A 144,179-nucleotide genomic window follows, 5' to 3' on the forward strand; every position below is an offset into this window, starting at 1 on the left:
ACACTGCGGTGTAGTGGTTTTCTCACTGCGCGATTAACTCGGCGACCTGAGTTTGATTCCCAGCTGCAATAAACAGGAGTGGTCATATCTGAGCCGGATCTGGGGCCGCTCCCAACCAACCTGCTGCACTGACCAGCATGGTGAAGTATGGCCAAACAACGCCTGTGGCCAACATGGCATGGGGAGTCATTCAGTTCACTTATCCATTGACAGAGGGTAATTTTGGTATGATTATGAAAAAATAAACTACATTCATTGCAAGTGTAATCATGATTATGAAAAAATAAACTACATTCATTGCAAGTGTAATCAGTGGCACCTTCATTTTGCTAAAGAAACAAGGAATATCTGATTAGACTCCGCATACAAATGATTTTAACTGAATATTTCCAAGGCTGGCCTTTCGGTTGATGCGTTGACTTTACAGATATATCCATGGCGTGCACAATAAATATAGAATTGTATATCAAGAACATGGGATTATTCTTTTTTTCATGGAGAATAACGTACGATTATTTGAAGAAGAATCATGGTAAAGATGCAGACCGGCAGATGCTCGCCCGACCCACCGCTGAAGAATCACCTCTGATTCTAGATTTGAAGCTTTCGTGACTGCAATGATTCATATTCTTGGGTTTTTTCGGTAAAGTCACATAGGTAATTTTTTTTATTAAAATGAATAAAAGTAAAATAAAATAAAAATAAAATAAAAATCACGACGTTTCGGAGGCAATGGAAGCTTGTGTTGCCTCCGAAACGTCGTGATTTTTATTTTATTTTTTTATTTAATTTTACTTTTATTAATTTTAAATTTTTTACCTACGTGACTTTACCGAAAAAACCCAAGAATATGAATCACCTCCGCTCAAGCGAGCTCTCGAGAGCCCCTCTCGAGGGTAATTGGCCTTCTCTTCAACACTGGCTGGACGTCAGGGAAGACGGTGGGTGTAGCCTCACTTGACCCCCCACCACACGCGCGACCCACTGATCGACTAACTCTGGTGTGCACATTGACACTGCTGGCTCTACCAGTCCAGTCAGATCGAAGGAGTGACGACTGGATTGCAAGTCCCATGCAGCGTGCTAACCATAGACACCACAGCAGTATACCTCGTGTGTGTGTGTGATTGTATTATTCATAGCCAGCATTTCCTGAAGATGACAATTCTCATTTTCTGCCATTTGCAACTGCTTGGAGATTTACTTTACATCTGGTAAAATAAAATAGCTGACAATTATTAGGAAAATTCTCATCTGCAATGCAATGCCATGCAACTGGGATTTTCTGTGAATAATATAAAAATATTATATGTTACTTTAGCCTGCTGAAACACACCCGTCTTACTCACAGACATTGTCAATGCACACTACGAGTATAAACCATAATACAATGGTGGTTAAAAATAAAAACGGCATGGCCGTAACAAATCAGATTTGTAAATAGCAACTTCATGACAGGAGGCAGCCCACACTGGGGCTGTCCACAGCTCTGCGTGCGAGGCACAGATTTAGCAGATGGCTGTCCCCGTGTGTCAACGCTGTTAAGCACTCGTGTTGAAGCAAAGAGCCCACGAGACTGAAACAAAAGCCTCCTGCTACAGAGCTGCACACTGAAAGGCGAGACACTAAAAGCTCACCCCTGCTAGGATGCGCACATCGATTTCCACCCCCTCCCCCGCAGCCCCCACCCCCCATAATTTTTTTTGGTCCAACAGATTTAGTGCACCGGGAAGATCAACCGCAGCACTTCCTTTGCTCGGCTCCCTTCGTCCCATTTCCTCCCTTCTCGCCGCGTCTACGATCCCCATACCCTGCCGGGCTTACACCATCCCCCCCCCTCCGCCGCCCAATCCACCTCCCCTACCTCTGCGCCCCGGCTCGGCTGTGACATGTTGTTGTGCTAATGCAGGTAAAGAGACATGTTGTACATACCCACGGTATTTGATTTGGGGCGAGCCTATATTGATTGGAAGGTTTCACGTAACAACAAGAGTTACATTTATAAAATGCCGCGGGTTCTTTTTTTCATTTACCGAGCGCTGAGCTTGTATTAATCCGGGCCGAAAATAACTGTTATGGAGCAAAATGTTTAATGCTTCCTCACGGTGCTATAAAGCTGAACTTTGCAGTTTGCACAAAGTATTACAAACAAAGCGCTGTGTAGATATTAAAACCCTCTGATTAGCACGGTTGGCTACGTACGGTGCGGAGGAAGTCCAACATTCAATCATCCAAAACCAGATTTAGTATTTTCTGGTGAAGGGCCACTTAAAATGAGCAGATGTCAGGAATCCCAGGCAAACGTTGTTTCACCACTGTGACTCACTTGCTTCGAGTGCCTTTCTAATTATTTCACCGCACAACCCAGGCAATAAAGCCCATTAAAATTTGCTCCGCGAGAGCCTCTTTGGAGCCGTACGTTACATGATGCTGCACAGTCTGCTCAACGTGAATATTACGACTGACGCTGCATGCCCTGTGTGTTGGACTGGCGCCTGCACCCAGTTCTCTACCGCAGCTGCGGCGATGGCTCGGTGCTTGCTACGCCACAAACCACCACGTGTAAAGCAATCCCCCCCCCTTCCCTCCCTAGCTCGCTAGCAAGACCAAGCAGCCCGCACCCGCGGCGCGCGCGTGCTCGCGAGACGCGGACAACAGCCAGACTCTCTGCGGGGTAATTAGATGGAGGGACATATGGCCGAGAGCACGTGTGTTCCCCCCGCTATATCCCGACGGGCAGTGGGATTGTGGAGAAGCATTTACAGCGCGCCCGATTGGTTACAGCATCATCGTCGTCGGTGACAGATGGCTGCAATCGCTCAATAACCCCCGACACAGCAGCACGACAGCTTGTAATTATGTTTGCCAAGTGACATTGCGAGTCTTAAAACTGATCTAAATGATATCAACTCTACGGGAAAAAAAAAACACATTTAACGTTTTTATTTTGCGCGTAGTTGTTTCAAACATTTTTAATTGACAATTTGGTGTGTGCATGCGCGTGTGAAAGTTAAAGGTCAGCAGCTCTCTCTGCACAGAGTGCTCGTCACACGATAGAAGAACAGGCGCTCTTTGCTTCGAGGCAGTCTGGCCTAATCATTTTCTATTCTGGCCAGATAGGTTGGCAGAGGTGAAGATACCGATATATTACTGGTAGGAACCTCCTGGTTACACCAGCCCACAGGGGATTATTGTGTCCATCCGTCGTGCATCCAAAAATGGGAGGGGTGGGGCTGGGTGGATAGGGGAGGGGCTGGGTGGGGAGGGTGGGGAGGGGCTGGGTGTGGAGGGTGGGGCTGGGTGGGGCTGGGTGGGGAGGGGCTAGTCACCCCGTGGTGCCATTATAAAACTCAACGTTTAACCTACTCACGCCGGCTTGTGCCCGCCCTCACAGTCGGTCATATTTGCGGAATACACCACGCCGCCGTTGACCCTGGCCATTGACCGAGCAACCCAACATTCCTACCAGCTCCCTCCGCAGGAATGTGTTTACCCCCACCCGAAGTTGATCAGACAAAGTTATTCACAGCAACACGAAGACATTTTTTCTTCCGACAGTGATCTATCGATTGCCTCCTTGATGCGCGTCCAATCGTTACGGATGGACATTGTCTGAAACAATCAGGCGCCTAAGGTTTCATCAGCCTTAATCAGGTATCAAACCTATTTCACCTGGGTTACAAGCCCGGAGTATGCTAGTTGACGTATGCAGCGCTTGCTCCACACATTGCGTGCGCATTTCACATAATAATGGAAATAAATGAGATGGAGTTTATTTTTAATCACCGTGCTGTTATGATCATTTTAGCTGCAAGCATGCACGATATATTACAACTTAAAAAAAATATTGTGTGATATAAAGCACATTTAGTTACGAGCACCCGTACAGCATATGGCGTAGTTTTATGATTAACTATCTGTTTGTGCCGCAATTCCCCTAACCCCATCCGTCAAGAGATGGAAAATCTGGAACTTTTCACAAGCGTAATAACTAACAACTTCCCGGGGGACACGCTTCTTACAATGAGAAGGAAGCGTTCGGTATCTCGACGGAACAACAACGCACACGGAAAGGGCTCTGTGTGGGATCGGGTCGTTTCAAAAGAGCAACAGCACCACCTACAGATCCATCGTTGTCCTCCCGATTGAAGTGAGGTCATTCAACAGCCCGTACCTGCTGGCCACCAACGTAACACGATTTAACGAATCACCTCTCTATGCAAACACGTCGTGGCGTGATTCGAGAGGGAGTGTTGCACGCGGTGTTTAAAATAAATTAGCAGGAGGCTGGCATGAAGCGAAGTGAAATACTGTATTTCAGCACGATAAACGTATTTAGTTGTTGACTATACACACGTATGCGTGTATTGACATGTGATGATCACGATTATTATTAATAATTTGTGCATATGCATATATCAGGAATAGATTTCAAAATTGTATATTTTCATTCCTATTTATTGTTTTTTCACATAACGCCCTGGATTTGCAATCCAGAGGCGGCCAGATCAATTCGATCTCCCAGGGGAGGCAGCTGAAACAATGGACACGTGTATTGAATTCTCCCGACTCTGTCCGCCTAACAGTGTGAAAGTGGACAGCACAGTCGATCAGCGGGTTCGCGTATGGTTGAGGCAAAATGTAGGTACTCTTGCCTCGTCCAAGACGACTGGCCAGCATGAAAGGGGAGGCCAGCTACCCTCTAGGGAGGCTCTCTAGAGCTCCCTCTGGTGAAAGACATTCTGCCAGCAATGGCGTGAGCAAGAAATTGCTGGGCTGCACCTCTGACATTGTTTTGTATCATCCAAGAAACGGAAATAGTATTTTATATTACCAGCACATCATGCTGATATTCAGCTCTTTAAAAAAGCACTTGAGCAGTAATGTGATTTGTGGTCCTAGTTGCTTCACATACTTCAGTGCCATACAAAAAAACGAGGCACGATCCTTGAGACAGTGTGTTGCTATTGGCACATCTTAGTCATTTTAAACTCACCATGGTTCCTCTCCAACCTCACAAGCCTCTCCTGTCTGAAGAATTTCATTAGCGAGAGAGTGTGAAATGCACTTTCCACGAAGGTCACCTTTGGCAATCCACTGGCTCTCCACAAAAAAATATATCTGCATAGGTTAAACGCTCTTGGCACGATTTTAAAAGCCTTGCTCTCATGTAACCATTTTTTTTTCCGAATTTCATTACTGCTGACTTGAGGAAGAAACAGTAGGGCTTTATCAGCATCAGATTCTTGTCTCATTGCCCTTGCATCTCGCTCCAGCACCAATGAAAGCCAATGCCACTGACTGTGGACATGTTTTTTTGCCAGCCATGATGAATAGGAAAGTTCTCCCGTGTCACTGCAAAAGCAATGCCTGTCAGCAGAGCAGGGGGACCCAACCGTCACTGACTGTTCTACCGTTTCCAGCCATGCCCCAGCACCGCATAGCCCGAGTTGGCACAAGCCCCCGGTTTCCCCCCCTTCACCCTCCATCCCGACGCTCGCCCTCTCCTGCGCCTCCCCGCAAAGTCTGGCATCTGCCGCGCTCCTGGGCATGCTCCACTTCGCGCTAGCCCGCCATGTGAACTTGCAGTCAACTGTGAAGGGCTTTTTTCTTCCCTGGCAGTGTGGCAGTGCGGATGGGGCAACCTTCACGGTGCTTATTCCCTTCTAGACACCGCCACCTCCCACGAGAAATGGATCATTGGCTTCATTGTTGTGGACTTTTATAGCTGTCCATTTTCTCTCTTTCACCGGGGGTAGAAAAAAAATTGGTGATGAATAAATAACAAAATAAATACGAGACCCATGGCGAATTACCAGGGCGTCTCATCAGGGGTACGTTTGTGCGAACATAAAGGAATAATATTCAACCGCTCGGCAAAATATATGTCATCATGCCAAAATATCTGAGGATGCAATTCAACACTGACAGTGTAATGGACAGGCGATATTAAAGCAGAAGTAAAGTTTTGGCTGCATTCAACCCTTCCAGGGGGGGAAGGGGGACGAGAGATTGTACTTCGCAGATAAAACAAAAAAAGAAAATTAATTTACGTCTCCTCTGCAATCTTTCAATATCCTATTGCCGAAGCCATGATATAAACCAATCAGTTGACAGGAGGTCATCTTAGCTGAGGCATACAAAGTGGAACTAATCTTTCCACTAAGAGTGGGATGTTTTGTTAGGCCTCGGCTCTAATGGCAAGCAGTCGCTCGGCCAATCAAGACAAGAGGGAGCCTCGGAGGGGCAGGGTGGGGGCCAAGGAAGGATTCCTATCACCTGTCGTGGCTTGTCTTCTTGTGACAGTTCTATTTTTTTCCTTTCCTCGGCCATCAAAACAGGTCAGACTCGGGCCCACTGAATGCAGCTGTATATCGGTGGAGGGGGGGGGGTGCAGAGAAGGGGTTCGTGTTGGAAGGAGGCGGCTGCTGCTACCGCTGGTGCAGTGCAAGGAGGGTGAGGGCTCACTGTCAACGCCGCAGCCCGAGTTTTGGCCGGCCGCTGATGGACGTCCAAAGCCGTTCCGCTCCGCAAGGCACCGCCGCTTTCTCAGAAATGCAAACTCGGCGCAGAAAGTCAGCTGATTGGCAGACCCGAGGAAGGAAGCCGTCTCGGGTTTTCCAGGGTGGTTTCGGATCCCCCGCCTGCCTACAAGCATGTAAAATGAATGTTGTTGATTTATTTACGTCCCTTAAGTTGTGGTCCCAAAACGATGAGCATGAAATAATTACACAAAGAGCAGGCCTCCTAAGCGGTCTCGCGGGCTAAAGAGGCACACGGTGTCAAGCACACAAATTAAACTTGCAATTAAAGTTTTCTTAGTGGAAAGGCTCAATTTTTTTAAACAAATACATTTTATATATATGTAAATTCTATGTTCTTTGGTTCACTATAAATTGACAATTTATTACCGCCGTATCCTCACCACCACGAGTAAACCAGTCACGTTCCACTTCGCCACTGGTAGCCAAGGGAAGAAATCAACAGGGTGGTGAGATGTGGAAAAGAGTGAGGTTCATAAGCAAAACCTGCTTTGGACTGGTGTGGGTTTAATTCACCTACATCTGTCAGTTCAGTGGTCACAGTTAAAAGAGGAAATGTGCAAGCAGATGACCAGAAAACAGGCGGATCGAAATCACGGCCCACGAGCAACGAAGACAAATTGCAGCCGTTGGGAGCTAGGAGCAGTGAATCGGCATTGGTGACTTCATTAATATCAGGCTGACAATCGACGATGACGATAATGATGATGGCGCAAAACAATTAAATGATTTGTACATTTCATGGCATGGAAACTACTGAAAAGTACTCAGCAGAAATGAAGAGTAAAACCCCTTAATAAATGAAAAAAAAAATTAAAACGTTCTCTTTAAAAATAAATAAATCTGAATAATGCATTTGTTTACCCATGAAAATCTGTCTGAATGTTAATAACCTTTTCAGGAGGTTTCTATTTTTGAGACTTTTGGCCAAATCTGTTTTGTTTGTAATTTATGTGTGCCTGTGGAAGTCAAACGGGGTGCCTGGATAAACCCGTGCACGCAAATGATAAACACTCAAGCGCCGCACGGATGGAAGCGTACCATGCTTGCTGTACTGCAGTACTGATGACCATTCCTGGAGGTAAGCGAGATTGTCAGAAAATAACGTTCACTTCTATAAGAATCTCATTGCGAACATATTGCAGTGATATTTGTTTCTCACAATCATGGTCCCGATTGTGTCATTGACGTCATGTCGACATGACAGGAATTACATTTCCAGTGGGGATTCTGCAGCTTGCAGGGCATCGCCCCGTGTCAGAGGATGTCGTGGGAATATGATGTCACAGGAAGACTTCTAAAGTCGCTTCAACGTACCCTTGATGTCCATTTGTTTTATCATGCCTCGCAAGGATCGTCGTATGTTAATCAAACTGAACCGTTTAATTCCCATCGTTCAAATGCATTAAATCGAATTAAAAAGCCCATTTTTATGTTCCGTGTAGCAATCGGCGACTGCTGAGACCATTGAGAGCCTCGTTCAAACACCGTGGGGGGCGAGTGAAACCCGGATTCGAACTCATGCGGTGCCAGCTCGGTGTTGCTGACCCGTGAGCCACCCCGGACACCTCCATATACGCAGCGCTCTTAGAAAGTCAACACGACCTCATCGTGAGATTTTCTCAGTGAAATGCACCGCGCACTCGACGAGGCTATTACTCCGCGACAGCTTGTCGCACAGCATGCCAAGTGCAGCAAGCCTACAGGCTGACAAGGTCACCAACCTCCTCAGTGCAGGAAGCAAATGTAGCACTTTTTTCTCCTCTCACGCTGCTAAATGAAGGCCATCTGAACTACCCCCACCATTTTTTTTGTTCAACGTCTCTTTTGTGCGCGCGGTAATACAATGCCTTTGTGACACAAACGGTATCATTAAATACAAAAAAAAATGTGCACGTTGACTTTTCACGCTTTAATCATGGGGCCATTGGTGGCTTTCCAAGGAGAAATACACGGTGCAGTTTCATTTGCTGAATGGTGGCGGCGGGGGATGGTGGCGGGGTGGGGGTATCTTTATATTTGCACTTGCAATACCTTTCATTGTACCTCTGAAAGGTGAGCCTTGGCCGCAGTTGTCTACACTTTCTCATTTTAAACAAGCCCAATTAATCCAAATGCCACTGGCTCTGCCGAATTTGCCGGGGTACGTTGAACCGCAAGGCATCAGTGGCCCATTGTCCCAACAAGGCCCCTCCATTACTGTTTTGACAGCTGAAAGTTCATCGCGCCTGCAAGCAGGCTTACCGTTTCAAAGCAAGCATTCGCAACAGATCCGGACAAGTCACTTCTGACATATCTGCTTTCCCAACCATAGCGCGCGGTGGGGGGGGGTTCCTTACTCATCGCTTTGAGAAGAGACAAAGGATGCACAAATGTAAAAAGAGAAGTTTTTCATTCGACTCGAGGCAGCGAGTTTTTTTTGTTAGTCTGAAATCGAATCTCCTGGCAAAACAATATGAAACACAACACTACGTACACGTACACCTGATAAGCAAAGTTAAAAGGTCCTGTCAGTGTAATATGATGAACTCTTTATTGATGGGCTTAGGTGCTCCATGGCACCATAACAACAGCCGTGTCTGTCACAGTAAACACGACACCGGCAGAATTCTAATCAAGCCAACATTGTAGGCCTCAACAGTATCGCGTAAATATTACTTTGTTGTCTCTACGTATACAATGAACTGTTTATGCTGCCGCTTAAGTGGATTATGCTATAGCCGTATATATATTTATACATACGAGAAAATATGAGACAGCTTTCTGGAATGTCTGCAAGTTTTAGGATTATCCAAACACCATTCGCATGCACCATCATCATCATCATCAGCCATGACCAATCCACTGCTGCATGCTACTGCTCTCCTTCACGATCGTGCGATGCCGCGATCCACCTGGCGCCCGCACGATTCACGAGAATGGGCCATCACTCAATCGAGCGATGTGTCTTGCCCAAGCCCACTTTACATTTGCTAACAGAATCGAGTCTTTAACGTGCATACCTTCCACGCATCAATGCGTTCCACCTTCTGTCCCTACAATGTGATTCCGAGCGCGCATCTCCGCGCCGTACTGTGTGATATTTGCACCAAAATTATTCTTGGAATTGTAACGCGAGAAACACAACAAATGAAATGATGATGATTTAATAGCAATGTGGGCGAAATTCTATATTTATTTCAAAAAAAGAAATTGATCGTCATAGATTGAACGTCCTCAAGGTATCACTGTTTAAAATGCTGGCAATTTCCAGTTGCCTTCGGTCAACATCAGAGTCATGGGTGGCTTCGGCCTCTATTTGTTCGTGTTTGGTTAAACTCGGGGGAGGAGGGGGTGGGTACAAAGCCAGTGGCCACGAGTCAACAGCCTGCTGAGACTGACCGTTCTCTTATCAAACGTTTCACAAATAGTCCGATGGGCCGCATGTGGGACAGAATGTGACCCGGCGACACGGGGCCTTGGCTGCGTTCTGGCACTCGAGCCAAGGTCGCATATCGAGCTCTTGAAGCGCTGGGTCAGAAGGACCCAGTAATCTCAACACATGCGGCCGAGCCGCAATGATTCGTCAATGGCTGGTGGATGTGTGGGTTTTTTTCACTTCTTCTACCCCCCCTCCTCCTCCTCCTACTCTGTTCTGTGTGACCACAATGATAATTCACTGTGTAACACGATTTTTGTCCCTGGGTAGTAAGTGTTATTTTATAATTGCTTATGCCTCAAAATGATAGAAAATGGCGATTATTCCCCACGAACTTTGCTTTTGTGACCAGGACTTTATGTGAAGGAATGACGCAAATGCACACCGCGTTTTCTCATTGAAAATAGGTACATTTCTAAATATCACTGTCCTGGTCACAAAAGCAAAGTTTGTGGGGAATAATAGCCATTTTCTGTACTTTTGAGGCATAAGCAATTAGGCAATAACACTTACTACCCAGGAACAAAAAATTAATAAATTTGTTACACCGTGTTATTAATGGAATGGATTATTAACTTTGCTTTTGTGTCCTGGTCACAAAAACAAAGTTTGTGGGGAATAATCGCTATTTTTTTACTTTTGAGGCATAAGCAATAAAAAGATAACACTTACTACCTAGGAACAATTTTTTTTGTTACACAGTGTAATAAATTCCTTCTATAGTAACGTCACCTCAGCATCATCATCATCAATCGTTAGCCATGTTCAATCCACTGCTGTATGATCGCCTACTCCAAGCCGTCGCCACCTCCTCTCATGATCCTGCGATGTACTAATCCACCAAACGGCCGCACGCGGACGGATTTCATCGCTCCGTCTCCTCGGTGCACAGACTAATCAGGTCGCTGCCTTGCCATGGGCTAAACGGTAAAATTATTAACAATCCAAAAGCCTCCAGTATTCAAAAGCAGGATGTATTTAAATAACCACAAGTACGACAACTATTTTAAAAAAAAACTATAATTATCCACAACCCTTTGTCAATCCACTGCTGCATGAAGGCTTCCAAGTGCTTTGTCAGTTGTGGAGGTTGTTTGGTGAGGATGGGCGACATTAAATTATAAATTCAGATATCACTCGCCACTGATGTTAACCAAGGTTGAGGATCAAACTCAGGTGACCAGTTACATAGCACAATGCACACCCCCCCCCCCCACAACGCCACCACTCAACCACAATTATAATAATATGTTTACGTTTCATCATTTCTGAGGACAGTCACTTTAAAAGGGTGCTACTATAGCCGAATGTGGTTTGTTCAATTAATCCTTTGAAATCGTCAGCTGTTTGCCCAGATTGTCCACTGCGTCGTTGTTTTTTTGATTGCACTGCATGTCAACAAATGATCCCCTTGCAGAGCAAACAGACTGATTGCCGTGTGCCTAACCAGCATTTGCCTAGTACACAGGCAACTGTATTTGCCATTAGTAGAAAGCAAACATGATACGAAAAATTGGTTATATATTAATAAAAAAAAGCTTTCACAAACAAAACCGAAATGTGCATTTCATGTGCATACACGCAATAACATTCACCGGTGTTAAGTACAATCCTGAGTGAGTGGGTGTCTTCACCAACCTTCCCTAACCAGTATGGTGAAGTATGGTCACATCTTCTCACACTGGTGTCAATAATATTTTTTTCAGAATCAGATTTTTTTTTTCGAGACTGGAGAAATCCGATGACCTATGAAGCTATTTTTCACAGGTGTCCAGGACGGGCGGGTCAGCAAGTTCCAACGGCAAACAATACACAAAGAACGATAGGAGTGCAAAAAGGAGATAATTGTAAGCAAGTTTACTGGGACTTTCATGGCGAATTGTGTCACAGCTATTTCCTCAACTGAATCAAATTTGACAATAATCGTCTGAGGTGTGTGCGAGTTTCCCCGCTTGTTACTCGGCACGGCGTTTGACAGTTCGAATCACGTGCCTCTACAAATGCTTGAACAATCGCGTGGAGAAAAATGTACAACAACAACAACACGTGGCACAACACAAAAACACATGGGAGAACTATGCAGCGCAACCGTGACAACCTGCGTAGTTTGAGTAATAATTGTTTAAAACACACACAAAAATACGTCCTGGATGTTCTAAGAGGCTCAGCGGTAGAGGTATCCATCCACACGACTTCGGTGCCGCCGCCGCCGCCGCAATCCAAACAGTGCTGCGAAAACAGAGCCACGGCTCAAGTCAACAAACAGGCTGCTTCACAAACACCGAGGGCCAATATTGATCTTACAGCAGAGTAAAGTTCATTGGGAGGGTCCTGGGTTGAGAGGCGGAGGGGGGGATGTGCTGGAGGACCTGGGACGAAAGGGCACGAGGGAGGGGGGGGACTGTAGAAGTCTTTGCTGGCTTGTCTTGTAGGGCGCTGTGAGCAGACTGCGTGCCAACAAGCGTGAATAAAACATTCCACACGGGGCACAAAATTCGCTCGCCCACGTTTATGTTGAAGTGGCGGCATTCGGCTTGGTGCATTTGTTTGTAACGGCAAAAAAAAAGTATAATCGTCGCAAAAAATATGTTTCGAACTGAAACAAGGCAAAGGTAAAGCTCCCCGTATAGCGTTAACATACTTTTTTGGTCAAGTGCTGTTAGCGAGCACTTATGAAGGCCGGTCACGGAAGACGAGGGGGTGGGTGACCAGCACCACGCCGACCGCCTTTGTCTTCCTAGTGACGATATTTACACAACACACACACACAAAGCAGCATTAACCATTACAGTGGTAGTAGTGATGTTGCCAGGGCATCTGAGCCAGGCCATTTGCAATCTACGCACAATTATAATATTCATTACAACTGCTATCATTAAACTGCTAAATGATGGTGACATAACTATAGTGCTGGTGCCAGACTTGGTTCATAGTAGTAGCACTTGAACCCACACTTGAACAAGGGAACACACATTTGTGCACTGCAAACATTGCAGTGCCTTTGTGCGTGCTCTTGTCCCGTACACTTTCGTCTCTGGGTGGTCATTCGGCACTCACTGGTTGGTGGTCAATCGCATCCTTATCACTCTTCTGTTGCTCCTACTAAGGTTCCTGTTCGCATGAACCTCACTCCTGAATTCCTCCTCGTATGTTGAGGACTCGGTCTACTAAACTGTTCGTCCATCACGCTGCAGGTTCAAATACTTCGCCCTCTCTGCGTATTTCCTCGCACTGCTCGACTTTGGAATTTCCTGCCATCGTCTGATTTCCCCAAATCGTATAACCTTGCTCATAAAAAAAATCATGGAAGCATCTATAACACTTTCAATAGTGCTGCTTGGGTGATGTTCCGGATCTGCTAATTACTTTAAAGGTAAAACGAAAGCGATAACCCATTCGTGTATTCTGAAGGAGGATCTGAGGCCATGCTTCCCATATTGAACTGTAAATAATGAAATTCATTATGCATGAGAAATTAAGCCCTGACAGCTGGTCGTGAGATCAGATTGTATGGCCTTAAACCAGATGGGGAGAGTAAACTTACACAGCACCATAATGCATACTTGTATAAATCCTGCTTGCAAGCTGAAAAGGTTCAAAGAATCTTAAGTGGCGTGATAGTCTCGCGGTTAACGCGCTTACCGCCGAGCGAGTTTGCGAGGGGTTTGGTCGGCGATTCGCACCGCTGCCCAATAACGGTGCCGCACGTGTGGTTATTTAAGCGTGGCCTGGTAGCTAACAACGTTCACTTGAGACGTCGTTCACACGGGAGATCCATGGCGTGTGAGAGAAGCCACAGGTCACATCTTGAAGTTTGAAGATTATCCAACGAAATTATGTATATCTTTGCAAACTTAATACGTTTCCATTCTACACGTGAAGTGATGTTGCCACCGTTGTGATGGTTAGCGTCACTCGAAGTTTAGAATTTGAGAGGTCGCCGGTTCGAATCCATAAACTAAAACGATAAACTATACTATGGGAACCTCATTTGCCAGTAAAAATATGATAATTGGTTCTTTACCCTTCTATCTGGCAACAAAACTGACACCTTTTTACAAGGAGTCATGTTTGCATAGACCGCAATACCTGCAGTCATAATACAAACAAAAGAACATAACTCTGATAATGTGCACTGTCCTTAAAGTTGATTGATCCACACCCGAGACAGCTTTCCTTAGAGCCTAGTCTCACATGGGTTGGACCAGATGACGCCAAAAGGCGCACAACTCAAAGACAATGCACCATCAGAGTATGAGAGCTCGGGGCAAGCATCTACACTATGGGAACCTCATTTGCCAGTAAAAATATGATAATTGGTTCTTTACCCTTCTATCTGGCAACAAAACTGACACCTTTTTACAAGGAGTCATGTTTGCATAGACCGCAATACCTGCAGTCATAATACAAACAAAAGAACATAACTCTGATAATGTGCACTGTCCTTAAAGTTGATTGATCCACACCCGAGACAGCTTTCCTTAGAGCCTAGTCTCACATGGGTTGGACCAGATGACGCCAAAAGGCGCACAACTCAAAGACAATGCACCATCAGAGTATGAGAGCTCGGGGCAAGCATCTACACTATGGGAACCTCATTTGCCAGTAAAAATATGATAATTGGTTCTTTACCCTTCTATCTGGCAACAAAACTGACACCTTTTTACAAGGAGTCATGTTTGCATAGACCGCAATACCTGCAGTCATAATACAAACAAAAGAACATAACTCTGATAATGTGCACTGTCCTTAAAGTTGATTGATCCACACCCGAGACAGCTTTCCTTAGAGCCTAGTCTCACATGGGTTGGACCAGATGACGCCAAAAGGCGCACAACTCAAAGACAATGCACCATCAGAGTATGAGAGCTCGGGGCAAGCATCTACACTATGGGAACCTCATTTGCCAGTAAAAATATGATAATTGGTTCTTTACCCTTCTATCTGGCAACAAAACTGACACCTTTTTACAAGGAGTCATGTTTGCATAGACCGCAATACCTGCAGTCATAATACAAACAAAAGAACATAACTCTGATAATGTGCACTGTCCTTAAAGTTGATTGATCCACACCCGAGACAGCTTTCCTTAGAGCCTAGTCTCACATGGGTTGGACCAGATGACGCCAAAAGGCGCACAACTCAAAGACAATGCACCATCAGAGTATGAGAGCTCGGGGCAAGCATCTACACTATGGGAACCTCATTTGCCAGTAAAAATATGATAATTGGTTCTTTACCCTTCTATCTGGCAACAAAACTGACACCTTTTTACAAGGAGTCATGTTTGCATAGACCGCAATACCTGCAGTCATAATACAAACAAAAGAACATAACTCTGATAATGTGCACTGTCCTTAAAGTTGATTGATCCACACCCGAGACAGCTTTCCTTAGAGCCTAGTCTCACATGGGTTGGACCAGATGACGCCAAAAGGCGCACAACTCAAAGACAATGCACCATCAGAGTATGAGAGCTCGGGGCAAGCATCTACACTATGGGAACCTCATTTGCCAGTAAAAGAACCAATTATCATATTTTTACTGGCAAATGAGGTTCCCATAGTGTAGATGCTTGCCCCGAGCTCTCATACTCTGATGGTGCATTGTCTTTGAGTTGTGCGCCTTTTGGCGTCATCTGGTCCAACCCATGTGAGACTAGGCTCTAAGGAAAGCTGTCTCGGGTGTGGATCAATCAACTTTAAGGACAGTGCACATTATCAGAGTTATGTTCTTTTGTTTGTATTATGACTGCAGGTATTGCGGTCTATGCAAACATGACTCCTTGTAAAAAGGTGTCAGTTTTGTTGCCAGATAGAAGGGTAAAGAACCAATTATCATATTTTTACTGGCAAATGAGGTTCCCATAGTGTAGATGCTTGCCCCGAGCTCTCATACTCTGATGGTGCATTGTCTTTGAGTTGTGCGCCTTTTGGCGTCATCTGGTCCAACCCATGTGAGACTAGGCTCTAAGGAAAGCTGTCTCGGGTGTGGATCAATCAACTTTAAGGACAGTGCACATTATCAGAGTTATGTTCTTTTGTTTGTATTATGACTGCAGGTATTGCGGTCTATGCAAACATGACTCCTTGTAAAAAGGTGTCAGTTTTGTTGCCAGATAGAAGGGTAAAGAACCAATTATCACGATAAACTATGTTTATTTTACCAGGTAAAGCTCACTGAGCTATGTAGCTCTTTTTCAGATGCGAATGGGCTACAAATGATAGCTCAAGGAAGTGGCTTATAATGTGGAAATGTTTCACAGCCAAATGCTTACAACGCATGTTTTCTAAATTTGGAGGGAAAAACTGGAGGACCCAGTTAAAAATCCACGCGACCACGGGGAGAGAGAGACATGCAAACTGCAAATATACAGCAGGCGTCAGGGTCGGGATCGAAACCCACGACTTCCTGCATACAAGGCGAGGTAGTTAACATCTCGTCACCGTGACGCCCCGACAGCAGCAGTTGAAACAATAGGAAGGTCTCTTTGTGTACCGCAGTTAGTCCATCGGCAGGGAGCGTGCGGTTGGGTACGGTGTGAGTACGCTCACATCTTCCAAGACGTCTGGCCAGCATGGAAGAGTAGGCCAAAAATAGCCTCTCTAGAGGGTCCCTAGAGCTCCCTCTAGTGGAGGCCCCTCTGTCAGCAGTGGCGTGAGTAGGCAATTGCAGGGCTGCACCTTCACCGTTTTGCGTGCAAAGTGCTTTTTAAGGTTTAAGGGAAATGAGAATGTGCAAAAAAGAATAATGGTGATGATGTGATGGACAATTGTTATTTTTATCTCGATAACATTTTCTTTTTTACAATATGACGTTGATAATGATGCCTTGTATATCGAGAGCTTCCTAGCCAACTAACGACTGTATTGCGTGTCGAGAATTACTAAACTGGTTACAAATCGCGGAATTGATCGACGGATTTAAACCCGAGCTTTTTAAAAATCGAAGAGATGCCTCGGCTGTCTTCCAGATGATCAAGCTTAAGAAAAAAGGGATGCATGAGTGATGAAAGTGTTCATCTTTCAGAATAATATATTTGATTCAATTACAGTTAACATTGTGCTCATACACAGTAATATCGTCTCTTCAGCTCCTACATACGTAATACTTGACTAAATATTGGAAAAATAATTAAAAGTATGCATTGCAATAGTATGTGAGTTTAATCCACCGATCATTATCCATTATGTACAATACTAACATTTTAATAAAACAATTAAGTAAATGTTCAGCCCTTTGTCAATCCACTGCTGGATGAAGGCTGCCTCAGGCCGTGCCAGTCCTGGAGGGAGTTTGACCATACTTCACCATGCTTGCCAGTGGTTGTAGGTTAATTGGGGTACAGGTGTTCAAATGCCACTAGGAAGACAAAAGCGGTCAGCGCGGTGCTGGTCACCCACCCCCTCGTCTGCCGTGACCGGCCTTCATAGGTGCTCACTAACAGCAATTGTCCAAAAAAGTATGTTAACGCTATACGGGGGAGCTTTACCTTTGCCTTGTTTCAGTTCGAAACATTTTTTTGCGAAGATTATACTTTTTTTGCCGTTACAAACAAATGCACCAAGCCGAATGCCACTTCAATTACGTTAGCCATGGCAGGGTATCGAACTCTGGTGATTGAGTTCATAGCGAAGTGGTGTTAACCACTGTGCCACTAGCCTGTCCCATAATTATACAACAATTTAATGAAATACTTAATTTTGATATTCTCTATTCTATCATTCAATTCACCTATAAAGAAGCATTGCTTATGTTTATAATGTATGGGTTTTATACATACAGTTTTTTTGTAACTATTAGATTTGTATTTTATTTTACCAGGTATGGCCCACTGAGATAAATACATCTTTTTCAGAAGCGATCTGCCCACAAATAATAGCTTAACGAAGTGGCTTATCACGTGGAAATGTATAACAGCCAAATACTCTAAACGCATATTGATTCTAAAAACCCGGAGGACCCGGAGAAAAATCCACGCGACCACGGGGAGAGAGACACGCAAACACCAAATATACAGCAGGCGTCACGTTCGGGATTGAACCACCCACGACATCCTGCGTACCAGGCGAGGTAGAAAACATCTCAACAACGTGGCGTCATAGTATCGTCACTTTTGCAAATAGAATCCCACAATCACTGAGGAACCACAGACGAAGCTGGAAGGCAGTTTGCAGTCGGTGGTGAGTCAGTGCTACCAACAATTTCCCGAGCTCTGCAGTCCTCTAGGAATTACCATGTTATCGTTTACTTGAAAGTTTTGACAACATTTTCTGAAGCTTGCCATAATTGTTCAATTATACAATATAATAACTTACCATCGTTCGTATAAAAAATACAATCAAAACGTAAGGTTAAAACTTGCCGAATGCGTTTTTTTTTGTTTAGAGTTTATAAGAATGCTGCATTTCAAAACACGGATGTCGGATGCTTTAAGGTAATTGTGTTGGTTGTCATAAATTGCTTCCTCACCTAATCCTAATGTCCTGTTTATAATTCCCTCCTGAAATTGCCCCCCCCCCCCATTCCTAGGCTGCCCCCCGGCAGAAGAGTTAATCGGCTTTCCTCTTTTCAGCTAAGGCTCTGTAAAGCTCACACCAAGCTTCTTATGGTCTCACGTCTGGAGAAGATGATGAAAATGAGGTTAACCCGTCCGCCCACGAAGTTTTTTAAAATATATTTTACCGAGTGACACCCCGTGTGTGCGTGCGTGCCTTCGAGAGCACCTGGTGACACAGTTGGCTGGGCCAGTGGTGGCGCAACGAAACCTGTCCCCGGGCGAACGTGTTGGGGGGTAGGGGGGGGTGTTTGGGTGGCGGTGTAGCTGAACGGGAGGAACCTGACACTGTCTCGCACCCGTCTCGCCGCGTAATGTGCCATCGACGAACGACGCGGAGGCGCGTGGAAAGAAATGGCGACGCTCGTGTCGTTCGCCCACAGCGTCTGGGAGAGGAGTCCTCGTGAACAGAGGTGAACAGAGTTGGTCCGCGTGCTGTGTTCTTGGGGGGCGTCCATAAATGACGTCACGCGATTTTGGACGATTTTTGACCCCCCCCCCCCCTTCGTCACACGGCGTCACAAAATGTCAGACCCCCCCTCAAACCCTCAAATATGACGTCACAAAGCTCTGCCCCCCCCCCAAAAAAAAATAAAACATGCTTTAAATCGCTTTAAACTATTGTCATTGCAGTGCGTATATAATGTGGCGCTGCACTCTGATGTTGTAGGAGAAAACATTTATTAAAAAGTCGATTTAATGAAGTAGAACGTGTTGTCTATATTTATTTAAAGTTGCGCATTTTGATGTGACGTCACATTTCTCACCCCCCACCTCGTCACACATCGTCACAAATGTCTGACCCCCCCCCCCAGGTGCGTGACGTCATTTATGGACGGCCCCTTGGGCCACGAGGATTTCCATGTCCAGCTCGATAGTGATCTGCCCTCATTCCCTTTGCCATTCGCCAATGGGCAACGATGCATCGGCTCGTTTCATTCAGATAACACAAATGACGTCACGCACCTAGTGGATTCATAAGGTCCCATGTATAACAATATCAGTCCATTCACACGAATCTTAATGTTTCATCAACGCAACATGAGCACAGTATACTTGTTAAAAGCTGTTTTGCTGGGCTATAGTGCCATCTGTGGTACAGAGAAGGTCTAAGCAAAGTAGACATTTTTACGTGAGAATACGGCCGTTTAAAGTAATTGCGATATTACTCTATAACCAAATGTTACTTGGAAACTGGTCGAATAATTATTTGTTACAATATCCATCCCAGCAAGCTATTATGGAAACTGGTTTGCAAAAGCTACGAATCATAAAACCAACTATAAACAGCACTTCATGATATAAACTAAACTTTTTTTTATTTGACCAGGTAAGGCCCACAGGGATATGTAGCTATTTTTCAGACTCGACCTGGCCACAAATTATAGCACAATGAAGTGGCTTATCACGTGGGAATTTCTAGCAGCCAAATACTCCTAATGCACGTTTATAAATGTGAAGGAACGTACTTGCAATGGGGTGGTGGGGCACGCCTCAAATGCACCAATGTCGAGGCGAAGGTTGATGGATCATACAAAATGTTGTCATGCTCTCTTCCCATTGGAGTCGAGGTGCCAATACCCTGGCTTGCAGGAGAAGGCGGTGCAGCATATGCAAACTCCCACCCGTTCCATCTGTACAGGATAGAGAGTTGCCCCCTCACATGCACGAGTTTTCGGATGCTCCGGTTTCCTCACACGTGTACATCGTCATTATTTGGCCGATAACAGCTTAACACATAGAGAACCACAGAGCTTGGGGGGGGGGGGGGGGGATTTGGGCACCCGCTCGCCACCTGGCGGCCTTTCCTGCTTGTCTGTGCTTCCTTGTGCCTCCGAGTCATTTTATTTTCTCTCTTTGAGAGCCAACAAATACTGTGCAAATTACAAGTTGACATTATTATTGTTGTCTTGTCACAAATCGAATAACCATCTTAGCAGTAATTTTCCAGAATGCAGCTCATTTGCAATTGACAATTAAGCTGTACTTATATGTTGCAGTGACCGTTCACGTTTTACTGGAGAAACTCATAATCTGACAGAGGGATCTCTGCCAATACAGTTTCCAAGAGAAGATCCAAAACAAAGAAGAAAACTTCCCAAAGAACATTTTGTGAGCAATAGTTGGATTACACTCCCCAGTGATTCAGCCGTTAAAACCTTCACAATAGGTGTGGGGACAGTATTCTGATCCACCTACATATTCATGTTTGCCTCTGGCAGATTGGGTGACGTATGCACTACATTGCATCAGCCATGTGTCTACTGCTGGATGAATGCCTCCCCACACCATCACAATTCTTTATGGTTCTGCTATGGCACAGTCCATCTCTCACTCTTGCATACGAACTGATCCCATTGACTCGACTAAATATTTATTTTAATGTCGCTAAATAATAAAGCATTGGTTGTATACCGTTGGTGCAACTTAAATCGCAAAACAATGGTGCAAGTTTCATTGCACAGGATGCTATAGTTTATTTCAACTGTGACACGTGTAGATAATTTGCTCACAACGCTCTACTCTCATCTGTCTCTCCGCTCTGCAAGACGGAGATTCATAATTCTACGGCTGACGTCCACGGTGTTTCGAAAGGCATGTCAAAATAGAAAATGGGGGTTTGCGCCGCCAATGATCTTTTACACGAGGCAATACAATAGAAAATAGAATTCATTCTCATTTCCTTTTGATCTCTTTGGGCGCACCTGTCGAGGGGAAGTTAAAAGAGCCGTGGTGAATTACAGCATTTCATCTCTTGGCTTGAGGCTTTCATACAATCTGTTCCTACTCCAACCAAATTAGAATAACAAGACACACAAATGCATTTGAATTGTTCCACTTCTGTGCTACGCATACTTTAGTAGGTCAAGCCATATGGCATGTGCACAAAACGGAGCTCCATTCTCTGAACTCATTTCTATACTGCTGCTGAATTGGGATGCATATTCTTTATGTTAGCAGTAACAGTCCGTAGAGTACATACAACCTTCGGTGTACATCCATCACATTTTCAGCCACTGCTAACACTCCGCAGTTTCAGCTTTCAGGTGTGCTGTCAAGAGTTCTAATGCAGCTCAAATGTCAGGGCATCTGAGCCAAACTGGCATCACAAGTCGGCGTTCATCAACATTGAACAACAACACACTGTGTGTGCTTTATATAATAGTTATACCTATCCCGCATGAAAGCCTTAATCCATTATTAATTTGGCTAGGGAAATGGAAGAGCAATGTAATGTTTTCAATACATTGTCCGTGTTCTGTTGTGCAATGCACAAATATTTGGCATTGTAGGGTAAATGCGAATTCATCACGACTGCTACACACTTTGATCTTTGCACAACCCAACACTGTGGAAGGGTTTTCTATGTACGATGCGAAAGAAGTGCAATGTATACACAATAAGAACAATCGCCTATCTGCCAATATAATTCTCATAAACAGCTTTTTCTACAATTAAACATTGTGAATATTGCGTTGAAATAATGACTCATTACGGCAGCGAACGATGAGAGCGTGGTATCAAGAGCGCAGAAAACGAACAAATGGAAATCTAATTCAGCATTTACCTGGGAACGCCTTGGTCTGAATACAATTTGCAGACGTCCGCTTTAAGTCTTTGTTGAAAGGCAGCTGCCTGCAGTGCGCTGGCACACACACGTGACCGTTTCATAATACAAATCCTTCGCATCTGCCACCCGGGATTTGATCGGCTTAAGGCACCCTAAGCTTCTTGTGTGTTGATTTCAGGCATTACACCGATCAAGTGTCAGCTGCTGAACGTGCAATCAGATGTGCAGAGTTTGTGTGTAATACTAGTTTTGACAAAGCTCTGTTCATTATTTATGCAGATGAAAGTAATTATGAGAATTCAGTAAATATATTATTGTGTAGATCCAATCAGTGAAGTCCTGCGCTCAGACCACTATGGATAATTTCCAAGAGTGAAATTTATAAAGCTTTAAAAAGTGTGCTTATAAAATAAATGTAAGATGTACAAGAAATACTATATTAAAACGTCGCGTTATACATCTGATTTACAATAGGCTTTTTTAAAATACATGTAAAGCAACGTTTGGATATTAGTTTGGCTTGCGTGGACAAAAATATCAAGACGTTGGCTACGGGCTCAGAGCCACAGGGCTTTTTAATTTATAAGAGGAATGCCTCGTCAGTTTTTTTATGGTTTACCTGCAATCAACTTGTGGCACGGTCTGCTTATTTGTCGTGGACGTATTTTCTGAAGAAGCTCTCCCCCTCCCTAATACGAAACCAGATTTTCCCACGTGCTATGCCCAAAGTAATTTTGAATGTCACTACTCGGTAATAGGCGTAATGAAAAACACATCACACGTTATTACTCACTGCATGCTTCAGTATTCGAGTAATAACTTATTTTCTTAATGCTTCCCCGAATACTTGCGAAGTAATTCGTTTTGTCCGTTAAAATCCTTATAAATATGGCGCACCAAAAGAAAGCAATATATTTTTTTAACACAAGAAGTTTGGCGTATTTAGGCAGTTTTTTCTGGATTGGAATAAAATGTTTAAAGGCCACCCACAGTGTTTAGAACAGCAAACAGCCTCATTATGTGCGGCTGCTTTCAACGTACATTTCCTTGATACTCAAAACCACTGCTATAGGTCTCCACTCTGGAACATTCTGCTGCCAATGATGTTAACTTTAATGAGTGGCACTTCTCAAAATTGTTTTTATTGTGAAATATTGCCCATGTGGGCCGACACCGCTCGCACTCATTTTGTATGCTTCTTGGAACTGTGCCAGCAATGTATAGCATTTCAGCAAGGCGAGCTTACTTGTCTGGTTCCTGGTGTGTCAAGCGCACTGCTTGTTTTGAAAGGATTAAAGGGTCCCTCGGGGCTTGTCGGCTGAGAAAATAATGTGACGGGCCTGGGTTTAATACGCAGCACTCTGCAACCACAGCCAATGACAATAGTGCAGGGGACGTGATTGAGCCATTGGCAAGCAGATTGAGGGTTTAAGGCACAAGAAAAAGGCCTAAACCTCAGCCAAGCAGATTTTTTTTCTTATATAAATAAATAAGTGACTGTCGTAATAACAATCATGATCATAGAGCAACCAGGTTGCATTATACATGAAGGGAAATAAATTACCGTGTTTTTCTTTTTGAGCTCTGAAAGAACATTTTGTCATTCTTTCTTATCTGGCAATAAATACGCTCTTTCTCATGTCGTGTTTACACCAATGTCATATGTTTGTGTTGGAATGATTCCGAAAGCTAAAAAGCAAAATGCAATTTAAAAAAATGTTAAGACATACAAATTTGGTATTTTTCTGTAAAATTGCAATGTATTTAAATATATTTGCAGTATAACCATAAAGCAACTTCAAACAGGAAATGTGAACAATAGGAACAACATTATTATATTTCTACATTTTCTTTTCATCTTATAACAGTCAGCACTAAGTGTGGGATGCTTTTTGCAGAATAATTTTTTTATTGAAATTTTTTGTTAGAGACGAACAAATAATCTGAGATCTACCCTGCATACTGCACTTAGGCAGCTGCACAAACATACCAAATATATTATTTCTGTTCTCCAGCCAGCCCTGAAAAAAACCTAAACCTTAACGTGAAGAGGCAACTTAACATTTCATGCCAATATCGTTTTATAAAATAAATGCAACTGTAGTTTATGACAGGTATAAATTGGAACCAGATTCCATTATAGGAAGTACTAAGTTTAAAAAAAATGAAATTCAGTGGTATTTTTTGCCTTTTAATACTCTATTCAATTATTGTATGCATATAAAACCTCCTTAAAAAAAAAACTATGTGTTTTTCAGTTTCGATTTAAAGCTTTCGTGACTGCAGGGATTAATCTTCTTGGTTCTTTTGGTAAAGTCACGTAGAAGGGAAATAATAAAATAATAAAAATAAAACATAATAAAATACAATTCTCACGACGTTTCGGCCACAACGCAAGCAGCCGTCCTCAGGTGAAGAACAGGGCTGTCGGAAAGACAGCGTCTTCACCTGAGGGCTGCTTGCGTTGTGACCGAAATGTCATGAGAATTATATTTAATGTTTTATTTTTATTATTTTATTATTTCCCTTCTATGTGACTTTACCGAAAGAACCAAGAAGATGTTTTTCAGTTGTTAAAGCAGCTTAGCCTCCTTGAAGGTAAAGTATAAAATAGGAAGGCTGATGAGTTCTATTTTCAAAAAGGTAGCAGCGTCCTTTTGGGATGCCGTTATGTGGGGCTCACGCCCAAGGCAAGGGACGGTAATCCGTCCTCCTCCCCATGTTTCCTGCTGGCTAATCCCACCAAATCAAGCCCAAAATGCTGTGGCACTCTGCCTCAACCGCAGAAGATTATGCAGTTTGGGAATTGCTCTTATTATTTGGTCAAAATAAACTCCCACTCAATTAGTTCTGAACAGCTGAAATAGTGGAAAATCTGTGGCGTATAAATTGTATTAGAGGGTCGACTTTGAAAACAACAAAAGTGTTTTAATACCTTCAAATAAACTTATATATTTTATTCTTATTTATCAACCTTCTAAAAGTTCTGCCCCAACCACACCCCGCCCACAATGCAAAATTATGCATTACAATATTTACTGGTATAATGTAGTACATTCAAAAGGAAATAGTGGCACTTAAAATATGAAGCCTGAATTGTGTGCTGCTTTGACAGTATGCGGTTGAGTAGATAGGGCAAAGGGCATTCATCCTGGTACTGCAATACAAGGAAGACAATGCCCTCTGCTGGTGAGCTATGGCATAAAAAACATTTTAATGCTTACCAAAGAATAAGATTTCCAAATAACATTTTCCAATTACCATTTTTGGCTGTCACGCTGCATGCTAATTTAAAAGTAAATTATTTGCTCATGTATTTTGAAGTATTACATTTTTTATTTTATTTTGTGCCACATAAAACGGTCCCTGTGAAAATCCTTCGGGAATTCAGAACATGTCCAAATACAAATGTTTCATAATAATTTAGTAATTGCAATTAACTTTTCCACAACAAATACCTTGTCTGCTTTTTAGTATCGCGGTCATCTCTGTGAGCCACGGTGGTGAGATGTTAACTACCTCGCCTGGTATAAAGGTAGTGGAGTTCGATTCCGGCCCCAATGCCTGTACAGTATATTTGGAGTTTCCCGTGGTCGTGTTTAGTGTATATAAGCTACTTTGTTGAGCTATCATTCGTGGTCAAGTCACTTCTGAAAAAGAGCTATATAGCTCAGTGGGCCTTACCTGGCCAAATAGATATTTAATTATTGCAATTTAACCTGCATTTTTCTTTCTATAGAAAACTTGAAATTACAATCGAGCAATCATGAAAATGAGCATTGTGGTCATAATTATACATTTTCTGAATCATCTGCTCAATGAATCATCATCACCATCATCCTTATGGTATTTCCTTTTGTTGTTACCACAATCCTTCCTATACCATATGCTGTGTTGTCATCACTTCATCTTATTTTTGGGTCATTCTCTCATTTGTGATCCTTCTGTTGGCTAGCAGTCGATCACTGCTGTTGTCAACTATCATCACTTACAGAGACAGGTCATGACCTAGCTTTTTTTTGTCTTGTAGAGATTCATAGTGGGCAGGAAATGATAGCCTTCACGCATCCCACCTGTTAAGTGTCTCATTGCATGCCTAATATCATCACTTTTGCCTTTTTAGATATCGTTTATATATTCGATTTCAAGATATCCATTATTCCGTCAGAAAAAAACGGTCCTTTCATGGCAGCAAACCAACTGCTGGTTCTGTGACATTAAACCAGACCTCCTGGAACACCAAGGCCAGCTGCTTCACCCTTCACAAACTATTCTGAGATCCCAGAAACCAATCTGGGATCGCCGCGCGAGACAATTGGATGAAGCAGGGGTCCAACTGATGACCGCTGGCAAAGACCGGGGAGCGTTCCACCACTGCTCCGCGTGGCTTTGTTCTGCTGAGAAACTTGTAGTGGTTCTATCAACCGCTTAAAAACAGCAACCGGTCGTTGTGCACGCCTCTTCCTCAAGTGGGACATTAAGAGATGATGACCCACAATTCAGTGACCACAGCCAGCCGAAGCAAACAATGAACTGATCGGCATCGTGAACAACTTCGTTCTAAGTCTGCTCTCTGGTGGACTGGAAAGTATCATATTCTTAGGTTTTTTCGGTAAAGTCACGTAGGTAAAAAATTAAAATTAATATTTTACTTTTATTAATTGAATTTGTTTACCTACGTGACTTTACCGAAAAAACCTAAGAATATGAATCCTTGCAGTCACGAAAGCTTCAAATCTGGAAAGTATCAGTCTACTCCCGAAGCTATCACATGGCTCACAAACTTAAATATGGAAATGTGTAATTTGAACCGACTTGCCATATGCTGGGAGATGGCATGTAATCCCTTAAAAGACAAAGCAAATAGAAATGTATTCTGATTGTTACAAAATACGTAATTGGATGCACTGCGTTATTTAATACAGCGCTGTGAGTCTTTGTTGCCATGCTATTGTTGATACTCGAGACAATAAAAATGCAAGAATAACAGGCAATAACAGGTGATAATTTGTATTGAAAAATGCTGCTAGTAGTGTAAATGAATTATGGTATAATCATGTTGCATGTAGCTATATGAATGTGCATTTTATAATGGTCAACACATCACAATAACATTACAAGCTGAACGTAATAATTTTAGTATGGCTTCTAACAGCAGATGACATTTGTATTTTAAAGGCCAAGCATTTCATATATATAAAAAAACCTTTATATAAAATAAATTCAAGCAATTCAATATCTAAAATAAGCCACAACTGTTGTTTTTTTTATACAAAATATTTGGTAGAAATGTATTTAGTAGACGACTTCAATATCTGCTGTAAGCCGACACTTGTACTGCGTTGCTATGCAATGGTTGCTAATCACGAGGAGTCAGACTTGTGGATTCGGTGCATCTTGAGAATCTGCCGTAGTGCCTCTTGTACCTCCACATCCATCTGTCCCTGACAGATGGGAAGAGTAATTTAATGCACGTTAGGGATACAGTATGTGAAACACAAGATGTAAAAATTTAGATTGAAAACTAATTTCTTTAGAACTGCTTTTTGTGTTTAGTTTGTTGTGCGATTAGTACAGTTGGCTACATACGGTGCAAAAGAAGTTCAACATACAGACATTGTCCACTGTATAGTCATTATTATTACGCTTACGGCAAGTCCTCGCTTAACACGTATTAACGCAACACGTTTTCACTATAACGTGTTTCTTCTAACAGAGAACACGTGGAATACACACCGTTATGATATGGCTTTTATAGTGCTTGGCGATGAATGACTTTCTTGAGCTGCACAGCGCACCGGTATAATACGGTACGCCATGGGATGACTTCAGGGTGATTTTATAGTGCAAATGTGATTCAGTAACAGTGATACCTCACTTGATGCGGTTTTCACTTTTCAGGAATGCATCTACCACTTTAAATGTGGGATTACTGTATTTACCCAAGAAAACCTCACCGAATCTCAACTCTTTTTCAGGAGGGTCCTGCCAAGTCTTGCTAATGCCAATTGATTAATTTGCTGTTAAATTTACAGCATTGGGTTATTTGGCCAATACTAGTAATATTTTGTTCTTTTAGCAACGAGAGTAACCAGGAGAACCTGGAGGAAGCCCATGCAGAATGGTAGAACATACAAACTCAATACAGAATGATGACCGAATTGGGAATCAAAACCAGGCCCTTCTTGCTGTGATGTCTGAGTGTAACCAATGCACCGCCCTGCCACCAAAATAATTTCACTGGTATATATATATATATTTTAATATGATATAATTTTACTGCATGTCTGTATTTCTTGTACATTAAAATGCTCACCTGCACAGCGCTGAGTAAGTGCATCCGGTAGACAGACACGACATCCTTGTGGTGCCTCTCTACCGTCTGACAACAAAAATACATTCATGCAAAACTTGAATGATAAAAATACCAGCAAATTATTTCGTATCATCATCTACAGAAAAGGTACACTCTAAAAATGCACAAATATACACGTTACTCATTTAAGTTTCGTCAACAAAAAAACCCCACCAATGCATTCGAATAACGTGCCAATTTAACGTGGGTTTTCTGCTAAGTACCCAACATTGCTGAACAAAAATTACAAATGATCACATTGGCCTTGCTTACAGGTGTCAAGGTAATTGAGGTGGCCAACCTTAGCGTCTATTGTGTCATACAGAACCTCGGAGCAGAGGGAGCTGGGTGATTGAAGAATAAAGTCAGAGGATGCAACAATAGCCGTTTGGTATAGTCAAATTGATTGACCTTTTACTTCATCACTTGTGCCAGACATAATTTGGCCGAGCTCCAAAGCAACAAAGAGCAAAGACTTTACCAATTTCATGACAAATTATATTAGCACTGTAGGTGGCCAGCTAATAGTAATGAGTACAAAGTGGATTAATTCTAGATTTGAAGCTTTCGTGACTGCAAGGAATCATATTCTTAGGTTTTTTCGGTAAAGTCACGTAGGTAAAACATCAAAATTAATGAAGATAAAATAAAATAAAAACAAAAATCACGACGTTTCGGAGGCAACACAAGTCTCCGTCATCAGGTGGGACCGTCACAGCCAGATTAGCTGCATCAAGTGAGGCAATGATTCAAGATGTAATCCCTTAAAAGCGAGTTGAGGGGGGAGGAGAGGGAGGGGGGAGCTCATCAGAATATGGTAGCCAATGAATGGAACGTATCGGGAGGGAGGGGGGGCGGGGCCAAAAGGGTGGGCGACGGCGTGGAAGCGATTGTGCGCAAGCGACAAACTACTGCACACGCCAACACAATGGACAGAGAGGGGGAGGGGAGGTCTGATACACATGATAGACAAAAGAACGAAAATGCCCATGTTTATACCAATGCTGGCTGAACAATGAAGAGAGTACTGTTAAAAATAACTGGGGATGTTAACACTCGGTAAAGTAAAGGCACTATTTTACTTTACTTTACCGAGTGTTAACATCCCCAGTTATTTTTAACAGTACTCTCTTCATTGTTCAGCCAGCATTGGTATAAACATGGGCATTTTCGTTCTTTTGTCTATCATGTGTATCAGACCTCCCCTCCCCCTCTCTGTCCATTGTGTTGGCGTGTGCAGTAGTTTGTCGCTTGCGCACAATCGCTTCCACGCCGTCGCCCACCCTTTTGGCCCCGCCCCCCCTCCCGATACGTTCCATTCATTGGCTACCATATTCTGATGAGCTCCCCCCTCCCTCTCCTCCCCCCTCAACTCGTTTTTAAGGGATTACATCTTGAATCATTGCCTCACTTGATGCAGCTAATCTGGCTGTGACGGTCCCACCTGATGACGGAGACTTGTGTTGCCTCCGAAACGTCGTGATTTTTGTTTTTATTTTATTTTCATTAATTTTGATGTTTTACCTACGTGACTTTACCGGAAAAAACCTAAGAATATGAGTACAAAGTGACTAATGGCTGGGCATAAATTACTCTTAAAGCCCTTGAGATCAATGCAAGCATAACACCAATGTACTGTAACCACAAAGGCACACACAAATGGTAAAAATTACGCATTTTTTCCAAAAACATGTATTCTTACGTTGCTGTAAATTATAGTCCTTGTTTTATCCTTTAAATAAAGTATATTTTACATTTTGCCCAGATTTATTTCAACAGTGATATTGGCATCATGTCATGAGAGATATAGCACTTCTTCTGAATCTCTCCAAGTGAAATGTTTATCCAGATATTAGGGCCACAATTTATTTACCTTTCTTGTACTTTTTCCCACTCTCGTGTTTTTTTTATTGTTTGCTGTTGTAACGTTCTTACCCGCCCCTACTGCACATGTTAAAATAGCTTCGTAGCTCATCGGATTACTCCAATATAAATATATATTCTCATCATTACACTTGAGAACTGGCTTTAATCATCGCTGGCTGGATCCCGGATGTGCACCCAGGAACCTGAGATCTCAACGGTGTTGGCACAGTAAACTCACCCCTAAATCACCCAGGCCACCTCTAGTATTTATTTGATTAAGCTATTATGCCAAAAGCTCTCACCGCCAGCTGCTGTTGGGTCAGCTTGAGCTGCTGTTGTAGGCTCTCTGCCTGCTGGCTTGCTCGCTTGCTCCCACTTGATGTGTATGCCAGCTTGGAGAGACTGTTGAGAGCCAGCCTCAGTTTACCAACCTCTTTCTGAAGGTCTTCAATCTGCAAGGTCATAGAATTATGCGTGAAATGTAAATCGCAGGTCTACCGGATATATAAAGAACAAACATGCTCGACATGTACCCTGATAAATAATCTACAGCTCAAGGTAATTTATATATATATACATTTTTGTTTAAGTAGCACAATGTGATTTTGAAAAAAAACATCTCTTCATCATGACAAGCCATGATAAATCCAAAGCTATATGAAGGCATCCCCAAGTTCCATGCCCTCCCTCACAGTTCCATGATGTAAAAGTACACCCAGCACCTGCACCACAGCCAATCTCATCAGTGCATTTTCGAAGCACGCAATAACTTTGGAGCAGTTGTAGTAATTGCACAGATTTAAAATCCAACACCACTTTCGAGACATGGGTTGGTGGATAATGTACATTTGTGAGAATCTGAAACCTTCTGGGATAGGATGCGGCCAGGAGCAAGTGAATTCCTGAATCAATCTGTGCAAAGTTACATCATACCACCTCATATGTATGGTGGGTTTTCTTTGGCTACTCAGGTTTCACCCATTGATAGAATTGGCCAAGCATCCCAACGCAGCACCCTAAATAAGAAGAGCCTTGAGACTCAGCAAGGCTATCTTGGTTAAATAAAATGCATGCTCATCATTATTATTGACTTTTTATGGACGATCAATCCTCTGTGATCCCAATTTGTGTTGACCATGCTGCAAAGATATTATAGTTCTGGCTTGGTTCAGTAGATGGCAGCATTTCATCTCAAAATGTTAACGTTGCAGTGTATGATGAAAAAGAGTTGCACATGTAATAACGCATGAAGAAAATTTCGATTTAAAGCTTTCGTGACTGCAGGGATTCATCTTCTTGGTTCTTTCGGTAAAGTCACGTAGAAGGGAAAAAATAAAATAATAAAACATAATAAAATACAATTCTCACGTTTCGGCCACAACGCAAGCAGCCGTCCTTAGGTGAAGAACAGGTGAAGAACAGGCTGTCTTTCCGATAGACCTGTTCTTCACCTGAGGACGGCTGCTTGCGTTGTGGCCGAAACGTCGTGAGAATTGTATTTTATAATGTTATTTTTATTATTTTATTATTTCCCTTTTACGTGACTTTACCGAAAGAACCAAGAAAATGCATGAAGTTACATCATCCACACAGTTAAGTAAATGACCTTGGGCAAGACGCACCTCACGATATGGGCTGGTGGTGAAGAATAATGACAGAGAGGCAGGCAAGGTAAGGGGCATATCAAAGAATAGGGCCAGAGGGAAGATGGAATGGTGGAATCACAGTTTGTGTGTGGGTGCTAATTGGATTATGTCACAGGACCATGAGAGTGGTGGCGGTAGTTTGGGAAGTCCTTTATTCAGCAGTGGACTGACCATGGCTGATGATGGTGATGTCTTGGTTCAGTAGATGGCAGTATTTATTTAAAAATGCTAATGTTGTAGGAGATAAAATGGCAGATGAAAAAGCTACACATGTAGTACGTGCAATATCAGAAAAATACTTGTTCACATGTCACTGCTTCATCAGTAAATATTAATAATAGGGATAACAATGACCTCATTAGAATGCAACCCAGGTTCAGCTCTTTGAATGGGCTTCAACGATAAGAGTGGATGATGACCAACATATACACACACTGCCACCTTACACTGCACTTTGTAGTGTGCCAATTTCAGAATAAAACTTACACTAGAAATAACCTTTAAAAATACATGCATATCGAATAATATAACATTTGCACAGACCATTCAAGCATTTGACGCAACACAGATTAAAACCAATCAATTGTGTGACAAGTAAAGAATTAGCTGAAGTGCAAACATGTGATTTAAACTAACCATTGTCTCTTTACTTTGCAACACGCGCTGATGTTCATGTTTGGTTTTATTGAGCTCCTGAGTAGTCTTCTGCGCCTCGCTGTGGTGCTGCAGAAGCCTTGTTTTTTCCTTCTCAAGGGAAAGGACTTGTGCCTGCAGGCCTTTCTTTTCCTGCTGTGCCTTTAGATGGGATAACTTTATCTGGCTCAGCTCAATATTCACTTTGCTGTGTTCATCAGCAAGAATTGTCAGTTTCTTAGTCAGGGTCTTCAACTCCACATCAAAAGAAGCCTTCATATTACAATATTCCACGGAAGAGACCATTTCAATTTCATTCCTACCCTTGGTCATGCAATGAACATCTCCAACCTCAGAGGAATAGGACGATAGTTTATCTGTCTTTGTGCCTGGAACACACATTTCATTTGTTTCAATTGCTACATCCGTGCTGTGGCAATCAACTCCCTTGGCTATGTCCTCACTTTGCAAATCACCACCTTTGTGCCCTTTTGTTCCTCCATTAAACTTCCTGTTAGGTGATTTTTCTTCTGGACATAATTGAAGCTGTGATGCCCTTGAATCTTGTCTTTTCACAGTATGAATGTCAGAGATGTGTTCTGTGTTTACTTTAGCTACTGCCTCTGCAAATTTTGTTTCATGTGACAACAAGTTTATGTTTTTATCAACTGGTGCATCCTCTTTCGGAACCAAACTTTCTGCACGATTTAGAATTCCTGGAAAGTTTGTTAATGAGTTATCTTCTTTGTTTTGCTCTCCAGTTTCAAAGAGACATTCTTGATTTGTACTATCGGCCACATGGCCAGGGTTACTCAAGCCCGACCCATTTGTTGTTTGTCCTTTGATGCTGTTTCCAAATGTAATGTTTTCTGAAGTTTCATCGACAGATTGGCAGGCAATTCCATGCACATTACATGGGTAAGGCAATTGGCAAGTAGAAAAAGAACTCTGAATATTGGCCTCTGAAATGTCAAATGTGTCAGGGGACTCTTGATCCATATCAGATCTGTTTTTTTGAACTCCAACAGTCATAATCTATGACGGAGAAAAGGGAAAATATGCATTAGGGTACATGTAGATATATACATATATTGGTAGCAGCACTCAGATAAAATACTAAAGTCTCTTTCATTTACACAATAAACAAGACCACTGTTTACACCATTGGAACCTCCTTTGCCAGTAGCAAAATATGATAATTGTTTTTTTACCCTTTTATCTGGCAAAAAACAGACACCTTTTTTAAAAAAGAGTCATGTTTGCATTGACCACAATACCTGCAGTCGGAATGCAAACAAAAAACATAACTCTGATAATGTATGCACTGTCCTCAGGGAAAGCTGTCTCGGGTGTGGACCAATCAATTTCAAGGACAGTGCATACATTATCAGAATTATGTTTTTTGTTTGCATTCCGACTGCAGGTATTGTGGTCAATGCAAACATGACTCCTTGTTAAAAAAGGTGTCAGTTTTGTTGCCAGATAAAAGCGAAAAAAACAATTATCAAGACCACTGTTTTCAGTAGCGAACACTGATTTTTTTTACCTTGCCTTCTTCTGTTTCGATATTGTGCTGAGTTTTTAAATCACTTTCCTGAACTACTTTGTAGTTGGAATCACAAGTCATAGTTTCTTGTTCCATTTCGTGCCCTGAGGAGATCACAAAATGTAAATTTTGTTACAAAATGTACAATTTTGCCAAGCACAGGGAGAGTTGTTGTACATCCTTTTTTTCAAATAAAAAAACACCAACGGTAAATCTTCCAGAAAAAAAGTTAGCTTTCACTTGATCACACCCCATTGGGCTGAGTTGAATGATTGTCTCACACAAGGTGCGGTTGAAAAAATACAGCTGGACATGCAATGATACAGCATGACTCACAGGGTTGAACGAAAGAAAAGAGACAAATCACCTGTCAAGCCGTGTTCTCCCCACTCAGTTGACTCAACAGGTGACCCATGTGGAGTCCGTTTAGCCTGAAACAGAGACCCATCAATATGCATGCTGCACCATGAATCAAATTAACGTCGAGTATTAACACAGATATAGTGTCTTTAATATGCTCCTGAAAGAATCTCGGGTCACCGCATTACGAAGGGAAATGTGCCACTTAATGAGTTCGTCTTACTCCAATACAATTGTAATGCGGGCGTAAACGACCTCCCGGAAGTGACGTCATGGGGGGAGGAGTTACGTCACGTGGGGGAGAGGGTAAGGGTCTATAAGGGGGGTAACCGGAAGCAGTCGGGAGTGATCGGGGACTGGGAAAAGTGAGAGGCCACGCAGGGCGAAGGGTGAGAGAGAGTGGCGAGGTCGCCACACACCCGAGCCACGAGGATCGGCACCGTCGGCCAACGGTGACCGACCCCGGGGCAGGAGGAGCAGCGAGGAGGCTGCAGAGAGCAGCGGGTCTGCAAGGGAGGAGTCGGCGGCAGGGGTCTGCACGACGTGACAGCGGCGGGGCTGCTAGGAGGGAGTTTGGGCTACGTGAGCGACAGCAGCCTGGGGCTGCAGAGTGAGTTGGGCTACGTGAGCGACAGCAGCCTGGGGCTGCAGAGTGGAGAGTATATAGGGGAGTACCGTGAGGGAAAAGAGATCGAACCCAAATAAAGGACACAGGACAGAGAGAAGCGTCCGAGTCTTTTATTACACAATCATTAAATCTCAGTCAAAGTATATTCAAGTACTACGGATAGGACAGTCTATTTAATGAACAAAAATGCATTTTAAAAAATAAAAGAAAATTAATTCAGCTGTAAAAAAAAATCATCAATTACGTTCACCCAAATTGCATGAATCGTCAGCAAAGCTTACGTGATTCATTGTGTATAAACTAGAAGGATATTACCACAAACAATGTATGCGGGTGTGCAATTTATATCATGCTAGGTAATTGCATTTATTAAAAAAATATATCGAGAATATCTCAGAAGCAAGGAAAATGCATGTGTAGTAACGCTTATGACTCGTTCACACCGGAGTTGGAGGCACACTTGTTTATTTAACACCACACGTTGTGACATACACACTGAGGGGGTATCGGCCCCCTCACCCGTCTATCTGAGGACACACCTCTAGGCTAACCCTAGCCTGCCTCTGAGTCCTCCTCTAATGGGCTAGGGGAGGCTATCTTGGCCCGACACTGGTCAGTCGGGCCCGGTACCCAGAGTCCAGACCAGCACGGGCTCTGGCTCTGGTACCACGCCACTGGCTCGAGCCTGCGCGGTCCTGATAAGGACGGCGTGCCAGGGGGAGACCAGGGCTCTATCTAGGACGTCTTCCGTCTTCTCTTCTTAGCTAACACAACACTCCCGAGCCCTTCGATACATTCCCCTTTTATACCCAACCCCTCCCTGAGGGGTGGGGCCCCGGGGGATCATAATGACCGAATCGACCCCCCAGGGTGTCTGGCACGGACGTCGCAGAGGGCACCTGCTCGTGCACACATGTAGCCCCGCCTACTGTGTTTGTTTACCATAGGCTGCCATGCATAACGGGCTCTCTCTCTAACACCCCTACATCACTCCCCCCCGCATAGCATGCAGCCGTCCCGGCTGCCAACATACAAAAATTTGACAATAAAGGTGCCTTCACCCCCTGACCGCGCGTGTGCCTCACTATTTTTGAACAATAACAGGAACCAGAACAAGAACGCAACAGCAAGATGAGAAAACAACCCGTCGCACCCCCCCCGAATAAATACGAATTCCGTAAAAAAAACAGCCTATATACAATCAGCAGGGAACCCACCACGCACACACAACACACGGTGAAGCCAACATATGTACATCCGAGGAGTGGGAAACACACCACCCACACAACATCCAATGAACACAACAGCTATGTACACATTTTCCGGCCTCACAACAGTTTGCGCATTTTAGCGCGCGTCCTTGCAGCGGGCCCCTCACACGGGGTAACCGCGCGTGGCGGACCATCAGGTGGCAATTGTCCGTCTTGGGGTGAGCATTCATCCGACTCCGCGTGACCCTCGGTATCCGCAGGAGGGGTGATTGGGCGTGAGCCCGTCACTCCTGATGCACCTGAAGGTGGCACAGCCGGCAAGGCATTAGGTGAGAGCGACGGAGACGGACCCAGCGAGTCGGCCGACCCCCCACATGCTTGGCCACGCGCGTGTGAAGTGTGATTGTGTACCGCAGAGAAGGGTTTTAACCTAGAGGGGTGCACGAACCATCGCCGCTTCCCCCACTTGATGCGCACGCACTGCGGTCGTAACACCTCCACCACTTCCACAGGGCCCCGCCATGGCCGCACCAGTTTAGAGGAGGTTGCCAGTGGCACCTGGGGGCAGTGCAGCCATGCCTTGTCCCCCGGCTTCCACTGCAGCATGTGCGCTCGACTCAATCTGAGGCGCTCATTCGCCTTCTGACGGAGGTCAGAGTTTTGCATTGCAGCATCCCGTGCCTCGGTCAATTTGTCCAGATTAAATTTAACGTGGTCAGCCAGATTAGTTTTTCCCTGCGGCACGGGGATCTGCAACTGGGCACGAACAGGCGGGTCTGGTTCTCGGCCGTACATGAGGTAAAAGGGAGAAAACCCCGTAGCTGCATGGGGTGCCATCCGGTACGCCGCCAAGACCCCCTGAATTTGTAGGTCCCAATCCGTTTGCGAGTCCGAAACTTGTTGTGATAACATGGACGTGATGGTGCGATGCAACCGTTCGACCATCCCGTCAGTTTGTGGGTGATATGGGGAGGTCCGAATTTTCTTTGTGCCCAGGAGATCACAGACTTGTCTGAGTAGTTTACCGGAAAAATTTCTGCCCTGGTCGGTCAGCAGCCTCTCCGGAGCACCTTTGTCCAGGACATAACCCTGAACAAAGGCCTCCACGATGGCTGCTGCCGACTGGTTGGCCAGAGGCCAGGCCATAGGCCAGCGTGTAAAATACTCGACACCAGTCAACAAATATCTATTCCCCCTGGGGGTGGCGGGGAATGGTCCCAAAATGTCCAGAGCGACCAGCTCGTTTATCCTGGACACTTTGATCGATTGCAAGGGCGGGTTAGACTCCCGTGCCGGCGGTTTGCGTTGTGCACATCGAGGGCATGATCCCAACAAATCCCCAACATCCCTCGTCATGCCAGGCCAATAAAAATCAAGTTGCAGCAAGGCGAGAGTCTTTTGGGTCCCCAGGTGTAGGAGGCGCTCATGAGCGGCCCATACCACCCTGCCCCGCAACCCAGTAGGGACCACCAGCCGATGTCGACGCGACTTCCCGTCCCAATGCATCAGCAGGCCTTGGCACATTTCCCATGCGTCGGAACCACCTCTTTTTCCCCCCGCCGCACCGCCAACGCGACGTCGCCACCCGAGGAGGGACACATCCTCCATCTGGAGGCGCCCCCAGTCAATGACGGGCAACCCCAACAGGGAATCTTTGCCCTGTTGTTCGATCGAATTAGTAACTACTGTATCGTCGTCGTTGGCGGCCGCCAAGACAGGAACCGATGTGTCCCCTGGAGGTCTGCAACGTCCAGACCCCAGGAGGCATGCACACTCGGAGGTGGTTGGCAAGCGCGACAGAGCGTCCGCGTTGGTGTGGCGAACGCCCTTACGGTATGTGGTTTGGAAATCGTAATCCTGGAGGACCTCCAACCATCGGGACAATTGTCCCGATGGCTGTTGAACCCTCAGGGCGTACTGCAGTGCCGCATGATCTGTGCGGACGGTGAAATGCCGACCGTACAGATATGGGCGATACTGTTGGATGAAATGGACAATTGCCAACAGTTCCCTACGGGTGACACAATATCGTTGCTCCGCTGGAGACAACACCCGACTGCCGTACGCAACCACACGTTCCACGCCGTCAACCACCTGGGAGAGCACGCCCCCAATACCCGTGTTGCTCGCATCGGTGTCGAGCAAGAATGGTTTTGAAAAATCAGGGTAAATCAGGGGAGGAGCGTTTACCAAAGCGTCCCGAAGAGAGCAAAAAGCAGCTTCCTCCTCCTGACCCCAGCAGAACCGAACCCCTTTTGATGTTAAAGCGTGTAGGGGTTTTGCTATAGTCGCAAAATTAGCGACGAAGCGTCTATAATACGACGCAAACCCAATAAAACTCCTAACCTCTCCCACTGAGGTGGGAGTCGGCCAGGAGCTTACACACTGCGTTTTGGCGGGATCGGTAGAAATACCTGAGCGTCCCACGATGTGCCCCAAATAACGCACTGACTCGCGTAACAAATGGCATTTTTGGGGCTTAAATTTCAAATTAGCAGCCCGCATCTTTAGGAAAACCGCCCGCAACCTCTGGAGATGTTCATCAAAAGTTTTGCCAAAGACAATAACGTCATCCAAATAAATCAGGCACGACTCCCATTGCAATCCAGCCAAAACCAATTCCATCAACCGCTGGAAAGTTGCCGGCGCTGAGTGTAAGCCCATCGGCAACCGGTTGAATTGAAACAGGCCGTGCGGAGTACGGAAAGCAGTTTTAGGCTTTGAATCATCGTCCAGAGGAAGCTGCCAGAATCCCGAAAGTAAGTCCAATGTGGAGAAGAATCGCGCTCCCGCCAAGGCGTCAAGCGATTCATCCATCCGTGGGAGCGGGTATGCGTCGGCAACCGTAATTTTATTAAGGCGCCGAAAGTCAACGCAAAACCGCAACGAACCGTCCTGCTTCTTAACCAGGACGATCGGCGCTCCCCAAGGGCTGTTGGAGGGAGAAATGATGTCGGCGGCTAGCATGTCATCAACAGCCGATTTGACATGGTCCTTTTCGGCGGGACTCAACCGAAAAGGATTCTGGCGTATTGGCGCGCTGTCACCCGTATCAATATGGTGACGCAGCAGATTAGTGCAGCCCAAATCGTATTTATCCCGACTGAAAACGTCGGAAAATTCCCTTAGTAGTGTCTTAAGACGTTGACGCTCTAAATTTGACAGGTCCGTCGATCCCGCACAAAGCGCCTCGAGCCACCCTTCATCGCTGTCCGAATGTGGTCGCGGTGCAGGGACAGCGCCGACATGACTCGCGACGGGTTCCTCACAGGGCACCGGCGTTGCGTGAGCAAGCACGGTCCCCTGTGGGACCACCACCGTCTGCGAGCCCACATTGAGGACCGCGATGAAGGGTTCTCCTTCCCCTCTCACTATGGTCTGGGCCGGGAGTAAATCAGGTCCACTGACCCCGGCCCTAGACGGTCCCAACAGAACCCCTTGAGCCCCAATGCCCTTAGCGAAGGGCCGCCGAAGTTTCAAAGGAATCAACATTTGCGCCCCCGGAGGAACGCGCACCGTTCTATCTACGAACGCCGGCACCGTCGCGAACGCCGTCCGGCTCGTAGCGGGGGATGGCAGAAACGCCATGCGTCGGCCCGATGGGAGCTCAATGCATCCCTGGTCGATTAATATCCTAATCGGCATTTTGGCCAGGAAGTCCGTCCCCAGCAGGCACGGAACCGCCAGCGAGGAGGAAACAAAAATCGGCCCAGACAATTTAATATCCCCGACACAAATTTGGGCACGAATTTGTCCGATGATGCCAAGTGAACCCCCGTTAGCAGCAAAGAATGGTACGTTAACAGGCATCAAAGGACGGCTTTGGGCAGGGAGAATGTTATAAATCAACTCCGAAATAATGGTCGCCGATGCTCCTGTATCGACCAGGATGCGCACCTCAACCCCATCGATGTGGCCCACAACGGCCGACGACCCTGACGACGCGGCTACAACCCGATGGGCCAACACGGACCACTGGCTGGGTTCAATCTGAGTACCCAGAGCGGTGCGTGTTGGTGCCATGGTACGCGATATTGGCCCCCCCTTCGCTGCGGTGTTTGAGTGTGTGACGGGCGTGTGCGTGGGCCAAGCATGAGGGGTGCCGCGACTCGCCGGATTATGATGGTGGAGCTTGTGACGAGGGCCGGCGTCCCGTTGAGGTGTCGTCCTGCGCTGCCCAGGAGAGCGGCACCCCGAGGCGACGTGGCCCCGGATGCCGCAGTTGTAACAGCGTGGAAGCGCTGGTGACGACGATGGATGTTGTAGACGGCTTGAACCGGCCCGGTCCTCCCGTACTCCCGCTCCATGCTGCCGTTGATGGTCGATGGCGCAAACCTCTTCCGCCGGGAGGGTGGCTGCAGCGACGGCACGCCCGCTCGCCGCCTTGCTGGCCTTCCGTCGTTGAGAGGACAGGTTTGCGTGGAGAAGACGGGCCGCTTGGAGGGAGCACATCTCTGCATCGTCCTGTGCGACAATGACGATGTCTAAGTCGTCCGCCAGCAAAAGTATCTTCTCTGTCACCATGGCGTCGACACCCTCGTCATCCATTCGTGGAAAGGCCTCCTTCGCCAGTGCCAGGAGGCTTGTGCGGTACGCCAGGGGCGACTCCTTCGTCCCCCGCTGGCGATCGTAAAAGAGTTGGCGACAGTCCGATGGTGGACCATATACCGCCGACAGCACCTGCATCGCCTTCCGCAGCGTGGAGCGCCTCTCCTTCGAAGCCGATGTTAGAGTGGCGAGGGCGTCGCTGTCGAGAAGTGCTGGCAGCGCGCGGAGAGCCTCGGCGTCTGTCCACTGTGCCATCTCCTGGTGAGCGAGGAAGCGCCGCTGGAAGCCGCCCCAGTCGCCATCCTCGCCCACAAATTCCTTGAGTGGAGGTAGCCGCTGATGTAAGGCAGCGGCTGCAGAGGAAGAACGCACTCCCTCGTCCGCCTCACTCAAGTCAGCGTCGGCACGAACCAGCGATGGCATCGCCGGTCGCACCCGTGGTGACGTTCCGCCCGTTGGTGGTGACGCGGCAGGTACTGTACTCCCGCCGTTGGACGCGATGCTTAGAGCGGCCACGCCCTCAACAGCAGCTGCGGCGATGGCGGGAGTTTCAAAATGTTGCTCCGTGGAAATGGCGGGAAGGCGCTGTGATCGTCGGCTGCCGTTGCCCCGTGGCGGTCCCGCAGCCCCCAGCTGCGTGATGGTGTCGAGCATGGCGGCTGCGGCGTACAGCAGCTCGGTCAGCTTCGCGTGCGCCTCCCTCAGCCCCTCCATCGACGGCTCCCCTTCCTCCAGCTGCTGTGGCGTGGATGCGCCCAGCCCCGGCTGGTCGATGGCATCTTCAGCCGTCTCGGGCCCTCCGACTGCAGTGGTGTCTTCTGCCTCTGGTACCCCGACTCGAGTCGTCCGGCGTGTATCCATGTTCGTACTTTGTTTCACTTCTGACGCCAGATGTAGTAACGCTTATGACTCGTTCACACCGGAGTTGGAGGCACACTTGTTTATTTAACACCACACGTTGTGACATACACACTGAGGGGGTATCGGCCCCCTCACCCGTCTATCTGAGGACACACCTCTAGGCTAACCCTAGCCTGCCTCTGAGTCCTCCTCTAATGGGCTAGGGGAGGCTATCTTGGCCCGACACTGGTCAGTCGGGCCCGGTACCCAGAGTCCAGACCAGCACGGGCTCTGGCTCTGGTACCACGCCACTGGCTCGAGCCTGCGCGGTCCTGATAAGGACGGCGTGCCAGGGGGAGACCAGGGCTCTATCTAGGACGTCTTCCGTCTTCTCTTCTTAGCTAACACAACACTCCCGAGCCCTTCGATACATTCCCCTTTTATACCCAACCCCTCCCTGAGGGGTGGGGCCCCGGGGGATCATAATGACCGAATCGACCCCCCAGGGTGTCTGGCACGGACGTCGCAGAGGGCACCTGCTCGTGCACACATGTAGCCCCGCCTACTGTGTTTGTTTACCATAGGCTGCCATGCATAACGGGCTCTCTCTCTAACACCCCTACACATGCATAATTAACTTAATAGGAAAGTGAAGATAAAAACATTCATATGTCCAATTAATGGCACACTGCACACATTTATTGAAATAAATACAATACCAATCACTGCACTATCAGTGAAGAGACCTCAATAAGTTGCCACACCACGACTAATTGGAATTATTTTATACTTTGTGTCTTACCCTTTAATGACTTTACTAGGTGGGAGATGGTAGCCTTCTCATGGCCCACCTGTTACGTGTTTTCACGTGACCTTAAACACAACTAATGCCGCCATCTAGGCCGAATGAACTTAATTCATTCAAACACAAATAGGATCAGTAGAGATCAATGCCAAAAAGGCCGCTCTAAAGGCCAGAGACTAATCGGACGAGGTCTGTGAGTGTCCCAACTTACCCAGCTATAATCAATGACTCTCAACACCTAAATGTGACCTGCTGGCAATAAACCTAATGGAGAACAACAATGACGTTGTCGCCTTACAGGGGACGCATGTTGACGACAGCACGTGGATGGTGAGTGATAAAAAATAATGGGTACATCCTTATTGCTGCAACCTACCACGTCGCCTCAATACCTTCATGAGGCAAGGCCTAAATAACTATGTTCTCAAGTCTACGATCACAAGTGACAACACATCAACAATAACCATCGCAGTTGGTCACGTGATTGTCATCAATGTATATAAGCCCCCAAACAAAGAATTTCCATCGCCACCGCAGCTATAGACGTGGGTGACTTCAATAGCCACCACACACAATGGGGCTACTCAGGATATTATGAAGCCGGAGAGAAACTTGAGGAAGGGTCGTCGGCATGAGACAAATTCCTTATATGACCATAAACAGCCAGGTGTATGTTACTCTCCTGGCTCCCTGTTCTTGCGAACATTCCATCACCCCTCTTCTTGGTTCTTTCGGTAAAGTCACGTAGAAGGGAAGTAATAAAATAATAAAAATAAAACATAATAAAACAATTCTCACGACGTTTCGGCCACAACGCAAGCAGCCGTCCTCAGGTGAAAACCAGGTCTGTCGAGGCGACAGCGTCTGAATGAAACAGCACACGTGCTTGGAGCATATATATAAGCTGGGTTGGAAGGGGGGAAAAGAGCGCCTTGACAAAAGAATATGGATATCAAGAGGCATTTAGCATATTCATGGGAAATGCAGGTATGTGATTAGTACTACTCATGCCCGTGCATTATGCAGGGTTAGCAGCATCAAAGGGAAGGGATATGGGAAATGCAGGTATGTGAATAGTACTACTTATGCCCGTGCATTATGCAGGATTAGCAGCATCAAAGGGAGGGGATAGGGGTAGCATTAATGAAGAGAAAAAGTGTTAATAGTATGTAGCTGCAGTAACTAAAACCACCACGTAAACAACTAAAGTATAAACTACATAGTATCTTCTTGGTTCTTTCGGTAAAGTCACGTAGAAGGGAAGTAATAAAATAATAAAAATAAAACATAAGAAAATTATTCTCACGACGTTTCGGCCACAACGCAAGTATCCATCCTCAGGTGAAAACCAGCTGAGTTACTAACAGTAAGTAATACATTACAATTCTACGTCGTAAAAAATATATAATATGCTTCCATCTAAACTTTATTCTCTTACATCACACGAGTCTACACCGTACTATATACTGCCATAGACAAACCCAACATTAAATTATATACTGTATTGCCATAAACCACCCTATACCTAATACATTGTAATATTGCACTGTATTATTCTACCCACCCTAATGTATATCACACTGCTGTATATTGACTATACAATTACGATACTATATATAACTTTGTACATTGTATTAAGCATATAAATGTTATACTATTTGTTATTATACACTGTACCATTGACCGTCGTGTGAAAGATACTAAGAGGAAGCAACGAAATATGTCAATGGGTGAGTAGCGTGGGGAAACTTGCAGCGGAGCAAAGAATCCATTCCCTGCAGAGAATACAATGTCGCCTCATGAACCTGAGGACGGCTGCTTGCGTTGTGGCCGAAACGTTATGAGAATTGTTTTATGTTTTATTTTTATTATTTTATTACTTCCCTTCTACGTGACTTTACCGAAAGAACCAAGAAGATGAATCCCTGCAGTCACGAAAGCTTTAAATCGAAATTCCATCACCCAATATCCACAGAGACATGCAAACTGCAAAGAAGTGTACATGCTTTCTTGCCAACGACAACTGCTCCATCACCCAAGACCTCAAAAAGGTACCTCACTGCCAACTCAAGTCCCCATCCCCCTTCAGGTTTCATGCTGTTACCATCCTACAATCTTACCCAGATCCGGAAGAATGCCGAGGAACAGAGTGAAGCTACAAGGACATCCAGAAAAACCACGTCGGTCGAAACACAAAGAACACAACTGCTCCATCACCCAAGACCTCAAAAAGGTACCTCACTGCCAACTCAAGTCCCCATCCCCCTTCAGGTTTCATGCTGTTACCATCCTACAATCTTACCCAGATCCGGAAGAATGCCGAGGAACAGAGTGAAGCTACAAGGACATCCAGAAAAACCACCTCGGTCGAAACACAAAGAACACACCTCCTGGCTTTGACATTCTTCAAAGACACTGGTGAAACCATCAACTGCATCAGAAAATCAACCGGCCAATGAACACATATCCTTCATAATGGAAATTGAAATAGAAGTCACAATGTGACTATGGCCGTGCAACCAAAACTATGGACCATACAGTAAACCACCGTAGTCTGCGCTCCTTCAATGAAGGAATAGCAAAACTACACAGAGTCTCTCCTGAAGAATTATCGTGGCTAGCAGTTTCTGAACATATTGCCATGAACAAGAAGAGAATAGAATTGTTCTACTTCGTAAAACATCCTGATCATTTAGTTTCAGGTCTAAATAACAGCAGACACAGGGTATAGTGACATAAAATTAGGAAAACTGTCAAATGGAAATATTTATAACATACTTACAAAGCAAGTTATAAAGGAATGGGGAAAATTCGTGCTACTAGGCAAGGCGATGCCACTTTATTGACAGGTTGGTGTTTTTGACTCATAGTGCAATGTACATATTTTGTGTAATTCAAGGAAACACAAATATGAAGGTTCAGAGAACATATATTTGAAAATTATCCTCAACGTATTCTTTGGGTCTTTCAGTAAAGCCACGTAAAGCCACCTGATGATGATTGCTTGCGTTGCGATCGAAGAGTCGTGATACTTTTATTATTTTTTCTATCTACGTGGCTTTACCGAAACACGCAAAGAATATTAATTCCTGCAGTCACGAAAGCTTTAAGTCAAGATCCTCAACATATATAAAAGTACAAACAGCAAAGGAGTAATCTTAACGTATTTACATAGACCAGAGCCATCAACAGCAACCCAAACTGGGCCACTCTTTTACTCCCACCTAGGGAGGGATGCTGGGATAGAGGCAGTTGACTGGCACATGGTAAAACATGTTGCGCTCACCCACCGACACAAAAAAGATAAGTAAACTGCACGCACCGCTTCATGCCTGCTTTCTTCAAGCAAGCATTCCAGTTCTTGAATTCTCCGTGTCATCGTGAGCTGTTTCATCTGCATTTTGTCCAACGATTCTGTTAACGCCTCATTTGTCTTTTCAAGTACCTGTAATACAAATGTTATTGCACTCGATTATAAGAAGCATTGTTTTCGTATAGTTGATGAAAATTACTTTGAAATAAAAGGTATTGCATATACTATTTAGAAGGTTTCTCTATATTACCAGTTGATGATGTCTTTAAAAGAAAAGACACCTAAATGAAATATTCAATTTTTTTGTTAAAACCCATGCAATAATATTTTATGAGAGTTGGCAGAGGCTTTTGACCTTATAACCAATAAATGTTAATATTCCCAAAAACATAACAAAGTTGCCATCCACGATGAGAGGTACATTTTCAAAAGGTGGATTTGGAAACCAAAAAATTATTTTATTTTCTCCCCACATGCTTCTAACATATGGTCCCGGTGAATTTACAAACAAAATGTGAACCCAAACACGGATATGACTCCCATGACAATGAAATAAAGCAAATCTAAATTCCTATATGTATACAATTGTATATATTTTGTATGCAATGTCTGGCCAATTTTAGTAGCACACATTGATAACAAAATAATGTGACCATAAATATATACATACCTATACATTACATTTTGTATCTGAAATGCCCATGCATATAAAGTAGATTCTATATGAACTGAACATATACTCTAACACTATTATTTTGCAAGAATAGATTTCTTGACAGCCTTTATTCGAATGGAATATGAAAAAGGTGATGTTTCTTGTACTTTTTAAAATGTATAGACAATATGTTTAAATAAGTACACCAATCTACATAAAACATGAATGCATGAGTCACCATGATTATAATCTACATACATATTACCACCAAAGTGAATATGTTACCGTTAATAAGCACGTTTTAATTTGATTTCATAAAAAAAGTACATTTCATAGATTGTGGATTGTCTCGGTTCTTTGAATTAAATAATTTTCTGCAATTTATAACGAAGAAGATTAGTTAAGTGTGATTGCGTTGCTTTAGAAGATACACATTTTACACATGTAATTAGAAACACTGACTACAATTGACAAAAAAAACTCAACACATTCGTCCATAACATTGCCGTCAAAGAAAAATACGGAAATAGGTGACTTTGTACAACAAAAGCCCTTCTTCAACGGCGGTTTTGGACAATGGCTACAATTAGTCACATGACTAGAAGGACGTCATAATGCCATTTATTGTAATACATTTATACGGAATGTATTTGTACATGATTATTCTCATCCCTAAATGCCTTAATATCAACACAGCTGATATATTTTCTCATTTCCAAGACATGGACACATAGCCGTGAGCTCCTGCTCAAAAGTACAAGAGAAGTAGTGAGTGGAGGAAACGCAAGGCCACATCATAGAGCAGTAATTGAGAAGGGGACACGTATACTAATGATCCGATCCCCATTATCCTCAGTAGCATTATGGTGTGTGTGTGCACAGCTAAGCCAGGATTGAAGATAACCAATTCTAAGCTATCTGAACGATGTGACCAAGCCTTTGGCAAAGGATACACATTATCCTTATCAGATGCAACATTTTCACAATGTGCAAAAATTAAATGCAAAAATCTATCCATAGCATTCATATAACGGCATTTAAAGTGTGTAGAAAAAACCCCTACTGTCTATATAGGAATAGCTTTCCAGTGCATTCCAACCTTACCAAAACAAATGACAATAAACATCAAGTCGGTTAAAATTAACATAAAATAGATAAAAATCCACGTAAAATGTAGACATGACATGCACTTGTGTAGCTACAATTGCCACGTAGTCTATAACTAAAAACTGTGATTTCAAGCTTTTGTGACTGCAGTAATTAATACTCTTTGGGTCTTTCGGCAAAGTCATGTAGATAGAAAAATAATAGATCACGACGTTTCGAACGCCACACAGGCAATACAATACAATGGCCACTTCCACAGCATCAGGGAAACCATCTGTAGCCCTGCCCTATTACTCTGAGGGGACTCCCATCTCAGGCCTACATAAGACCTTGTTTCAGTAGCTTTCTCTCTCTCACCTGAAGACGATTGCCTGTGTTGCGATTGAAACGTCGTGATCTATATTTTCCTATCTACGTGACTTTACCGAAAGACCCAAAGAGTATGTTTAAAAAGAAAAGTGTTACGACATGCATCATTGTACCAGTATATGCCACTGCTCACCAGAGCCCAAAATGTTTTGTGATGGTAAAGTTGTTCTTGTTGCCATAACAATGCCAATAACTAAGCAGTGCTAACAAAGCCAAAATTCAATTTATGGCATTATTGCAGACAATTGGATGCTAACTGTCCTCCTGGCATGCTACAGGAGCATAATTTCTGCACCGAGGGAAAGCACTAAGAGGTCATGGTGTTTCCTGAGACGAGAAACCACGTTAAATTGTGCACTCCATCACCTGCTTTCCACGTTTCATTTGCATACTGAAGCAAATCAATACAATATATATAAATAAAGAAAACATTCAATTAATATTTTGTTGAGATGCCAGTGACTGAAATAAAAGGTAAATTTTTCAATCTGTTTTTGCTTAACTGCATTATTCAAACAAAGACCCAGCTTGCATCAGGCACTCAACAAGCTCATTATGCTGACATTTTCCCAAAAGTGCTGTAAGCCTACAAAAGCATTAAGAAGAGGTCATCAGACATTGTTAATGTGTGTAATGTCCCCTTGCATAATTAATGTTGTCCTCCATGGCTATTGTGCAGCGTGCGATTTAGGATACTACATTAACTGGTATATCATATTTGAACAGAGTAACACACTAGTTTTTAATGCAATGATGTTTTTTCAATATTTCGTCAATACAATGTGGGTATGGGGGGGGTGATGCAGTGGTTCGTTTGCTACACTGTGAACTTCACAACCTGAGTTCAATTCCTGACCATGGCTAACATAAGTGGCATGTTATACGTGAACCAGTCCTGGGTCACACCCTTATTATCAACCTGCATTGACCAGCATGGCAAGTATGCTGAAAACAATCCTCATGACACAGATTGAGGTGGCCTTCATCCAGCAGTGGATTGACAGTGCTTCAAATTATTTCACAATGTGGTGAACGCCCATTAGCTTTGCTTTTGGTTAAGCTCTGCTTTGAACCATCGTTAAATTTGTAATATATATTTCCTGTAAAATTCCAAATATATGTCCTAGTTTTTAAACATTACAATACTTTTACACAATAGCCTTACCTTGTTCCTTTCAATTACCTCCTCTATTTCCGCAGCTGCAAGTGAAAAAAAAATGAATACACTGGATCAAATGATCATTTTGGCAATGTATTATACATTTTTGTATGAAAACATTATGAAGATTCGAATACAGTCGCTTTGTAAACTCAATTTCATTTTTCATTTACTATTTTATAAAAGTGATAGTTCCAGATGGAATGTAGGAAAACAACTATCAATCAACCAATTTAATGCTTCAAATGGTTTTCACGGTAGACAATTTCATTTGAAATTTACAAACAGCACCGATACATACCAAGAATATGATAACATATTATTTAAACAAATGTATTTAAAATGTAAGATTCCGGTCAAGGTGACTTTAATCAATAAGTGATTATCGTGTAAATTATATTTTGAACACGTTTCAATGTAAGCAACACTTGCATTGTAGAAACTCTAATTTCGATGACTGTTACATTTTAAACTAACGATTCTAGAAAGTGCAAATTGAATTGCATACGTGAGTGCAACATTCTACGCACCATGCGAGCTCATCCGCGTGGCGGACTGCACAAGCGTGAGCATCGTGGGGTTCCCAGAGCGACAGGCGTAGTGCAGGGCGCTGTGCCCTACCGAGTCCAATGCCATTGGCTCGGCTCCATGTTTCAGCAGCAACTCTACTGTGGCCAGGTGGCCTCCCTCACAGGCCAGCATGAGCACCGTTCTACGAGCCGCAAGGTCAGGACGACAAAACAATTGGCTGAATTCTCCGCGATAGATAGAATCACATCTGCTGCACACAATGTAACATAACGATCGTGTTTCATTTCACGTGTGCGGATATTAAAAACTGGCATGCGTTTGCTTACGTGAAAGTGTGCCAAAAGGTCCTGTCAAAAAATTCTTTATTGCACACAATTACTCACGTATTACAATTTTCTCCCGTGCAGATGATGATGACATTTGACTTCGATAGTGTTCTGGCATATATGCACAATGCTTCGGCAAAGCATACGATAAACTTTGTAGCTGATTGAAAATTGCCAATGGTAATTGGAACTCATTATATTGTGACAGAAACACACACTATAACTTTTTCTGAATGCAAAATGATAATAGCAACTAACATTGCATTACAATGACATGCACAGGATCACGGGACAGGTTTGACATTCATCCCATGCGAATATAATATCTGAAGTAATGATGAGTACATTTTATATTTTGTTAATTTGGCAAGGTGTATGCAAGACTTAACTTAGATGAAACGTTTTAAACACCCTCATACATTGTTAAATTAAATTAGCTACATGGGATTTGTGAAAGTGTTTTACAATCTAAAACATGTTAATGTGTTGATAATGTACTTGAATGCATTGTACCATGTCTGGGCCTAATATATGTAGCCAAATTATCATTGTACTAAGCGCCATTATAAACAAAATAAAACGTTTAGATCAATGGTTGTACCAAAGTTGCTCTGATAATGTAAAAATGTCCCATTTTTTTATTCAAACGTGTTATATAAACTCATTTTCTAAAACTTATATTATAAAAAATAACTCACGCATTTGGACAAATAGATTCAGACTAAAGCAAGCCTTTTAAAATACAGATTAGTTAGAGACAATCTTGACACCATGGTTAATCTATAGCAACCAAGGCCAAAAGATTGTAAGTCCATACGAAAAATACTGTATGGCCTATATGTAGAATGTTTTTTTAGATTTTCAGACTTGGGTCATTTTGATTGTGTACTATTGCACTAACAATACTGATGTCACCTGATGCCATGTGACACCACTTTGTGGCGGGAAAAGCTTAGAAGCTATGTCATATTTGTGTTGTTTCTTCAGGTTTTTTTAACAAATAAAACCTTCAGATTATCCGAAATTTCATATCGACGCATGATTGTTGAATTTGTAAGATTGACCCAAAAATTGGGAGCACATCACGAACACATACATTTACATTATGCATTCACAAAAATATAACTATAGTTTATGACATTATGCCCCAAAATAAAGTCCCTTGCACCATAAACTCCATTATTTACGAACCTGTCAATAAATAAATTAGCACTGAAGTTAAATGGGTCACCATTGAATGTTTGGATGCCACATTAACATGCATGTCAGTAAAGTCAATGCTTGACTATTTAGTGTGTGCAGTTCTATATTGAACGGTAAGTGTGCGTTGAAGGTCAAGAGCAGACAACATTGGGCTGGATGCCACAAGTACCACAGTGTGGCCGTGGTCTGGGCGAGAAAGCTTACTTGAGTTCCTTATTGAATGCATTTACATCTGCTCCTCGCTCCAGTAGATGCTTGCAAACTTCAATTCGTCCCAATCTACCGGCCAATGCTAACGCAGTGTGACCTTCCTGAAAGCATGCCAGGTGGTCAAACGCATATTTGAGATAAAGGTTATGAATACAATCCCACAGACACAGGTACCAATGTTCACACTTTGTTTTCAGTCCAGAACATTTTCTGTCCACTTATTGAGGAATACGAGATATGTTGGTTATTTATCAATTTATTACGATAACAAACATGGTATACATAATATAAAAAATACAAATTGCAGCAATGTTTTTTTTTTATAATTGAGTAACATGTAGGTAATATTTGTTCACAACAATACATTTTAAATAAATATTAAATGAAAAGAAAAATACAATGAGGGTATATGTGGTCTTTCAAGTCACTGACCAAGTCTCTGGCATCCACAAAGGCCTTTTGATCACAGAGAAACTGGACACATGGTATAATGCCAGAAATCGCTACGGAGACAAAACAAAAATGACACAAGCGATTCCCAAATGTGTTTCAGAATGAAATAAAGCTCTTAAAAGCTTCATACAATGTACATCAAACACCTTCTTGGTTCTTTCGGTAAAGTCACGTAGAATGGAAATACTAAAATAATAAAAATAAAACATAATAAAATAATTCTCACGACGTTTCGGCCACAATGCAAGCAGCCGTCCTCAGATGGAGAGCAGATCTGATAGACCTGCAGTCACGAAAGCTTTTATTATTTTATTATTTCCATTCTACATGACTTTACCGAAAGAACCAAGAAGATGAATCCCTGCAGTCACGAAAGCTTTAAATCGAAATACATCAAACACATTACTTTAATATCTATTTTTGTTTCATTTTTATCAGGTAAGGCCCATTGAGCTATATAGCTCTTTTCAGAAGTGATCTGGCTGCAAATAATAGCTCAACGAATGTTGGATTCTAAATGTGGAGGGAAAAAACCGGAGGACCCAGTGAAAAATCTAAGCAACCACCGGGAAAATATGTATACCAGGCGAGGGAGATAGCATCTCGCCACGGTGACACCCAATTTGGTGTATGTAAAATGGCAGGGGGATACTTAACAAAAAAATAAAGGTTATGAATTTTTTAAACTGAAACAAAGTAATGTTGACAAAGCCCAGATGAGGCTGAATGGGCAGAAATCAGAAGATCCCAAACCACACCAGTCCTGAGCTGCGATTAGTTGGGAATTGTGCCTTCTGTCTAAAGCTGAACACCTGTGCTTAAGACTGCTTTTGTAAATCTGGTTTATAATTGATCTACTGCTCGCGAATGTAAATGCCGTGCAGTATTTTTTTGGGTTGAAATATATAAAGAAAAAACGAAGACGACATAGCAAGCACAAAGCTGCCTGATAAAGCACAGCTCAAAATATGCACCATGGAGGTGTAAAATAGAGAAATCACTCTCACCTGCATGGTGCAGAGCTGTCAAACCACTCGGATCCACGGCCTCCACGGGATACTTGTGCTAATTAAAATAAAATGTCAAAACAAATTAAAAATACATGCCCTCTCAGCATGATATTGTAAAATGATAGATGCAGGGTTTGATAAGAAAAAGTAGTTTGAAAATGTGCTTAATTAATCAGAATGATCTCTCAACAAAAACATTACAATGCTAATGCAGTCATTCATGCTCTCACAAATCAAGAATTTAAGATGGTACAGCTTTACTGGAATTGCATGAATAAAGTAATACCATGCTTAAAAAGGGAGTCAGATGAGGAGATATGCTCTCACCAAGGCTAATTACATTAACATAAAACATAAAAAAATAACACTGCTGCAATAAAGGTGTAAACAAAAATGGAGAAAACATTAACCAAGTCAGATTTGCTGATAACAGTCATTATAACAGCCCAATTAAATTAACTACAGGAAATAATTAGACAGCTTAAATCAGGATGCAAAGTTAAATATAAATATGCAGTCATGCAAGCCAAACAAAGTCACGCACAACACATTTTCTGCACAAAAAAAGAATCACTGTTGGAGGAACACAACTGGAAAACACAAGAGAATGTGTACACCTCGGGTGATAACTGAAGACGGACTGGGATCAACATTCTGAAATAAGAAGGCAAGTGAAAGCAGGTTGGAGTAATCTCCATATATATAAAAGCCAAAGTTGTGAGTATGTGTCTGTTCAAAATGTTTAGCGTACTTCCCGACATGCAACAAACTGGAAATTTGCCATGTGGGTACTTTCCCGACTGTACATCATGCAAAAATTATAAAAATATAAAAAAATTGGGGGGGGGGGGCTCAATAATGCATATATTTTTTGCACGGCAAGTGACTTGTGACGTCAAATATGTCACGTGACCCGCGCATGTGGCAGCATAACGCATTGTAGTGTAGTGGTTAGCGCGCCGCGCTACGAACCCGGCGACCCGAGTTCAATTCCCACTCACAACAACGACAACAACAACAACAGACAGAGTGAGTTAATAAAAAAGCGTGTAAAAACACAATCATCAGTGAGCAAACAAATCAGAAACATCGAGTGACCGTAAAAAAATAATTAAGTGGGTTCAGAACGCTGAGTCGAGTTCCATGTGTACTCTCCTTAGTTTTATTTTCTGGGCAGCATCAGCTCACTTTTCTAAGGGAGCTAACCACCTTAGCTGGGCCATCTTCTGAACCAATTAGTACCATAAACGGGGAACACAAAGAATCAAGATACACTTTTGAATGGGTTAGCCCCACAATATTTGCAGGAACTGATCCATTTCTAATCTCTTAGGAGGTCCCTGAGATGTTTAGATAACCTTCTTCTAATTACTTTGAGGTCAAGACCTGGAGTGGTTGGGATTTTGCCAGCACGGCTCCCAGAACATAAAATGCTTTGCCTTTAGTAATTAGATAGTCATTATATGTATTTAAATATGTATTGTAAGCCCATCTCTTCAAATTGGCCTTTACCCTGTAGATCTGATTGTTTCCCCTGGTTCTGTTTTTATTACCTGCTTTCCATACATGGCACGTTGGGAACTACTAATGAAATGCGCCTTAATTTGTTTTATTATTCTCTGGGGCATCCTACCATTAGGTCCACATGAATGCCATGTTTTTGCTTACAAAAAAAACTGAGAACACGTTTAAATATTCTAAGTTGATGATGTTGTATAAGTAAACTGAGGTATACTTTAATGTTGTAACAATTATTTTACAAAAATTACAACTGATTCCCTGTGGCCATGGAGGGGAGGGGGAGGGTGAAGGGAGATGGAGTTGGAGGCCCTGATTGATATTTACAATGGAAACGCACCATTCACAAACAACGTGGGCATTCATATCATTACGCTTTGTCTTAATAAGCACTTTCAACCGTTTCGCAATACCTTGTGAAGATATGTGTAAAATACACAATTTACACAAAATACACAATTTAAAAACATGTTTTACAAGCATTATTTGCTTCACCATTTCCATTCTAAAAGTGTATCCCAAGCAGCGGTTATTACCTGTATAAGCTTGCGGACACACTGTGTATGACCGTACTTGGCAGCCAGGTGAAGGACGCTTAATCCTAAATGTTGAATAAAAAAGGGCACAGAACTTGCACGCAGTTCCAACACTTCATAATAACGGTTTTTGGGTTAGATCGCGTAAGTATAAATGTCGTACCCTCCACCACCCGACACAGCCAATTAGTAAGGGATTTGTCACCCAAACAAAACGCCCATAGTTACATCAGTCCACCGGTGTGTTGGAGAGTAAATGTTGTGGATTTATTCTCCAACACACCGGTGGTCTGAAGTAGTAGTACTAATTGGCTGTGTCGGGTGGTGGAGGGTTACGACATATTTATACCACGCGATCTAACCCAAAAACCTTTATTATGAATAATATTGGTCGCGAAAGCTTACGTGTTAAACTGGGTTGCAACACTACTCATTAAGCACAATGTTTTTTTTGTCATGGCTTATATTTTTAAAATGTTTTTTCAATTTTCATCAGCATCATGTAATGAGAAAAAAAACGTTTGAAAACACTGGCATAACTCCATATTCCTGATCGAAGCAATCATAAATAAAAATTACAGTCACTGTGGCAACTGAAAATGTTCTTACCAGATGGATCGAGTAAGCCAACATCAGCTCCATGGGACAGCATGACGTCTAAGCAATCAGAGCTGCCTCTTGTGACAGCCAGATGCAGCCTGGTGACATGAAAATCAGATTATTAGCCACGACGCTTGTGCCAGGCTAGGTGCACGTTGAAGCCACGTGAAGCGTCGAACGCCTGCTGGCAGGCGGTCACGGGGCAGAACCAGGTGCCACGGGTCGACTGACTGAGATGAGTGGCTGATGCACCACCTGTGCCCCATATTGTGCCAACTTGCTGTGTCGGTCTTATCGTGACGCGTTGGATTCAAAAGAACACAAATTGTCCATGAAAATGAAAAAGTAAAGAACACTAATGAAGATGTTAGAAATCTATACTTGTGTAGGGGTGATACGCGCTGGCAGTAGGGATCGTGGGGCAGCGCGTGGTGATTGGCTGTGTAGTGGTGACGCGCGCTGACAGTGATGGATCGTGTGGCAGCGCGTGGTGATTGGTTGTGTGCGCTGACACAAGCTGGAAAAAGGGATCGTGTGGCAGCGCGTGGTGATTGGTCGACTAGGGTGGGTGCTCACATCGCGGTCCGCATAGGCTCCGTCTCCTCGGGAGCGGAGGGCTATATAAGGCGATGCGCGCGGGCGCTCGAGGAGTTGGTGACCAGTGAAGACGAAAGACGGAGGAGGAAGAGATAGGGCCCTGAGACACCTAGTCCCGCTGTCCTTGTAAGGACCGGGACCCTGTGTGGCTCAGAGGCGGGACCTTGGGACCCGGGGCCGGACGTCCGTGTGAGGGCGGGCCGCGGGACCCAGTGGTCGTGACCCATACCCAAGCTGGAGTGGGTCTGTAGGTTCCCCCGGATGCTACGGGGCTGGAATGCCTGTGTGTGTGTAGCCGGGTGGAACATGTAGCGTGAGCTGTAGTAACCACACGTGTCGGGTGGAACGTGTAGCGTGAGCTGTAGTGACCACACGTGTTATTGTGGCAAGACAAGTGTTAATAAAGTGTGCTACCCGTCAAGTGGTCTCCCGCCGTAATTTACAATACTACACATGCACAATTGTATTAATCTAATTGTTAATTTAAGTAAACAGTTTCACTTGGTCAGTTGGAAATGTTATTTCCTAAAAACAGATGCAGCATTATACTACAGTATATAGGCATGCTCAGAGGATGACAAACTCATTCTTCTTGATTGAGCTACTATGTGTCTCCTTGCCACGGTCAATTAACACAAGCTAATATGGCAAAGTAGTTTCTGTGTTGCCAACGGACACTCATTACTATATTTAAGGCAACAATGTCTGTTTTTACAGTCATTTGGTCAACGGTATTTGAGCAGAAAATAGTTATTCCTACCCACAGTTTCTATCTACCATTCCTACCCACCATTCTTATTCATCAATGTTAACATCGCATAATAAACACAACTGTCGTGCCTGATTGGAAGGATCTACAGCATTTACACTCAACATGTTTGTTAAATGTGCTTCTGCGGCCGTCTGGAATGTTACTCCTTCTGATATTAGGAAGCCACTGGAGCGCTGCACTTTAAAATCTAGATTGAAAACTCATTTATACTGGTAGGAACCTCCTGGTTACACCAGCCCACAGCGGATTATTGTGTCCGTCGTGCAGGGAGGAGCTGAGTGGGGAGGGAGGGGCTGGGTGGGGAGGGGAGGGTGGGGAGGGGCTGGGTGGGGAGGGTGGGGAGGGGCTGGGTGGGGAGGGTGGGGAGGGGCTGGGTGGGGAGGGTAGGGCTGGGTGGGGGGTGGGAGGGGTGGGGCTGGGTGGGGTGGGGCTGGGTGGGGAGGGGCTGGTCACCCCGTGGTACCCTTATAAAACTCAACGTTTAACCTACTCACGCCGGCTTGTGCCCGCCCTCACAGTCGGGCATATTTGCGGAATACACCACGCCGCCGATGACCCTGGCCACTGACCGACCAACCCAACGTTCCTACCAGCTCCCTCCGCAAGAATGTGTTGTAGAATTGTTTTTTGTGGTTAGTTTGCTGTCCTTCCCCCGCACCTCCGATTAGCACGGTTGTCTACGTATGGTGTGAAAGAGGTTCAACATACATATGTATCGATTTAAAGCTTTCGTGACTGCAGGGATTCATCTTCTTGGTTCTTTCGGTAAAGTCACGTAGAAGGGAAGTAATAAAATAATAAAAATAAAACATAATAAAAATTTGATTAGTAATAAAAAAATAAAAATAAAACATAATAAAAATGTTATTATGTTTTATTTTTATTAGTTTATTACTTCCCTTCTACGTGACTTTACCTTAAGAACCAAGAAGACATACATATGTAATAAAGGACTCTTTCACTGTGTCTGTCTCCGTTGTCCTTTATTTGGGTTCGTACAACTTCGCCCCGCACGGCCCTCGCTCAGAGCCTTCTCCACCTCCCGCTCGGCAGCCCTTCTGCTGCCGTCGCTCACGTAACCTTTTCTCCTGGCTCCCGATGCAGCTCCGCTGCTGGCTTTCCTCTCAGCCTCTCCGCCCGTTCTGCAGTCTCTCGGCTGCTCTCTCTGCAGCCCCACCGCTGCTCTCCGTCTCCCCCGTGCCCGGACACCGCTGGCCAACGGTGCCAAGTCCCGTCCTGTGGTGATCACGCCACTTTCCACCCCCTGCCCTACGTGGCCTCCTCCCGTCTTTATTCTTACACTCTCCTCCCGTCTCTTCCGGTTCCCGCCCTTAAGAGCTTTCCCTTCTCCCCACATGACCCAACTCCTCCCCCCGTTACGTCATATCCGCGAGGCCGTTTACGCCCGCATTACACCACCCTCCCCCGTGGAGAAAATTCCAGCCGTCCTCGGCTGAAACAACCAAGTAATGCGAGCGACCACCAACCATCAGACATGAACGGACAACGGAGCATACAACGAATATAACAATAATAACAAGAACAACATTAATCAACGAAAACTAAGGGACTTCGACCGCGTGCGGGTCGCTGGCCCGTCCTGGACGACCGGCGGCCCCCCTGCAGACCGAGAACGTGACGGGGTTTTAGGAGCGACAGGATGAAAACTGCCTGTCGCTATTGGAGGCCCGCCAACGCCACGGTCCCGTTTCCCCGAAGGACCAGAGTCCGGGGTGTCCCGCAATCGTGTCTGTGGTGGGGTCGGAAGGGCGGCGGGGCCCGGTGTCCCCGCAGCCGTGGTAGGCCCACCCAGAGCAGAGTCCCCTGTCTCCTGCGGTGTCACGGCCGGTTTGTCTGTAAAAGGCACGACAGGCACTCTTGCAGGGTCAACAGGCACAGGCAAGGGTGCGTCGGCAGCAACAGACACCGGCAAGGCAACATCAGGAGATGACGCATCCGTTCGAGGGGCCACGTATGGTTTTAAGCGAGACGTATGGACGTACCAGCGCCGAGATCCGAACCGAACGCGTGCGGACTGCGGGTTGGGAACCTCGATGAGCCTAACAGGCCCTTGCCATGGTTTATGTCATTTAGGGGAGGTCCCTGGCCGCACCTGCGGACAATGCAGCCAGGCCATGTCCCCCACCTTCCAGGGGCACATCCCCTTCGAGCGTCGAGCGCACCGTTCGTTCCGGGCCTGGGCTTTGGCCGTAGCCATGCGGGCCCCCTCCCGCGCCTCAGTGACGTGGCGAACGGTGTCCTGAATATAATCAGGGAGAGGCTTAGTAGGTCCCCTCACTCCTGTTCCCAACTGCACATCCATCGGCGGCATGTTTTCGCGACCGTACATAAGAAAAAACGGCGAATATCCTGTAGACGCATGAGGCGTCATCCGGTATGCCGAGAGTACCCCAGGGATATGCAAATCCCAATCCGCTTGTTTTTCATTACCCGTGTGACACAGCATGGCGGACAGAGTCCGATTCAGCCGTTCAACCATGCCATCCGTCTGCGGGTGGTAGGGAGATGTCCGGATCTTTTTAGTTCCCAGAGCTGCGCATACCTCCCCCAACCACTTTGAAGAAAAATTTCGGCCCTGATCCGCGAGGAGCCTCTCCGGCGCCCCCTTGTCCATAACGTATCCGAATAGAAAGGCGTCCGTAATGGACGCCGCCGACTGGTCGGGCAAGGGCCAGGCCATCGGCCAGCGGGAGAGGTACTCCACCCCAACTAGCAAGTATTTATTACCCTTAGCGGATGGCGGGAAGGGTCCCAAAATATCCAACGCCACCAACTCGCTAACCCGAGACACTTGAATAGACTGTATTGGCGGCACATATGGGTGTTTAGGCATCTTCCGCCGGGCACATTCGGGACACGCGCGAACGTGCCCGACGACATCCGTCGTCATGCCGTGCCAAAAGTAATCTCGCTGCAACGTCAATAGGGTCTTCTGCACCCCCAGGTGTAACAGCGTGTCGCAATGCAGAGTCCTAATCAATTCGTACCGCAATGACGCCGGTACAACAAGACGCCAGCGTTCCTGTAACCCCTCCCTCCACATCAGCAGTCCGTCGCGGAGAGCGGTTCCCGGCGTCCCTCCGGAACCCGGCCCCCCCTTCGCAGCCCGACTCCGCAGGGTCCCCAATAAGTCGTCCAACATTTGTTCACGAATCCATACAGCCTGTGGAAGGTTCAAAATCACATCGGCCGGTCCCGGCCACACTGGAGCCTCAGGCACCTCGACCGCCAACGCAACAGGCAGAGGGGGCTGCTGGATCGGTGTACACCTATGCGTCCCCGAACGTGCACGCGCAAGGGGATCGCTGCGGCAACCTAGAGAGCGCGTCCGCAATCGCGTGACGCACCCCCTTCCGATGTTGAATTTGGAAGGAAAACTCCTGCAGCGTGTCCAACCATCGTGCCAGCTGGCCAGATGGTTGGTCCACCTTCAGTGCATATTGCAAAGCCGCATGATCCGTGCGCACAATAAACGAACGGCCGTAGAGATACGGTCGAAATTGGCGGAGAAAATAGACAATAGCCAAAAGTTCCCGGCGAGTGACGCAGTAGCGGGTTTCGGCGGGGGACAGAACCCGGCTACCGTACGCCACCACGCGTTCCACACCGCTTTTGGACTGTGACAGCACGGCCCCAATGCCCGTGTCACTCGCGTCCGTATGCAGAATGAAGGGGCGATCAAAATCGGGATAGTCCAACGTCGGCGCCGTAGCCAACCGATCGCGCAGGCCTTAAACGCCGCCTCCTCTGGCGGTCCCCAATCAAATTTCTGTTCTTTACCCGTGTAGTGGTGATACGCGCTGGGGTAGGGATCGTGTGCCAGCGCGTAGTGATTGGCTGTGTGTGTTGGTGACGCGCGCTGACGGTGAAGGATCAGGGGTCAGCGCGGGGTCGGGGGTTATGAGGCAGTGATTGGCTGGGTATCGGTGACGCGCGCTGACAGCGATGGGATCCTGGGGCAAGCGTGCGGGGATTGGTCAACTAAGGGGGATGCTCACGTCGAGGTCCGCATACGCTCCGTCTCCCGTGAGCGGGGGCTATATAAGGTGGTGCGCACAGGCGCACGAGGAGCGAGTGACCAGCGAAGACTGAAGACGGAGGAGGAAGAGATAGGGCCCTGCGGCACCTAGTCCCGCTGTCCTTAGAGGGGCCGGGGCTCTGTGTGACCCAGAGGCGGAACCCTGGGACCCGGGGCCGAACGTCCGTGCGAGGGCCGGCCCTTGGGACTCAGAGGTTGTGGCCCACGCCCAAGCTGGGGTGGGCCTGTAGGCTCCACGGACGTTACGGGCTGGAGTGCAGTGTGAGCATGCAGTGTGAGCATGCAGTGTGAGCATGCAGTGTGAGCATGCAGTGTGAGCCTGCAGCGTGAGCCATAGTAACTACACGTGTCAGGTGGAGTGTGTAGTGGGAGAGGTAGTGACCACACGTGTCAAGTGAAGTGTGTGTAGTCAGAGGAATAGTGACCACACGTTGTATCGTGACAAGTCAAGGTTTAATAAAAAGTGTGCTACCCGTCAAGTGGTTTCCTGCCGTCATTCCGAATACTTCACCCGTAAGGAGGTGCAGAGGCCTCGCGATCGTTGCGAAATTGGGAACAAACCTACGATAATAGAAGGCAAATCCCAAAAAACGACGCACATCCCCCACCGTGGCCGGGGTTGGCCAGTCACGGACGCACGCCGTCTTCTCCGGATCCGTGGCAACCCCGTCCGCACTGACTATATGTCCCAAATAGCGCACAGACCGTTGCAGTAGGTGACATTTCTTAGGTTTAAATTTCAGATTGGCGGAGCGAATTCTGGCGAACACCGCCTCCAACCTCAGTAAATGCTCGTCAAATGTGCGGCTGAAGACGATAATATCGTCTAAATCAGGGGTCCTCAAACTACGGCCCGCGGGCCACATGCGGCCCACCGATGACATTTATCCGCCCCATGGTCACTAATTGGGCTGCGCTTGTGAGCACTAATTGGGCTGCGCTGGTGAGCACTAATTGGGCTGCGCTGGTGAGCACTCATTGGGCTTGCGGTGGTGGGTACTGATTGGGCTGCGGTGGCGAGCACTGATTTGGCTGCGCTGGTGAGCACTGAGCTGCGGCGGTGGGCACTGATTGAGCTGCGGCGGTGGGCACTGATTGAGCTGCGGCGGTGGGCACTCATTGGGCTGCGCTGGTGAATGGTTCAATGGGCCAATTGACTGGACTTGCCCCCCAGGCCTAAGGCTGCCAGCCCTCCCCTGGCTGCGCTTGACTGGCTCTCCCTCCCTCAGCTCCCTCACTTGCCCCTCGGCTCCACTCCTAGTGATATTCCTGTGTGCTGAGTAAATGATAGAGGGGTAATAACAGAGTGATCTCTGATCTCTGGAGGGGCTGCCTGCTGTTTTCCCGTGCTGGTCAGTGACAGACAGCCGAGGAGTAGAAAACCCAATTTAAATGACAGTAAGTGCATTTATATTCTGATTGCTATTCAGTTGTATGAGGTTATATGTTGTATGTTGTGTAAGCCCCGGTTCATACTGTTGCAATCTCTGAGCAGTGCGAGTTCAGCCATATGCTTGTATGGCTGAACTTGCATTAGATTCAGAAGAAAAAAGGCACATGTGCCTTCTTTTTTCCTGCAGTGGAATCGGATCGCATGGGTCTTCTCCCCCATGCGATCAGATTCCTATGCGAGTTCGCAGATCGCACTGCGATCTGTGAACAAAACTGCAGGTGTAATTAACTTTTTATAGCCACCCGCACCAGTGTGAGCCTGGGGTAAAAGCGGAGTTCTCCCAATCAGACTGCATTGATGGGCAGTGCAGTCTGTATGTCTCTGTGTGGGCAAAGTTATTGCTGGTATATTGTTTTTGTAGCGCTGTATATATATATTGGTATTTTACTAATAGCAATTTTGACTCCCTAGGAAACAATGATGTCAAGAAAGAGAAAAATTGACTCAGAGTGTAGGATATTCAAAGAACAGTGGACTTATGATTACTTTTTCATGCAGTACAAGAAAAGAGCTGTGTGTCTGATATGACAGAATATAGTGTCTGTGTTCAAAGAATACAATTTACGTCGGCACTATGAAACTCAACATGAAGATAAATATGATTGTTTGGTCGGAGAAGTGAGAAAAGATAAAATATTAAAACTGAAAAATACATTAACAACTCAGCAAAATACTTTTGTGAAGCAGAAGCAGCTAAATATTTCATCACTGCGAGCAAGTTTTCAAGTTGCCAAGCTAATAGCATGCACTGGCAGACCATTCGTGGAGGGAGAATTTGTTAAAGAATGCCTTCTTTCTGTTGCCAAAGAGATGTGTCCAGAGAAGGCCGATTTATTTAGTACAGTGAGTCTTTCAGGACCTACAATTACACGGAGGATTGAAGAAATGGGAGACAATTTGCATCAGCATTTGCAAAACTCCACAAAAAAACTTTCCTATTTTTCCTTGGCACTCGACGAAAGCAATGATGTTCGTGATTCTGCACAACTTCTAATTTTTATTCGTGGGACGAATGACTATTTCGAAGTCACAGAAGAGCTTGCTGCACTGCAAATAATCAAAGGAACAACTACAGGAGAGGATATCTATGAAAAGGTTTGCCAAACTGTGAATGGTTTGGAGCTGAACTGGGCTTAACTAGCCAGTGTGACAACTGATGGTGCTCCTAGCATGGTGGGGTCTAAGAAAGGAGTAATTGCTCGCATTAACCAAGAAATGGACAAACATAACCATTCTCATCCAATAGCCATACACTGCCTCATCCACCAACAAGCGCTGTGTAGTAAATCACTGAAGTGGGACTCTGTTAACTTCATTAGAGCTCATGCACTAAACCACAGACAATTTCAGGAATTTCTGTCTGAGCTAAATGTTGACTATGAAGATGTTCTGTACCACACAGAAGTCCGTTGGCTGAGTCGAGGGAGAGTTTTGAAACGTTTCTATGACTTACTTCCACAGATTACAGCTTTTCTGCTTTCAAAAAACAAAGAAGTACCAGAGCTCAATGATGCAGAATGGAAATGGCACCTTGCCTTTCTGACAGATGTAACAGAGCTACTCAACAGTTTCAATGTGCAACTTCAAGGAAAGGGGAAGCTCATCTGTGATATGCAATCACATGTCAAAGCATTTGAAGTAAAATCAGGCCTCCTCATCAAACAAGTGAAGGAGGAAAACTTCTGCCATCTCCCCACAACTCAAAATCTGTTAGCGGAAAAACCATTGGTTGCATTCCCAAACAAAACATGTGTGGATTCACTGGAAAAATTGCAAAATGAGTTCCAATTTAGATTTAAAGAGCTTCATCTCCATGAACAGGACATACAGCTTTTCCGTAACCCATTTTCTATTGACATTGAAAATGTGGATACAATTTACCAAATGGAACTGGCTGAACTGCAGAATTGTGACTCTCTGAAAGACGCATTCAAGTCAAGCAGCCTTCATAATTTCTATGCATCTCTCCCCTCTGAGACATATCCTCATCTCAGGAACCATGCACTCAAAATGGCAACCATCTTTGGCAGCACTTATGTCTGTGAACAGACTTTTCCAGAATGAAACATTTGAAATCTCCAACCAGATCTAGACTAACGGATGCACACTTGCATCACTTGTTACGACTAGCAGTGACAAATATGGAACCGGACATTGACCATCTCATTAGCCAAAAGCAGGCCCATAGTTCCCATTGAAATACTGGCAAGTTGTTGATTTAACTTTACTTGTTCTTCATTTTAAATATTGTATTTGTTCCCGTTTTGTTTCTTCACTTCAAAATAAGATATATGCAGTGTGCATAGGAATTTGTTCATAGTTTTTTTTAACTATAGTCCGGCCCTCCAACGGTCTGAGGGACAGTGAACTGGCCCCCTGTTTAAAAAGTTTGAGGACCCCTGGTCTAAATATATCAGACATGTCTCCCACTGCAACCCCGTGAATACCAGTTCCATCAACCTCTGAAATGTGGCGGGGGCAGCATTCAAGCCCATCGGAAGACAATTAAATTGAAATAACCCCTGCGGCGTACGGAAAGCAGTCTTTTCCCGCGAGGACTCATCGAGGGGAAGCTGCTAGAATCCCGAAGAGAGATCCAGCGTCGAAAAGAACTTTGCCCCCGACAAAGCATCGAGGGAATCGTCCATACGCGGCAGGGAGTACGCATCTGCCACGGACACTTTATTTAATTTGCGAAAATCCACGTAAAATCGCAATTTCCCATCTTTCTTTTTAACCAAGACTACAGGCGCGCCCCATGGGCTGTTAGATGGAGATATTATGTCTGCAGCCAACATGACATCCACTGCTCCTCGAACATGATCTCGCTCCGCCGGGCTCATCCGATGCGAGTTCAACCGAATGGAAGCAGCATCCCCTGTGTCAATATGATGGGAAAGCAGGGAGGTGCGTCCCAAGTCCAGATCGTCGGAGCTAAACACATCGGAATAACTCAACAATAGCGCGCGAAGCGCGGAACGCTGTTCCCCGGAAAGGGAAGAATTTTCCCCGCACAATTCGGCGATCCAGCGATCATCTGGGGCCGCAGGGCCCGAAACACCGGCAACCATATCCCGGCGGCCCAGATGGTCCTGGGCCGTAAACGCCGTAGTGGCATGCGCCACAACCGTTCCAGCCGGCACGCAAACATTTTCCGTACTCCCATTAAGCACCTGCAAAAATGGCTGCTGGTCCGGCCGGATAATAGTTTGCGCCCCGACGAGCGCCGATCCGCCCGTTATGGTAGCGGACGGCGATAACAAAACCCCAGTTGCCCCCTCCCGACCAGGCACAGGTTTCCGATCTTGCAAGGGGATAAGCATCTGTGAGCCAGGTGGAATGTCAACAGATACCTCGGACAGCGCCTGCACCTGGCAGACCGGAGCAGGTCGCCCCCAGGGCGACGGCAGAAATGTAATTTTTCGACCCCCCGGTAATTCGATACAATTTTGATTAACTCTTATTAGAATGGGCATTTTGGCCAGAAAATCAGTTCCCAACAAACACGGAACCGCAAGGGACCTCGAGATTAACACAATTCCCGAGGCCGACACTCCGCCGATAGATATATTGGCGTCTACCTGTCCCACAATGGCCATACTTCCCCCGTTCGCCGCAACGCAGGAATCGTAAACCGGACGCACGGCCTCCGGTGGGATGCCCAACAGATGGAAAATGACATCAGATATAATGGTCGCGGACGCACCGGAGTCCACTAAAATGCGCACGTCAACCCCCTGTATAGAACCCGGTACAGTGGACGAACCAGTAGCGGCCGCGACAACCCGCCGTGCCAATTTACGCCACTGCGTTCCCGAGCGACATGGTCCAGTCGGTGGCCTCCCGTTATTAACAACACCCGGATCGCGCGGCAATGGTGATGAATGAGGTGTCAAGCCTTGCCGGGTGTCTGGTGCGCACCGACTTGCCTTTCCAGGAGGGTCCTTCCACGGCACGTCTGCTGTCGAGGCCTCCTGCTGGGGCGGTCCTGGGATACGGGCCCAGCAGTCCCTGGCGTAATGGCCCTTGCAACCGCAGCGGAAGCACTCGACGTCGTTACGACGCACCGCAGTCCCCCCATCCCGACGCTCCCGTGTCGGCGGCGCAGATCGCGGCCCCGGTCCACCGCGGACCGACCACTGCACAGAGGCGGCTGTCAGCTCCTGCGGGCCCCCCCCCCCCCGTCAGGAACCTACACCGCCTTCTTGGGATCCCAACCCACGGCACCCCCTTCAACGATGGGCCCCCCCGTCCACGCTGTCACTTGCTTCCAGCGGCGTAGATTAAACTGGGCATCCAGACACTTTGCGGCCGCCCAGGATGTCAGCTTCTCATGGCCACACACCGGCATCGGGATCCCCAAATCCCTGGACAGCTCGAGCATCTTGCCCAAAATCAGGGGTTCCAGTAGGTCAGGCTCCGTCTCCGGGTATGCGGCCATGGCTAACTCCAAGACAGCACCCCTGTATGCCACCGGCGACTCTTCGGGTGCCCGCTGGCGTTGAACAAATCGGCGGTGAGCATCATCCGGTGGCTCGTACGCATCCGCCATCTCGTCAAAAACTCCTCTCAGTGTCTTCTTTTTCTCGGCCTTGATGGAACGGAAGAATCGGACCGACTCGTCGTCGAGAAGAGTTGGCAGAACTTCCAGGGCCTCTGCGTCAGTCCACCTGGCGGAGCGCACCGCCGCTAAAAATCTGCAGGCGAAAGCACTCCAGTCGCCACCGATGGAGAATTCTTTAACAGTTGTCAAGTGACGGCTGCGACTCCTCGCTGCGCCGTCCTCCGCAGGCGACTCGTCGCGTGGCATATTCAAGATGGTGTCGCACCGCAACGTGTCAAAGATGGCGGCCCCCCGCCGCGGAGGGCGCAAGATGGCGGCTTCCCGCGGTTCTTCCCCTGCCACGCCCAAGATGGCGTCTTCGTGCCGCGTGGCGGAGGGCGCTGGCAGCGCAGGCAAGGCCGCGGCCTGCCGATCACCCCCGGGCCTCCCCGATGCCGTTGCCGGCGTGACGAGGTCGCACAGTTGCGCCAATACGGTCTTCAAGGTCTCCAGCTGTGCCGCCATCTGCCTCCATCGTAGGTCAGCGTCCTCCGGCGCGGGCGGATCCACCGACGCGGCGACATCTTGCACTCCCGGACCAGCACTCGTTCCCGCTCGGATTTCCTCATCCATCGCAGGCAGGTCCACTGCCTGAGAAAGGTCGTCATCTCTCGGGAGACGTAGCAGACGATGGTGCAGGGATATTCTTTCTTCTGAGCTGTTTTGACATGCCGTTTCACTTCTGACACCAGTGTAATAAAGGACTCTTTGACTGTGTCTGTCTCCGTTGTCCTTTATTTGGGTTCGTACAACTTCGCCCCACACGGCCCTCGCTCAGAGCCTTCTCCACCTCCCGCTCGGCAGCCCTTCTGCTGCCGTCGCTCACGTAGCCTTTTCTCCTGGCTCCTGATGCAGCTCCGCTGCTGGCTTTCCTCTCAGCCTCTCCGCCCGTTCTGCAGTCTCTCGGCTGCTCTCTCTGCAGCCCCACTGCTGCTCTCCGTCTCCCTCGTGCCCGGACACCGCTGGCCAACGGTGCCGAGTCCCGTCCTGTGGTGATCACGCCACTTTCCACCCCCTGCCCTGCGTGGCCTCCTCCCGTCTTTATTCTTACACTCTCCTCCCGTCTCTTCCGGTTCCCGCCCTTAAGAGCTTTCCCTTCTCCCCACATGACCCAACTCCTCCCCCCGTTACGTCATATCCGCGAGGCCGTTTACGCCCGCATTACACATAAGTACATGTCCATTTGCTTTCTGTGATATAGAAATGTTTACTTTAGCTTATGGGGCCATACATAATCACTATTATGACAACATCAATGTTAAAACAAAACTTGAACTGTGTAACTGCAACTCTTTTATGGCAAATTGCTGTGCGATTTTAATCAATATGGTATCTGCTTGACCAGTTCATATTACAATTTCACGTGTTATTTTATTTTCTGTCGAACTTGGACCCATACCTTCAACGAAAAGTCTTTGCTTACAATAGATGGCAGTTCACCAGCATTGATTCAAGCAAGCATGACTGCTGATGAGATACTATCTGTCAAAATTGTCGTAGGGCCAATGGGATGTGTAAACAATATTTTTACGTGGAAAGGCATATATGAAGTAGATTTGGCAATGTTAAAATAACATTTTAAAATAACATTTTAACATTGCCAAATCTACTTCATATATGCCTTTCCACGTAAAAATATAATTTACACATCCCATTGGCCCCACGACAATTTTAACATTGCAATGTTAAAATGTTATTTTAACATTGCAATGTTATCTTAACATTGACATGCATATGCACCTGCATATCTACTTAAATACCATCCACTATCATATTCCTATAATATTGTAATAATGCAACTTTTTATTGTAATCGAATGGCAGAGTATATAACATCGACCATTTCAAATATAACACTTAATATTACCACAAGAACATTGCCATATTTGTGATTGTCATACATCAGGGCTGTTTAAAATATGTTCAGGTCAACTATTTTCACCTTAGTGTCACAAAAATCATCCTGCACTTCATTTCTAAACTGTCTTTTAAAGGTTGTGTTGATTTGAGAACAGCAAGTAATAGACATGCCCTACTTTAAATCAATGCTGCTAAGTTGCTGTCTCAGCAGAGCGTGCAGCTAATGGATTGTGTACAAAAAATTGTATGTGCAGTGACAAATATGACGAGGAGGCGTTATTTATATTTTTTAATTAACATTCTCTACAATTACAATTAATATTTTCTGTCACATACTGTACAGTTTTGCTGCGAAGTAGAACCCATTTTTTACAGAATGGGTGCTTGTTTTTAAACACTGAATTTTCACCAGCAAAACGTACAAAGAAGCTTGACTCTGCTGATGAGATTATGAATGTTGAAACCAGTCCAGAGTTGTTATTTATTAACCCAATGCTTGCTAATAAGATGGACTACCAGAAGCTGATGTGGCCGTGGGTTGTGCAAAAAAACATGTATTTTTTTAAGGGGAGAAGGTGTTAGTTATCTTGCCCAATGTGACCATTCTCCTCCTGACATCATTTAATCATTGACGAAAATCACATAATAGTGTGCCGTGAAAATAATAGCATTTAAGCTGGAATGTTAGTGCCGTGGCCATCAGCCTGGGGGGTTAGAAGTTACTCTTCAAATTCTCAACGAATACATAACTTAGGAGCATGAACAAAGGTACCCTATCTAACATGAACAAGCGTGTTCAGGCTCAAGGTTAAAGGGACAAGGACTGTGCAATCCATCCAAATGAATGTCCTTTTACACAATTAATATTTTATCCTTTCACTTATTGCAGGAATATTATTGCAAATTAGATTTTTATATTGCAATTACATAATTAGTTTTTTTGGTGAAGTATGGTTTAACAACCCCTGTGACTGGTGGAGTGTGGGAAAGGCTACAGAATAAGATCGACAAAGGGATGAAAGTAATTAATTCATGGAATTCTAACTGTACTTTATATTTCCATAATTCAATTCATAGAATTGTTCTTGGAATTGATTTAGATTTCAAATGAGTGAAGGGTGGATGGGAGGTTGAGGGGTCAGAGCACTGAGCTGGTCGTGCTAAGATCCTGGATTTTAATCAGAGCAGTCGCCAATGATCAGTGGTCGGGAATGAAAATACCAAGAAAAGCCATTTTTGTCGAATTCTTAAAAAAAAACTCAATATTTAAAGAGCCTGAATGCATGTGAATTCGAGACGATCCTTAATAAATAACGTCACAAAGCAGTCCTTAAAGAGCCGTATGCGGCTCCGGAGATGCAGGTGGCCGACCCCTGCCCATGATTAATACGGGTTCACAAGTGTGGCAAGCTGATCAAGCTCAGCATGGTCATCAAAACCGACACACACAAAAACCGTCACATTCAATTACTTTTTTTTACATTTAATTTGACTAAATTGCTGCTCTAACAGTTAAATATATTCGGTTGACTTCTCAAGCGGTCATGCAGTCGTTAATATGATATCCTTTTTCTGTGCTGCAGGGTGTATGGGAAAGTGTAGCATCCCCTAGTGTGGATAAAATACAAAATTAGAATCTCAGAAGTAGTTTTGTAATATCTCCATCAGTGTGCAACGACGCCTTGTTTACATTTTAATGGCTGCATGCAGGAGAGTGCAGTATTTTAGCGTGGCGGGTTTTTCAGTAGAACATGGCCATGCACGTAAAAGAATACCAAGATTGCAGGCCAAATAATAAGGCAATCGATCCACATTCACGGTGTTTGCACTGCCTCGACCTTAAACATATTTGGAGGAATGTGAACACATTCGGAGGAATGTGTTCACTGTTGCGCGCTTCCCCGAGAGCACAGAGGTTGTGTATTTGGCGGAAAAATGACAAGCATATTGGGGGCATCGGTGCAGTAAGAGGCCACCTCGCTCATTCCGAGCTTGAAATGGCAAGGGAGTGGCGGTTACTGGCTTGTCATCTCTCGCCGAGACCGACAACCAGACCGTGGATTGGTTGAGTCAAGAATCCCTGGAGCCGAGCAAGTGGTTACTTCTGGTGGTAACCAGGAGGTTCGTGATTCCCCAGATTAAATGGTTCGCATCCAAAAAAATGCAAAAGTTACCGCCAGCACGGAGCTGTGGTCACGGACGTGATGTCCGATTGTTGGACGGGGGGACTAGGTTACTCCTTCCACCCATTCCTACTCATTCCAAAGTCGTTGAAGAAGATTACTCGGGATGGAATTCAGGCCATCTTAATCGCCCCAGTTGAAAGTTGTTTTGTCTCTAATTAATTAGAACAAGACAAGCATCTACAACATAGATCTTATATAAATCCAAGGTTGATCTAAGCTTTTTATGTCTACAAAGTTAAAGCACAGCGAGTTAACATTCTCTTGTGATATTTTAAAGTACCTTCAAATGACTTTGAACTTTAGAGCTTGTTTGTATTTGAGAGATAATTGTGTATCGTGCACTCTCTGTGGAACAGGAAGCCAAGAGCAATCCATCCATCCTGCGTACTGCTACAAACCGCATGGGCTGTGTAAATGCTTCGTGTCTATGTATTTGTACTGTTTTATTAGCTGTCAGCATGGGCCTTTAAAACAAATTAAATCAGTTCAGTGTCACAGACGTTTCCTCACTCCAGTTGGGCCAAACAACCATATGAATGTTTATTTGTTGGAATTATAATTAATATTACGTCTCTTAAACCAACTAGCATAATTTTAGATTTTCTATGTTGTAATAGTTAATTGGTTAACCATAGCTATGCAGTGATTGTGTATACTAGAATTTAAGATGTGGGTTACTTGAGCACTGACAGCAGTTCATAATAGCATACTCTTGCTAATCTCACTACTTTTGTTTTCCTTCAGACACTTTTTATAGTCCATTAATTTCCAACAGAAGTTAAATAAAGGAATCATATATTATAACACTTGGACCGGTGATGAGCTCGTGGTGATCTAGTCACTGGTTGACCTCGATTAAAATGCAAATAGAATCTGTGACTTTGTGCAATGTAATGCAGAAGCTAGGAAGTGACATCGTCACAACGTGTTCTCTAGAATAGGAGGACAGCATCATTAAAAAGTAAGAGATCATGAATAGCTGCGACCAGCTTATGTTATGGCTCCTCATAGATCAGGAAAGATTCACTAAAGCACTAGTTCTCAACTTGCAGACCGAGGACCGATGGTGTGTGTGGAACTTTATAAGATTTTATATTTTTCACAAAGCACTATATCTTTTACTGTGCGGTCCTACTCGACATCTGTGAAAAAGAGCTTCATAGAGATTTTGATAAAGGTTATGATTCTGGATCCAAAAAGGTTGGGAATCACTTGCACTAAAGGAACCATCTGGTTTTTGTATTATCTCAAATACACTGGACCATACTTATCCATTTGAATATTCACAAGTGGGGAAATAAGGAGTTTCTTTACTGTGAATGCGGCGAAGTGCAATCCATCACTCGCATCACCAAAAATTAATAAAAACACATGATTACAGCAGGCATAAATGGAATCCATCAGGTGACCCCAGGTGGCATCGAATTGCTTTCCAAACTCAACATCCAGTTATAAACTTGATCTTAAATTCCATATGGAAGACCGAGGGAGGGATGGCTCAGTTAATCGTGGGAGTGCTACATTGAATAACTCACGCAGTCCTCCCCTCTGCATCAGGCCTGGTGGCAGAGATGCCCTTTTTGCTGAGTAGCAGGGCAACCTTCTCAGCATCTCCTTGCTCCACAGCTTGAAGTAGACGATCGCCATACTTGCTCCACTCGCTTGTCTTTAAAGGGTGAGATTTGCAATGGTTAGTGTGCACATCAGATTTATCATACGCACAGCATTACCCCCTAAATGGCGTGATAATTTGCGCCAGAATAATTAAAGTGGGTGTTTACACACGTGGTCGATGAACAGATTTGTCCATTTTGTGGGTCATAGTGACCTATAATACAAGTGAAAAATGAAAGCACAATTTTTTAATACACCAAGTAGCTCTTTTGAATGTTGCCTGTGAATGGCAGACATTCATTACTTGAGTGTGTCACAATAATGAGAATTCCACAGAAAATTAAGAACTGCAAATTTGTACAGTACACTAAACAGATTTAACATTTGTATTCAATTTCTACATTGATATAATTAGTATAACAAAATAGGGGCCATGAATAGCCATTTATGCTTTTATTGAGGGCAATTAAAATTCTTCAAGTAGTTTTATCCTTTTCCCAAGGCTTAATAACAACTCTCAATTGTGCTAAACTGCAGCACATAAATACGCAGCAAACCACTATGATGTGCATCTTAAAAGTCAGTCAAATTATCGAGGAAGTTGACTGTGGCTCAAGTGCTTCACATGAACGAAGTATACACGTTAACATAACAACAACCGCCATTCGCCACTAAGTGGCGGTGACGTCACTACGACGCTTGTGCCAGGCTATGTGCACGTTGAGGCCACGTGAAGCGTCAAACGCCCACTGGCAGGCGGTCACGGGGCAGAACCAGGTGCCACGGATCGACTGACTGAGATGACTGGCTGATGCACCACCTGTGCCCCCTACTGTGCAAACTTGCTGTGCTTTAACCACCCGGCGCTCCGCTCGTTGTTGTGAGCGACGCTCCTCCCCCCCCCATTGTTGTTGCAGGGCGACTGCCTCCAACTGCCCAGTAGCGTCCTTCACGAGCCTCCTCCACAGAGGCCGATCTTGACACCAATGGTACCAGTCATCGGCAAGTCCACTCAGCTCCACATCTTCCTGTACCACATCACTCCATCTCTTCTCTAGCCCATGCTGTGCCCGTTTAGCCCCCTCGATCTGGCCGAACAAAAGCTGTTTAGGAATGCGGTGGCCGGATTTGCGGCCTACATGACCCTGCCAACGCAGCCTTGCCTGCCAGAGGAGCTCACCGATGGGACTTTGTCCAGATCTTTCAAGGATATGTGAGTTCCTCACACAATTCAGCCTGGTTAAACCCAGGATGGATCGTAGGCAGGCCAGCCTAAATATTTCTAAACAGCTAAGATGTTCCATTAGGGGGGGTCCACGTTTTGCAAGCATAGAGAAGGGAGGGAATGACTGTGGCCGAGAAGACCTGAATCTTCCTCCGGAGCGACAGACCAGGCAGCTTCCACACCGCGTTACGCAACCGATGAAAAGATAATGCAGCTCGACTGATTCGGAGTGAGACCTCTGCTGTCAAACCGGAGCCGGTCATGAACATACTGCCCAGGTATGGGAAACTCTCCACTCTCTCCACAACTGCCAATTGAGAGTTGTGGGGTGGAGTTTCGATAGTACAAAATACCCAGGCAGGTGCTTAGTTTTGGTGGGGCTGATGGTAAGTCCCCACCTCTTAGTGGCAAGCTCCATGTTCAGCAGCAGTGCCTCCAACTCCTCCTCTGAGTGAGCAGCAATTACCAGATCATCGGCATACATAACATGGTTGAGCAATAGGGAGCCATCCCTTGACCTCACACGGGCATCGATCAGCCTCCCATTGTATCTGTACCAGATGGAAATTCCTCCCGTAAATTTTAAAAAAGGCTGTTATCCCCTATTCATATTCCCAACAGAATGTTGTGTATTAATTTTAAGGTGTATTTATCAAATGTATTTTCAACATGTACAAAAAACCTCTACAAATGCCCAGCTACAGGCACGCTGCAAAATACAGATGCTGCTTCTGGACAAAGACACAAGGACATATGGAAGCAATATATTAAATTAAGTTGGCACTCACATCATCGTGTATGCGTGTAGTAATATATCCATATAGGCTTAAAATCCCAAACCTTTTGTGGTACTGTGTAGCTAAAGCATTATGTATATCAAATTGGGGCAACCACCCACATACAGCATAAATGTATTTTATATGTCATGCAATGTTCTCACATAAAGGACACCCTGTGATTTTGGAACAAATGGCCATGCTGTATGTTTGAAAGTAAGTTGACCAGAGTGACACAGGCTTGCTCTCTCTCTGTTTCTCCCCAAACTCCGAGTGTGCCAATAATCAGCATCAACTCCTTTCACATACAGCTTACAACTGTGAGGCAAACATTGTACACATTGTGGCTGATTTAAATATCCAAAAGTAGGAAAACATTAAGAAAGACTACTGGCGGCACATGCCCGTAATTGGGGCAGTGGTCGCTACACACACGTCTGTAATCCAGCACTGTGGAGGTGAGGGTTTCTGGATAACACAGATGTTGTGAAACTCCCTTCCCGTGGACATCGAGGTGCTAAACCCTGGCTCGCCAGAGAGCAGTATAGCAAGTTAATTAATCCCCATCTGTTTCCACCTGTATGGCGAGGGAGTGTTGCCCCCTTGCGGGCATGGGTTTTATCCGGGTGCTCTGGTTTCCTCCCAAATGTATACAAACATATTAATTAGCTGAAAATATCTAAGCATAAAACCCAACGCAGGACTCTCCTGAAAAAGCACCCTACAAGTCAGTGTGGTTCTCCTGGATAATTAAGTAAGTTCGTAAGTTAATCCAATGCTTTCAAGGCACAAATTGATGGATCAGCTATACTCGTGAGTTTTCGAACATGTTTGTGTGTTCAACACCCTCGTGTGCATAGTGATAACACTCTGGGCACTCTGGTTTCCTACCAGGAGCAAAACACTCCTTCAAAGGAACCGGACAAACATCCAAATACAGGACCCTCCTAAAAGAGCCTTCACAATCAGTGAGGCTCTTCAGGATAACGTCCCAATTTCTGTCATTCCTCTGGTAGTTAATGACACTCTAAGAAGATGAATATTGATTGATACAACTTATGTCAAATATTTTGTAAGCATTTTATCTTTTTTTCAACTGAACCTCGTGATATACAGTACTACAAAGGAAACAGCATTAATACAAACTGATGACCATTGCTTTGAAAATAGTAGCGATGGCATTTAGTACATCCAAATGTTCCTTGGATTGATGTGATCCAGACGTGTTGTGTCCCATTATTTACAATGATTCACGAATGAGGCTCACATAAATTCCCCTATCTCATTAATTTTGGCAGCGTGGTAGTGCATGCATGTAATCTAGCACTTGGAGAAGATGGCGGATCGCAAGTAAAAATATGTGCAGCTCCCAATCCAGCTGTGCCTCAAGGCAGCCAGGAAACAGCTGTACAGCGTCAGATTCTTGAATCTGTCTGTGTGTAGCTTTGAGTGTCACCCCTCCTATGTTTGTGTGAGTTTTATTTGGGTACTCCAGTTTTCTCCCACATGCCACTCGTTCATAGAAACGGACAAACATCCCAATACAGAACTTTGAGGCCCATGGAGATATTAAACTGGACATAATTGATGTTGTCACATCGATTGCATTACAACTGTATTCATCTAAAACTAAAAGCTGCATTTACATTATCTAAGTAAATGGTGTCTTATTCTTGTAAATGCTTGTATCTGCTGCTGAGATATAATTAAAGCAGGCATGTAAGCTCCCTGGTGCATTATGTTGTAACTAATACAAACAGCTGGAAATGACCCCAACACAATGGCAGGAAATGGGTGGCTCAATGCTCAGAGCAGATTGATCTCCACAGGGGCTATCACAAGCCCCATGGGCTCCAGGGGTTGGAACATTACAGGTGTAGAGGTGTAATTGTGTATGGGCGCGGATGGCTAACAAACACAAGGGGCGTGGTTAGGGCCGTACACAGAGGAGGTGCTCACACCGACGTCCGCACCTGCATCCCCCACGGGCCCCTCCCGGGGGCCGAGTACTATAAAAGGTGGTGAGCCGGTGTGCTCGAGGTCGGAGTATCAGCTTTAACCAGCGAAGACCGAAGACCAGCTAGCATAGGCCCCGGAGCTCCCCTGGCTCGCTGTCCTTGTCAGGGCCGACCAGGGCAAGCCGGTGGCGTGGCCCCGAGAGCCCAGACTCAGGGTGCCGGGATCCCAGCTTGACCAGGGCTGGGATAGGTAGCCTCCCTTAGCTCCGTAGTGGAGGACTCGAGCTTAGGTTAGCGGGGTTAGATGTCGTGTCTCCCTGTTAGTTGAGTAAAGGGGACGTTAACCCCTTAAGTACTGTGTGTACACAAGTTGGTGTCAATAAATAAGTGTGCCTCCGATCCCGTCGTCAAGCCTCCTGAATACTACTACACAGGTAATGGCTCTGTTCTCCAATGAATTGGGTATTTGTATCCTCATTCCACACTTATCGTTGTATAATACATGTTTATAGTTGAGAATTTCAATTAAGACACATTCGATTATACAATAAATAACCTTTACTAGCCACAGACTTAATATGTATGATAAAGCGCTGTGTTTATACATGTTGTTGAACATACAATTAAAAATTAATCTTACATGAACGTTAAAAATGTATTTTATACTTGTGTAATGTAGCTCTCACAGACACCGTCTTGTTCAGTTATATGTATATTTATTGTGAATGAAGTCCACCGACTCACTGATAACTTCACGGGTAACCACGAGTGGCTATATACACCTGGGTAACTTCTGTGACTACACTACGCTCCCTGCGTAGTTGGCTGGCTACACAGGAGTGGACGCGTAGTCGTCACGAAGGCAATATAACTCTAGCCTTTCAAGACTACAATGTGCCCAATCCAAGATGATGAAGACGACCCGCTCCAAGATGACAATGGCGACGACAGCTCCTTGGTTCCCCCACAACAGCAGCCCAGAGCCCTGTTCCACGCCGGCTTTTATCCCCCTAACGACCCGGCCACGCCCCTTTTCCCCAAACACTCTCTCACAGCACCTGACCCTGTCTGTCTCTGTCCCAATTACTATTTATGACCATTTATGTCCCGTGCTTATCCTCACGCGACCCTGTCATCGCATCAATCATGATTAACGACCACTTAGGTCCCATATTACCCTTACGTGACCCTGTCTGTTCCCATCACGTTAATTAGTAACCACGGCCACGGAGCCGTACTGTCCTTACATACCCCCCGTACTGTCCTTACACTTGTAACAATAATATCTCGAGAAAGAAGTGTAAAATATTATTTTAAAGAATAACATTTTTAATGTAAAATAATGAACATGGATTTCCATTTTTGCAAAGTTTTAATAGAATAAGTCTGAAGATTGTTTGGCAATTGAACCAAATACACATGTATTGTACTACAAATGCAAGTGCATTGTGTCTAATTTCACCAAAAAATGTATGTTGGGCTGCAGTTGCAGCTGAGCACTGCTGTTCATATGAAACACCCATAATAAAGCGCCTTTCGTTAATTGAAAATAAACCAATTGCATGACAACCAATTGTGTTCAATAAGTTTCTGACAAAAACTCCAATTTAAACGAATGACCTTCAACCTAAAGAACATAACCGTCATGAATTAAAAAAAAATGTATTTAAAAAATCTTACTATGGTTATTAAAATGCACAGGAAACAAAGGTGATGATCCACGATAAATGCTGCACAGGAAGGCAAATCATTGCATTTTGGGTTGTGCCTGCATCAGTAACTGCACATTCAAGCCCTAAAACGTGGTTTTCACCAATAGGTCATGACTTAAAGTCAGCAGGGAGAGAGAACATTTCATGAAAGAAAATTAATCATGGAATAAATATCGATGATACCTATAATTTCCATGATTTACTGTATGTTCAGATCTTTTTTTGGTGGCTCAGTGTGCAAGGCTTTGCTCTACAGTACGTATTTGTATCATTATAAAAAAATGCAACTTTACAATACAAAATTTGTATATTCTAAAGCACATAGTTGCTTCACTAGCCAGCATTTATCAGTGCAGTGATATATGTTGAAGCAGCTTCTATGGATAATATTACGTCGGGAGGTCTTCATCCAGCAGAGTGCCAAGGGGTTTTAAAATATTCACACTTATCATGGAGTTTGCTAATTACATTTTCGTGAGTTTTCACATCACAAAATCCACTACGAAATGGATGGTGGATTCGCAAAGTAATTATTTTTTTAAATGTACAAATGTACAACATAGACGCATGAAAATCTACTGAATATATCAATCCAATATAACACTGCCGTTTACAAATATCACCTCCTATAGACACGTGTGGCATTGCGGGGGGTGGGGGGGGGGTATGTCGAGTATGTGTATTCCAATAGTAGAATTTATAACCTCGGTGTTACCCTAAATCACTCAAGATGTAGCAAATGTGTTCATTGAGCAATACATATGTGTGGGGGTCAAACATTTGTTTAAAGTAATGCAATGCTGTAAAAGGGAACATTAATTTACTCTGTATTACCTAATTTTCAATTAATGAACTGCATATTAAAGCATCACATTATGGGCTTTAATTCCGATTATTAGAATTGGGTAAAATTTTCAAATAGCATAACACCAATGTTTATAATTTTGCAAAAAACTAAAAGATGATATAAACTGTAAAATGACAGTACAAATGTTTTCAATTAAGTACGTAATTTTCAAGACCAATGCATGGCAAGAACAACCAAATTTTAATTCAGAAAAAGTGTGTACAAATTAAACCCCAGATGCATAATGGGAAACAGATGATATAGCACAGCTGCCCATTAGTGACAGTCGTAAAACACAGCAGCTGCAAAAGAAATCAGTGTAGTCTGTCAAATGTATACTCCGTCCAAACAAACACTGGATTCTGTTAGTCATTAACCTCCCGCACTGCAGACACAAGCACATTCTTTTGTGGACAGTGAGTTAGACACGATCGTGATTGATGCGCATGCCACAAGAATGGTTGTACACGAAACAGCAATCAATCCAGAGGCGTAATGGGGTGTAAGGAGGAATGGAGATGTCGCAATTGCTGTGCAGAAAGCACGTTATTTAAACATTCTTAATTTATCTTTGGTGCCCATTATCTTTTGTTTATTCAAGAAAGCCTCACTCAGTCTTAAGACTATCCTTAAGGAGCGTCCTCCATTTGGAAACATGTTTTCCAACTCAATTACATGTAGTTGGAATGCTCTTCCTTCCGATTTTAGGATTCCACTGGAGCTATCTATGCACTTTAAATCTAGATTGGAAACGAATTTCTTTAAAACTGCCTTTCTTGTTTAGTTTGCTGTTTTGCACGGTTGGCTATGTACGGTGCGAAAGAACATACATTAAATTAGTATTTGGCATATGGGAGGCAATCAGAGAGTACCTAGAGAAGATCTACACTAAAAAGGTGATACAATTAAATGTACTTGCTGTAAAACAGTAATATCTTCCTGGTCACATTGCAGCCTAGTGGCTTTATCAGTTTCACAAATGTGTGAAATCCACAAAACCTCTCTCCTCCAATATGTTGGAAAGGAGGGGTGTACACCACCAGCAACCACGGCTTACATGACATCATGAGCAGACCCATTCGTAAACTAACAAATGTCCACAGACCTACATACAGTATAAACAAAACATACTGTGTTTGAAATGTTAGTATACCTCCATATTACTTTTCACAGCGAGACGGTAGTTTTTTTAATATGAGAAAGTAATTGCAAACACCCTCCAAATGTACTTCCAATCAAAAACAAATACATACATATTTCCACTCACATAAAACAAAATTATGGCACGTAAAAAATGGCATCTATGTTAGCACACTATGTAATGTGTCTTCAACACAAATTTATGTAAAGCAATACATCCATGAAATATTGTAGTTTACATAATTAATAAATAACTTTACAAATTTCTCTGGAATTTGTATGCTATTTATGCAAACACTCTTATCTTGAGGATATTGTTGCATTATGCAGCTGCATTTTGCTTTAATTGGGCAAACAGATTAAGAAATAAAAGATACACACAGTGCATGTTCAAAATATTCATATCGTTCCGTGTGACACTTAAAAGCAACTCAATTGACGCTGTAGGTGTACCTTTTTATTTATTAAACTAAATGATATTTGGTTTAACACGTAGTTCTTTCGCGACCAATATTATTCATAATAAACGTTTTTGGGTTAGATCGCGTTATTTATAAATGTGTCGTAACCCTCCACCACCCTCCACCACCCGACACGACCAATCAGTAAAAAAAAAGTGTCACGTTGACAAAAGACAAATAGTTCACTACTTTAGCCCACCGGTGTGTTGAAGAGTGAATCCACAACATTTACAATTTTTGAGTACGACGTTTCGCTGGTAATTACATCCAGCATCATCGGGAAATTTGCCACAATGGGGAAGCCCTCACTTGCTCCCGGTCTTAAATAGAGTAGCAGGATGATGTCATCATTTAACTCATTCAGGTGCAGTGATTTGAGGTGGAGGTGGGGGGTATTGTAATTATATAATAGATTAGTAATCAGTGAATTATTATTAGTAATAAGTTGTAGATTAGTAATTAGTTGTAATGTGTTATTGTAATATATGCTACGTTAGTAATCAGTTAATTAGTATGTGTTTCCCCTCACTGCACCTGAACGAGTTAAATGATGACACATTTATAAATAACGTGATCTAACTCAAAAACGTTTATCATGAATAAATGATATTTGGTCTACATCTTCAAGGCTTGCGATTGGAGCATGCATATTAATGTTAGCTGGGCAATTCTATCCGATATAATATTGAGTCCTAAAACTCTATTTGATTCCCAGATGGACGAAGAATCCCATTTCTTCAAAATGACTATCAAATTGTGTATATATGTTGAACTTCTTTTTCGCACCATACATAGCCAACCATGCTAATCGGAGATGCAGGAGGACAATTAAACTAAACACAAAAAACAGTTCTACTCTCCCACTTTATGACAGAAAAGGTCACTAATTTTCAATTGATTGGAGTTCTCCCCTTTAATCCTCACCTCACTGTGTCCAACTATGTGCAAAATTATTTATCTTAATGCTGTCTCCAGTTCAACAAATTTTGCTTCGTCAGATAGAGTCCGTGTGGTTTATAAAGCAATGGTCAGGTAAGGAAATATGTTTATTGCACCTCTGATTAGCGCGGGTGGCTAAGTACGGCACAAAATAAGTTCACCATATATGTCGCGTTGGTACCCAGTGATTCTTCACATCTCTCATTCTGCCAATTACATATTTAGGGAAATCAGAGTTCCCAGGTGACTGAGAGCCAGTTGGATAAACTACCATTGGGGAAAAATGTGACCACATATTAAAGTATATCCACTGTGGAAATAAAGCAATGGTTCCAGTTGATGTTTATGCTCTTGATAGATTGTTTCTTTATGAGATCATGAAGGATGGCAATGTGGAGAGGCCTTCATCCAGCAGTGTGTAACTCATGGCTGATGATGATGCATCGTTTAAACTCATAACAATTCTTGGGTATTCTGTTAAAACTTAAGAATCCTACTCATGAAGAACGTTTGTACGACACCTGGATTGAAGCCAAAGATAACTTTAACTTGGGTAAATTTCTAACTTTCTAAAGTTTTTCACTTTAACTAATACTCCATAAACAACCAAAGTGAAATACCAAAATGAGCAGATCCATTTTTCCCTTCTGGCAAAGCATGTGATCAACTTTGAATAGCCAGGAATGTAAATTACACATTAGGGATGAAGCTTGCTTTTTTAAGTGATCTGTGATAGATATTCTATGATAATTTTGCCAAGAACAGTGTGCGGCGAAAGAGAAAAAACCTGCTAACTTTACATGGCGGGGAGCTTATAAAATATCCATGAGATGGACGGCTCTCAAAAATGAATAACCATGTAAATTCTACATAAACGTGTATTACTCATTTATGAGGATTAAAAGTGTAATACATTGCAGGTTTAATAAATGCCCTGTTGACATTTCAAACCACATATTAATATGGTACGGGAAATTTTATATAGCTCAAAATTAAATAACATTTTTACAGATTCCCAAAATTAAGATAGACAAATCATTAATGAATGGCACTTAAAGACACTAAAATGCTTGCCTTTTAGGAAATTTGGATTATAATTTTATTTTCATACTAGAATGAATTTCAGAGATACTCCTGGGCAATTGTTCAATATATGTTCCATTGTTATTATTTATTGAGCCTCATTGAGTCTCATGACTGTTTTCCAGCTGACTGTAGGTGGGGGGGGGGGGGTGCTAGTCTGGCGGTGGCGGCACACTCCTGTAATCCAGCACTGTGGAGGTGGAAGTAGGGGTTGGTGGATCACACAAATGTGTGAAACCTCCTTCCCGTGGGCATTGAGTTGCCATACCCTGGCTTGCTAGAAGGTGGTATACGAAACATGGACTCCCACCTATTCCACCTGTATGAGAGAAGAGTGTTGACCTCTCGCACATATGGACTTTCTCCGGGTGCTCAATTTTCCTCCCACATGTAAACACTCGTTATTTGGTTGATGGCACTTTAATATATAGAGAGCATGGGCGTAATTTGGTGCTAGCTCACTGTGGTGTGGCAGCCTCTCCCACTTGTCTGTGATTCTTAGTGTCTCCGAGTCATTCTCTCTCTTTGAGAGTGAGCAAATACTGTGCACGTGACAAGTTTTAATTATTATAAATTATCATATATATTCCAATTGTTTTTTTGCGGGTAATTTTTCAAATTTGGAAAATGTGGACAATGACGCCAGCACGCAATGGCCAACTCTTATGAATGACGTCATGGGATCTTTAACGTCCTGTAATGCAGGTGGCGTGTGTTTGAATTGTTAACGCACCAGCAGCATTAATTAAGAGTGGCCACTGTATTCGAACCGTGTACCTCTGCAACAAGCGGTGAACGCGCTACTTGCTAGGCAATGCCCTAAGTTGTTCATGACAGCGAGTCACTATTTGCCCAGGTGGTATGAACTTCAATCTAGGTATAAACATACATCCTATTTCTCAGGGAAAAGCAGTGTAAAAAAATCAGAAACCCATAGATAATTGTATTCCTGAGGTTTGTCTCCCAAACGTCCAAGCAGATAATATAATTACCCTCCTCAAATGTTTTTTTGGGTTATACCTCACTAGAATTATATCATCACTTGTACAAAATAATTGCAGCAGTGTGAATCGTACAACCATGCAGCTTACCTACCTACGTCTGGAAAGGTGTGGGTGTATTTGCGTATTTCCTCAAAATTGTACTCAAATTAAGTTTCAAGCAGCTTGTTATTAGTTGGAAGTAATATGCCGTATTAGTCATTCCTTCGAGGCAACTGATCATTGGATTCCTGCTGTTATGTTCATGTTTTTGTCCATAAACATTGTGTTCTTGTGTGTGAACAAAGTGGGCCACGAAAATGTTTTTCATAAAAAAAATTTTATAATGGAAGATGAGGTAATAGTTGTGCTATTTTCTGTACTTTTGAGGCATAAGCAATTAGGAAATAACACTTACTAACAAGGAACAAAAAAATTATAAATTTGTTACACAGCGTTATTATTAATGGAGTGGATTATTAACTTTGCTTTTGTGTCCTGGTCACAAAAGCAAAGTATGTGGGGAATAATAGCCATTTTCTGTACTTTTGAGGCATAAGCAATTGGAAAATAATAGTTTCTACCCAAGAACAAAAACATTTTTTTGTTACAGTGTTACGGATGAGGGGTGGCAGGGTGTCCATTTGGAGGACGTCACCTGCTCATGAATATTAATGAGGGGGGATGGTCGATGTTGAGTGACGTCACGAGCGTTAAGGACATTCCTGGGTGATTATATTACAAATATGTGTATATATTAGCTGTGTGTACACAGCTACATATCGAACTGGTTGGAGCAGTGGCACAGTGATTAGCACATTGTCGCCTGGATTTGATTCCCGGATATGGTTAACATCTGTGCAGTGTAATATCTGCACTAATCCAGGGCTTCACCAACTGGCACTGAACAGCGTGGTGAATTATGGCCAAACAAACTCCATTCTCATGTATTAGGTTACATATCCAGCTGGGTGGAGTATGCTATTTGCAATCGGAAGGGTGCGAGTGTAATACAAATCGGAGGTAACTCATTAAAAAAAAATCTATTTTGTGAGGAAGTCAACATTTGTTGACGTATGGAAAGACACACTCCCACCAAAGGAATGTGGAATGACCATTACTTTCTCAAGGCTGTGAATAGAAGATGCATGCCACCTCATGCTCAGCTGAGCAAAAACTAAATTGTCAGTGATTTCTACACTTTTATTAACCAGTTTGTAGAAACGTATATGCGCAAATACAAACTGGCCTCAAAAATGCCAAGGGCTGCAAGTGACCTTCATCACTGCATCGCATTTTTTCTCATGAGGGTCATTGGAAATGCATTGCATTTTCATGTATTGTGCATGCATGACCATTTAAACTCATATATAAATTAAAGCTCTGTAGATTTCCGGCTTTAGAAAAATTCCTGAAATTCAGTCACTGTACAAGCTACAAGTAGAAGTGTTCACGGCTATATGGCTGTACCAATTGTAAAAAAAAGCTATGGAACCGAGTTAAGAAGATAGTGGGATGGGTTTTCTTGAAGGATATGTAATCATCCTGTCTCTCATTCAACTGTGACCTATTATAAACTGCACACTAGAAGCCGACCGAAACTGAATTTCTGGTTTCGAAACCGAAGCCGAAACCGAAAGTTTAACTACACTTTCGGCCAAAACCGAAAGTTTAACTACACTTTCGACTGAGACCGAAACAGAAAGGCATATAACCGAAGTTACCGAACACAAGATTTATGAAATATGTCATTATGCAATGCTCCTTTAATTAAAAATAGATCTAGAACTAATCATTCAGATCTTTAGGTGTTACTTACTTAGTAATTATATCCAAACAAACGAATGTTGTAGTTAAGAAACAACAGTTTTTCCCGCATTCAGCCAGACAGGCTGCCGTCTGTTGACCGGTCATATACACATTAGCAGACCATGGTTGCAGCTGTAACCTCGCTCCAAAGCTACTGCTGCTGACGTGTGTTTGCAGCCTATCGCATAGGATTGCCTAGCACCGACTGACCGACCGATAGGCAGTGATAGACGTAGCACGAGCATTATATTCTAAAAATAGATCTTCGGTTGACAAATGACGATCGAAAGTCAATATCAGTTTCGGTCGAAACTGAAACCAAACCGAAAGTAAAACATTTACTTTCGGCCAAAACCGAAAGTATGCCAAAAGTAAAAAAATTACTTTCAGCCGAAACCGAAAGTATGCCGAAAAAGGCTATTTGCCAACTTTTTGCGACGAAACCGAATTTCGGTCGGCCTCTACTGCACACCACGATGGAAAACAAAGCTGCTGCGTTTCAAAACCAACAAATAACTGATGCAATGTTTGAAATTAAACTATACTATTTCAATTTTACCAGATAAAGCCCACTCAGCTATTAACAATTTTTTAGAGGCGACCTGGCCACAAATGATAGCTCAACGAAGTGGCGTATCACGTGGAAATGTATAGCAGGCAAATAATCTATGAAAAGATGTCTTCAAACTGACCACTGAATGTATTTACAAGAAAACAAAATATGATCTCACAGTTACAATTATTGAAAGACATTTGATGTGGAATATTCTGTCTGTGAATATGTTTTGTGCTTCGTGAAAGAGTAAGAGTCCAGTGCATTTTATGTGTGTGTAGCATTACAATTACTGTATTATAATTCCAATAAATTGCACTTCAATAATCATTAGGTCTAATAAGTGTTGTAGCCAACAAGTCATGCATTCAAAATTGTTAGGGATTAAGTAGTGCTTAGCAGTAAAATTCCAACTATCTGAAGTTCTCTTTCATTAAAAATATTCAGGCTTGAATAGCTCCCCTGTGTTTGGCAGAGCCATTCTAGGGAATAAAGAGGAATGTTGCACAATCAATAGAAATGGGAGAGATTGATACCAGAGAAGAAAAAACAGGCTGGTCTTTATTCTTGCCTGAGAATGGCAGAGAGGAGGCATGGGTAAAATGCAAATTTGAATCTAAGGGAATAATTAACCCCCAGAGAGCAAGCCATTTGCTATTTGGCTCCAAACACCCACTCACATTCCCTTTGGCTGCTCCACACTGGGAATAATAAACAGGGTTCTTTTTATTCAACTGAAAATGTCAAGGAATTGCTAAAATAAGATTATTATTTTTAAATATGACTGCTTCTTGTAACTTATTTCTCACATTTATTAAGGATTTTCCTCTTCAGGTAATGTTAAATAATATCAGTGAATGTTGGATTTTTATCATTATTATGCACCGTTTTGTTCGGAATTACATTGCTACTCAATAGGAATATCTGAAACCAAATGGCAGATAAAATATACGCTAGAAAACCGAGAGAACGTTACATCTAGATGAAAGGATGAACTCCAAATGTATCATGAAAGATGCTGGAAATTACAGCTCACTCCAAGCGGTGTGCTTACATGCAGACAGACGTGCCCACTATGTGATCTTTGACATCAACAGATGTGACCATGTAAATAAATATAAATTCCAGGAACTTCAAAACCTCATCTGGAGTGCTAAGGTAACTTGAAGGATTTTTTCCAGTAAACCTAAGCGTCACACACAGCATGCTAATGTCAGAGCTTTGAGCTGGTTAATAGATAACTGACCAGCTAACTGCAAATTCGCAATGCATGTATGCACATACCTTTAAAATACCTTTAAAATGGAGCTAAATTACTGAACATTCAGCTAATCTCAATAGCCAACTACAATAGTATTGAGATTGGAAATGCAATCAGTGAGTATGATAGTACTAAGTGTAACATTAAAATAAGCACATTTAAGAAATAACGCATTGAAAACCCAAAAAATGTGAAGATTATAAAAATGACGTATTAAGCGTTAACCTGCAGCCACATCAAACATTGCACGAGTTATCCGTATTTATCATGCATTTTTATGATACTATCTTGGGAGGTCTTCAGGCATGAAGTGCAATCACAGATGCAATGCTTGTCAAGCTGGTGTAACCTTGGAAAATGATAGGACCTGTAATGCAGGGAAAGAGCAAAACTGGTTTCACAGGCAGCTCACGATGTTGTCTCTAAATTATGCTTTTGCCCCTCACTGAACTATTTGCTTTCATCCCTGGAGAAATAATTAAGTGTATTTAACCAATTCTTAATGAGGATAAACAAGCTTTGTTTATAAACTTAAGATGATGAATACACGCATGGTATTATCCCAGTACTTTTCTACCAACCACTGCTTGGTAAACAAACCCGAAACGGGTTTTGTTTGCCTGAGTTTTATTTCATGTTCCAAAGAATGAGTTGCCAAAGGAAAAAAAATGTTTCATCAACTATATTAATTTTTTTAATGCACTGAAACTAATCAGAACTGCGCATTATTCGCAATAACTTTTCAAGGTCAACCTAACAACAACAACACCAGACTATCTCCACAATCCAGACTTTCAGGAAACTCCAAGTCGGTCGACATTGGCACTGCTAAAGTCCCTGCAGACTGAACTCCACCCCGCCTGCGGATGTAAAGAGCCAGCCCCTTGCCCGTGTCTGCCTGTCTGCCTCATCAGGAAGCAGTTAAGAGGGTGGAGGAATGCACGCACTCATTTGCCAGGGGTCCCATCACGACATCCGGCGTAACAATTACGTCTGTTTAACGCTGCCACTGAAAGCAATGACAAGGAGTCAAGATTCACATTTATTATACTTCTCTGACGCATCTTCAACCATCATAATCCATCCCTGTCACTTGCTTTCCTAATACGTCTTCGTTTACGAATGCGTATATAAGTTCCCATGTGGATATTGCAAGATGTTAGATGATATACTGCTTTGTGATACATTTATACTGGCATCATGTTCTGTTTCCGGCGAACCACTTGATGCATATCAAGAATCTTTAGCAGACAAGATGAGGTCAAGCAATACCGACTGCGCCAGAAGTCAACAACCCTATAGGTGATCCTGTGCTGTTGTTGATGTATCTTCATTAATATTGTACAGACCTGCAGCAAATAATCTCCTGTGCAGGTGCTGGGAGGTGGCGGCAGCATGAGGAGGAGGCAATCATCCAGCATTGAACTGAACATGGATGATGATGATGATGATCTATATTTGAAGTTTTCGTGACTGCAGGGATCCATACTCTTCAGTTCTTTCGGTAAAGTCATGTAGGTATAGAATATGATGATCATCATATGTAGAGTAACATCAATTCTTTCATACACACAGATATGGCCCTTGCTCACGAATGCCCTTAATTCATTGTACAATACACGTTCAATTGCAATCAAAATACGTTAAAATGCTGATCACAATATCGCCGCAATGCTCATTCAAAAGGTGTGTTGTTTTTCATGTTAATACTCACATCGCTTTTCTTAAACTTTGCTTTCCAGCTTTTCATTGTTGAGTCCGATGGTGTTGTCCACTTGCTTCAACGGATTTCCCCCCCACCTTAAATAGAAAAACAAAATAAAAATCACTGATAAGAAAATAAAAAGTGAAAGAAAAACCATGACAAATATAACAATAGGCGGTCATATTTCCTTAAATCACATCAAATGTATTATAATACACATGCACACAGAATTAAAAAAATATCCTCCAGAGGGGCTCTGTATAGCTCCCTTTAGTCGCTGTCCTTCTCGTGCAGTAATAAAAACTTGAATGTCAAAATTAAATTCGCTATCCGAATAACATTTTAAGTATAATACAGTATCGGAATGCAATACCTTTAATACCAAACATGTTAAAAAAATTATGGCAATCATATATAACCACTATATTTAAATGCAGTGAATGCCACGATCGAGCGAAATATAATGTCGGTACTTGTACAATAAAAAAAAAGTGACAAGAAAAATGCCCCCGTTTTTAAATCAAATAACAGCAAGAAGCTGCGCTTAATTTATGAATACCTGCAAACTCTGGCTCAGTAAAACAAAACAAAAACCCTCATTCTCACTGCGAGGTAAGAGACGTGCAAACTCTAAAAGAAGTTACACGTGGGGGTCGTGTTTAAACGCCACATAACGGCCCCCCCCACCCCACACAATCATTGGGTTCGTCCACGCAACTAACCCCTCAGCTGCCTTCAGATTCCACTCCACGCGTTACAATTAAATCCTCACAATTCACCCTCCCGCTATACTGCGCGCTCGCTTTATACCAACCAAACACGCCAGGTTACCTTTAAAAAAATTAAACCGCACACGTAAAATAGCATGCAAACTTTCAGAGCGAGGAACTAAACAAATGCTCGGTATAAGATACTTTGAATCGATGATGCTGCCAAGCAAAAAAGTTGGTTCGCTCCTTTCGCAAACGCGTCGCGCCACTCCGCAAACCGCTTTGTCCGCTGCGGGACCCCGTAGCCCCTGAGCTGGGTGGGGGGAGGGCATGAAGGGGGGTGGGGGGGGGTAGCAATGATGTCATACGTTTAGCACAGCGATTTGACGTCATGTAGTTGGGCCCGTCTTGCGTTGAGTGGGCGATGTCGTCATGCTATGACGTAACGCGGCGGGAAGGGGCGGGTCAGAGTGCAAGGGTCAAGCGTAGTCGGCGTGGGTTACAGCGAGCGCGCTACCGCTATTGTTACTATTGTTGCTTTTGTTATTATTGCTAAGTTTAGTATATTCGTGATTTTTTTGCAGCCTTATCATGTCCATCAACTACGCGGCCGGCCTCTCGGATTACCCGCATAAGGGGAAATGCGGCCAAGCCGAGGTTTGTGTGGGGTGTGCGTGTTTGTGAGTTCCGCCATAGTTGCGTACAGGCGCTGCGTGATTGCTGTACACTGCACTGCTACCGTTATCGAACATACGTGATGCATCACGACTGGCTTTTTTCATCGTCTAGCGTTATCCATAAGCTGCCACGTGTCCACTGCAGTGTTATCGAAGTCCGATAATATACATAATACGGCCACTGCAGTGATACGTAACAATATTGCAATTTTAACACCACTCGTGGGAGCATCATGCATAAGTAAATAGGACTACTTTTAGAAAGGAATACTATCTATAATCTAGCTCCGTTCTGTGTCTGCACATGTGCAAATGTGTGAATTTAACAACTTGGCGCCGGACGTAGCCAACCGTGCTAATTGGAAGTGCGGAAATATGTGATTAGTGTTTAGTCCATGGACCTCTTGGGTTTTCCAGACCGATATTCAGCTGCATGTGTTTAAGCCAGAAAACTACACCGGCTTTTGACCGGCAGGACCTCATCAGCAGCGCCAGGCTTGTTAAATGAATGGTGCAGGGCATGTGTATAGTATAAAGTAGTACCATGGATAATGTTAAACTATTTTATGGTCCAGCACTAACAGTGCTGCTTCACCATAGCTTTCAACTCGCTATCCAACTCCAAAACGCTACTTGTACTCCACTCTATCATAACCCAGCAATATCTTTGCCCAACGTACAGTCTATTATTTATAACCTGCACCTCTCTCTCTACCCCGAACCATACTCTACCCAATCATCAGTCTTTTAAAATCATATCTCAATACTAACCATATTCTACTTACAGTCAACCCATACACCAAAGCTAATCTTAAAACTGTACACGTTCGTAAATAAATAATCCGTAACACCGTCACTCGTCCCAATTAAACTACCTTTAACCCAACACAATTCCTCCTCGACCACAGCACCATCTCTTATCAACTTTACCCTTAATCTACTCAGTACCAACATCTGAACATTTCACCATATGCTGTAGTTGTACTTGCTGAATTCCCTTTCACCGTACCCAGCTTGTTCCTGTACATTTGCACCGGTATTGTCTGTGCTTTTTTTCCTCTGGTCTCACGTGAAAATTTGATGTATATCCCATGATGTAAATAAAGAATATATCAACGAACAGCTGCTTTAAATACATGTTTTCATAATATTGATTGATATATAACCCCACCGTTACCATTCACCACTTTGAACTTGCAGAAGATAGATCCACCGGAGGAGGTGGATCGCAAAGTGCTCGAGCTCGCGGATTTAGTCCGTGCCTCCAAATACATGGTGATACATACAGGCGCTGGAGTCAGCACAGCAGCCGGGATTCCAGACTTCAGGTTGGCACCAGCTGCACTTTGCACAGCCCTGAAATGATGCCTGTACACAACGAAAGAGGAGATGTATCTGTCGTACATCACTAGGACATTTTCCATTAATCAATACAGGAAAGCATGCCTGTAACACTTTTGAAATTTAGTGCAAATGTGTAGCGCTGTGATAAAGTTTAGGATAAAAAACATGCTTAACGCCACATCAGCTGGACTTCGTGGGTCACACCTTTAATACCCGCATGTTGGAAGCAACTATTGTGGATTGTGTACTGTTGTGAGACTACAAATTTGCCGAGCTGACAGGTGGCTATCTGCATACCTTTCGAGTGATAACCCAATGCATGTGTTTTCCCAGATATTCCAGATTCCCTCCACCTGATCACTAAAAGGAATCGACCAAATATCCCACTAAGACCCTTTTGGATCAAATAATAGCAACCTGCATGTCCTTTGAATCTGACCATCTCTCCCAGCCTGCAAAACTTGTTTTAATCTTATATAGAGCCCTATCTCTCTCCACCTCTCTTGTATTCTCTGTAATATACAGTATATCACAATTTATATCGGTTTCTTGCTTTGTTTCTCTTCCGCTGTCCCCTCATCTACCTTTCCTACTGTATATTTAGTTTCACTCCTCTGTATCTTACTCGCTTCCCCCTATCTCCCTGTTTCTCTTACCCCCGCTCTGCTTTTCCCACCTCTCCCTTTTCCGTTTCAATCTCTCTTGCCTCTTCCTAATCCTCCCACTGCTCGTCACTTTTATCCCGTTTTCTTTCCATCTTGCTCTTTCCTCGCCGTTTCACACACCTCTCCTCTCCATCTCTTTATCTACCTCACCTCCCTCATCTCTCTCTCTTGCATTTGTGCAAGATATATTATCGGGGTGGAGAGTGGTTGGGGCAGAGGCTGGACGTCAGCGTCCACGAAACCGGCTCAACACTGGGATGTGGGTGACATCACGCAAACGTACACGGTGACGTCACTACCGTGTATGCAGGCCAGACAGCCAGCAAGGAATCCAGGCAGGAAGCCAGCGAACAACGTTTTCCTAATTGATACAAAAATATATTACTCTTAAATTGTCTGCATCGGATTCTGGAAATGTTTTGATACCCAAATTAATTTTGTTTTGTCTGATGATTACAGAGGCCCCAATGGAGTATGGACAATGGAGCAGAAGGGGTTAACACCGAAGTTCAATATCACTTTTGAGGATGCACGGCCCACTGCCACCCACATGGCTATGTTGGGGCTGTATAGAGAGGGCCTTCTCAAGCACCTGGTTAGCCAAAATGTCGACGGTTTGCACATCCGCTCTGGCTTTCCAAGGTCTGAAGGACATTGCTCATTCATTGCATTTAATGTGGATATGGGGTCAGTTTGTGCACACTGCAAGATAATACGAAAAACGTCTTCATTGTGAAATGTTCTGTGCAGTCTAAAGAAGAAATAATGCGTGACGATTTTTGAAATCCTGAAAAAAAATAGAAAAAGCCAATTTACTAGTTTTTTTATGTATACACACTCACATTGGTTTTTGAAGGGGTTTTAAAAATTCAAAAGTCATGCATTGCTTATCTATTTTATATACTGCTAAATAACAAAACTTATTAAGAGATTCCCTGATAAGATTTTATATAATTGGTTATTATCCGTATTGGTTCATCGACCATAGTTGATGGGTCACATTTTTTTGTTCTAGTTAATGAAAAAGCAGGCACTGCTCAGATTAATGCTTAATTGTAGACCCACATAAATACATGAAAATGTTCGTGATTTTAAACATTCAATTACCAACCTACACATCCTTTGGATGTGATCATCTGTCCGTCCCAGTCAGCCAGCAAAACATTTTATATAGAGGCCTGTCTCCACCTTTCTCTTGCCTTTGTACTGTATATCCCCATTGATGTCGATTTCTTGCTTTATTTCAGTTTCTCACTTCCGTTGTCCCCTCCCTCTATATTCCTATCGTACTTTCACTGTATTTCCCTGTTTCTTTTCCCACCTCTCACCCTTGCTCTCCTTTTTCCATCCTCTCCCTGTCCCATCTCAATCTCTTGCCTCTCCCTAATCCTCCCATTGCATGTCGCTTACCCTGCCTCTCTTTTTTTCCATTTTGCCCTCTCTGTTCCTTTCCATCTCTTCCCCCTCTAACCCCCCTGCTGTCTCCTCTCCTATTTGCGTGGGATACACCATAGGGTGGACGGAGGGTAAGGGGGAGGTGTGATGTTAGTGCGATGCACTAACCCGGCTCAACGCTGTGGGATGCGAGTGATGTTATTTGGCAGATGTGCACGGTGATGTCACTACCGAGCACTTGGCGTGCCAGCCAGCAATCCTGGAATCCGACAGGCAGCCATGAATCCAGCCATAATTTTTTTTTTCTAATATCGAATGATATGAAAAGGCATACTATTTTGCAGAGGCAACCTTTGCAAAAATTTCTGGCACTGAAATTTGTATTTATGGCCTCATGACTTTTTTGTAAGTGATTGCACTGCCTAAGATATTAAATAAGGTATAGAACACATTTTTGGCATCCATATGCTGTATTGCTTACATTTTTTTTATTGATTTCTGTTGAGTTTGATTATTGAAAGCAAAACATAAAATGTAACAATTTTCAGGGACAAGTTATCTGAACTGCATGGGAACATGTTCATTGAAGAATGTGAAAGATGTGGAAAGTAAGTAGAAATTTTAAATATAACAGCTTTTTTGCTTGGAGACACAACTTTACAAAAAATATATGTTTTACTAATTCAAAAGTCATCCTGGCCTTTTAAATATGTAAAGCTGCTTTTCAACAGGTGTGAATTCATTTGTCTAAAGCATTCGATTTGTGTTTGTGTGAATTTGTTGTAATTAACTTTGGTATTACCTCCTTCTAGGCAGTATGTTCGAGATCATATTGTGGGCACTATGGGTCTCAAGTACACTGGGAAGATTTGTGATGTTGTTAAAGCTAGGGGTCTCAGAGGATGCAGGTAACTTTTTTGCACAGATTATTCTGCATATTCTTTTTTTCTTGTATTTATGTGAACTTAGAGAGTATTGTATGTATGACTCATGTTTTTACATGTACATTGTGTTTCAGAGGAAAGCTTAAAGACACCATATTGGATTGGGAAGATTCTCTGCCTGAGCGAGACTTAACCTTGGCTGAAAAAGCTTGCAGGTGACGATAAAACTAAATTCTTAAATTCACGAAAACAGATAAGAATACTGGAAGCATTTGTTCGGACGGTTGGTGTATAACCGTGTTGCACTGTCGGAAAACATTGCAAAAATCAGTCGCGTTAAATGTGAAAGCAAACCTTTTGTCATGAATTTAGATTGCGTGTATGTTTAGCATTAAATGTTTTATCGTTTGTGCTCTTTTCATCAGAAATGCAGACTTGACGATTACACTGGGGACAACATTGCAGATTAAGCCCAGCGGTAGCCTGCCTTTGTTGACAAAGCGGAATGGAGGCAAACTCGTTATAGTGAATCTGCAGCCCACCCAGCTGGTAAGAAATATTCCTCACTCTTAAAATAATTGAAATTGCTGAAAATGTTTTTTATCAGTGTGTTTTCATGGTATAACTTTGGATACTATCCTGCTGATAATTTCTGCATAATAGCTGTGGGGTTTGTAGGCCAGTTACAACATTAGGTTATGTCGACACAATTTTCAGGATAATTTGCTTCTAAAGGACAAATGTCTGTATTGGGCTAGTTACCTGTGTAGGTGAGCTACTATAAGTGGATATTTAAAATGCATGTCTTTGCAACTGTAGTCTCACTTTCAGTGCATTGCTTGCAATTTATAAAGTGATCATAATGGTATTGTCCATTAAAAGTGAACTTCACTCAATTTCCCATGCTTCTCTCAAACTCTTGACATAACAGGATAAACAAGCCGACCTCCGCATCTATGGCTACGTGGACGATGTCGTGACAAAGCTCATGGGACACCTGGGGGTCATGGTGCCAACGTGGGATGGTCCCACCGTAGTAGAGAGCTCATTCAGCCGGCCGCACAACACTGCTACCAACACAAAAGTGGAGGCAACAGATTCAGCTGTAAATTGTAAACGAGAGCGTGTGAGCGAGACTGTGAACTTTGCTGCTAATTTTAAAAGAGAAAATCATAGTAGTGATTTTGTAGAGGCCAAAAAAAAAATTGCAAAAAAGGAAACAAATATTTCAACATCATAACATCCTTTTTTAAATGTATATGAAAGCTGAGGTTTACTGAATTTGTACAAGTGAAGTCTTTGCTGCATGTTTTTTTTCCTTTGAAAATGTCCTCAATGCAGAACTATGTTGTGATCCTGGTTTTTATCTCGAGAAAATAACACGTTCATTTGTTACCATATTTTTGCGTGGTGTTGGACGTATTAAAACACTGTAAGAATGGATGTATACCCATTTTACAGCTTTCAATAAAAAAAAGATATCCAGGAATTTAAAGAGAATAAATTTAATGTATTTTAAGAAATATAAAATGTTTAACTGCAGTGTTATCAGAGACCAAAACAATACAGTATATAATGCAGTGCAATACAATATTGCTGCCATTCACTTGGCTTATCCCAACTGCCAGGTGTAATAATTATTCAGCAATGGCATAACATTCGCAATGTCCAAATAAAATAGAACACTTACAAATGACATCCACTGCAATTGTTCAATCTTCAAACTTTTACTTTTGTTCACTTCCTAAAAGGATACCCAGAGAATAGATCATGGCTGTGGCACAAGGATTGTTTTTTTTTTAATACTTGCTATTGTCCCTGTATGAGTCCTTTTATTATGGTCTTTTTGTATTTTTTTTATATGATAATTTTTTTCGTGTAAATAAATCACGACTTGGCCAGGATGTTTGTGAAGGTGGTCCTCCTTTACCGCCTTCGTGTACCTACAAGGGTTGCTTGGCCTGCCAACAAGCAAGATGGGTACAGTCTCATCTATACAGGGTACTTCAACATTTTTTCTTACATTTCTGAGAATTTGCAACAATACCACAAGAAATGTGTTTCCGGGCTCTGGAGACCACCTGGAGAAGATTCCAGGCATGTGTTCACAGTGATGGTGAACAAGTGGAGACTGACTTTTTGAAACGAGTAACATTTGTTATCTTGTTACAGTGTATTCATTCTTTTTTCCATTAAAAACGATAGTCCCATATAAATGTGAAACACATTTTAAGCACCCTGTATATTCTGTCAGTTCTGCATTATGTCTGCGCTTTATAAAACCATAGCCATGCTTGTGTGTGAATGTGAGACGTTGAGGAGCGTTCCATCAACCCTATTTTCCCTTCATAAATGTAGTGACATCGGGGATGTCACTGTATGGTGCTGGCCCAGAACGGCGGTGTCATTCGATGTTCCTACATCGTGGACAGCACCGTGTGGGTGGCTGTGTGTAATACCAGCCCTAGCGGGGCTTGTTGAGCACTGGGATAGTGTGGGCACCACGCACAGCGTGTGGTTGGGGCTCCCACAAGGGGGAGTGGGAGAGTGTCAGCACAGGGGCAGGGTTGCCCAGGGCCATGGCACTGGTTGACCCCGTAGACACGTGATCCGGAGTGTCCACACAGGGGGCCCCAGGTGGGGGGGGCTCGTGGGTGATCACCTGTCCAGGGAGAGCTCTTGCGAAGGATCAAGAGGGAACGAGAATGCTCGAGAAGGTGGGCGGGGCCGAGGGCGGAGTGGCCCCAACCATAGGGGGATATAAGGCGGGTCCCTGAGAGGGACCGGGGTCGCTGCATTCTACAAGCTGGAGGCTCAACACCTACAAGCTGAAAGCTCAACATCTACAAGCTGGAAGCTCTTCGTCTTATGAGGCAACCACGTAGTCAGAGACCCGAGTGAGGGTCCGACCCTTCCTAGCAGTATCTCTATAGTGGAGTTAGCTAGGTGGTCACCACCCTAGGTTGTATCTGGTAAAGGGGCAGTTACCCCTTTGTGTTACGGTGTTAGAAATAAAAGTGTTGCCTCTAAAAGGAATGTCTGCGACTCAGTTGGACTCACTACATAATTAAGGAATAACCTATTTCTGTGGTGACAATTGCGATGCAGGTGGTATATAACATTGACACTGTTGCCTGAAATGTACCGAAATGGATTTAGTACAAAAACTGTTAAAAGTAGCAACAAAGATCTTTCCTGTTGGGACATTTCAACTTCCTATGAGGCCTTTGGTGGAGACATACATGATGAGGGAAGGTGTAATGACTTCAGTTATATTACCAGCCTTACCAGCCATGTCCAACATCACTGGCAAGTGATATCTGAACTGGCCCGCGCACTGCTCCGCCAACCCTCCACTGGCGAGGTAAAGTATCGACAAGGCGTGAGGATGACTGCGTTCAGCAGTGGATTTACAAAGGGCTGTAAATCAATATGATCTTCATATTACTCCGAGCGAATCCGATGTATGGAATATAAATAGGCACAACATTCCTATTGGGATAGAGTTCTTTCCATAGCACATTTACTTTGATTTACTGTTTGACCTCTTACATGTGACCGCATTGCGATCGAAACGTGATTTTTATTTTATTTTTTTATAATGTTTCTACCTACGTGACTTTACCGAAAGACCCAAACAGTATAGTACTACTTTTGTTTATCAAGTCTTCTCTGTCGCTGACTTGGCCTTTCTTGCTTTTTCGCCATCTTCATTGTAGAAGAGATAGCAATGAAATGCTTGGCAGCATAGATTGATTTTAGGGTTAACCATATGACTGATATCAATTTTGAGACCGTCAGCGTTGAAACTTGATAAAAAATTATATCTCTTGTGATCTGTTCAACAACCTTTAGCATTTTCAACTTAGGCAGAATTTCACACTTTATTTAGCTAAAAATGTGTCCTTAACATTAGCTAAGCTATCTGGTTTGAGCTATTTAAACACTTATGAAAGTGTAATGCTGGTGCCAAAATGTATTTGCAATTGAAATTGTGGAATATTTGTGCACCTCTTGGACTAGTCACGTGACAATTCGTAATTGCTTGTATATTTAAATAAAATCGAGAAATTCAATCAAACCTTGGATAAAGGAAAGTGTTAGCATCAAAATGCAATGTTAAAGCAAGATTTAAATCATGAATGAAATGAAAGGTCATTGTTTTCAACTTCCGCAGAATCGCTCATCTCATTTTGATTACATTTGTTCTTATATTAATTCAGCTATATAATGTTGAGCAATTTAAACAATTATGGGAGTGTAATGCTCGTTCTCAAATAAAATTGTAAATCAAATATTATGTTATGTTTGCACATGTTTTGGTACCGGCTTCACAAACAGTAAGTGCTTCCATATTGTAATGGAAGCGAGGAAATCAATCAATCCTTGGATATAGTACAGTTTTGGATATGTATAGCAAAAAAAATCACTGTTAAAGCAGCACTGACATCGTCTCAAATGGAATGAAGTGCATATGGGAACGAAAACTTGCAGCACTTCGAATACCGGGAGATTTTGCACTGAGGGTAAATGGACCACATTTTTGGTTTTCAATTCTTGTATTGTTTTAAATTAATTTGTCGACGACTATGTGAAAATGAAAGTAAAATAATTGGTTGGCAACAGTCACAGTAGGAAATTGTTATTATTTTAAATTGGCAATGTAGAAGGGGAGAGCGGAGTTAGTTGTAGCATTATTGTAAAAAAAAAAGTGTTATATGTGTAGGGGTGTCAGGGGAAGGATTCCCACCAATAGGAGGGTTAGTGGGAGGGGTGATCGAGGGGATATAAGGGGAGAACAGGCGGGAAGAGGGGGCCTTTGGCGGGAACGATATTGGGACGGCTGGGGACAGATGTGGATGGGAGAAAAGGATTAAAGGACGAAACCCCTGCAATCTTGTGTCGGCTCTCCTTTACATCTAGTGGCAGTGGTGGGATCTACAATGGCTACAAAGAAGAATCCCCGCGGAAAAGAGCCAAGAGAAGAGGAAGCAGGGGCCGGGGATCCTTCCCATCCCGGGCAACAAGGGGGCCTGCTATCAGAAGCAGCAGCAGGGGGCCCGGATCGCCTGGAGGACCCCATGGAGGACCGCATGGCCCGCGTGGAGAGGGCACTCCAGGAGCTACTGCAGAGGCTCCCTATGGGGGGCCCGCCAGCACCGGGACCCCCACCCCCATGCGTATTACGGGAGGAGAGGCCACGGGACCCGGAGGCCGACCAGCCGGCCGGGCAGGAGCCGCAACCAACCTCGTCACGCCAGCCGCCGCCGCTCCCGCCAAAACCCCCAGAGCTAAACACCCAACACGGAGAGCAGGTGGCAGGACGGCCGTGTCGGCTGGGGCCCGTCGACAAGTTCGTGGCTGAGGAAGAAGATTTGGAGGGGTTTGTCTGCCGATTCGAGGCTGCCTTCCACGCTCTCGAGTGGACAGACGAAGAGGCACTACGAGCGCTGCCATCCGTTCTGGGCGAAGAGGCACTCTCCTCTTACACCTCCCTTCCCTCGCACAGCAAGACCACGCTACAGATGGCCTACGAGGCTTTGGGGGAGATCTATTGCCCGGCGGAAGGAGCCTTTAAACGGTTCCAGGACCGCCAGCGAGGGGCTAGAGAATCCCCTTTAGCCTACAGGGGTGCGCTGCTCGTGTTGGCGACGAGAGCTTTCCCTCGCCTGGCTGAAGAAGCGCTCGAGAACCTCGTGGTCGAGCACCTCATCGCCTACGCTTGCCGCGCTGGCGTTGTAATGCCCGTGGTGACGCCGGAGGAACGCACCTCGCTGTGGGCTGCCCGGACCATCCAAGCCCACGAGCAGGTCATGGGCCGGGCGCCACCCGTGGGCCGGGTGGCTGGCGCGGCGGGGGGGAACAGCCGAGCCGTTGCCGCGGCGCTACTGGGTCCAGCGACACCAACCGCCGAACCTGCACCGTCGCCACAGGCTGCCTGTGGGGCAGCTGGGAACGGACCCCCGACGTCTGAGCCGGAGCCATCGCTGCGGGAGGTGTACGCGGCGATCCGGGGATTGGCGGAGCAGAGGGACCAGGGGCGCGACCAGCCGCCGCGTCGCTGGCAGCCGCCTCTACAACATCGCGCCGAGCCCCCCCGACGGAACGCCCTGTGGGTCTGCCACCGTTGTGGTCGAGAGGGGCATGTGGCGAGGGGGTGCCGCACGGAGCCGGAGGCCGCCAACGCCACCTGGAACCCGCCAGGGCCGAACGCCGACAGGATCCAGGCGAGTGACGCCGTTCCGCCCGGCCTCTCGGTCGGGCCGAGCAATTACAACCCCGACGCCGCGAACTCACCGGGAGTCTCCTCGGGGTGGGCGCCGTCGGTGTCGTTTCCCGGTCCCCACTGTCCTGGTCGGGGGAAGGGGATCGCGCCGGGGATAGCGCCGGGGCCGGTGATCGCGGCGCGACCAGAAGTGGCGTCGCGACCCGGAGTGGTGTCGCGAACGGACGTGACGTTGCATCCGGAAGTGACGTCGCGGCCGAAAGTGGTGTCGCGGATCGCGCCGGAAATTGCGCCGGGGCCGTGGACCGCGCCGTGAATCGCGCCGGGGACCGCGCCGGGGATCGCGCCGAGGCCGGGGACCGCGCCGGGAATCGCGCCGAGGCCGGGAGGGACGTCGCGGGTGGAAGTGACGTCGCGGGCGGAGGTGACGCCGCGGGCGGAGGTGACGTCGCTGGCGGAAGTGACGTCGCGGGCGGAAGTGACGTCGCGGGCGGTAGTGACGTCGCGGCCGGGGGTGGCGTCACGGCTGGCAGTGACGTCGCGGCCGGCAGTGACGTCGCGTCCATCAGTGGCGTCGCGGCCGGGCGTGGCGGGCGGGCGGGCGTGGTTTCGCGTGCGGGCGTGACGTCGCGGGCGGGCGTGGCGTCACCAGTTACCTGCGACGCCGGCGAGTTGCCAGGGGCAACGGCCCTTGGGCTGAGGCAGCACACAAAATTGACATTACGCCCTGGAGCAGTTCCACGGCCCGCCTCACCACCGCTTTGCGGCAGAGCGAGACGGAACCAGGGGGACCACACCCCCGTGACAAAGGAAAGGGAGGGGAGAAGGGAGGGGCTCACGGGAAGACCCACCCCCCAGTCCCCACCGCCCCCTACAATGGGGGGCCCCCCCACACCACAAGGGGGGCCCATCCTACGTCACCAAGGGGGGGCAAATTGCACCACATAGAGAGCCCAGCCCGCAACCCAGGGGGAAGCCCACACTATGTAACAAGGGCGCGTTCACCCTGCTGCGACGCACTCCAAAGGGAGGAACCCCATCTTTGGTCCATTCACATCCATCCCCCATCATCTCACCTTGCACCACAGGATAACGAGACGCCGCCTGGTCAGTGGCCGGACTCAGCCACACAATGGAGGAAGCTGGCAAGGCGGGTGGTAGCGGCCACGTCAGGAACCTCGGTCCTGGTCGGTGAAATCGCGGGAGTGTCGGCACGTATCTTGGTGGATACGGGGGCATCAGCCACGATCATCTCGAGCACCATGCACGAGATGCTGCCGGATAAAATCCGACCTTTAGTCCCCGTCAAGACAACGTCCATTGCAGCAAATGGAGGCAGCATGGGCTTCCTGGGCCAGGTTGAAGCCCCGATACAGATTGGGCAGCTTTTGGTAGCAGGACCCATCCTTGTCTCCGCAACGTTGCCCATACCCTGCCTGTTGGGGACGGACTTTCTGAGGCGGATGCCAATGAAAATCGATCTGGCCAATGGGCGGGTGGAAGTCCAGGGAACGCATCTCCATTTCCTAAAGGCGGAGGGGGCCAGCCAGGGTGTACCCTACGTGCAGGCTCTGGTCAGTAAGTCTGTCTCCATTCCCCCGGCAGCCCAGATGCTAATTCCGCTGCAATATCGGTCCCCCCTCGTGACAGCCCGACCAGACTCACCCATCCTGGTGTCTCTGGCGTCAGCTGCCATGGATCGCCATGCGCTGGTGGGAGCCGAAACTATTGTACAGAGGAACCAGCATCTGTTCATTCAGGTGCTGAACACCTCCGATAGAACAGCGACAGTGCAGAAGGGAACAGTTCTGGCCCACGTTAGTCCCTTGTCACTAGGAGCCCCAGGGACAGAGCCCGAGCTTGTAGGCAGCATCAGCCAGTCCGAGGACAGAGGGGCCGAATCGTGGATGGACCAGCTGGCGGGGCCTGAGCCGGGATTGCCGCCCGACCAGAAACAGCAGCTGCACTCGTTATTGCAGGAGTTCTCGGACGTGTTCAGCTGGGGACCGTTCAACCTAGGGCGCACAAATCTGTCGCAGCACCACATCAACACGGGAGATGCCGCACCCATGCGCCAAAACACATATAGAATGAGCCCAATGTAAAAAGGGCACATTCAACAAGCGGTGCAGGAGATGCTGCGGGCCGACATAATTTCTCCATCCTCGAGTCCCTGGGGGGCACCGGTGGTCCTAGTCAAGAAGTCAGATGGGTCGCTGAGATTCTGTGGACTTCCGACGCCTCAATGCCGTCACGCTGGCCGACGCATATCCCCTACCACGTATCGACGACTCATTGGATGCACTGGCGGGAGCAAAATTTTTCAGTACGCTGGATTTATTGTCCGGGTTCTGGCAGGTCCCACTAGACGCAGACTCCCGGCCTAAAACAGCGTTCCGGACACCACAGGGCCTGTTCGAGTTCAACTGCCTGCCTATGGGCCTCCAGACTGCGCCGGCGACGTTCCAACGCATAATGGAGTTGGCCTTAGCAGGCCTCCAATGGGAAACGTGCCTCATCTACCTGGATGACGTCATTGTTTTCAGCCGATCATTCGAGGAACACATTGACCGATTACGTCAGGTATTCTTGCGGTTCCGGAACGCGAACTTGAAGCTCAAGCCGTCGAAGTGCCACCCTATGCAGTCGTCGGTACGCTACTTGGGCCACGTCGTCAGTGAGTCTGGAGTGGCTACAGACCCGGAAAAGACGGCCTGCGTGAGGGCCTGGGCTGTTCCCACAACGGTTCCAGAGGTACGCCGGTTTGTGGGTTTCGTTTCTTACTACCGCCGGTTTGTACCCAACTTCGCAACCATTGCCAAGCCCTTGCACGTGTTGACGGCGAAGAACCAGAGGTTTTATTGGGGCCCTCTGGAGGAAGAGGCATTCCAGCAGCTGCGCTCACGTCTGACAGATGCACCACCATTGGCCTTTCCGGATTTTGGCCTTCCCTTTATCCTGGACATGGACGCCAGCGATGTGGGCATCGGCAGTGTTTTGTCGCAAGTCCAGCAGGGTCGGGAGGTGGTTATCGCCTACGGTAGTCGCGTGCTTTCATCAGCGGAGCAGCGCTACTGTGTCACATGTAGGGAACTCCTAGCAGTCGTTCACTTCGTGCAGCAATTCCGACCCTACCTGGATGGTCGCAAATTTACGGTCCGCACTGACCACGCGGCCTTGCAGTATTCGCTCCGCATCGACCAGCCTTCGGGCCAGCTGGCCAGATGGATAGAGCGCCTGCAGGAGTACAGGTACCAAGTAGTGCATCGCAAAGGGACCAGACACGCCAACGCAGACGCATTGTCCCGACTGGCGCCCCAGGGCCCTTGTGCATGCACCACAGGCGGGGCACGTTGCAAGGAGGCGAGGCCGGAGGGGACGGTCATCGCTCCCGTACGCACAGCGAAGGGCGCACAGGGTGAGGTCCAGCTGACCGACCATGACCTGGGGCTGACTTTGGACGATTGGAGACGGCTACAGCTGGAGGAAGGCCCACTGCAAACGCTACGCGCCTCAGCAGAGGCAGGGGGGGAGGAGTACATCGTATGGGAGGACCTTCTCATGCGATGGGACCCGACAGGGCGCCGGCGATGCCTGGTAGTTCCGGAGTCGCTGCGTCAACAATTGGTTATGGACGTACACGGCCGCCAGCTGCTGCACCTGGCGGGGCGGAAGACACTGTACACATTACAGGGTCGGTACTTTTGGCCAGGTATGACCGCTGACGTGCATCGATGGGTCGCTTCCTGCGTCGAATGTGCGCGGCGAAAGCCGCCACCCCGGGTAAGCCGGGCGCCCCTACAGCCCATCACGGTGACCAGGGTCAATGAATTGGTTGCATTGGACATCCTGGGACCACTGCCGGTCACGCCACGGGGAAATAAATACCTGTTGGTCGGAGTCGAGTACTGCACGAGGTGGCCGATGGCGTGGGCCCTCCCGGACCAAACGGCACAGACCATCGCCGATGCCTTCGTGGGAGGCTATGTCCTTGATAAGGGGGCACCGGAGCGGTTGCTCACGGATCAGGGCAGGAATTTCTCCTCACAGCTATTGAAGGACGTCTGCTGTATCCTGGGCACTAAAAAGGTCCGAACATCTCCGTATCATCCCCAGACCGATGGGATGGTAGAGCGGCTTAACCGCACCATAGCGGCCATGATGTCCCAAGTGGTGGACGAAAACCATTCCGACTGGGACCTCCACATTCCCTCGGTCTTAGCGGCGTACAGGGTGGCCCCGCACGCAGTGACGGGGTTCTCGCCGTTTTTCCTGATGTACGGACGGGATCCCGTTCCGCCTATTGAGGTGCAGCTGACGGACATTCCCGCAAGAGCCGACGCATGGCCGAAGGCACTAAAGACCTCCCTCATTTATTTGAGAGAGGCCAGCCAAGCAGCCGAGGCCGCATCGGCCACGAGCCAAGAGAGTAATGTACGGATACGGGAGAGGACAGTGACAGCCAAGCCCTTTAAAGTCGGGGACCAGGCATGGCTACACTGTCCTCAGGTGCCGGTTGGCCTCTCACCAAAGCTGCACCGACCCTGGAAAGGGCCAGTCGAGGTCATTAAAGCACTCCGACCGCAATGCGTCCAGGTCCAACTGGGTAAGCGACGATGGTTTGTACACCCCACCCGCCTTAAGCAATACATCTCTCCACCGTCATCTTCACCAACATCACCACCAACATCACTGCCAACATCATCATCATCATCATCCCTACCCAGGCCAAGGTCGCCGACCACCACGCGCCGACCGGCAGGGGGTTCGGTGCCCTGTGTTCCCTTGTCACCTACAGCACCCCATGTGAGGCCTGACGGAGCGGCGGCACGAGCGGGGGCCGGAGAGACAGCGGCGCCAGGCACCGAACCAGGGACCGCGACGAGAGGGCCTTCGAAGGAGGGGGCCGCCACGGTCATCTGTTGCCTGTGGATGTCCGGGCTGTTACGGGATGCTGGCTGGAGACCTGGGCAGGCCGCGCAATTGATTTTGTTGTGTTATATTGCATTGTATGGTTGTGGGGGGGTTAAGGGCTGTCGTCACTGTCAGTGGGGGGAGGCATGGGGAGACTTAAATGGTCCATGGGGGAGGCAGAACCGAGGACTTTTTTTTTCTCCGGGGCGGGGGGGGGGGGGGTGATGTAGGGGTGTCAGGGGAAGGATTCCCACCAATAGGAGGGTTAGTGGGAGGGGTGATCGAGGGGATATAAGGGGAGAACAGGCGGTAAGAGGGGGCCTTTGGCGGGAACCATATTGGGACGGCTGGGGACAGGTGTGGATGGGAGAAAAGGATTAAAGGACGAAACCCCTGCAATCTTGTGTCTGCTCTCCTTTACATATGTATGGTGAGACATTGTCTTTTTTTCACGTTTTAGTTCCGTTATGGTGAACTTTTTAAAGACTTGAACATAAATTCTGGTCATTTTCATACAGTAAGCCTATGTAAAGTTGAAGTGAAGCAAAGAAACGGAAGTAGCATTCGTCTGTTTATGCATATGCAAATTTACAGGGGGAGAACATGCAAACAGGCAATATCTAGGCATCAGGGTTAGGATGGACCCAGGACCTCCTGTATACCAGGCGAGGTAGTAAACATCTCGCCACCGCATGATGTTAACTGTGAAGAACAGCAATGCTATAACCCTCAAGGCGTATGAAGAAATGAACCTGACTTGGAATGTGGCCGATTTGTTTAGACCTCAAAAGTAAAGCAGATCTGAGCCGGGACAGTGGCTGGAGGGGTGCCCACCATACACAAGCAGTTTGTCATTGGGCTGGGGTTGTGTTTATATGCAGGTGGCCGTCATCCAGCAGTGAAATGACAAAAGGTCTCTATGCTCCTATGGGCATTGTGCGGTGCTCATCGAGTGTAGTGGAAATTGCCATGACAGGGGCCATGTTTAACAACCACTACCGATTAGGCACAAAGTGTAACCGATGTGATGAGCGTTAAGAGATGGCGATGGTGGCTTGCCTATGTGAGGAGTTGAACGTACGGTAATTGAAAGCACGCGCAATTCTATTAGAGGGTAGAGTTAAATGACATTTAGAGCAATGCGTGACGTATAGCACATTTAATTGTCGTATTTGCGATCGTTAGGTACTGTAGAGTATGGGAGACGGCAATACACATAGGGACTGCAATATAATAACAATGCGCGCATATGCACAGCAGTGTATATATCGCGGCAGCGTATTAAACATGCACAGAGTGAGCACTTAAATTTTAAGTAGTTATATCAGCAATGATAATTGGAACATTTTCTCAATTGCAATGGCAATAACATGAGGATATTTCAATTGAAATCATGATTACGGTTCTCACCTAATCACGAAACTTCAGCATAACCATGCCACCCTCAGCACGTCAGAACGGGCATTACTAAGATAAATTCTCACACTGTGTAACACATTTTTTTTGTTCCTGGGTAGTAATTGTTATTCGCTAATTGCTTATGCCTCAAAAGTAAATAAAATGGACATTTCTCCCCACAAACCTTGCTTTTGTGACCAAGACAGTGATATTTTTAAATTTACCTATTTTCCAGAACATTCCAGAAAGATTCAGTGCTGAGTAAACTTGGAGTAACTTCTAGAACATTCTAGAACTTTCCAGTAAAATAAATAGTAGTATAAATACAGGGCAGGGACGTGCGGTCAGGGGAGGGAGGGGAGGCAGAGTCTCACCTGTTTTACTCCGATGAAAATAGCTGTTACAAAAAGTTAAAAAAAGAATAATAAAAAAAAATATTAAGATTTTTCCACTGATCTGTGTTATAAATGTCATTTCTGTACGATTCCTATCATTTTTATAGTCAAAATCGCCAAATTTGCGGAGCTCCGCTGCAAATACAGGAAGAGACGAGAGGTGAGGCAGCGACGAGCTCAGCCTCCCCTCTGATTGCGCAACCCCTCAGTAACTGGACGGAGCGCAGGCAATAAGCGCGTGCCTGTTACTATCTCAGTATGTCACCAATGTAATGTTTGTAGACCCCTTCATTTCAAGTCCTCGCCTTTCATACTCCAGGTAACTTATTTCACGTATGTGTATAAAGATATTTAGGCTCGCTGGTCTCGTCATGAAACTGCAATGAAAAAGCACCAGGGGAGGCAGCTATCACAGCTGCTTCACTGAGGGGGATGTGTCGAACATGCACCCCTCAGTGAGGACACGCCCCCTCAGTGAGGCCACGCCCGCTCAGTGAGGCCACGCCCCTCCGCGAGGCCACGCCCCCTCCGTGAGGCCACGCCCCCCTCAGTGAGGCCACGCCCCCTCCGTGAGGCCACGCCCCCTTCAATGTGTGAATCTGGCTCTGAAACTAGCCAATGCCTCCCCAGCCATTGGCCTCACCGCACGTCACTGATACAGGGGCCTTAAGCCCACCAGTTCAGTTTAGTTCCAGCTACCTAAGTGGATACATATCTGCATTTTTTTGAGATGGCATCAAGAGGCTGCAAGCATTCGTCAGACACATTTTGCTATGTCTGCGGCCAATTTATCAAGACGAGCAATCAAGTACTCTGTGGAAGCATCTGCTAAGATATGTGAGGCCGACAAGGCATATTTCGGCATGCCTGTCAGGGATCAAGACAAACCCTTGCCACCAAATTTCACCTGCGGTTACAATGATACACAAATCAACAGAGCACTGAATTCCAAAACGAAATAAAATAGCACAAGCGTTGAAACTGACCAAGCAATTAAAACTATAAAAATGCCGTACATTGCGGGAGTAACTGATAAACTAGCCAGATTTTTGGTAAAACAAAACATCTGAGGCAAGTGAGATTTGGCACGGTACGTAAAATATAAAACCTAATATCTGGTACTAAAGATGTATTACCGAAGCTATGAACAGAAGGTGTGTGCCAGATTATTTGCTCTTGTGGCAAATGTTATGTTGGTCAGACAGGACGAATGATTGGCATGAGACTAAAAGAACACCAAAGGAATATTACATACTCCCAAATACAACTGTCGGTAGTGGGAGAACATGCGTTTCAACAAGGATACTCAATTGATTTTGATGTTGAAGTTACGTGCAAAACTAGTTACAACTGGCCAAGACTAATTAGAGAAGTGATTGAAATTGAGAGGAATAAAAATAATTTAACCGTTCAAATAGCTACAGTCTTAGTGCTGCTTGGAAGCGAATCATCAAGTAATACACTGTTTAACTGCATGCCTGTTCAGGTCACCATACGTCGATTGTGATTAACTGTGAACAGACAACAGGTACTGTGATTTCTGTGCACACAAAAAACGGCAGGATGTACAAGCACAATGTGCATGCATGGATATTGATTATCCTATGAATAACCCAAACGGTAATGGACATACATTGTAATTTATATGCATATATTAACCCCCCCTCCCCCCTCTGGCCTTTGCACCTGATTAGCTCACAAGTGACAACATCACATTATCCCTCTATTTAAGAACGAAACAGGAGGATTTCTCTACAAATATGGATGTCGCCCGATGAAGCTAGTTGTAATTATACTCTTTAGTTATTTCGGTAAAGTCACGTAGGTAGAAAAAAAATAGATCACGACGATTCGATCGCCACACAAACAATCGTCCTCAAGTGGGAGAGAGAAAACAGGCTGCTGAAACAGGTCCTTATACTGGTAGGAACCTCCTGGTTACACAAGCCCACAGGGGATTATTCTGTCCGTCTCTCGTGCAGGGAGGGGCTGGGTGGGGAGGGTGGGGCTGTGTGGAGAGGGTGGGGAGGGGCTGGGTGGGGAAGGGCAGGGTGGGGAGGGGCTGGGTGGGGAGGGTGGGGAGGGGCTGGGTGGGGAGGGTGGGGAGGGGCTGGTCACCCCGTGGTGCCCTTATAAAACTCAACGTTTAACCTGCTCACGCCGGCTTGTGCCCACCCTCACAGTCGGGCATATTTGCGGAATACACCACGCCGCCATTGACCCTGGCCATTGACTGAGCAACCCAACGTTCCTACCAGCTCCCTCCGCAGGAATGTGTTATATATAGAGCCGGGAGGGGGGGTTGCCGCATCGGACAAGAGGGTGGGGGCTAGAGATTGTGCCTAAGCGAGTGGGAAATCCAAAGATGGGAACCGAGATAGGGGGGGGGGGAAGGGGGGATGACCTCCACGATGATGACGAGCTGAGGAGGTGGCCATTGTGTTGTGAGGGATTAGCATGTCAATGTAAACGAACCAACGCAATGGCGGCAGAGCTAGTGAGACATCCAGCTTGTTAGAAAACAAGGGGAACAACAGAGGGACAAACCACATCAAGGGAAGGCGAGAGAGACACACACCGAGAGGCACATACAGAGAGAAAGACACAAACCGAGAGACACACACAACATCACAGCCAGTTATAGTGTGCTAAAAAACGAGAGCCACCGCCCTCCCGGCTCTATATATATAAGGACCTGTTTCAGCAGCCTGTTTTCTCTCTCCCACCTGAGGACGATTGCCTGTGTGGCGATCGAAACGTCGTTTTCTATTTTTTTTCCTACCTACGTGACTTTACCGAAAGAACCAGAGTATTGATTCCAGCAGTCACGAAAGCTTCAAATCAAGATTAGTTGTAATTACTGGCGAAACGTACTCATTGTAAAAGTCGTGGACTTACTCTCTGACACAGCAGTGTGCTATACTAGTGAAGTATTGGAAAATGACGGCAGGAAACTCCTTGACGGGAACACACTTCTTTTATTAAATCTTGACTTGTAACGATACAACGCGTGGCCTCTCTTCTTCACAATGCGGTCACCATACAACGGTACAACTCGTGACCTCTTCTCTCCGCCCTACGCTTCTCTTGACTCTCGTAGATTCTGTGCTGCTGGCTCTCTGTGCCTCGTGTAGACTCCGCGCCTCGGCTACACTCTTCTCTCGTCTCGTGTAGACTCTGCGCCTCTGCTACACTCTCCACTCGCCTCGTGTAGACTTTGCATCTCTCTCTGGCTACACCGTATGCATACTCGGCTCGTGTAGACCTTTCTCTCTCTCTGGCTACACCGTATGCATACTCGGCTCGTGGAGACCTTTCTCTCCCTCTGGCTACACACTATACATCGCTCAGCTCGTGTAGACCTTTCTCTCTCTCTGGCTACACACTATACATTACTCAGCTCGTGTAGACCGTTCTCTCTCTCTGGCTACACACTATACATTACTCAGCTCGTGTAGACCGTTCTCTCTCTCTGGCTACACACCTATACCTTACTCTCCTCTACTCTCCATTACTCTCCTTTACTCTCCTCTCCGGGCTCTATCTCTGCACCTTCGTCTTCATTCTTAGATGGTTCCACTTCTGCCCCTCTACTCCTCTGTGCATCATCTTATATATCTCTTCCTCCCGGGAGACGGAGCGGATGCGGACCTCAACGTCGGCACCGCTCCTCAGTTACCCAATCACCACGCGCTATCTCTACGATCCGTTTCCGCCCAGCGCGTGTTTCCACTCCTCGACCAATCACACCGCGCTGCCACCCGATCACTCCCTCTCAGCGCGTCACCGGCACACAGCCAATCAGCAGCACTACCCCCACCCGCGCACTGACGCCTGCTCCTCCCCGTCAGCGCGCGTCACCACACACACACGTACATACGCGCTGGCACATGACGTACACACCCAACGCGTATCACCACTACATCACCCCCTCCCACATAGCTCGCAGCCGGCCCGGCTGCTAACAACAACCAACCGCTACGATAAGATGACAACCAACCAAAAAAAAACCCCGTAACCCCCCAGTGTGCCCCGTAACATAACAACAAGAACAACAACAACAAGAACAACTATGTACAAATTGACAATGAACACGAAAAGTCAACAACAACACAATACAAGCAAATTCCAGAAAACGAACGCGCCCCGCGCCCCTGCGACTACACGCAGTGACGAGGCGCACCAACAGCCCCGACTCCTCACGAGGCGGGTCGCGCAAAGTAGCACGACTTGGCGCGAGTCCGTCTGGCTGGTCCGTCGTATGGGGCGGGACACTGACGACCGTCCGACGGTTCCGGCTGCTCCAGACGGCGCGGAATGGGCCTGAAAGGGCCGGCCCCGCCGCGGAGATCCGGCCGCCGGTGGTCGGCAGCTGTCAGATCCGAGACACCGGGGATTGTAGAGATGACTTGGGATCTCGGTCGTCGTCCAGCCGAGCACCCATGGCGCGCTGACGCGGAGCGCGGCACCCGGACGCCACGTGGCCCCGGAGGCCGCAGTTATAGCACGTGACGAGGGTCGGAGTAGATCTTGGTTGCTCCGACTTTCGGCCCGATCGCAGAGGCGACCGAGCCCCTGGCCTCCAGTCCCCTGGTCGTCCCGTGGCGAACGCCTCCTCTCGTGGGCTGACGACTTGGGGTTCGGTGACCACCGAACCCGGAGCTGCGACGACAGCAGCGTTGCAACCAACTCCTTGTTTCCGTTGTAGGGCCTCGTGCGCTTGAATACTCGTGGCGACTCTCAAAGAAGAAATATCAATCTCGTCAGCTGTGTTGATAGGGACCCCCAGGTCCTGAGCCAACTTAAGCAGCTGCTCCAAAACCATCGCGTCTTGGCCCTCCTCGTCCATCCGAGGGAACGCAGCATCAGCAAGAGCCAGCAACGCCGTGCGATAGGCCAGCGCGGTCTCTGTGGCCGCTTTCCGTCTTGCGTAGAAATGATGGCGGCACGCCGAGGGAGGTCCGTAGACCCTGGCCAACAAACCCAGCGCATCCTTCAGCGTGGAGCGGTCCGACTTCCGTGCAGACCTGAAGGCCGCGAGCGCGTCGTCGTCCAGCAGGGCAGGCAACGCCCGCAGCGCCGTAGCATCAGACCACGCTGACATCTCTTGATGCGCCAAAAACCTTCGCTGAAATTTGCCCCAGTCTCCGCCTTCCGCCTTGAAGGCTGACAACGTGGGCAGACGCTGCTGAAAAATGAAGTCATCCGCCTCGTGGTTCCTCTCCGCCTCTCCGTCGGTGTGTAAGATGGCGGCTCCAGCGGCAGACGTAAAATGGCGGACCCCCTCGCGCGCTGATGACGTCGATGCGCGCGCTTGGGAACCCACCACCACGTGGCGCTCGCCGTTCCCGCCAAAAGTAGGCCCAGGCGCAATGGCGGGAATCCCCCATTCGTTTTGGCGGGAATCTGCGGGGCGACCTTGTAAAATGTCCCCCACCGTCCCCGCTCCTCCCGACGAGCTGATCTCCGCCAAGATGGACGCGGCGGCGAGCAGCAGCTCCGCCAGTCGGGAGTGCGCCTCACGAAGCACGGCCTCGGTCCCCGGTCGCTCGGCCGGCGCCGTCGACGGATCCTGTAGCGTGGGCAAGTCTTCCTCCTCGCCCCCCGCCACCAGCGGCCCCGAGTCGTCCAGGTTTTCCTCGCGGTCAATCCCTTGGGTCCTACGGGTCTTCCTTGTCTCCATGCTTGGAAGCCCGTTTCACTTCTGACGCCAGATGAAGTATTGGAAAATGACGGCAGGAAACTCCTTGACGGGAACACACTTCTTTTATTAAATCTTGACTTGTAACGATACAACGCGTGGCCTCTCTTCTTCACAATGCGGTCACCATACAACGGTACAACTCGTGACCTCTTCTCTCCGCCCTACGCTTCTCTTGACTCTCGTAGATTCTGTGCTGCTGGCTCTCTGTGCCTCGTGTAGACTCCGCGCCTCGGCTACACTCTTCTCTCGTCTCGTGTAGACTCTGCGCCTCTGCTACACTCTCCACTCGCCTCGTGTAGACTTTGCATCTCTCTCTGGCTACACCGTATGCATACTCGGCTCGTGTAGACCTTTCTCTCTCTCTGGCTACACCGTATGCATACTCGGCTCGTGTAGACCTTTCTCTCCCTCTGGCTACACACTATACATCGCTCAGCTCGTGTAGACCTTTCTCTCTCTCTGGCTACACACTATACATTACTCAGCTCGTGTAGACCGTTCTCTCTCTCTGGCTACACACTATACATTACTCAGCTCGTGTAGACCGTTCTCTCTCTCTGGCTACACACCTATACCTTACTCTCCTCTACTCTCCATTACTCTCCTTTACTCTCCTCTCCGGGCTCTATCTCTGCACCTTCGTCTTCATTCTTAGATGGTTCCACTTCTGCCCCTCTACTCCTCTGTGCATCATCTTATATATCTCTTCCTCCCGGGAGACGGAGCGGATGCGGACCTCAACGTCGGCACCGCTCCTCAGTTACCCAATCACCACGCGCTATCTCTACGATCCGTTTCCGCCCAGCGCGTGTTTCCACTCCTCGACCAATCACACCGCGCTGCCACCCGATCACTCCCTCTCAGCGCGTCACCGGCACACAGCCAATCAGCAGCACTACCCCCACCCGCGCACTGACGCCTGCTCCTCCCCGTCAGCGCGCGTCACCACACACACACGTACATACGCGCTGGCACATGACGTACACACCCAGCGCGTATCACCACTACACTAGTAACGAATTGGCACGTTTTGTTTACATGGCAAACCTTACTATATGGCTGTATGTCGGGTGGTGGCGGGATTAAGGACATTTATATTTACGTGATCTTATCCCCCAAAACACCCTCCATTATGGATAATATTGATTGCGAAAGCCTACGTGTTAAATCAATATAGTACTCGAAAATTGTTTTTTTTACCATTTTATCTGGCAACAAAACTGACACCTTTTTTTTACAAGGAGTCATGTTTGCATAGACCACAATACCTGCAGTCGAAATGCAAAAAAAAACCCATAACTCTGATAATGTATGCACTGTCCTTGAAGTTGATTGGTCCACACCCGAGACAGCCATGTGAGACTAGGCTCTAAGGAAGATAAAAGGGTAAAAAAAACAATTATCATATTTTTCTACTGGCAAATGAGGTTCCAATGGTGTAAATATAGTACTCGTTGGTGTTGCGCTAAGGAAGAGGGAAGCACAGCAGCCGCTCCGGCGCCATAACGAGCGGCTACATATGCGTGTCTCTCATTGGTCATAGGCTGCCCAGCAACAGCAGCTCTGATTGGACAAGACATTTGCCCTCGAAGTTCGGCGCGACCATTTGGGATTTCAAAGGAGGGGGGGGGGGAGAATATATATGAGTATGAATTGTTAAAATTAAGTAAAAAATACAAATAGACCCACGATCGACGGGACTTGGACTGTTTTAAAAAAATGAAATCTTGAACTATCACGTGAGACGAATCTGTGTGGCCAATGCCAGCTCGTTACGCTTCGTATATCCACATATATTAAGCGTCAAAGATTTGAAAGACGGCAAATTTAATAAATGTGTGTAAAAAAGGGTTAAACGTTGGTATTGCATTTACTGAAAACGTATATACTGATGACAAATTGTTAAATATTTGGTCATTTAGAAAAAAAGCAACGGAATGTGAGGTTGAGAAAAGAGATTCCCTTATATTGTAGTCAAATAATAAGAAATGCCTCAACATTCTTTTGGCAGATTAAACGTTTCCTAACATGCTGTCGATGCTTAATCTGACTTTTATTGCCAGACTACCACACTGATTAATAAGCCTGCAATTCTTGCTTTGGTTTAAAGATTAAAACTTGTTTCATATATATCAATTTTAAACTAGTTACATGCACTTACGTAAACGCCCCTATCTTCTCCAGTAGTTGCATGTAAAAGTGCTATATACATTTATCATGGCATGCCTAACTACATCTGTTTTCATGCTGTCATGGTGTTACATTGTGTGTGACATATGCGTGTAATGTGTTTCCTTTGCTCATCCATTCGGTACGCTTAAACCAAAGGCAGCTGCGTGAGAGTGTTAAGGAGTTTTCATTTATTACCCCCCACCACATTTTTAATGTTTTAGTTAAGATTCCATTGAGGTGCAGTGCGTCAGTGGCTTTAATGTTAAACACAAACAATGAGGAAATTATTGGTTAACTTTACAGAAACGTGCTGCTTAGAGATATCAAATAATCATTTGATGTGTTTTAATGCAGTTTTCAACCACTTTAATTTAAAAGTTTTACCGGAGACGTGCAGAAAATTATTCATTCAGAATGCTCGCAGAGTGATCATACCCTGTGTGTTAAAAAATTTCCCTCGGAACCAGATTTTAAAAAAACACTTATAACTTACCTTCAAGTGACATTTTCTTAATCCACGTACATGATTATGGGGCGAACTACCTCACACGTCCAACTACAGAGAAATGTGCATCGTATGGAAGTCAATTCTGAGAACTGATATTTATCATTAACTTAAGCAAACCATGTAATTTCATTCGATTTTTGTGTAGTCATTGGTTGAACTTAGGCCATCAGTTTTCTATACTTGAGAATCTATTTGTATTCATGGCTACACTTGTTTACCCAGGAAGCGTTTTTCAGGAGGGTCCTGCCAAGTTTTCCTAGAAGGGCTGTATAATCCCAATTGAGTAATTTGCAGGCAAATTTTCAGCATAGGGATGGTTGGCCAATACGAGTCACATTGTATTACTTTTTTTGCTATGGAAGGAAACTGGAGAACCCGAAGGAAACCTATGCAAAACAAAAATTGAATCCAGGCACAAGAGTTACCACTGTGCCACCCTGATTCCCTGGTTTCATCATGAGTGGATCGGCTTTTATTTTAACAAACTTTATTTTATTTTAACCCAGGGTCTCAGCAGAGCCAGCTCAATGATGTGACCCCAGTCACCTGGCCACGTATAATCCACCATTTAAAAAATATATTTATCCAAATGTATCTCAATTGTGCGATTGGCATCGTGTAATGAGACGGAGAATCGATTGAGAACTCTGATAGAGCGGTGCATCACCCCGTGTTAAGGAAGAGTCCACAGCAGGTACTATCGCAGAACTGCCTCTGAAATCTCTTCAAGTGACCTCTTATTCTCCTGAGACGATAGGATGCTACATAAAAAAATGCCATCACGTATTTATCGTAGCAATATTTTCCAAAATCGTTATTAATTACAAGAAGTAGCCATTGGTGACTAGGTAGAAACTATCAAATCTTTACTTGAATCCCCAGTTTAATAACAGGTCACTGCTCTGATTCAAAACCAGGAAATTAGGTGTGTCAGCTGAGTGCAATGACCTTTAAGCCATCTGAACACCTCCATAAATGACCACTGAAAAAATTCACACTCAACCTTTTCGTGTGATCTGGCTGTTGGTAATATGCACTTTGCATCCAGGATTGCAGGAGAGTAAAATAATGTAACCAAACAAGCTTTTGACACGAGTTGAACACTAACAGGATACAACAAAGCTAGACCAACAGCAATCTCAGCTTCTCATTTTATGTCACAGTTTACACATTAATCATTAAATGATTGCATTATTTTATCAAGACATATGATTGTATAGGTTATGAGTTCAGCATCAAAATGTCTCCGAATAAAACAAAACACATTGTGCACGTTTTGACCTATAGATTTCAAAAAATATTTCGCCTTGTTTGTATACCATAAATTGGAATTCTAGTCAATTCCTTTGGGTGAAGTGTCACTTTGGCAATATGTTCCTGACAGGCGTTTCTCATTGCAAACCTGCTGCTATTGCCCTACCAGTTATTTTGCAGCCAAGTATATGTTTTATGAGGTTTTCACAAGATTATTTGTGCAATGTCAGAATGGTGTTCAGATGAATATGGCTTTGACTGCTGCTGTAATTCAGTGCCCCGAAGCAATTGAATGTGTGTGCATGCTTGCGTGCAAAATTTTACCTCTTAACATTTAGATCTAAAATCAATCCCAGATGAACAATGTGATTTTGTAATATCCCATCAAAACGAAAGATGAGACAAATAGTGTAAAAGAAATTGATCGTCTTTGACAGAACAACTGTCAAATTATGAAATCTATATTTGTTATCGGCATAAATATGTGAAAGGTGCATTTATTCACTTATTTTGGGGGAAGGATATAATTTGTATTTCTTCAGCCTTGTTTAAAATATATATATAATTGAAAGGATAATCTGAAAAAAATGTAAATTGGGTGTAATGACGTAGTGGTCGGCATGATGGAGTGACATGTTATCATGATGGTTGTCATCCTCCTGTTGTATACTAACCCTTCTTCCAAAATTGATATTTTTATATATTATCTTTTTACTTTTTATTATGAATGAAAACACACCAAAGCGCAGCAAACTGCAAAACACCAGGTGTTGTTAAGTAATGAACTGGAGGAGGGCTAGGATGGCAGAATTTGCAACCTTGCTTCAAGGAAAGATAAGGCCTGATGAACGGGCACATGTCACCCGTGCAGGCGGCAGAGACAGTGGGAGAGTCAGCCAGACATAGTTAAGGCAAAAAGCCCAACCATCCTGCATGGTTTTAAAGTAACGTCAAAATTCGAAATTCAACAACAGAGTAGGCTAAATGATCGATCCTCGCGCTCGCTCAAATTGGAGACCAGGCTGCGAGCTACATCAATGAACCATTGCCCATTTGCTAATCCAATACTGAATGTTAATATTACTGAAGTCAAAACGAATTCTATGACCTCAGCACATAGGCGAATAATAGGGCAGTGTCAACTCAAAGGCAATGGAAGGAAACAGAGGCGCCTTTGTCTAAATCACAACCACAGAAAGCCAGGAATCATCACTGATTGTGTGTTTAGGGATTCCGAGCTAGTTGGAACACGTGTGCACAGGGGAGGGAGCTGATTAAGAATAACACTCCCAGAGCAGAAGGTTGGATGACCACAGTGAGACGAGAATAAGAGTATTGTGTATCTCTCAAGGATGCAGACTCAGCTGAACAACAAGGCTGCGGGGGTCACCAGAAGTTCGCGTTCGCCTTGTTAAGACAAAAAGCTCAATTATTCTGTATTGCTATTAAAGTAACGTTAGAGTCGGAATTTAACAACAGGGTAGGCTAAAGTTATTGATATGAAATGTTATTTCCATACTTTAATACTTTATACAACTCGACCCGAAACATATGCGGGATGAATCACCACCAGGTCGAATATAAAATACATAATAAAAGAGCGATGTTAAACCCAGGGTCGGAGAGAAAGGGAGATCCCGGCCGTCTTTGTATCCCCGCAGAGCGGGATAGGAGTGTGTATACGCTCGGGGAAACACCTCCACTTGAGTCAAGCACCACGATGGGAAACGACAGACCTTAGGTTACATACAGAATCATAACTGTGAAATGGTAAGGGACAAATGTTAACTTAAAACTTTTTAACCATTTCTTTGTGCGTCGGTGAGGGTCGGAGGGAGTGTTGCCCCTCCCTCCAGGTCGTGCAACACGGACAAAGACGCCTATGAGACGATTTGTAAACGTCTGTGTTTTGGTTCATGAAGAAGGCCAGACAAGAGATAATATCGCACCCAGACAGAGAGACGACCTCGAGGCAATTTGTAACACCTGATTGGTTGCTCGTGGATTTTATGGAGGGAGTATGACAACGGAATATACCGTGGGTGATGCACACAAGGACATACGGACGTACGGACACACACATGGACACACCTACCTACGGACAGATCCTGACACAGTAAATCGAAAGAAACCCCGCCTTGTGGGCAGGATCTAAAGGGATTTTTCGGCATAAAAGAAAGGACCCTGAGTATTGGAAACCAGCTCGACCGGGAGGGTCGACTCAGAAGCGAGCTGCGACCAGCGGGTCGGCTCGACTCATCTTCAGCTCGTCTGGGACTCAGCCGAGTTCGATCGGCTCACCGGAGCCGGCTCTCGGGGCTCGACTCAAGCGGCTCCCCATCTCCTCTGCAGGCGGGCAAGACCCGCTTGACAGCTCAACTCGGCCTGCGTGGGTCAACCTCTGCCGAGTCGGAGGTCTCTGCTGCCGCCGTAGTGGTGAGGATCGCGGTTTGGCGACGAGGCTCCGTGCTCACCCTGGTCGACGACCCAACACTGCACGCTGCGAGCGAGCTGTGGGCGCCACCTACCGACCGGGTTCCGAACTGCGACAGCGTATCAACGGGCATCCGAACCAGTTCACCACGGTGACAGGGGAGCGACTGATACGTATGACGCGCACCGCCCCCTCACCACACGACCACCAGGCGTCTGTTTGACATAAAGAACCGACTCCGAACACTGACTATTCAAGACAACTCTTACCACTCAAACACACTCGAACCCATAAGCCATCCGTGGCTGTGAAGGCATCACAACGAGACCGAGTGATGGCCATCCGTCGTTTATAAGAGTATTCGTAATTTTTATCTTTAATATTTAGTGGGCTGTACTCTTAATCGCATAAATTCCCAACAGATCCATCAATACGAATTGATTCTTGGCACCTCCTTCCGCCGAGCCACGCTCACGTGGGGAGTGGTGGCCCACCAGATCCTTATCAGGTGATCTGGTCCCCAATTAGTAAACTTGGTATAAGATAACGATCTTCGGGAAAGGAGCACCGTCGCAGGCCCTTACTCCGAGCCATTCTGTTGTCAGATAACCTGCCGATGTATCTGTTGAGATTGGTGCCTTTAAGAATAATAACTGTTTTTGATTGTGTTTTTTTATCGCCGTATAATCTTTCAAGTATCTTTCAGTCATAATCGCCGCACGTACTCGCATCCTCTACAGAATATTCAACTGTCCCGTGACCCAAGGTGCTAACAACGTGATAAGGGTTGCGTATGATCAATAAGGAGTGCGGTACTGCGTGAACAATATTGAGTATAATCATTCATTAACGTTAAGGTTTTTCTTAGCATAGTATTTGCATATTTTAACGACTCTCTCTCTCACTAACAACCATCGCGTTATGCGGGATCCATGTGCCGTTGTCAAAGTGAAATCAGACAATCGTTGATGATACTGTATTGATGCCGTGTTGACGTTCCGGGATTGAGAGTTCGCATACTATATCATAGTTGAGGTTGAATTAGTAATAAATTGATTAATACAGAAGTGGTTGTGTGATTCTATCCTGAAATCTATGCATAAGATCTGCTTCTGCGTTGAGATCTGAACTTGGTGACCTTAATAAACACACTAATACATACTCAGTAAATGTTAAAGCGATAACGGGGTGAACCGGGGACCTAAAATATAACCACGAATACCCACTCTGGGAATGTTAAAGCGAGAATGAGACGAACCTAGACAACGATGCCGAGTTAATCTAAGTTAATCTTGCATACGTACACCACACCTGCATAACTGCATACGATTAATTGCCTTATTCCGATCGATAACCCACCCTCGTCACCGAGGCGGGGTCTGGTTATCATAACGACTTGCATTATCATAATTACACCCACTCGCATAATTACTACGATTACCTCTCGAATTGGCATAATTAAATGTGCATAATTACATAAATTAACATATTTCCGGATAATTACACATTTGGCCAAATTTCATTCGATTATTATTATTTTCACTGAATATTCATAACCCACATATACAACATAATAATTTCACCCACGCACGCATACAACATAACAAATTTTGATAACCAACATATACAACACTCCCTATTCTGTTGGTTGAAGGGGGGGACCCAAGGGGTTGACAAGGCGCAAAGTAGGATATGGCAACATTTGGGGAAGGAATAGTTTCCTTGCATGCATGACAGAGAGAGCCTTTTGTCTCCTCCAATGTTGGCAGGATGGATCCAAATCAAATCAAATTGTTGCACGGGTGGCAAATGTTGTTCTTTTCATAAATTATGCACTTCCGTTTCACTCTATGAGAATGGTTTTCTGCGAGTGGGATTGAATTGCATCTCATTTAATAATTAACAATGCATTCGTTGTGAGATCGTATAGAATGTAACAGTATGATGATGATGATGGAATCGGAAGTTGATCTTTCATCTATGAATGAAAATGATGCGTTATTAAAATGAATCAGCTTGGAAATGCTTCTTCGAATAAAGTGTCTAATATCAAGATAATGATATCAAAAGTAATGAATGATAATGCAAATTGAGAACTCTAATTAAATATTGACAATCACATTTGTTTTAAAGCTTTCGTGACTGCAGGGATTCATCTTCTTGGTTCTTTCGGTAAAGTCACGTAGAAGGGAAGTAATAAAATAATAAAAATAAAACATAATAAAATAAAATAATATTTTATTTTATTATGTTTTACCATGTGCGGCAGTGATGTCTCATGAATTACCTGTTTTATTTTTATTATTTTATTACTTCCCTTCTACGTGACTTTACCGAAAGAACCAAGAAGATGAATCACATTTGTATGTTCCATTCACTGAATAATAAGACAATGCAAATTAAGCTTTTGTATACTGTCAATTACCAAAGGTTTGCTTATTGCAATAACTGCAAAGTTATAAAAAAGAAATCCAAGTACACACGACAAAAGCATGAGATAACTAAGCTCAAACACTCAGAAAAAAGGTAATTCATGAGACATCACTGCCGCACATGGTAAATCAGGAGGATTTACTTCAGCCCAAAACAGCAGATTACATTACAACCTCAAGCACTGCACACAGTTATCTGCATTGTCGTTGAGCCTAAATGAAGACATACGCTGCGATTTAATGACTCGCTTATGTAATCCATTTTGTTTTCGCAATCTTTAGAATAATTAAAATGTTTAATGCAGTCAAGGGAATTACCCGCATCGCGGTGGTAACCGTATCTCTGTGCGGAGGCCACCGCTGTCTTCTTCAATAGAAAATGGGAGCCCCATTGCAGCCACGGGACAATTTAGAGTAATCATTCATTGGGGTCACTGCTAATGGGTGAAGTATACGAGTAGGAAGCAGCATGTGCACCAAGCGCAGTCGTGGGGACAAAGCAAGAGGCAATGTATGGAATCCTACAATCTCATTTACACTCTGAAATAATCTTGACTTATAGCTTTCGTGACTGCAGGAATGTTTTACTTCTCTCTTTTTCACAGCATGCTTGTTATGTTACAGGTTGAACATTATATGTCGTACTATGCTCCAAGTGATATGCACATTCAGGATGTTGAACTATCCATGGTGTGTTATGTACAAATTTGTTTCATGAATTAACCACAAGCTTCATGATTTAAATGAAGTAACAATTTTCGTAGTGAAATTAAATTAAAAAAATCTTACATTTGGCAGAGCACAATATTATTCATCATTGTGATGCTTGAAATACGTAATCATATACCATTTAAGACATCAGTCTCACTAAAAAGCTATATTGGTTGTGATCTTGTGTGGCCTATGCAGTGGGAAGCTGAGTCACTCTTCAAAATGATATACTATCAGTTCGAGTAGAGTTTATCCGAGATATATAGGTCATCGTCATCATCAGCCATTGTCTATCCATTGCCAGACCAAGGCCTCGCCACAGTCTCGCAATGCAACAATCCATCCAACACCTGCACACGTGTTTTTTTTCATTGCTCCATCTCCATCCCCTCGGAGATGTTCCCTTCTTTAGCTATTACTCCGTCATTGGTCTCGATCACAAATCATTATCCCTTCCAGCGATGTGTCCTGCCCAAGCCCAGTTTATTTTCTTCACAGTAAATGCGATGTCTCATCTCATTGCATGACATCAAGTTCCATAAATATGCTGATGATACTCAATTGTACACCGCAGTGAAGTCAAAGTTAGATGTGGAGAACCGCAGTAACCTTCAAGGTTGCACGCGGGCGGTGCACGTGTGGTTTGCATGAAACAAAGTGCTGCTTAATGCAGAACAATCGGAGGTTCTGCTGGTTGGCATTAAGGTTCAGGCGAAAAAAATTGTGGAAGAATCATTGTATGGCGGTCGCAGACACCAGGATTCAGTTTTATACACATCTCAAGAGCCTTGGCGCCATACTCGACCAGAATATGTCGTTTGATCACCAAAATATAGTCAGGTTCTGAAATTTTCATATCGGGGCTCTCCGGCACATTCTACCACTATTGAGTCGTGACATAGGCAACACGGTGGTGTGTAGCATAGTATCGTCAAGGCTTGATTATTGCAACTCACTACTCTACGGTCATTCTGGCTAAAACATTACCAAGCTGCAGTGTGAACAAAATTCTTTGGCACGTGTGACAGATACTGCAAGATCCAATGCTCACCGAGCTTCCGGTTGCCGAACAAATACATTATAAGGTGGCACTCATTGCACACGAATTGCTTGCCACAAATGAACCACAATACGTTGCTGATCTCGTCAAGGACCATAAACCATCATGCATACTCTGGTCATCCTCGCAGCGGCTTTTGGCTAGTCATCGAACAAAGACGGCCTGCATTGCATGTGCTTCTGCGGCCATCTGAAATGCTCTTCCATCGGATATTAGGAAGCCACTGGAGCTATGCACTTTGACATCTGTATTGAAAACGAATTTCTTTAGAACCGCTTTTTGGGTTTTCGTTTGTTGTCCTTCCACCGCACCTTCAATTAGCATAGTTGACTACGTGTGGTGTGAAATACTTTTAACATACATACGTCCACATTTCCGATACACACGTGATAAAAATGAATATACAACCGATGGAGTGACCTGATTCACTTTCCATTTTAATTGGCAGCTTAACTTGATTTTGAAAGCCTAAGCTTGTTGGATGGTGTGGTGGGTTGCACCAGAAAATGTAGTGATTACATGTATCATTGGAACTGTACATCCCAAGAAGGATCTATTATTACCTGAGGTATCCGTCACTGTGCTGCATCTATGCAGCCTGAGATACAATTATTACAAATGCCCTAACGGACGTCATGAAGATTACATCCACATCCCACTGTTCTAAGTTCATTGAGACATCAGTGAAGCCAGTGGATTGGTAAATGTGGGTTTATTTCATACCACCCTCGGAGTTAGGGTTAACGATGTTCATTGCTTATTTTTAAACATTTAGAAGCACGGGTGAGTGCTTATTTGGGAGTGTGGGGATTGCAAATATTGATTTCACGCACATCAATCCTGAAACAATCACTGCACAGTCTAATCCTTTGTATTTAAATTAAAACAGTGAATCAAATAAAAAGCCATTTGAGTTGGCAGGCAGACTGAGAAATGTTACAAAACGGGTATTGGCAGTTAACAACGTTAAGGGAAGCTCTGCTTTGTGGTCTGCATATAGGACGGCGTATTCATACACATCGTCATGGTAACAGCAGAGTATAGTCACCAGTGAAAATGTTAGAATGTTTTATTTCTTCATAAATACAGGTTTAAATGTGATCTATGTGAAAATGTAACCATACATATACATTGCGTTACAAGCCCATTGAAAATTGAAAAGATTGCACCGTTATCATGTGACATCTATCAAATTAATATTTTAGATTTAAAATAATAATGCTGTAATCCAGTTGAAGAGCACCAATAACAGCACAAGTATTCCAATTATTTTTGAATCCATATTTAATATGACACATTATCCACTTCTTATAACATTGCCGATACAGTGTCTAGCACACTGCATTTTGAAATTTAACCGTATGGCGGCACCCCGGGGTACCATAGTACCCCGGCTCTCGCATAATGTCCGTGATGCAGTCATTTTTAGTCTATTGATGGTAGGGAATGCGGCAATCGACTCATTTCGACGAGCTGTACACGATGCAAGTTTCAAAGTTGCATTTTTCGGTAACGGATTTTTTTATGCTAATGTTTGGCGTTTCGACATCGCGGAGTGTGGCACTGATTTCGGATTGATTGGTACCCCAGTCGCGGAATTAAGTACACCCCTAGAAAAAATAGTGTCCCAGAAATAAAATATTTAATTTCCTCGGGCATGTTGTATTATTTGGTACCTCGGGATACCGCCGTAAGGATCAATTAGTGTTCTGAATTTTATTCCCAGCCATGGCGTCACAAGACAGCGAGAGATGGCAACAGCTTTGGAAAGTTTCACATTCAGTAGTGGAAAGAGCATGGCTGCCGATGATATTGGAGATGACTTGTTTTACACGTGCGCTATTTGAAATTAAACGCAATGAATTTATACGCACGCATCAGTTAAGTAAACATTTTCACGGAAAATAAATTCCAAAATTGATTCTCTGGATCACTCTGGAGAGAACGTTTCAGACTTCATGTCATGGCCAAAAGCACCAAAATGGAATGTCGGTTCACGGGCCAAATCCAATTACGCACCCAGACGTTTTGGCTCATTGCCTGACAAAAGGAACTGACCAAATAATTTGGTGATGGTTTTCAAGATTCCTTCCATCTTTCAGAGATCTTTTTTTCCATTTCCAAAACGCGCTGAAGAGATGTTTCTTGATTTTACACCTGTTCATACACACATTCACAATGTAGTCTCTCTTCGAATATACACCTAACAATAATTATGCATTGCATGTCATATTCATCGAATAATGTTTCAGGCTTATAATGTAGTTGTATACTTTATTGCTCAATGTGTTCTGCATAAGCAGTGTTTAATTTCAGCTGGAACAGTCTGGAATGCCGTTCCGGGAATTGTTTTGGCGCGAAACATTCGTCTCGCCTTATTTAATCCTTTATATATACACATATGTGTGTATATATATGTTTGTAGCCTATATTCCTATGAAGAGGTTAATATACGTATATACACATATAAAGATCCCCCATATAGCCTTAACAGACTGTAGGGGCAAGTGCTGTTAGCGAGCACCTATGAAGGCCAGAACGGTACTAGAGGGGTGGGTGGCCAGCACCATGCCCGACCGCCTTTGTCTCCCTATTGGCAATGTTTACACACCACACCACGTACTCATTTGAGGCTGAGTCGACCTAGGGGAGGCCCGGGACTGGTTCAGATAACCGTCACTGGTGTTGGCCGTGAGCGGGAATCGAACTCTTGTCGCCGGGTTCATAGCGCAGCGCGCTAACACATATATGTATATATACACATATATTTATATAAACCTCTTCATCGGAAGAAAGGCTACAATAATATAGGATTATTGTGGATTGACATGCCTTTTAGTTTAGTGCTAGTGGCTTATGCCGATAATCCATACTCCAAGCCAGCCCGACATCGTTGCGGAAAATATTGAGTTAAAATTAATCCCTTTGCTCATTTGTATCTTATTGTATAATATAAATGAGCAAACCCATTTTCAAATAGGTTAATTAGCCCTGAGACTTGTGTGCAATTACATCATCATCACCTATGAGCAATCCACTGGCAGATGAAGAAGGCTTCTTTAGTTTCTTTCGGTTAAGTCACGTCTAAAGATAAAATAATAAATTAAATTAAATAATAGAATACGACGTTTCGATTGCAACACAAGCAATCATCACCAGGTATAATGAAATAGCGACATAAATCTAACCAGAAAACTATAGACAGACATATTAGCAGACAGATATCACCAAGATACATAGCTTATATGTCTGTCTATAGTTTTCTGGTTAGATTTTATGTCGCTATTATGTCGCTATTTCATTATACCTGATGATGATTGCTTGTGTTGCAATCGAAACGTCGTATTCTATTATTTAATTTATTATTTTATCTTTAGACGTGACTTAACCGAAAGAAACAAATAATAATTCCTGCAGTCACGAAAGTTCTAAAATTAAGATTAAGGCTTCTTTAGGCCATCGCCATATCTGCACTAATCTTAAAAAAAAATCCCATTGTCTTTGATGGCCACTTCACGGAAAATGGCATAAAATTGTTAAAAGTTTCATTGCTCATCGCGCCTTCCATTGGTCCCACAACACCTCTGCAACTCCAATTAGCATGGTTGGCTACGTGCGGTGCAAATAAATTCAACATGTGAAAAATAAGAATTTGGTTTTACCCTTTCTGGCAATAAAACAAGTGTTAAGATGTTCAAACACCAAATAGATATCTTTTGGAAGGAATCAAGTTTGCATTAACCGCACGTACTTGTTTGTGGTGAACTTGCAAAAAAACATGCTCTGATACAATTTATCCATTTTATTTTAAACTGATTGACCTACACCAGAGGCAACCTTCTTTATTGCCTAGTCCCACCTGTGTCAGACCAGTTCAACATACAGTAGTAACATGTATACCTCGAAATCACTTGTAAAGTCAACACCTGACCTTCAAGATTTGTTTTGCAGTATTAATGTTGCTGCTTGTTTACCCGGGAAACCCTCACTGAGTCTTGCGACTGTTTTTTGTCCGGAGGGTCCTGCCAACTTTTCGCAGTAGGGGGCGATCATTGCTGTACTCCAATTTAAGTAAAGTGAAGGTAGTCTTTACATTTTTGCACATTTAATGAGCCATGACATCATATGTATCAGCAGAGGCAGGCTTGCTGTAATGGGATTCCAGTTTGACGCACATTTATGGAACACGACTCAAAATAGTCATTGCGGCAGAATATAAAATGTCACGCAATTTTATTTTACTTCATCTACTTTATTATTAATTGTGCTCGTTTCTCCAGAAAATCCTCACTGAACCTCCTGATTGTTTCTTTTTAGGAAGCTCCTGCCAATATTGGCGTGTAAATTGCAATCTGAACCATTACGGGGGCACACAATGGCCTGCTCTTGCGAATGACGTCACGGGATCTTGAAGGTCTACTGTGACGCAGGCGGCGCGTAGAATGTTTATGGTTCATCCACACCGCAGTGATATTGGATTTGAACGGTGAATGCGCAACCAGTCACCTGGCCGCGTCTAATTCACCATTTTTGTATTCACGTCTATTTTCGTTCCTCCACATTTAGTTGTTTTTCTGCTTCTGTCAGTTGTGCGATTGCCACCGTGTCAGTACCGCGTGCCAGTAACCTGTGCGTCAGTGGCGAGGATAAAAAAAAAACTACCGGGGTGCGAAGTCAACCTGAGTCTCATCCAATCTACAGCCGAGTGCACCTGTCAGGGCTCTCGGCGAGGCAACATGTGAAGTCTGTCGTCAAAGATTAAATTGGAATGTTATATATAAAACAAAAATGTACGTTCATGCATATGCACGTGTGCGTATATATTCTCACTTGTCGGAGAAAGTTCTCACACGGTAGGAGGTAAATGAGCATAACAGCTGGTGACAGGCTTTCCTCTTTCTGGTACACATTATACCAGAACGAATGGCTGACCGTGTGAAGCTATCCTTCGAAACAAAGAGGCGCACGCATCGGTCGTGCCAAATGCCATACCTCACGCCGAAAACCCGCATTAGCATTTGGCCTTGCGCGTGAGAAAGTTTCGGTCTTGCACGCCACGTTTAAGTCTGAGCCAAACAGGTGCCCCCCCCCTCCCCCTGTGCCCGTTCCAGTGGTATAAATGCATCTGGAGGACCTGGCTGGAAAGAGGCGTCAAACTGGAAGGACAGAGCAGAGACCCATTGAAAGTATAATCGAAGGAGTAATGACGAAAGGACCCATTTAAATTTAAAAGTCAAAAGGAATCTCAACGAGCGAGGAGAAACAATTGACCACATTATGTTGCCGACAGCTGCCTCCCTGCTGTTGTTCTTCTTGGCTCACCTGTGTGTCGCTCAAGACGAATACGTGGAGGTGAGCGCCAAGCCCGTTTCCCATCCCACCATAGTAGCCACTGCCTCGGTGCCCGTAGCCCAGACAATGGGGCCCCGCTCCCAGGGCGGCGGTCACGACAGAGAGGTCGTCGTAGACAACAAGACGGTTAAAGATGCCACCCCCAAAGCGAAGCAGCCAGATAGAAATGCGCGTAAGCACAAAGAACCGGCCAGAGAGAAAACGAAATCAACTAGTTATGGCCAGGTACTTGCTGTCTATTAGACACACGCTTTAATAGTATTGTAACAGTTGAATTGTGTTTGGGAGTTGTAGACTGCATTTAAAATACATGTTTGTGCTGAAATATTTTTTTTGGGAATATGCTGTTGTATGTGAACAGTAATTAAAGTAGGTGTTTACAAATTGTTATTATTTCATATACTTTGACCATGTTTCCAGAATGAAACGTTTATTTTAATGTAAATGCACTGTAATTAAATGGATTCTGTTTGCTTAATCAATATGACTATTGCAGCAAAATCATTGCACCTTTGACTGGGCCATTTGATTAAATTGGCTACATTGACGTGCGCTTTGTTCTAATGTGCTATTTAAAAGGTAGGTAATTATCTTATTTTCCTTATTTTTGAAAATAAATGTAATGGCAACAATAACATCTCTTCCCACTACTAAGCCACGTGTGGACTGCTCTTGCAAGTATACAAACACATCCTTCTGAACATTTTAATTGACAATCCATAAAATTTTAATTGCAAAGCGAAAGTGCGCTCTTGCAACATGCGCAATGCCTGGAGGGATGTGGTGCGATTGGTTCTGCGGGGAGACTTTGCCCATTTTCCCTAGGACACAGAGCATGCTGTAGACCGGCCCCATGGGCCAGACTGTGGGCGCTTCCTGGGTGCTCCTGGGCCACGTGGATACCCAGGATCAATGGGCCCTCCCGGCATTCCAGGTAACGTTTATTGAACTTCATTGTCAGTGTGTTTTCTCCTTTATATACGTAAAAAAAAATTCCTTCACACTTTGTAAAATATCTTGCAGTTCGGTGCATCTTTGCAGTCACACTTGTCCAATTGATTGACATTTTGCAAATGGTTTTTGAAAGGCTGCTGAGGAAAGTGGATCGAGAAAATAAAAAAGCGTTTTCCCCTGCTCACAAATGAGACACACGACGACCCCAATTCCCATTGCATCGTTTGAGTCTCAGAATTGGATGCATGCGGCAGGGCAATAAAACAACGTGATTACAGAGCCGAAAATCAAAAGTCTTATTCAACTCTGAAAGCCTCAGGGGCAATCCGCTGTGTTGTGATTGGTTCGATAATTTGTAAACAAAAAATATTTCTGGTTTGTTTTCTTTTCCGAAGGAAATCACGGAAATAATGGCAACAATGGTCTGCCTGGCAGAGAGGGTTCAAAAGGTGACAGGGGTGATAAGGGGGACCTTGGAACAAGAGGTGAGAGGGGCGTATCGGGTCCCAAGGGAGAAAAGGGGCAGGCTGGCGTGCCATCAGAGCTCAAGGTAATTCTCCTTTGAGCCACTTTTTGAGAGGGCAATTTGCCGCGAGCACTTTATTAATAATTCATAGGAACGCCGCTCAAAAAATAGAACCGTTAATATTTTATCCATCTAATAAAACGTGGCGCAGTGATTGATCTATTTGCAGTGAGTGGTTTATTGTAAAGAAAGGAAACATTGCACAAAATCGTAGAAGGAACAAGGCATTTGTAATATATATATAGCTTACGTGTTGATCGTGTGTAATAGTTGACATTTCAGTGCACCAAAAATTGCTTCCTAAATGGGCATACATTATCAACTCATAAGTGACAGCTTTGCGTAATCAAAATCTATTCACGGTATATGTGCGTCTGTAATTATGCATGTTGTGACGCGTATTTATGTGTTCCCATTACAATTTGTAACCGGAAGATAGCATTCATGGCTTCCATGGCAACCCACTTCACGAACCAGAACAGCGGCATCATCTTCAGCAGTGTGGAAGCCAACCTCGGAAACTACTTTGACATCATAACCGGCCGCTTCAATGCACCTGTAACCGGTAACGCATCCCCCTGACCGGCACAGCCTCACATTATTGAATACAGCTTTTGCCTCGCTTTTTGTGGGCTTGGTTTGTGCGATTTCGCGTATACTGGGCTAACATATTTCTACAACAAAATTGGCTACATGCGGTTTGGATTCACTCATGGGGGCCATGCGGTCAGACGTGGGACAACGTTGCGTGTTGTACTTTGTGCGCTACTCGGGCAGGCAGCTGTCTAGTGCGGTGCTTTTTGGGTTGGGCGACTGTGTTGTCCATGCTGCGCGATTTCGCTTTGTGCACTCTTTTTTGGAACACATTTACCGCATAAAACGGGGGAAACCAGGTGTATGTGCTTTCACCACGGGGGTTGTGAGCAGTACAACTGGGGTGACAAATGCTACCATTATCCACACCATGGGCATTATCCATCATGAGCAGGCAGCTTTGTAGGACAAACACCTCAGCCGTGGCAGATCACTGTTACAATTCAGTGGGCTCACATGACATTGACTTCTCCAAGACAGAGGTTCTCTGCAAGCCATCTGGCTACCATGAGAGATTCGTTCATGAGGCGATCCACATATACAAACACAGAGACAATTTCAACCGAGAAGATGGATTCTGGCTCAGCAATCATTGGAAGGACGTAATAAACCATTTCGGATCTTAACTGATTGTTGTTCACGTTTACGGTGACTTTCAGACCGCAGTCCACTCACTGGCAGTACCTGTGTATCTTGTGTTCTCCACAGGGAATGCATTATTTGCTCCGCTGCGGGTCTCCTGCCACCGCTCTCCCATTCACATGTTTCATTGCTTCTACATACTATTAACATTCCCTCCCTTTGTCGATGCTACCCCCTGCCCCCCTCCCTTTGGTGCTGCTGATCCTGCATAATGCATGGGCATAATATGACTTTGAAACCCCCCCGCCCACCTCCTACGCATTTCCCATGAATATGCTAAATTCCTCTTGATATGCACATTCTTTTGTTAAGGTGCTCTTCTTCCACCTCCAACCAAGCTTATATATAAGCTCCTAGCTTGGCAGTGTCTCATTCTTCACCTGAAGACGGCTGATTGCGTTGTAGCCGAAACGTCGTGAGAATGATTTTATTATGTTTTATTTTTATTATTTTATTACTTCCCTTCTACGTGACTTTACCGAAAAAACCAAGAAGATACAAACATACTATGGTAAAGCGACCACCGTAAGCTTTCTAGCATACACATTTGTAATCTAGAGATATAATTGTTCAAAAAAGTAACTATTAGCATTCGTCACCCTATGTTGTACCAATAAGTAATTCTTGGGCCAATCACTCAATAACCATACACGGTACTGTTTGTGGGTGGAGCAGTGGGCACAGCAGTTAGTACACCGCACTCTGGCTCCGGTGACCTAAGATTCCCAGTCACAGCGAACACAAGTGGTGAGTCATCTGAAACAGTGTTCTTTCCCACTTTCACCAACTTGTACTGTGACCAATGTGGTGAAGTATGGTGAAACATGCCGGATGACCGACACGGTGTGGGGAGGCCTTCATCTAGCAGTGGATTGACAATTTATTATTTTGAACATTTGCATATGACTGCCTCTTTGATAATGCAGTAATAATTTTCAATCATGATGAATGCATATCCACCTCCTCTTTTCCTGCGATGGATGTTCCACAATAGTCTACAGCGTTTTGAGATGCCATTGCATTTCGTAGCCTCTTTAAATCCGAATTGTGTTTTATATTTATTCGAAATGGTTAAGTAATGTAACATCGCTTTGTTTAAAGTGCTCACAACCATTACATCTATAGGCGACTCGTGGAATTTCGGCAACACGTTCAAAGGGAAATTGAGAATAATTCCCCACCCTGAGAGCACTGTGTGTGAAAGCAATTCGAATTCACCGTCGACGACACGTGTGCGACAACGCTGCCTCTTTACGCAGGAGTGTATTACTTCACGTTCAACATGCTCAAGCACGAAGACGTGGAGGAAACGGTGGTCTACCTCATGCACAACGGCAACACGGTCATCACTTTGTTCAGGTAGGGATGAGTCACCGCCATGAGTTCTGTGTGGTATAATATACTATCTGCGAGATCATTAACGTCGAAACATGGTGTCTGTTTATATGGCGGCGCCTAAACGCGACCCGATCTCGCGATGATGTCCAGATCAAGTGCGTATATTACAGAGAGAGAGGGAGAGAAAAAAAAACAGACTGTCATAGGAAAATAAAAATAGGAAGCTTTGTTGAACTTGAATAAGGGCAGGGAGTCGACAGGACAGATCAGTGGGGAAGGCAGTTCAAGGCCACGGGGGGCAACAGATCAGAATGAGCAACGACAGCAAATGAACCCCTGTAAACCGCTGGGCAGGAGCCATGCATCAACAAAACACTGATTTATTGATTACAATATGTACCTAACTTTTGTTTCTGCCGATAACTGTTACTAACTGTCCCCTATCTATGAAGTTGTATTCATGTACAACATGTGATTATTGTTTTTGGGTGGTTCTCTGTGCGTGTTTTTACATTGCCTTGAGATGTAGCTGCATTTAGATACTGGTTTCATCGATATTTGATTTATTGTATATATATATATTCACATTAGAAATATCCCAAATTGTCCTGTGAAAATATACCCAAAATGGTATTGGACAAATGTAAATTCCTTCAGAATTTCAATCTGATATGTTTCATATACAGAAATCAAGTGTAATGAAGCAGTAATTAATTAAAATGTAACAGTTATCTAACAGCACTTGTCGTAATTGCCAACTCATTATCTGTACCACATTTATTTTACTAAATATAATTGATCGTGACTAAGTGAAAATTACGTGCGAGCAATGTTTAATATATTACGATTCAGCTCATTAAATCAAGTTTGCATGTTGTATTTCACTCGGGACTGCATATCATTCCGAATAGATAGCTGTGTGTTCCTAGAGACAGCACTCACACTGCTTGTTAAATTAATTTCTCGACATAAGCCTGGTGTTCAAGAAAGTGTTCAGAAAACAAAATGCTTGCGCATGTCACGGCTGGAAAAAGAGCCTCCACTAAACATGAGCTCCAGACAGCCCCTCTAGAGGGTGCTGTAAAGAGGGGTACTATAATTCCATGCTGATCAAATGTCTCGGAAGAGGTGAAGGTACCTACACTTTACCCCACCACACACGTCCTGCTGATCGACTATCTGCGAAAGAACGTAAATATGTTGCATTTCATACAGAATAAGGACACTGTCCAGTTATACAAACATTAAAGTGGGGAATGCACACTATAATAACATAATTGTAGAAATTGGGCAATAATTTAAACATGCAAAATAATATTGCGTATATTGACGATTAAATGGATCTCACCACGTGATACAAAAACATTTCTGAAATTAGTGAATGATAAAAAATAGACAAAGGAACATTGTTTAATATTTTGTGCGAATTGTGTAATCGTTAAGCCATTTCAATAACATTTATCACAACTTTAATTGAAGGTAAAGTTGTCCTGAGTCTGGATTAACTGGAACATATTGGCAAGTCGCGTTCAATAAATGGGGTTGAAATGTTCCCAGCCTATGGGAATGTGACCGATTGAAGTGTGCTGCTCAATAATTCGATGAGAGTGTAGGGCAATGAGCGATGCAGTCGTGCATTCCATCCTCTCTTGTTGGTGGGACTTATGTAAGTTATGGACTCTGGCTTGATGGGCCATGATGGATTGTTTGAGTAGTCATCCAAATGATCAACATAGGCGTGCAGATATTTAAATGATTGAAATCATCCCAAGGATATTTTTCGTTGAAAACTACTGGGAAAAAAATCATTGAATTAATTGGCTTTGTTAATCGTTCACGAACATTGTTTGTCATTGAGCCGGATAACGCTTCTACATTAATGTGACTATAATTTGCATTATCTGTTCTCCATATTTAGAACTATCTGCAGGTGTAATCAACAATAATAATACTTCACATCCCTTTCACTACGGGATGGAGGCATCCACACCTTATTGATCATGAGGGTTGTTTGACCATACTTCACCACGCTATTCAGTGCGGATTGGTAAAAGGGATCGTGCTAATTGAATCATCCTCATAGCATTCGTAGGCAAGAAGGTGAAGCGAGCGGCTCGAAACTTGGGGTGGGGGAGGGGGGGGTTGAGAGAGGGGTAGGGGGGCCTAACCCACCCCCCCCTCACTGTCTAAATTCCGATCCAGTCAAACATATGTTCTCACAATATTCAACACCAGTAATGGACTTTTCCTCAAAGTCCCCCAATTTGGTGAACATCCATAGCCGTACGGACGATGTGCCGGCTGAGCATCAGTTCAGCGACTCGGCAAACGCGGTTTTGGTCACGTGTGTTCTTTGGAGTAGCACTCCTGCAGTTCGAGACGGCTGCACGCGAAGTGTCTAAATTAGTACGATTAGGCGATGGGCGTCGCAGCTCTTCGTCTACAAACACGTGGTGGGAATTGCAGAGCAGAACTCACGATAGACAAAAGCAGATTGCGTCATTTCTCATTGTTGGGCATTTGACATTTGCTTAACGCCGTGTTGTGTCCCTGCTGAGTTTTGTATGCCTCCCCTTTAAGCAAGTTCACGCTTCGGAGTAGAATGGAAGTGAGGTCACCAGGTTTATAGCATACGCTGAACCACTGCAACGCCACTCCACCCCATCAGGACGTGTATAGTTCCACAAATAGCACACATTCTGCTTGATGTTGCATCATTATGATGACCTATCTGCGTCTGCCACATTTTTCTCTAACACTCTTGGGTTACACATGTATATGCTTTTATTAGGCTGTGTTTTCCGGTCGGCCCGATTGTATTACCCGTTGGAAATTTTGAGCACTACATTAACTTTTCCTCTCTTCTGTCACCCATCTGCATCATATCTTGATTCTCGGTACCCCATTGACTCAGCTCATCTGTGTGTTGTTAGCTAGCTGCCAGAGACAGACACTTCTTGCCAGATCCCAAATAGACAGGCAATTAAGATAAACATCATCTCATTACGGTGCATTCCCGTATGGAGACATTTTGCAATGATACACGCTTTCTGATTTTCTCATTTATATATTTATCACATACATCTCTGATAAATTTAGATCGGGAGGTGAGGTGTGGTGGCAGGTCAAGCTTATCCTTGTGTGGCCTGCTCATCTATTACACTGGTCAACACACTTTTTCTGGCATAAGGTATTCTAACGGGTTTAAGGTAATTTTGGGGTGCTGATTCCAAATCTGGCATCAGTTTTTGTCTATCACATTAGCTTTTTGAGATATCAAATATTGCATTTTCAATAAAAACTGCAGAACAAAAATATTAAATAAATGTGGATATCTACATAAATTATATTATAAACACACTATCCTAAAAATACAGCACCATATTTTGACACTAAAGCAGTCACTGACTCGCAACAACTTGCAATCATAAGTGACAGAGTTAATTTCGGGTAAAATCAATGAAAATGGGGTATGCCGATAGCATAAAAATGAGATGTGATAGAGCAAATCTGAGATCAGATTTGGAATCAGCACCCTGAAATAGTCTAAAACAGCTGCAAAAGTTCAGGCTAAAAAACTAATTTTTTTTGTTGACCAGTGTTATATATCCCACAAAGTGAAGTGCAAAACTTACATCTTTCGTTAATGGTCCCCAAACATTCCGTGTTTTCACAAGTTCACCGGGACACAACTGAAGGAGACTCCCATCAGCAACAAAGCCCAAGTGTGGCTCACATTCTCTTTGTATTTTTCCCCCCTTACATTCCAAATTTTCTATCGACGTCATGTCACGAGGCAAATACATTTTCCATTCAGAGCTCTGACCAGTGCAGCATTCCATGCCACAGAAAGGGCCCTGCAGATTGTGTCACTGAACTACTGTACTTTTCGCTATCTTAAAATACCTATTTGTACACAGAAGGGGCACATCTTTTTTATTCGTTCTGCCAAAAAAATGTGGTCTTTTTATGTGTTCTTGCAAAGGATGATAAATTACGTGATTAACCAACTTTACAATTACGTGCTTTTTAGTGTAATTATTGGTGGCCAAACTGATACCAGCAACTCAATGCCCTTACGAACCCAGTTTAATCAAGGGTGGTTGCTCAGATTTGAACATAGGATCTCAGCTGTGCACGCTAAGTGCTTTCAAATAGCATTAGCTCCCTGGGCTACACACACATTCTCTTTGATGTTTAGTGAACACTTACAAGATGCTTTATAATGATTTACCATTTAAACTGATTTAAAAGTAATTCACAAGAGCCCATCGAAAATCTACATTTCCATTTCCAAATTGGATGTGAATTACGTGTTACACAGAATCGTTCATTTGAAACCATTTATTTTTGCACGTTGTTTCTGGTTTAATGACAGTATAGGGACTTTAACATCCACTTTATAAATGATCCTGCATTTTGGTAATTTCCAATATGAATTTCCAGGTGGCTATAGTAAGGCCCACTGAGCTATATAACTATTTTTCAGAAGCGACATGGCCACAAATGATAGCCCAATGAAATGGCTTATGATGTGGAAATTTATAGCAGCCAAATACTCTAAACGCATGTTTCTAAATGTGGAGGGAAAAACCGGAGCACCCGCAGGAAAATCCACCCGACCACGGGGAGAGAACAAGCTCCAGCGGGTATAAAATTCTCTAGCACGCGTCGTGATGGGTCCTGCAAGATCCAATCATGTTTGTCCGGTGCTCGCCGAGCTGCATTGGCTTCCAGTTGCTGAACGAATACATTATATGGTTGTGCTCATTACACACAAAGTGCTTTCCACAAATTAGCCATAATACCTTGTTGACCTCGGCAAGGGGCGTAAACCATCATGCAAACTCTGGTCATCCTCGCAGCAGATTTTGGCTAACCATCTAACAAAGATGGTCACTGCATCGCGCACTTTCAGATACGCTTCTGTGGCCATCTGGAACGCTCTTCCCTTCCGATATTAGGAAGCCACTGGAACTATACAGTTTTAAGTCTAAATTGAAAACGCATTTATTTCGAATTGTTTTTTGTGTTTCGTCTATTGCCTTTCCCCCACACCTCCGATTAACACGTACGGTGTGAAAGAAGTTCAAAATACATATACAACGTGCAAACTACAAATATACAAGAGGCGTCAGGGTCGGGATCAAACCCACGACCTCCTGTATAACGGGCGAGGTAGTTAACATATCACCACCATGACACCCCTAGAATTAAGAGTGGGGAATCAGAATGGCTTACCAGGCCATACAACTGCGAGGGACATTCAACAATTCTGAATATAGAGTATAAGGTTTACCGATTTTTTTTTTTATAGATTATAGAAAATATAGAAAATGTACATGAAAAAAACACACGTATGATCCCCGTGTTGGATAAATTAAAGGGGTTGAGGGGGTCCAGGTGGGTCAAAGGTCAAAGTGGCACTGCTGATATCCCGGCCTCGAATCTGGGTTTCAGCTGCTCGTGATTAAACCGGACTTTCAAAGTTGATGGTCTCAGCCCGGTCTGTAATGACTGCACGACAAAATCACTTGTTAAGTTTGGTTTTGCACTTAATTTGGCTTTATTTTTGCATCGGACAATTATAAATACACCTAAAATGTGTGCAACACTGAGCAATCGGCTCCCTTCAGGCAATATGCGACTCACTCGTTGACAACGAACGCTCTCAGGGCACAACCTTGCAACATCTGGCCAGCACCAGATTTAGAACATCACTGTCCGGTTTAACGGGAGACAAAGTGGCACATGATCTCTGGCGGCTGTTTGCTGCTTTGTGTGTGTGTGAAAAAGCCACTCCATTTATGCAGAAACAAACATTTTATTTGACATTTTACTCGCATGGGGATTTTATAGTATTATAAAGCAGCCTTTGAATCACGAGACGGGTTACACTGGAACGATTCAGTTTTACACAACGAATATCTGTGCTTCTTTGTTAATCTTGCCCATTCACTATATACTTTCATGATTGTTTGCTTATCACCTTCAGGTGCAGGAATTCTAAATAGATCAATACAGTACACACCCAATTCTAAGAGCAATCTTTATTAACCTCCTCTGTTGACTGAGTAAATTGCGAGAACATTTGACTAACACACAAACACATAACACCCGACTGACGTGAGGAATATCATGGGATGTTCCTGTCAACAAACATGCAGTTGGAACACCATCTGCATGTTTGAATTGGTCTTGTGTGACATTAATATGGAGATGAATTAAGTAGACACTAACCAGCGTGGTATAGTATGGTCAAATAATCTCCATAACCAATACAGCCGGGGGGAGGGGGGGGGCTAATCCAGCAGTGGAATTAGAAAAGGCTGTATGATGTCTTCATACATAGCGTTAAATGAAGTGAAACTCAAAAAAATATTTCACGAGACAACATATTGTTTTCAAGGTTGTCAGCTATTCTGGAGAACATCAGTCAAGTACACAAGGCGCACCAATGTCCCCTTTCAACCTCTCAAGAGTCAAATGATCTTCACGCCAGCCATGCAATATGGATTGTCTGTGAAGTTATAAAACGCTCACGTGAAATAGCCCGAAGGCATGAGCATACTAAACTGTCAGCAATACCTGTAAATAAATAACACATTGACATTTTGCTCATCAACATTCCATAACAACGACTCAAAGACAAGTACATCATAAAGATGGTTTATATTTATTCAGAAAATATAGATTGAGTTTTAAGACAATTTTCAAAGGAAGTTACTGCACGTGGGATGTTTTACCAGTCCCTTGTTAAGGAGTGTTTTGCATGTGGGAGAAAACAGGACTGCCCAGAGAAAATTCCACTTGCCCTGCTCGTCTCCTGGCCACTTCACATCGCAGTGCATTTCGCAGCTTCACAAACACATACCATCCACGGACTCGAGCCTCCACTGCACTCAATTACAGACATGCAATACTGCGCCAGGAGTGTGATTTCTAAAAGCGGCCCCAAGTTCAAGACACTATTTGTATGCAAATCAAACGCCACTTGCTAAATATACCAAGCGATTCTGCAGTGGCAGTGCTTCTTCCCGTGCAACTCAGTTGAGAGGTTTTAAAGATTTCTGAATTATTATTATTATTACCTCTCCAGTAGACGTCTAATCCCTTAACACTGTCACTGCAGGGGGGGCCCAATTATGCCTAATTTCAGGCGGAAGGATCAATCACTTCTCCACGCACCTGTGCAAGCCAAAATAGCTCTTATTAAGTTGAGGCCGTCAAGTGCACGACCTGGCCTTGCCTTTCCCGTGCAGCGTCTCCATTCGCGGCATGACCACCGCACACTTGAATCAGGCACTTCATCAGCCAGCCGACGTGCACTTCATCGCCTCAACATGGCTCCAACGCCGCCGTGTCCACCCCCACTTCCCTGGTGTGCAGCTACGAAGTGAAGGGGAAGCACGACACAGCTGGGAATAGCGCTGTGCTGCGGCTCAAGGAAGGCGACGAGGTGTGGCTGCGACTTGGCAACGGGGGAATTCACGGAGACCACCAGCGCTTCTCCACCTTCTGCGGATTCCTCCTCTTTGAGACCGCCTGAGCATCTCCGCAACAGCATCGTTTTTTTATTTCGTCTGCGTCCTTTTCCTTTTGTATATTCTTTTGAGACGAGGTGAAGTGTATGCTCTTCTGTAGCCGCTTAGAACAAATTCAATTAAACGTGTATTTACTCGAAAGCCAAATAAATGGCCGGATACATTTTAGTCTACAAAAGCAATAATGCAAGTGTAACATTATGGTCAGTTGACTTGCATACCTGATGCTTAAATTGCATTTGGATGTCATTTAATATGAATGTTTCTCCTAGTTTGGAACATTACTTTTAAACAAACATTTAAATTAATGTATAGACTTAGCATTGTATTAAGGCCAGCATACTTAGGCCCACAGTCAATAAGGTGTGTTTATAATTTTAGCCAAATATGCTGAAATCTCTGGAACATTCTCTTATCTTTTCCAGTTAATAGATATTAGTAAAGCTAAGTCATTGTTCGATTCTAATTAAGTGTGGGGCTAAAATGTTTTTAATTTTCTGCATAGTTCTGATGGACAGGATTGTATTTCTGTATGCGGTGTTATTTACATTTCATGAATTCATGGATAAATTGATGTTGCTATAGCTACCGTAGCAATCTGAGCATTTTCGTAACAATGTACACTACCACATGTTTACTTCTTCCGCAATAAAATGTTTTGGATACAAGCTGGCCGCCTCGTATATTGCTCATACGAAAGAAATATGAAAGAAATAACGCTGTTGGGAACGCATCCCCATAGATACAATAGTATAACGATCCCTTTTAGCACCGATTCGATTCACGCTCACTTCAGGAACACATTGTGAGCGCAAAGCGAGGTCTGCCTATACTGTACTTGCATTTTTTGTATTATAAGTTGTAATATAACATATACAGCATTTTTTAGAGTTCAATGAGAAAAAAAAGCGATTAAACAAGTTAATCTGATTATTTGCTATGGCGAAAGCGTTCATAACACAGGGGTGAGCCATGCAGCAGAAATGTAAAACAGTTGCATTTTGTCAAGTTATGTAACTGTAGTAGCAGAACACACGTGCCAACAAGCACACTCGATTGATTTTGATAATGTTGAAGTTCTGTGCAAAACTAGACTAATTCGAGAATCTATCGAAATTTAGAGAATTGAAAATAATTGTAACCGTTCTGATAATTACAGTCTTAGTGCTGCTTTGAAGCGAATTATCAAGTAATACAGTGTTTAACTGCATGCCTATCAAGGTCACCACACGTCGATGGTGATTAACTGTGAGCAGACGATAAAAGATATTGCGATTTCCTGCACACAAAAACGGCGAGATGTACAGGCTTGGTGTGCATGCATAATTTGCATGCACAATGTTGCTGATTTCCCTTTGAATAACTCAACCGGTAATGTATATCTGGCCTTCGCACCTGATTGGCTCACAAGTGACGATATCACATGTATCCCTCGATTTAAGACTGAAGCAGGAGGATTTCTCCACAAACCTGGCCGCATGCCTGATGATGCTAGTTGCAATTACTGGCGAAACGTCGTACTCGAATTGTAAATGTTGTGGGTTTACTTTCCAACACAAACCTGAATAATTGGCTGTCTTGGTGGTGGCGGGTTTAATGATACATTTATACTTATGCGATCTAACCCAAAACACCTCTGATGGATATTGGTCACGAAGGTCTACGTTGTTAAACGTACTACTGACATGTTTTGTATTTTACAGTTTAAAATGCAATATTGAACTCGTTAGTCATCAGTCTCGTTTTTGTTCACGTGTTTGTTAATCGACGGGTCTCGTGTGGTGGGGTTAAGTGTGGGTGCTCACACCCATTCCAAGACGTCTGGCCAGCATGATAAGAGTAGGCTCGTGATAATTGTTTTTTTACCCTTCTATCTGGCAACAAAACTGACACTTGTTTTACAAGGAGTCATGTGTGCATAGACCACAATACCTGCAGTCATAATGCAAAAAAAAACATAACTCTGATAATGTATGCACTGTCCTTGAAGTTGATTGGTCCACACCCGAGACAGCTTTTCTTAGAGCCTAGTCTCACATGGGTTGGACCCGATGACGCCAAAAGGCGCACAACTCAAAGACAATGTACCATCAGAGTATGAGAGCTCGGGGTAAGCATTTACACCATTGGAACCTCATTTGCCAGTAAAAAATATGATAATTGGGTTTTTACCCTTCTATCTGGCGACAAAACTGACACCTTAAAAAAAAAAACAATTATCATATTTTTTACTGGCAAATGAGGTTCCAATGGTGTAAGAGTAAGCTCATCAGAGAGGAGTGGTGCGAGCAAGACACTGCAAGGCGACATCTTTACTTTTTTTTATTTACTTATTGTTCCCATAACTTACATTGTTTTTGAGATGTGTGAATTGTAATTTCCTGTAAAACTCAAGGACAATGCATTTTAAGCATTTTAAGTGTTTGATATCCTTCTCTGAACATTCAAGTTAAAAATAATTTAGATTAAAACATCCTTATTTTGGATATTAGAGGTACTAGATATGGTACCAGTGACCAAATCGGGATTCCTTACTTGTGCAAATAATCTAAAATACTTGTCAATTGAAACGATGAACACCACACTTCAATATTTTTTTGTTAATTAAGTGTTAAGTAAACAGCTCAGTGTCAAGGTTAAACCGAATCGATATTCATTTATTTTGGCAAGCTGATGGTTTGCTGATATTTGGGATTCATAATCACGGTACAGTTGTGTGTCAGGACCTGTAAATATAATTAACTGCACATCTGAGTGTGCCTGGAGGGCACGCGATGGTCAATAATTTTTCATGCACAACAGCTTACAAAAAATAAAAATCGCGAGGGAAAAACGCCTAGTAATGTCCAATAAAAATCAAGGTTTAACATTGCCTTTGAGACAACATGATGCATTTCAATGTAGGTGTGTTAGGCTCCTTTAATACACCTAAATTGCGCAGCAAAACAATTATATTAAAGCTTGTGTTCTGAAAAATGAACGGTCAAAAAATGGTGATCCAATCACGTGAGCTTTTGTGCAAGTTGACACGCTACAGACAGAGAACACCACCAGGTGGTGGTGGCTATGCACTTGGCCTGTGATCCAGCACTGCAGAGGTGAGGGTTGACAGGTCACCGCACACATGTTGTGAAACTCCCTTCCCATGTATGTCGGTGAAGTGCAATACCCTGACTTGCCAGGGTAAAGCCACAACATTTACAATCTGAGTAATTACTGGCTAGTTGTAATTATTGG

General features: G+C 44.6%; 3 protein-coding genes across 10 annotated transcripts; 2 read left to right on the forward strand and 1 right to left on the reverse strand.

Annotated features, from left to right (window-relative positions):
- Positions 1-27,082: 27,082 nt before the first annotated feature.
- RAI14 (retinoic acid induced 14) lies at positions 27,083-90,103 on the reverse strand. 5 transcript variants are annotated; one of them, XM_078599963.1, is made up of 17 exons: positions 89,941-90,103; positions 89,119-89,204; positions 72,582-72,712; positions 55,526-55,614; positions 54,917-54,981; positions 52,860-52,917; positions 51,832-51,902; positions 51,394-51,500; positions 49,660-49,841; positions 49,136-49,170; positions 45,849-45,971; positions 34,502-34,565; positions 34,135-34,238; positions 32,592-33,623; positions 30,612-30,761; positions 28,405-28,470; positions 27,083-27,526 (listed from the first exon to the last, which is right to left on the reverse strand). In XM_078599963.1, exons 2-17 carry the CDS (start codon positions 89,152-89,154, stop codon positions 27,452-27,454), a joined length of 2,388 nt encoding a protein of 795 aa, XP_078456089.1. In that variant the 5' UTR covers positions 89,155-89,204; positions 89,941-90,103; the 3' UTR covers positions 27,083-27,451. The 5 variants fall into 5 exon arrangements, with proteins under 5 accessions (XP_078456089.1, XP_078456084.1, XP_078456087.1 ...); XM_078599958.1 differs by having other exon boundaries at positions 27,083-27,532; XM_078599961.1 differs by having other exon boundaries at positions 27,083-27,532; positions 90,024-90,093.
- Positions 90,104-90,217: 114 nt separating this feature from the next.
- On the forward strand, positions 90,218-96,688 carry LOC144721963 (NAD-dependent protein deacylase sirtuin-6-like). 3 transcript variants are annotated; one of them, XM_078599965.1, is made up of 8 exons: positions 90,218-90,476; positions 91,697-91,824; positions 92,965-93,147; positions 94,449-94,508; positions 94,713-94,808; positions 94,919-94,999; positions 95,210-95,333; positions 95,716-96,688. In XM_078599965.1, the coding sequence occupies exons 1-8, from the start codon at positions 90,411-90,413 to the stop codon at positions 96,022-96,024; spliced, it is 1,047 nt and encodes a 348-aa protein (XP_078456091.1). In that variant the 5' UTR covers positions 90,218-90,410; the 3' UTR covers positions 96,025-96,688. The 3 variants fall into 3 exon arrangements, with proteins under 3 accessions (XP_078456091.1, XP_078456090.1, XP_078456092.1); XM_078599964.1 differs by having other exon boundaries at positions 90,272-90,476; positions 92,965-93,192; XM_078599966.1 differs by lacking the exon at positions 92,965-93,147 and having other exon boundaries at positions 90,292-90,476.
- A 32,441-nt stretch (positions 96,689-129,129) lies between these two features.
- On the forward strand, positions 129,130-141,610 carry C1QTNF3 (C1q and TNF related 3). 2 transcript variants are annotated; one of them, XM_078599968.1, is made up of 6 exons: positions 129,130-129,344; positions 130,170-130,278; positions 130,694-130,848; positions 131,260-131,389; positions 133,320-133,419; positions 140,788-141,610. In XM_078599968.1, the coding sequence occupies exons 1-6, from the start codon at positions 129,270-129,272 to the stop codon at positions 140,945-140,947; spliced, it is 729 nt and encodes a 242-aa protein (XP_078456094.1). In that variant the 5' UTR covers positions 129,130-129,269; the 3' UTR covers positions 140,948-141,610. The 2 variants fall into 2 exon arrangements, with proteins under 2 accessions (XP_078456094.1, XP_078456093.1); XM_078599967.1 differs by having other exon boundaries at positions 129,137-129,569.
- Positions 141,611-144,179: the final 2,569 nt, after the last annotated feature.

This window comes from Lampetra planeri, chromosome 13 (genome assembly GCF_965212315.1).
Source record: "Lampetra planeri chromosome 13, kcLamPlan1.2.h2, whole genome shotgun sequence".
Taxonomy (NCBI): domain Eukaryota; kingdom Metazoa; phylum Chordata; class Hyperoartia; order Petromyzontiformes; family Petromyzontidae; genus Lampetra; species Lampetra planeri.

Bases quoted from the DNA above. Each gene is read 5' to 3' on its own strand.
- RAI14 (XM_078599958.1), bottom strand. From the start codon at position 89,154: ATGAAAAGCTGGAAAGCAAAGTTTAAGAAAAGCGAT. The intron at 51,501-51,831 runs GTCAGTGACTTG...GCATGCTTTCAG, and splicing joins TTGTGGATGCCAGAGACTTG to GAAGGTCACACTGCGTTAGC. The intron at 34,239-34,501 runs GTGATTTGTCTC...TGATCTCCTCAG, and splicing joins GGGAGAACACGGCTTGACAG to GGCACGAAATGGAACAAGAA.
- LOC144721963 (XM_078599964.1), top strand. From the start codon at position 90,411: ATGTCCATCAACTACGCGGCCGGCCTCTCGGATTACCCGCATAAGGGG. The intron at 94,809-94,918 runs GTAACTTTTTTG...ATTGTGTTTCAG, and splicing joins AGGGGTCTCAGAGGATGCAG to AGGAAAGCTTAAAGACACCA. The intron at 95,334-95,715 runs GTAAGAAATATT...TTGACATAACAG, and splicing joins ATCTGCAGCCCACCCAGCTG to GATAAACAAGCCGACCTCCG.
- C1QTNF3 (XM_078599967.1), top strand. From the start codon at position 129,270: ATGTTGCCGACAGCTGCCTCCCTGCTGTTGTTCTTCTTGGCTCACCTG. The intron at 130,279-130,693 runs GTAACGTTTATT...TCTTTTCCGAAG, and splicing joins GGGCCCTCCCGGCATTCCAG to GAAATCACGGAAATAATGGC. The intron at 131,390-133,319 runs GTAACGCATCCC...CTCTTTACGCAG, and splicing joins CTTCAATGCACCTGTAACCG to GAGTGTATTACTTCACGTTC.